Below are 120,959 nucleotides of genomic sequence, written 5' to 3'. Positions count from 1 at the left end.
TTAATTGACGTATCAAATCATCTCTTAGTAATGACGTGTCTGACATGTGTGGCTTGAAGGTCAAAGCAATTCAAAGGAAGCTATTTGGTTGTGCATATTTCCAAGCTACGAATAACGTGGGTAAACAACCTACTAAGTAACATTTATTGGCTTTGTTATATACTTTTCAACTTTTAATAATCCACAATCATCACTTTTTCCCCTTATTTGAACTATATTCGAAGGAAATTCTTTTAGATTATGACTTAATTTCTACAATTGATATGATTGTAATTAAGATCCAAATTGTTTTTAAAAAAATTGTGATAATCTTATGACGCATATTGCTTTTACATTTACTAACTTTAAGTTTGTGTAATTAAGCTTTCATAATTGCAATTTAATCGTATATCAATCACTTAAAGTGTAAAGTTTCAATTTTGAAAAGAAAATATAGTTTTTACCTTCCTCCTAAATGCCAATCATATATTTTCAAGATTGGGTAAATTCCAATTTTATTAGAATGATATTTTTTTATTGGGTTGACTTTTAACTATTAATGAGACTTTTCCCTTTATGCTTTATTTCTCTTTAGAAAAATTGCACATTCTTGCCTTGTCATATCAGCATAAACCTAACTATATGCTACTAAAACATGTATCTTCAACTAACAAATGAAAATTTTAATTCATCATGTGTAACACATCCAACACAACTATGAATTTACGAGTTAAATATAAATATATATGAAAAAACACACACATGTATATACTTATTCAATTCAAAATTCATATTAATTTTAAGTTCCTCATGAACAAATTAAATAAAATATTTTTTTAATTATCCTTCTCCTGATGGGTGAATCGGGAAATGTGTAAGTTGTTAATGGAAAAGTTAAAATTTGACATATAGTAATAGTAATAGTAATAGTACTAGTTATGAATGGTAGATTAGATTACAAAATTGCACTAAATTTAGTAAAGTAATAGTAGTATTAATGTACTATAAATAATTATATGGGATGATAAGAGGCACCAAAGTTGAACCGGGACAGGGAAAGGGGTATTACATGTGCACGCACGTGAACCGGAACCGTCGCATGTGGACCGCCTGTCGTGTTCTTTTAATTATTATATTCTTTTATTATTATTATTATTATTATTACTATTACTCCATTAATGTATACGCCAAAAGAACTCAATGCATAAACTAACAACACAACAAAATATTGTACGGTTAAATTGCTCTGTTTTAGAAATTAAATTTTTATAACAGCATAGGTCAATGGCAATGCATCCTTCACTTGGGAATAATAATCACTGAAAACAAGAAAAAAAATCCATTTCACGCCTATCTATAGAAACCAATTTCTCTACTTCTGAGTTAGATGAGAGCTAAGATATGTGTATAATCTATCTTTACTAAATCTCATTGAATATATTATTATTATCAGTAAAAAGTGTTAACATTTAAATCAATGTCACAAATTTCAACTCCAATGAACAAGAACTTTTCGATAGATAATTTTCTTAATTAGTGAATTAGTCTTGATCAATGAAATTCTAAGGATTATGTAGGGAGGATAAACAACATACCTCCCATCATTTCCTCATGAGCTTTATTTTGGACAAGTTGTATATGCAACTATATATTTGTGGCTGAAAATTCAAAAGGGGGTCAATCAGTCGATAGCCTATATTGTATGTAGAAGAAAAGAGTCTGCTTCATACATATATAGTGTAAATAATAATTTGCTTGAATAAATGTTGTAATGACACGTGGCAGAAAAAGATAGTGAGACAGTACTTGCTATCTTGGGGGCCTTTTGTCTGCAATCAACTATACATGCTTTATGCTTTTACCCAATCATCATTGTCATTGTAATGAGAGTCTTTATTCCCCCATATCATTCACCACCATAAGCTCTTCAATGTAGGAAACTTTCCATTACCATCAACAACATAAATATAGTACCAATTCCCTTCTTTTTATAAAAAAATTTCCCCTCTATGGTAACATTCTCCTTTGTTTTTATGTACTTGGAAACAGTAGTGTTTAAGCCAGTTTGACTATTTCACTGAATACCTGATACCACTAAGATCGAAAGAAATCTTACGTGTCTGTTGAGATATGATGTATGATTGAGACATACTGCAAGCAAAAATATCAAACGAGCTCATTTGACAAAGGCAATTGAATGAAGTTGTATTTCATAATGTATACATAAAGATGAAGGGAAAAAGAGTAATCTACATCATAGTCAAGATTGTTCTAGCAAATTTTCCAAGTACAAATTTAAGATGTATCTTCCAGTAGACAACACATCAAGCCTCTTCTCACTAGGCTCGTATTTCCCTTTACGAAGCTGATAACGATGAGTTACAGCTGAAATGGTGTAAGCTCGGCCTTCAATGGTTACACTTTCTCCACACTGCAAGTTCTGTCATTGAAATTAACTTTCTATTAGACTAGACACCATAAAACACTATACCCCAATTGCGAAAGGCATTGTTGGACGTCTGTCAATTCAAAAATCTTATGTAGGCCCTATGCATGTAGCCAGTTTCAATGAATTAGTGAAGCATTATTGGAAACATGACAGAAAGGTCACATGTTTTTTGTATGGCATGAATGTTGGATATATGAAAAGCATCTGATGCAGTGTGTGTGGTTAGCTTAGTTTCACGTCAAGCTAAGATGTGAGTATTACATTGGAACACGAAAAGCACAAGCTTTATGCGTAGTTCTAACTCTTAATGAAACTGCCAATAAAGTGTGTAAACACCATGAATAATATAATCGTGGTTGCATGAACAGGTAAATCACTTCTTATTGACTGTATTTTCTGACAGATGACCTATATTTCTACATTCATCTTTCTGGGTGAACCAAAAAGGTAGACAATAACAAATAAAAAAGGTTCACAAGTAAGCAGGATCATAAACTTTAAATGCACAAAGAGTTTGATGACATTTCATTCAGCCAGTTGAAAATTCAGAGCTACTAACCACTTTTAGGTTTTACGGTGAACCATTGAACCCTGTGATATATTTACAATTTTATCGGATATCCCCAAAGGGATAAACCAAGTGATTTGTTTCTTCTGTTCTCTGCAAGAACAGAATAAGTACAGCCAATTCGAGGATGAATGATAATAGAGGTTTGTATTATTTTATAAGGTAAATAATTTTATCAACAGTAGGGAACACCTCTATTTTTTTATAATAGAGGTCTGTTCATCTTCAAAAAGGAACCTCAGAGCTCAAAATTTGCTTCTAGCGAAACGAAATAGGAAGATCATTCCTCTTAATGTCATATACCTTTGTCTTGCACACCACAGACATGACCTAGCCTTTGATGGTACTTCTTCCTGTTTGTGCTTAATGCAGGATACATGGTTCCCTCCCCCCCACTCCCCAAACCCAGGGCATTCAACCTTCCAAAATTGGAGCTTCACCGAGGAACAATATCATATTGCTTCCTTCCCTAGTTCTCCCATAGGATTCGTTCAGTCATGGGGATAATTATGATGCCATCATTACCATTTTGAAACTTGATTCAGGGAAAAAGTTAAGGAGAATAATTGTTCTGACACACACCTATCATATACAGCTTCCTATGACTGGCTCTGAATGAAGGACCAGCTAAAGGGGCCCAAAAGAAACCAGCAGATGAATAAAAGACAGATCAATAATAGAATTAAAGAAGCTTCAGCCTTCACATCCTAAACAGAAAATATCATCGGCTAGTAACACATTAAGGCTTGAATAAAAGTACAAATGCTTTAGGCAAGTGTGCTAATGCAGACACAACGACCCTAGCACTGGAAGTCAAGCATATCAGGCATCTACCTTTCAATTCTACGATCTAGAGCTAAAGCAAAAACTTGCTAACTGTGGGCCCTTGAATAAGTAGCAGCCCAACTTTACCTTTTCAACAACGAACGAGTAGGGTTAATTTCACCTACCATCACTAACCTACTCTTCATAACACTCAAGTCACAAAACTATTTTTATTAAGGTAAAGTCACTAAACTAACTATTTGTAACACTAAAGTCACAAAACTACCTTTTTTTTGTTTTGTTATTTTATAACCGGGGTATTTGGATCAACTTTAGCTTGACTACTTCCACGAGGTACCTGCTGTTTCCACCAGCACAAGCACAGGTACTGGGTAACTCCATCCACTAGCTTCACCAAGTGTTTTTTACCTCCATTGGGAATTGAACCCGAGACCTCATGGTTAAGTAAACTTTACTGTAACAAATCGTTAGCCTAGTGACTTTACTCAAGTAGAAATGCTAACTTAAACCTAAGTCAGCAATTCTTTACATGTCCTGCCAATGATGTTTCACCACAAATTTTACACTTCCCTATCAGTGGTAAGCTCCAGTCCTCTGCTTAAGTGGCTGCACTAGTCCACAACTACAATATACTGCTTTCTCTATTTTCTACCTCTGTTGTGTTGTGTTCTGTGCTTTTTCTCAAATTGCAATCCTTGCAAAAGGAAATTATGAATTAGAAGGAAGGAAGCTTTCACCTGACTGTGATAGCCCTCTCGATACCTTATCGGAGCTTTGTAACTAGTGGCCGGTTTCCCGTCGTGTCAGCCTTTTCCCAGTGCGCGGAGCCCCAACGAGGAAGGTGTTAGTGCTTTATCATTGGGTCAATAATGCTAATCCCTCTTTTAGTGCTACTCCTAAGGCGGGAAGACCATATATCTTCTATAGTAATTTTAATCTATCCCTTTATTCCCTACTTCTCGAAAAGTCAAAAAAAAAATTCTTTGAACATGATTTTCGAAAATAAAGACTAAACATCATCTTATTCTTAAAAATTGTATTGAAGTGTTGGTATCTGCGGTTTTTATATACATTTTATTCTGGAAAATTGCAAAAATCATGTTGAAAATGAGACCAAAACTTGGTCAAGTTGACGACTGTGAACTGAATCAGGTCAAGTTTTAGGTGAAGGGAATCATAAAAGATTGGCAACACAACTGTGATCTGAATCAGGTCAAGTTTTAGGCAAAGGAAATCGTAAATGGTTGGCATGAATACCATAACCTAGTTGAGTGCTTTGCGAACATGATCTCAGAAATTCATGCAAAGGCATAATGCTCAGGTTATCCACAACCAACACAAAGAATACTCAAAAGAGATTTATACATACGTCTAGTGTCGCCAAGTTGCAGGAGTCACAGACTTCGACCAAGTTATATTCACCCCTTCACAATAAATAACAAAGAACTGCAGCTTTGGACACATTTAGTCATTTATACAGGTCTAACATATGTGAAGGTATCTAATTCTAACAGATCTCACATAAAACCATTTGCCATCAATAGACCAGCGTCTATATTCAAGTAGGTATGGAATGTGAGACACTATCACAGGAAGCCAACTAGTGCGCCTTCAAACATCTGCCCTTTTTCTTATGTCATGCATGGAAATTCACCCATTACTCAGCATCCAGCAAGAAGACAGATTTTCACTTGAAAATTTTCCCTCTTAGTTTTGGTTCTTTGTAAGCAAAACTACAAGTACTGTTAGTACCAAGAGTGTTATAAGCTTAGTGGTCCATAGAGATGATCTCTTTAAGCTATAATACCAAAGAGTTCCCAAACTACTATCCTTAATTCTAGTGTAGCTCATATGCTATGACTTATGAGGCACAACTACAGTCTAGATCAAACCAGCCAAATCCTGCGGGGACATTCGCACAAAATTTGCTCTAACCACAGTACAGGTATTTGCAAGGAAATCAACCCAAATATAGCGTAACGAACATAGAGGATTCATATAGTTGACACTTCTCTTAGCTAATGTATCCGCAGGTACATAAAGCTGACACTAACTAATTTGGAGTTGAGGATGTTAACACCCATATAAACGTACAAGGAACATGAACTAATCCCAAAACGTGACCAAAAGAATGCCATTAAAAAAATTTAAGACATTCAACAAAAGCCAATCAACCAAGTATGTTAACTCCATAAAGAAATAAAATTGGAACCAGCATATTGAGCATAAATACATAAAACCCCAAATGAATTACTTGTTGGAAATCGCCAGTTGGGTTTGTTTATCCAACCAAGAAATTACTCTCCACATTTCTAATTCAATCAAATGACAAGAATTCCAAAGTAAAGAAAGCTCTTTTATAATCTTCCCAGTAAAAGTAAGATGACATTTGACCTTATAACTACAACACCAACAACATACTCGATGTAATCCCACAAGTGGGGGTCAGGGGAGGGTAGTGTGTAGGCAGACCTTACCCCTACCTTGGAAGGTAGAGGGGCTGTTTTCAATAGACCCTCAGACATTTGACCCTACAACACCAATCAATCAATTAGCTGAGCATTTGAGCCTATAAGCATTACATCAAACACAAAAAGCAAAAATTGGTTTGAGAAAATGATGCTTACAGAGGGGAGGCAACGTATGCCAAGGTTCTTGGGAGGAGGTGAAATTTCAATGACTTTATAGGGTTGGGGATTTTGACTCTTATCCTTCTCCTTCTTTCTGCAGTAAACTTGGTGCCTCTGTGACTGCAATGTTACTAATATTATCAAAAACCCACACGCTTAACAACAACAAAAAGATGGAGATTACAGAGTTTGATTCATACCTTTAAGAATGAGTTAGTGTTAGAAACCATAGCCATTTCCTTAAGTCCTTATCAATTTCTGCTCTCGCCTGCTTCTTGTCGAAAGCCCTGATCGAAAATCAAGATTTTTATTTGGGTATGTCCAGTTTCTTGCTTAATTTTTTCCCTTCATTCACCAACCAAACAAATGAAAAGGATTTAAAAATAAAATAAAATTACAGAGGGTAGTTAGATGAAGTGTGTTGTATGGGGTTGGTGTGATCAGTAAAAAAATCACAGGTTCTCTATATGTACATGACATATTAGGAATGATAAGATTAGAAAATTAAGAAAGAGATAATTAAAGTGTGTGGAGAGTAGTATAAGAGGTGCGAGAGGTTGGTAGCGATAACTTTGAAATAAGGTAGATCAAAGAAAAATTAGGGGACAACGTATTAAACAGAACATGACGTATATTCAACTCATCAAGGATAGGACTTTACATAAGAAAGTATGGAGATTGAGGATTAGATTAGACAATTAGCGGATAGTTAAGTATTTTCTTTCCTTTTAGTGATAGAGCATAGTTCTAGTCGGAAGCATTTATTTAATTGTGCTTTCACTTTTCAATGTTTTTATCATAATTTTTACTCTTGCACTTCTTTCAAACTAAATAAGTAATATATATTTTCGAGTTGTGAATTTATCAAAAATAACCTCTTTTATGTCATAAGGATAAAGATAAGATCTACATATATTTGATCTTCCAAAATTTCTACTTGTGAAGTTATACTAAATTTGTTATTGTTATTGTTGTTGAATGTTGATTATCTTTTTGAAGGTTAAATGGAAATAAACTTCCTAAAGTCCATAGTAATTATGATTTATGAGCTTAGTACTATTGGTTGGTTATAAACTATATATATAAATGGCTAAGAATTAGTAGTGGTTTCAACTTTTGATAAGGTTAAAAAAAGGTCCACAAGAATCTGTGAATTTGGTTTTGTTTTGACATTAAATTCCAACAACGGTTGGGTTCGCTCCAATCGTGTGGCTACGGGTTTACTCCTTTTTTTGTTTTTATCTTTTGATGACACGTCTACTGTTCTCCATTTGTTATTAAAAATATCGCAATTGAAAGGCCCATCTACATTATGGGTATATTCAGCACGAACGAAAAATATGAAACGTTACTTATTTTCAATCGTCACTCGACAGTATAGACGATGAAAAATCAGAAACGTTTTCCTTCATATAGAACGGTGCCTAAATATTTTTATCATACGATTCTCAAATAAGTATATATAAATGATAAGAAACACACTAGAAGATCAGAATATAAAATCATCATTTGCTCGTTTTGACAGTCACTAGAATCCATCAAAGCAAAATTTACTCGTTTAGTCCAACTAATTTGCCCAAACGAATAAAAAGAATTGAAGATCAGTTTGACAATGTTGCTTGAGGATTGCAGATAGCTGAAGATGGATGAATCATGTTCCTTGATAAACCAATCGATATCAAAGACACCAGTATATTAACTGAACTAATATTTTATCAATTAAAATTCGACAAGAAAAAAAACAAACAAGATTTAGCTCTCAACAAGTGCTTGATTGAGTATACATCTCTGGTCATAAGCTTAAAATCACCAAGCCAGAGACAATTCAGCTTTGCACCTTCAACATTTCACTTTCTATCTCCCATAAGGGTGGTATCTGCCTGAACCAGCACCAGCACCACCATAGCTTCCTCTACTACTTCCATACATTGAACCTCCAGCACTATCTCCTCCATACCCACTGCCAAGACCAGCAGCACCATATCCACCGCCATATCCACCGCCACCAGCAGCATATCCTCCATAACCTTCACCTGCTCCTCCATATCCACCACCAACATCATAGCCTCTACCAAAGGCTCCACTGCCATAACGGCTAGAATACCCAAAAGAAGCCTCCTCCCTGAAGCCTCCTCCGTAGGCACCACCGCCACCATATGCTCCATATCCACCCATTCCTGCTCCACTATATCCACCAAATGCACTGGATCTGCCACCATAGGGGCCACCAGACCTATAAGGACCAGCACCAGCACCAATACCATAACCAGAGTCTCCATATCCACCATAAGCATCTGATAATCCACCACCAAATGCAGCTCTTGGATTCCCTTGACGCCTGAATGGGGCTGGTTGTGGCGCATTAGGTCTCTTGGGCTCAGCCTTCTTGATTTCCACCTATTTGCCAAGTAGAAAACTGTTTAGGTTAACCAAGCTTCAAAAAGCTATTGAAAATAACATGATCATGCAACAGATGAATGTTCAACTACTATAAGCAGAATCATTTCAATTATTAATTATTTCCAAACCATAGTAACTTGAGCATCATCACTAAGAAAATAAGCTTGTATGGATACACAAGAACAATTCTCAACTTCTTGAGCCTCAATACAGTTAAGACAACTTAAGCATCTCAACTCAATGATGAGTTTGACAAAAGATGCAAAAGTACCAAGTCACAATGAACATAGACACATTGCTACCCAAATACATATCATTGATATTTCATTGGGTTTTGCAGTCAGTTTCATTAATTCTTTTCAAGAAAATCGAGAAAGAACATAAACTCAATCCTTTTCAAATTAAGGACATTTGTCAGAAGGCCTAGAACATAAAGAAAAAAACATACAAAGCACATATACTTAAGAGTGCAACATTGCCACCAAAATCATGTTTGAAGAAGGCAGAAAAGCTTGATAAATTTACAAGATTAATGAAACAATCTAGAAAAAGTATCACCGCCTTAATTAGAACACACTATGGCTATACTGACCTGGGTCCCAGAAAAATCAAGCTTGTTTCCATTAGCCAAGATATCCTCAACAGATTTTTCTGTGTCAAAAGTGATGAATCCAAAGCCACGAGAACGACTAGTAGAATGGTCACGCATGATCTGGTGCTCTTTCACCTCTCCAAACTTTAAAAAGAAGTCTCTGAACTCATCTGAAATATAAATGCAACTTAATACCTCAGAAACTTGTTTCAAAAGAATCCAACGAGTTAAGGGAAGGTGATCAGTTTCTAGCTACAGAAATATAACCTTCATTAATTGTTGTTGGGATGCCGCCCACAAAAATCTTCTTCGTCTTGAAATCTTTTGAGCTGGAACCTCCTCCTCTAGGTATAGTTCGCTTGATTTCCACCTGACACAATCAAAACATCAGCATGAGGTCCCAAATGTTCCATCCGCAGTAAAATAAAAGGGAAATGAAATCACAAACTGCTATAAGAATGAAATAAAATAGAAGGCCAATGTAATCTTACTTGTTTTCCATTTATAACATGGTCGTCCTCAATGACTTTATCTACCACGGAGGGGTCAGCATAAGTCACAAAACCAAACCCACGTGGCTGTCCTGTCCGCCTTTCCTTCATAATCACGGAATCAATAATTTCACCATATTTACCAAAGTGCTTGACAAATTGAGCTGCAGATATACAATGCAACATTAGGGGCAGGAAAGAACAATTTGGCAGAAGATCAAAGCAGAGGATGTTATTCGACAAACCTGAAGTTGTCTCTCTAGCCAAGCCCCCGATAAAAATCTTTCTGCATGGCCACCAAATCCATTGATTAATACAATACCATGAGCAACTTGATTAATAGGATAATATTCTATGAAAACTGTGAGGCATGCCCAACCAACAACTAAGTAACTTCAATGAGAAGAAGTTCACATCGGAAGAAATTGAAAAGGGCACAGAAGAAAGTCATCAAATTAAAAAATTTATCCTATACAAATCAGAATAAAAGAAAACATGAAAATATGTATTCCCAACTCTCTCTGACGGTAAATAACAGTGTTGTCAAAATGGAACGCATAGACAAGCAACAACAACCAGACCTCACTTGGAGATTTCATTGGGTATGTTGTAGATAAGCAACAACCATAAAGTGGGGTATGAGGAGCGTGGAGTGTGGAGTGTACAGTGTACACAGACCTTACCCCTACCTCAGAAGTATAGAGACTGTTTTAGATACACCACCGGCTCAAGAAAACAGTCCAAAGCCATTCAGAAAAAAAGAAATGATGGAAGTGCAGGAAACACTAACAAAAACAACAACAGATGGTAAAATAACAGTATTATAACAAAACAATATAAAAGTCAAAGTACAAGATTCAACAAATAGTAACAAAAATCGAAGGGCAAAAAACTACAAGATATAATACTACTACTAATGGACGAAGAGCAAGACAATGCACTTGCACATACTAATCTTCTACCCTAATCCGTGCCCTCCACAAACTCCTCTCCAAGAAGGAAAGCAAAAATGTAAGAAATATAAATGTAACACAATTAAAAGTTATGGGGACTAAGAAATTGAAAAATAACTAAGATCAAGTCCAAACAACGTTTTAAACTCTGATTCATACACAATGATGAAATTTCGAATCTAAATTTATATTCCTAATCATCAACAGAGTTATTCGCCTTGTTTAATTGAGAACTAATACATCAATTTACTAACTATATTTATGGTTTTCCTCCCGCCCTCTTCAGTAAGGAGCTTATAACCTAGCTTCGGGTCTTAACCGTCTCGACATTAACAACACTTGTAAGTTAATACCCATTAGACGCAAGCCCTAACAACAATGCTAAAAGAACAAACTGGTTCTTAAATAAAAGCAAAACGATACAGCGTAAAAGGGAAAGAAAGGACAAAACAGTAAAAAAAAAATACCCAGGACTAGCACCATCTCCGGTAAGAGGTTGAGAAGCGCCGGCATCGTTTTGATGGTCAGGAGTAGCTCTTAGGTCGTCATTAGTTTCCTCTTCCTCCAGCTTGATTTTAACACCATTTGCAGTCCCATTTTGTTCCTCCATTGACAAGAAGACGTTTGTCGGTGCTTTTCAAGAAAGTTTTCAACGAATCGGAATCGGAACTGGAACTCTGAGGTTCACCGTGGAAATATGCGGTCTAATCTAGTTCAGGACGTTGTCGGCGCTTTTATATACCAAAACCCTAGATAGTTTGATAAGGGAACGTTCGATTTAAAGTATGTTTGGATTAACTTAAAAATGTCAAATTTACTTTTGAGTTAGTTTTTAACTTCTGAACTATTTGACAAATATAAAAATAAATTAAAATAAATTAGGAAATGTTTGATAAAGTTAAAAATAATTTGAAAATAACTTAAAATAAATTTAAGAGAAAAGACATAAAGTGACACCTAAATTTGTTTCAAATTTTCAAAAAGATACATTAATTTTACGGGCGTCCTATTATCCCTATGGAAATATTTCAAAGTAATAAATAAATATTTTTGACCCATTTTCACAATTATTGTGTTCTCGCATTTGATAGGCGCGTGAATGAGTAAAAATACACCCCCAAATCCGTGTAAAAATGTCGCGTGGCATCAACACTTTGAAATTTATTCTTTATTAAAAGACTCACTTCTCATCTTCTCCATAACCTCCATTGATAGATGTTGAAGAGTTTTCCATCTACAATCGAGAAAAAAAAAATCATCCTCAATGAAATTTTCATCTAGCTTTACTAGCTTCAATTTCCTCTTCTTCTTTTTTATTTTATTAAAAGTTATGAGATCAACTAACTTGTAATTCCTAAAGTGCAATTGCAAACAAACTTCAAAACTAAATCGGTGAATAAACATTCAAACTCAAATCAATCCTACACTAACACTACATACACATAAATAATAGATATCACAAAGAGAAAATAACAACAAATCACTATAAAGATGATTTTTCAAAAAATCACCACTACATAAAAAGAACATTTGTTTAAACCAAAATTTGCATTCAAATTAAGAAGCAATTAATATGTGAGCCTTCACTTCTTCGTTTTGACTCCATAATTCAAAAGATTATCACCACAAAATAAATTTACTGTGACTATTGAAATGCTTAGGGTTTTGATCATCAAAGAGAGAGAGAGAGTAGAGTGAAAATTTGAAAGGAATTTAGGGCTAAATGGAGCGGATCATGATTAAAATGTGAACGAGTCAAGATTTTGTCCAATTTTTATTGAATGGGTCGGAAAAATATATTATTTGGGGTGAGACTAAGGATGGCAAACGGACCGATTTTTGTCCGGTCCGGTCCGATTCCGGTACCGGTTGAACAGGTAAGGAACCCGGATTTTTATCCGGTTGATCCGGTTCGGTAAGAACCGATTCCGGTCCGGTTCAACGGTCAATTTAATTTTTTTTTATTATTTTTTTAAAAAAAAAATAAAATTGAACGTTATAGAGCCGTTGGGCTGGGGCCCAAAACGGCTCCAAACATCCCTCACCCCTCTCTACCCCTTAACACTATAAATATACTCATATTTTTTCATTTAAATCACAAATTCACAAACTATTTCATTAATATCTTATAAAATCTCTTAATTTTCAATCTCTCATAAATTCATAATTATTATTTTGTGATATTGACTTGGAGTTCGAATTTTGGAGATTTATTTGAAGTAAATCGGAAGCTTCAATTGGCATCTCTCAATTCCGGCTTTGGTCATACGTCTACTTTTACGTAGACGTTCGGTACATTCGTTCCAACTTTAATTTTTTATTTGTTTATTAATTAAGCTATTTTATTTTTTTTGTTATATTATCTTTGCTTGTTTTTCATAATATTAATTATTTTAAACTTGAACATGAATTTTGAAAAATATAGTGGTAAAAGACCAATGTCGGAAAGAAAAAATAATAGGGGAGGAGGAAGTAGTTCTAATTCTAAAAATTTGTCACCTCCTAGATTTAGAATTAATACTAATGATTATACTCATGTTGATGAAACTTCTTTTACACGAGACTCACGACCTATTGAATTTAATTCCGAAAATGAAGTAGATCATGAAACTTTAAATAGATGTTTTACTAATTTTGAGGAAGAATTAGATGAGGAAGTAGAAATAAATAAGGAAGATGATGAGACCCCTACCCTTACTAGTTCGGCTATCGAATTACCGGAACAAAATGAAGTCCCCTCTTTACATACTTTTTCAAAGACCGTTGTACGTGTTAAAATATCTTTAGTATGGAAATTTTTGGTACAAAATGAGGAAAAAACTACTGTTACTTGCATGAAATGTAAATTGATCATGAAACATGTAACTACGGGTACACAAGGGGGAACGGGACGACTAAGAACACATTTGAGAAAGTGTAATAAAGAATTTGCTCGCCTAGATAATATAAAAGGGCTAATAGAAATGGAATACCTCAACCTGAAAATTCTATGGGAGTTGGAGGTTTTAATATGGTTCAAAGTGTATTAAATATGACTAATCAGGCTAGCCGAAGCACACACCGCACATATAGTAAAGAAAAAGATTGTAGAGAATTAGCTAAAATGGTTGCTGTTTGTGGTTTGCCTTTTTCATTTCTTTCACATCAGTATATTCGGAAATTGTATAACCCAGATTATGAAGGTATTCCAAGAAGTACAATTAAAAGTGATCTTTTTAAATATCAAAAAGAATATTGTCATTTTCTTCGTTGTTTATTTGTTTATTATGATGGTAGATTATCTATTACTTCTGATATGGGACGTAAACCTAATGGTAATGATTATTTTACAATTATTGTCAATTGGATTGACCATGAATGGAACATGCAAAAACGAATATTAGGATATAAATCTGTTGAAGAAACTAAAATCGGTGCTTATATAACAACAAAAATAGGCTTTATTTTACAATTTTATGGAATATGTGATAAAATAATGAGTGTCACTTTAGATAATGCTTCTAATAATTTAAAAGCAATTGATTATTTAAAATGTAGACTTTGTCCAATTGATAATGATTCTTTTCATATTAAGTATGCCGCACATGTGTATAATTTGATAGTAAAAGATGGTATTTCTCAATTTGGAATTTTTTGTGAAAAAATTAGACTTGCTTGTAATTGAATTTTTAAAGCTAAAATAAAAGCTAGAATTACAGAATTTAAAAATCGTTGTAAAGAATGTAGACTTGAATATAGAAAAGTTCCAAAATAAGTATGCACTAGATGAAATTCTTTATTTGAAATGCTTCAAGTTGCTTATATTTATCAAGAGCCGGTACAATTAGTTTTTAATGCTCATAATGCGGACCCGAATTTGAGAATTGCTATGAAGATTGGGAAAATACAAAAAAACTTATTAAATTTTTAAGTGTTTTTTATAAAGCAACAAATGTTGCTTCTGGTCAATATTATCCAACTATTTCTTCTGTTTTAGTAAATATTTGTGCTATTTCATCTGAATTTGCAAAATATAAAGGAAAAGATCGATTTGAAAATTCCCTTGCTTTTATGATTGAAAAATTCAAAAAATATTTTTTCCCTATTCCTCAAATCTATTTGACTGCTACTACTTTCAACCCAAATTACAAATTAAAAGGTGTTGAAAGAATGGTTGAAAAGATTTATGCAAATTTAGAAATTAAAGATGATGAAACTCCTAGTGTTGAAGATTGTAAAAGTAGCATATATATAAAAGCTAGAGAGTTATATAATACATATAAATCTATGGAAAAAAATATTCCAATAGTTGAACCTCCATCTTGTAAACCTAGAAGCGATGATACGGATGATTGGATGGATGATTATCTTGAGCTTGAATAATCTACTAATAATGATTTTGATTTATATTTCAATCAGGCATGGGAAAAGATTAGGCATGAAGAAGGACAACTTCAAGCTCCAATATTAGTATGGTGGAAAAATCATGAAAATCAATTTCCGACCTTTGCTAGGATTGTTCGAGATGTGCTAGCGATTCAAGCATCATCGGTCACTTCGGAGCAAGCCTTTAGTGCGGCAAGATTTATGATTGGAGATCATCGATATTCATTAGCAAAGGATAGTTTGGAAATATCGGTGTTGTTTCGAGATTGGGTCAATGCCGAAAGAAGAAATACCGGACTATCACAATTAAATAGCCAAATATAAGACGAATTAGATGAAATATTTGGTGATAATAGTGATGATGGTATGGAAGCAATGGAAGAAGAACGACAAATACAAGTTCCAAAAATGTTTCTTTTGAAATGATACAAAAGTTACGAAAAGATTTTAAAAAGAGTTTCAATTGTTAGTACAATAATTAATATTCAATACCTAGATTATGTACTCTTTGTCTCTTTCTAATATTTGTATTGTACAATTTATTTATTTGAATAAATATACGGCTATTCGCCTTGATTTTCTTTTAAAATAGTCTCGTATATTTAATCCAAGTCATTTTAGAAATTTAATTTTCAACTATTTTAATATTAGTTTAAAGTTTAAACTTTAATATAAAATTGAATTTTAAGGTTTAAACTTTAAATTCAATATAAGCTTTAAACTTTAAACTTTAAAGTCAATTTTAAACTTTAAATTCAATATAAAGTTATAAACTTTAAAATTTAAAGTCAATTTTAAACTTTAAAGTTTAAAGTTTAAACTTAAATTCAATTAAAACTTTAAAGTAACTTTAAAGTTTAAAGTTTTAAATTGAAGTTTTTTAATAATATCATTTTATTAATTAATAATATAATATTATATAATAATTAAAGTTAATAAAAAAAAATAAAAAATTACCGGTACAAAATGATCCTGTAAGAACCGATTCCGGTCCGGTCCAAACCGGTTTCAATCCGGTAACTAAGGGACCGGACGAAACCTTTGGAAATTTCCGGTAAAACCGGTTCCGGTAACGAAATCCGGTAAGGAGGACCGGTTCCGGTACCGGTTTCGATAAAACCGGTCCTGTTGATCTGGTGTTGTCCGTTTGCCAGCCTTAGGTGAGACGCACCCTTAGGCATTGAAAATGAAGATTGTGTAAAAAATATGTATTTATTGTGATTTTGAAATGTTTTGCGGGATAATAGAACGCTCCCAACATTAAGATGTTTTTGAAAATTCGGAACAACTTCTAGTGTTACTTTATGTCTTTTCTCTAAATTTAAAACTAAAAGTAGGTCTTTTCTATTTTTTATTTTTTTGACTTAAAAGTTATTTAAGTTTATTTTTTTATTTATGACTTGAAAACTATTTTTTTAAGTTAATCCGAACAGACTTTTAATCAACGGTTTAATAATCACTAAATAGTAAGCTTCATTTATATACCTAATTTTTTGTCAGAAAATCTCTCTATTGCTCCTAACATTTTGTTTGGATGGTTGTAGTTTATTGTATTTTTAATTTAAATACAATATTTGTTTTAATTGTTATTTAAATTTTATTTTTATTATATTATATAAATTTATCATCAAGCAGCGACGATAGTTTCATTTTCTGTGAAGAACCGATTTGGTGTGATTACATTATTATCTTAATAGAGTGTGAGTAGCCGAAAAAATAGAAAAGAAAAAAAATTACAAAGTGAAAATAATATTTGAAAATTAAACTTATGTTTATTCATGAAATAAAATTGTGTTGTTTAAAATTTTTGTGAAATAATTTTGGAGTGAAATAGTTATTTGTTATTTTTTAGAATTATTGAAAAGAAGTAAAAATATTATTAGAATTTTATGGCCAAATATAATTTCCGAAGTTAAAAAATTCTTTCAGGCCAAATGCACCCTGAAAACTGCACTCTGCAAATTAAGAAAAAACAAATACTTAGGGGTCATTTGATTTGAGGATGCATTGGATGAATTATAATATTTGAATTATATTGTTGAGATTAGGGATCTTTAGTGGGTAGATTGAACAATAAATAAGCACATAAAATGAATTGAGTTAATAAATAAATGGGTCATCTATTCATGTAAAAGTTATTTGAGCTTAAATTTAAATGATTTGAATTGATCATAATAACTCGTTATGTGCAATTCTTATTAAATTTAAAATTATATATTTGTTGGGCTTCTTACGTAAATGCATCCTGGTCAAAATTATTTTCAATTAAAATGATTGGATGAACATGTAATATATTGATATTGAAATCTTTTTATCAATTCTGATAAGTTCAAATCACTTTTAAGGAAGGAGATTTTTTTTTTGACATGGAACTTCGTGTATCAAAACCTCGATATTGGAGCGTGGACATTATAATATAGGAGCTCAACAGGGTGTGCATCGGTCGGTTCGATTTTCGAAATAAGCTAAATCAATAACAAATCAATAAGATATACTTTATCGGTTTTTGGTCATTAACGATTTGATTTTCAGTTTACACAATAAGAAAATGCTCATAGTATAAGTATGATTTCTCACTTCTCTAACAATTTGGCACTGTCACGATCCAAAAAATGAACGTGATGACATTCATCTTATCCCACCAAGACAAGTCAGCCTAAAACTCAATTATTACAATAAAATGCGGAAATTTCATAATCAACTCAAAACTACCCCAAAATCTGGTTGTCACGTGTACAAGCCTCGAAAGTATTACAATTGATTCAAAAGTAATATATAAGTCTCAAATGACATTGTTTCTAGAATAGAACAAGATCATAAATAGGAGTAAAAAGGTCCGCTGAAATGACAAGCATCTACCTCACAAACCTCCAAAAGAAGCCTTGAAAAATAAGAGAATGACAAGTACCACAAAAATTCAGGCTCGTAACCTACAAAAATTTGTAGAAGCAATGGGTGAGTACCAAACCACACGGTACTCAGCAAGTAAACTCATAAACACAAGCTAAGAGAATAGAATACGAGTACTCTTTACCACCCCAATCGAACCTCCATAACTACAACCAGCATAAAACCAGCCCAACTTAACAGGTCACAGTTTACAAAGCACATAGCTCAACAACAATACTCTAACAGTTTCATATCTTCAACAACATGATCAATATTCATCAGTCACAAGTTCCACAGAAAGGCATTCACAAGATCAGCAACACACAAGATCAAGTTCACCAATAATAAAGAAGTGCAATGCAATATCAAGTATAACGATGCATGCCTGACCTAATGATACACACCCGTTGTCTCTCAGTCCGGGACCCATGGAGGACATATCTGTCCATGCATCCAGCGCGGCGAGCGATACGATCCTCGATAATAGTAACCATCGCGGCACGATACGTCCCTCGAAATATAGTATCCATCGCGGCGCGCGATACATCCCTCGAAATGGTGCATCCTCTTTAATTTCTTATTATTTCTCAATGCACATAGCACTTGTCACAACCATGTTTCAGAACAATGCAATAACATGTTCACACAAATAATGAGGAGATGACTATTTTCATAACATTGCACAATTCACAACAACACAATCATGATACAACATCAATAATGATTCAACAAGCCTTTCAAACCATTCTCAACACATCACACAAACAATTTATCACATTGTCTTTTATTACCCCTTTTTCATCATTAGAATTAATCAATGTGGACAAGTCAACCCATCACCAAGTCTCATTACCCTCAAACACATAGTACAAGGCAATACACGAATTACATACACTTAACAAGGGTTTAGAAATCCACTTGCCTCAAATAGTCGAACAATCACTCCGGCACTTGAGCCTTTCCCTTTCGTTGGACCTCCAAATCAATACAATATATTCAAATAAATGACCACGATAAGATTTCGAAACTAACAACATTCATTTTACTCTATGTCCAACTAGACCCAAGAACTCATTCAAACCTAAAATTAAATTCCTAAATCTTGATGTCAATTAACATGTCAACTCATATTTTCAAATTTCAAGTCTAAGATTATGCCTCAATTTCGTTAAATAACATAAATCAAATGATATTCATATAATATAGTATCTCTAAAATTTAAGTACATCACACCAATACGCTGGAACATGGATCATAATGTGATTACCATGAAGAACTTTGCAACTCCAAAATCAATAGAAATCAGTAGCCTCTAATGTCAAAATAATATTTTAACCCATATTACTTCCATTCAACTATCACTGTCAATGCTAATCAAGCATATTTTACTATCACTGCCAATCATTGTCTTATCATTGGCAATGATTGTGTCCCTCAGTTTATTTATTTTTATTATCCTCGGTCACAAAGCACGGACAATTCACTCAATTTGCAACAATTCACCTCTTAATTCTTCAATCCAATAATATTATAATACTAATTCCTATATGCAACAATAATATAAGTAGACACCATTTGAAACTCACTTGAATATTACCTAAAGTTTCGTCACCCTTTTCCGGCACCGCAACAATAATTTTGTTCGACAACGGTTTCTCCCCTGCTACACTTTGATCGGTCGCTGATGAGTCCTCTTCGAGAGGCTAACTGTTTTTCTTTTAATTGATTAGGCAAATAATTATGACCCACTGAATAATTAAATAAATGTTAAATCTCACTAGCTTATATTATTAGTATATATATATGAACTTGGCCCATTAATCATCAACTAAATAAATTGTTTATTTAATAAATACCCACCAACTAAATAACTGTAGTTACACTAATAGTTCAAGATTTTCAAACCAACTTCACTGACTAATAAAAAAAAAGACTCGAGGCAACTATCGAGATGGGTAAAACAGTAATTTTATAAAAATTTCTAAAAATGACTTTCCTGGTCATTACAGATACAGTAAGACAAACAAATCAGTTGTAAATGGTGAAACAAGAAATATAATGAGAAATTGCATGTTAATGGGTTATCAATTTATCAACAACTCAAGACTAAAAATCAATACCAAACCGATAACCCGATATTTTTTTTTATAAAACCATTAAAATCCCGTTAACCCAATAGCAATGACCCCATAACATTTTTTCGGTTCAATTTTTGCACATTACATCAGTAGACAAAGAATTGGGATGGATCCAACTCAAATACCATGTAAAGAAGAATCTTAAATTTAACTTAATTCCAAAAATTATTTTGAATTATTCAAGTCTATATAAAGAGATCAATTTCTTATTTTGTGTGATTGGAGTTAGAACATATTCTGTTTCTAAGAGGGCTTTTAGGCCAAACCGGCCTGTATTTCATTAGTATGCGGACTGAAATAAACCATGTGTTAAACTAGCAGCTGGTGTAAAATAGTAATTTTTATGCAGGGGCGGAAACACCTTGTACTAAGGGGGTTTCGATAGAAAATTATATCATCTATACATGGTTAAAATAATTTTTTATGTATATATAGTAGATGTCGAACCCCCTTCGACTACTTCGTATGTCTATTTCTACAAATTTTGAACCCCCTTATTGAAAATTCTGACTCCATCACTATTTTTATTTGCATGATTAGCATATATATAATACGTATACATTTTCACTCATTATATGGTTATAATGATATGAACCAGTGTCAAATAAACCAGGTAAATTCAAAATTTAAATTTAATGGGTCTAATGTTCTATTTTTTAAAAAAACAATTGAGTTTAATTTTAATATTTATAATACATTTTTGATATTTTCACACACTATCTTTTTGGTATTATAAGAATCGACGAAGTTATTATTTATTATTTGACTATCTTTACTTTTTTACTATTAGTATTTATCTTTTTTCAATATTTTTATCATAGCTTATTTACTTCTTTTTTTTTTAAAAAAAAAAACCTTATTTTGAAAATCATTTTTCTTAAGTTGAGTATTTACCGAAAGTAACCTCCAAAGTCCTAACATACAAAAGTAGGAATAACATTTTTATATATTTCATCATCTTGAATTTCACTCGTAAAATTATACTGATACGTTGTTATATTGGGGAGGTGGGACCAAGTTCTAGAATTTCTTTCCCCTTCAAGTCTATAATGAACTTTTCTCCAGTAACTTTTAGAATCTTGTACTTATAATCATGTATTATATTATAATATATCAAATATGATATTAACATTTTTCATAGAGTTGATGGGTTGAAATCAGATGAGGTACCACAACCAAATAGGATGACTAAATTATTATTATTATTATTATTATTATTATTATTATTATAAAGCTTAGTCGAGTGCGTTGTCTCAGGTCAATCGAACAACAATATTGTTAATGCTTGTGCAGAAAAATGATGTAACAATAATATAAGTTAGAATCTATTAGCACAATTTTTCACTTCAGTAAGCTCGTGTTTGTCTTATTTGTCAAGTTATTAATCTCAACTTTTATGATCAGATAATTGTAAAGTTTAGATGATTTGTAAGTATAATTTTTATTTTATTTTTTAAAAAGCTAATAAATAGACGATAGATATATAGTTTTGAAATTAATCAAATTAATTTATTAAAATAAACAAGACAATGTATATATATATATATTTATTTTATAAGCACAAGCTTAAGTCTCACTACTCTATTCTCCTTCTTTTTTAGTTGAAAAGAATATTATGTTTTTATATTAAAAACCAATTTAACTTTTTTTTTTAAAACAAAAAACTTAACAAATTTATTTTAAAATCATTTTTTAGATCTATAATGCGACATAAATTAAGGACGAAAGAGATGCAAAAAAACGAAGGGTCAAGAAACGATCCAAGGTACCAATGTAGTTGTAGATTTTGTGGTACTCGTCATTGCTTAGCACATTAAATATGTCAATTTCTATTTTTGTTCGTGTGCTTTTAACTCCTCCCATCCATTTTTAGTAGTGGACTATAAATTAAAAGCATAATATATAAAAAAATCTTTTAATTTCAGTTTTGATTAACGTAATTTTATATGTGAATAAATAAATATTTAAATTTGTATAAAACTGAATAAATAGACACACACATCCAACATAGCATAATATATCACGTATGATGTGAATTGACATGTAGGATGTGTGTGTGTATGTCTACTTATATTCAAGTTTATATAAGTTTAAGTATTTATTTGTGCACACCCAAACTTAGAGACATATAGATGTCAATCAAGGCCAAGTTAAATGATATGTTAATGTGTTATGCCAAAGATATATGTTAATTTTAATTTTAACTTTAAACCATTAAGGGGTCGTTTGGTACAAACATTGATAATGTAGGGATTAGTAACGCAGAGATTAGTAGTGCAAACATTATTTTTTATCAAGTGTTTGGTTCATTGATTTCCACTTGATCTTGTGTTTAATTTAAAACTCTACAAAAATTTATTTCCTATTATACCCTTGTGCTATTATGAGATTGTTTATTTCATGTAATTGGGTCAAGGTAGATAACCGTCGGACAATATTTTTTTATTTTGTAGGATTATCTATTCCATTTAACTAGTTAAGTTATATATATTAGTTTTAAGGTGTGGTATACCACTAAGGAGATCCTTGATGGCACGGTATATTTCTAATTTTTTGTTGGTCAAATATATCTTAAACTTAAGATAGATTTAAGTCTACTTAAATTGTTCAATACCTAAAGCTTATAAAAAAAAAACAAATAACTCAAGTGGTTAATCGATAAACTACCTTGAATAAAAAAAATTAAAAAACATATTAGTGAAATCATTAAATTACACTAAATGGATTTGGAGATTTAAAAAGAACATTTTTAACCAATTCAATAAAAATAAAAAGGAAATTAAATTACAAAAAAAAAACTTAGAAAAAGGAATAAGGGGATAGTTTGGATTAGTTATTCCTTCATTTTCTAGGGATAAGATAAGATCACATATGATGGATAAACAATCCATGAATTAAATTAAATAAAGTAATCAAATAATGTATTAGATGAACTAAATTTTAATCCATGTACTATTTCATTTAATATCACCTACCAAACGGTCCTAATATGTTTATCCCGCTAAAAGTGAGCCACAGGCGGCATAAGAAACTGAGAATCAGGGCATTGCTTCACTGTAATAACAAAGGCATTGTGCCGTGTGTTCCACTTCAGCTAACTGCTAAGTCCATAAAACAAAAAAGGAAAATTGAATATAGATAGAGAAGAAAAAAATGAAAGCAAATACGAGTGGTAGGTGAATAACGACACCTATAATACAACTCTCTATCTCTCTCTAAAATTTTGTGATGAATATGGATTCGATTCTCTGTGATGAACTTCTCCAAGAAATATTCCGCCGCCTTCCTCCGTCGTCCGCCGCCGCTGTTTCATTAGTCTGTAAGCGGTGGCTTCATCTTCTTCGCTCTTCAACTACTTCTCTTTCTATCTGTTTAATTGAACCCCCTTTTATCCCTCTTTTCTCCTCTTTTCTCAGTTTTCATCCTTTTTTGTCTACTGTTTCTGTTACCATTACACCTACAGTAGATTCCTCCGATCAATTGCTTAATTCCGTTGCTTCTTCTTGCCCTAATCTCCGCCATCTCCGATTCTTGAATGGTCCTGTTTCTACTTTATCTCTGTTTTCTCTTTCTGTTTCTTGCCCTAATCTTGTTTCTCTTGCTGTAACTCTTTTTAGACCCCTTTCTTTTCTCTGGGTACCCCCTTTTGGGTGTCTTAAAGAACTCTCAATTTACCCAGCTGGAAATTCAGGGGAATTTGATTATGGTGACTTTTATGGTTCTTGTGAGTTGAATTTGGAGAGTCTTTTGTTGACTGGAATTAAATCAGGGGATAAGGGGGTTGGTTTTTTATGGAGGAATTGCAAAAAGGTGACAACTTTGAAGCTGATAAGCTGTGAAGAGGTTGGTGATCAAGGTTCTTTTTTAGGATTTCTTCAGTGTTTAGAGGGTCTTCAAGAATTGGAATTGAGAACTTGTAGGACAATTGCTGATGGGGTTTTGTTGAAATTGGCTGAGAATTGTGATATGTTGAACTCTTTGTTGGTCTATGATGGTGGTAGTAAAGAGGGGTTGTTTCATTTCTTGACCCAAAGCAAATGTGGTAATTTGCAGAATCTTGATTTAAGGTTGCCTCTTGATCTTGACAACAATCATTTGACAGCTGCTGCTGAAAATTTAGGGAGTTTGAGGAGTTTAAGGCTTCAAAGTTGCTGTCTTGTTACTGGTGAAGGGCTAAAGATTCTTGGAAATGCTATGGCTGATGGGCTTGAAGAATTGGCTTTGATAAACTGTGATGTAGTGGAAAGAGAATCAGGTTTGTTGACTACATTAGGACAAGATTTGAAAAGATTAAGGAAATTAGACTTGTCTTTTAATGACATGTTACTTGATAAAGAACTGATATCAATGCTAGTATCTTGCAACAATCTGAATGAATTGAAGGTAAGGGGTTGCAAAAAGTTGACAAATTTATCTATGGTTTCATTGACCAAGTGTTGCAAGAAATTACAAAGTGTTGATGTAATGTATTGTTGTGGGATTGAGGCACATGGTGTTGAGTTATTTGTGTTGAATTCACCAAAGTTGAGACTGTTACAAGTTGAGGAAAATAAGGTTTCTGATGTGGCTAGGACATGGGCATCAAATAAATTCATTGAAGTTGTTCCTTGAAAATTGATTTAGCGTGTTTATTGTTCATAACAAATGCTGAAAAAGGTAACATTTGATGCTTGTTATTTTGCTGCCACTGTACAGAACATCACAACTAAGATGCTTGTTATTTTGCTGTTTATGGACTCACAAGTATTAAGATGCTTGTTATTTTACTGTTTATGGACTCACAAGTATTAAGATGCTTAACTTCAGCTAAGATGGAGTAATAGTGCAGTTGAATTTAAGTACGTAGTTTGCAATTTACTTTGTTCTCACTTGTGTGTTCCATTAAGTATCAAAGGGAGATGCAATTATTTATCACAAACATCTCTTATGTTAATGTAATCCTAATTAAATATCTAGCATTGTCAAAATCATATAAGCAAAACACTCTTTCACGTTCAAGCTCAACTGAAACATGGGCCGAAAGCCCAATGGATTCACCTAAGCTCAAAAGGAACTTCCACAGTTCCACTTATCATATACTATATGATATCTCGGAGACAATGAAATAAACATTTGCAGGTTGAAGCATTATATTATTGTTAGGAGAATTTGTTTGCTGTCTCCAGTTGATTGATATGATACGGTTGTGATTAGTTGGCCCTCCTTTCAAATATTATATTACATGGCTAATAAGTACGTACCAAATTAACATGTTAACAACACATTTATATTAGTATATTACATGGCTAATACGTACCAAATTAACATGTTAACAACAACACATTTGACATAACCCCATTATAAAAATAAAAATATCGAAAATTAAATGCATGTGATTTTTCACTTTTACTTTTTCCTATTATACCTTTTCAACACTAATTACTTATTCCCAAATTATTAATTATGTTTTGAATATGAAATAATGAATCCAAAGCGTCATCGGTGGCGCCACATACGAACTCCCGGGTAACCATTTAATTATACTGAAATAGAATTCCAAAACCTTAAACGAAATTAATTAGAATGTTGTAGTCGTCGACACTGTTGGGACGGAAGGGTCCATTAGCAACATTATGGCTAGCAGCGAGCGTTCAGAACAGGCTGAAGAAATACTATCATTATTCTTCCACTAACATATCCACTAAAATTGGTTCGTTTTCTTTTTAAGTTATACGGAAATTAATACATGCATATGTAATACTAGTAGATTTGATACTCTTATTATAGTTGTTTTCTCAAGTGTTTGATCGATAATACTAATGCTTATTGTTTGAAAGTTATGTCTAGAGCTCATCATGTTTCCGGCAGTGCCCATTTCCTGTTTTAATACCTTTTTCTGTTTCATTTTCATTAGTAATAACACATATTTTGATTGATCAGGTTTATCTTTTGCAATTTATATTTGCAGGGAATTCTAGATTTATTGCAACAACATTTTGATTTTTACAGGGTATATGGAAGAGTTTGTCGAAATCGGGTGAAGTTTCTGAATTAGGTGCCATGTCTATGGAGACGAAGTAAGGATCTAATTGACTGTAGATGTAGATTGTTTTCCGATTATTTCCAAGTTTTGAATGTATGTCTTTTTTTCCGTTCAAATGCTGCTGCTTCTTCCCCTAAGAATCAGACAGCACAAAATCAAGGGACTGTTCGTGATGACATTCCTCAAGATATTCCAGAAATTGAAATCATTCGTGATCATGTTCCCTTATGGCCAGACCACCGTAATGATGTGATAAAAATCAAACCTCTTTTTTATCTAATATCTAATACAATCAAACCTCTCTATAACAGCGTCGTACGTTCCGGTATGTTTTGGCTACTATAGCAAAATAATGCTGATATAGAGAATAACATATCATGAAAGTTCGATCGGTTCCACAGAAAGCATGTATATTATAGTGAAATGTCGCTATAGAGAGCTGGTTTGAGACCACTAACTCAGCTGTTGTAAATTTGTGATGATCTCAGCAACATCTACAAGGAAGACTTCATTTCAGCAAAAGTCAAGATGGCTTCCTCACAGAAGGATCATGTAGAACTCAGTGGTAACCGCTCCCCTCCACCTAGGAATGATCTGGGGATTGAAATCGAAAGACTACGTGGTAATCAAGACCTTGCACACACCGATTTGTTGTCGCCTTCACCAAATAAATTCATTTCCTCTCCACCAAGGTCCATGCCTTCCCCAAGCAGAAGAGATGATTTCACTCCTGTCACAGCACCTACGGAAAGAGGGGTGCTCCCCACACCTGACCTAGCAACATCTATTGGACATGTTGGTTCTGATATGGAGACCCCATCAACATGGTACGAAGAGGGACTAGGTTTCGAGATTACTGTTCTGTCTGATATTCCTGAATTTGATAATTTTGCTGGGGTATGTTTATCTAGAGTAATCTCATTAGCTCTAGAGTTTCATTTTTTACTTATTGTTGAAGACATATATTGTGAAGAAAGAGTTCTAACTTTTGATGTGAGTGAACGCTTATGAAGACTTTATTAAATTATTAAGCCAAAATGACATCTAAACTTACTTTACCTGTTTTTCATCTGATGCATGATCAAGATGACGACACTCCTATTGGTGAGCTAAGATTCTCTATTCCGATAGTGTTGGTCAATTTTATCTTCTATGCCTTTAGCATCGTAAAATTTTACGATTTTGTTGATATAACATGCACCTGAAGTTTGTGTTTCATATGCTAAAGCAGGATTTCGAGGTACTCCTGAAGTTGGAATGCCAGAGTTTGAGACATTGCCTATTAGAATAAAAATTATTTTCGTAAAATTGGTTTGGTTTGCAGGATATTCCCTTAACGGTATGATGATTGCAGAACCGTGGCTCAATTTTTGCAAGGGCAGTCACCAGTAACCTCCATCTCAGAAGAGACTGGAGACCTCAGCTTAGATAGAATACTAGATGGCAAAAACAGGAAAATACGTGCCTGAATATTTTTCGAGACTCTGGTAAGTCCTCTGCTAATTTTTTCCATGATTAGTTCCTCTTTCTTGGAGATGCAAGTCAATTCTCAAATATTGGGTGTTCTAGAGCCTATGATGCTCGAACTCTCCAAGTGTCAAAAATCCACTCTTTTTGGAGGATTTGACATGCAACTGGCCGCATTTTTTATGAATCCAAGCAACGTAGTCTGGGTGTCTTCTAATATTAGTTATCTCTGGGTGTGATTGAGTTCAGAAAAAAGTGTATATATATACTTTTATCATTTTTTAGTTGCACATAATATGTTTCACTGCTTAACCAATGATCATATTTAGTACTACTATAATATGTATCTATTGTTTGAGCTGGAATCATTTCGTCAGTTCCTTATCCTTTTTGGAAATTGCCTACAGGTGTTGGAGAATTGTGGACTTGTCTCTGTGAATCAAAATGAACCCCATCAATGCAGAGAAGACAACTCGTATGCATTTTGGATTGGTGCTTCAATTTGGCGCCTTTCTTTAGTGTTTTTCTTACAAATCTAAATGCAATCTTCTTCTTTGAAATACAGTGTAAGCTTATACGAAGATGCACCATGGCTTCTAAGTTAAATTTATGAAAACTATTATGTTCATTTTCTTTGGAAAAGCTAGTATTTTCTTATTGCCTCTTTTTTGTACTCTCTTGGAGTAGTATATAAAAAGCTATCTTCTCTAGAAGATACTCTAATTCATAATTGTCCAAGTGTGAGATAGGCTTTAGGGGTGACAAAATTAATTCATACAAATATGATTTGTTTAAATTTAGCATATTAATTAAGTTGACACAAATCTATCTATTTGACATTGCTCGGGATCACATATTTTTTTTTGTGAAAGTCTAATGATATCACGTAAATTAGAAAGAGGAGTACCATAAGGGAAAAAAATAGAGTCGTAGTGTAACACCACCTTTTCCAGGCTCATTGTAGGCGCGAGTTCAAAATATTCTTTTTAAGGTTCCCGCCAGTCGAATTATCAGTCGGGCAGTTCGGGCAGGACAAAATAAATGAAGTGTTTGTTTAACATTATTCATTATTTTTCAAATTTTAATAAAGAATTTGAGTTTGAAATTTCTTCTTAGAAAAGTATTTCAAGTAAAATAATAATGTTCGTATATATTCATTTTATGTATTAAAAAATCTCTATCTCTATTTATTTCTTACAACTTTAAATACAAACAGTATTTTCTTATAATATAACATGAACGAAGTAATAACAATATTGAAAATCGATACTAAATACAAAAGTTGATCCAATTATTTTTCATAACGGAGTATGTAATTTGTTTATTTATAAACATTACTCTTTAATAAGTATGTAATTTGTTTATTTATAAACATTACTCTTTATGTAATTTTGTAATACACACTTCATCCATTTCACTTTATGTGACACTTTTTAAATTTTGAAATTCAAACAAATCTTTTTAAATATTTTCAATTGTCATTTATTATGATTTATAGTATTTTTATATAATTTTTAAATATATAAAATTTTATTTCAATTTTTTTTAAAATTTCATATCTAAATTCACGATAAAAAAAGGTATGAATCTAACTAATTAAGTTCCATAGGATTCTTTGTAGGGGCCATGTGTACATGTTTATCTTTTTTTAATATTTCTTTCACATTTTTCCATGCATATATTTCATTGGATTCCTCCTCTCCTTTATCCAATGTATATATATGCTCATTAATTAATTAATTACTAGAACTGTCTCCCTGAAAATCTTACTTGAACTCATTAATTTTTAATACCTAATATAGAGTATGCCTGCTAGTACAAATAAGAAAAAAAAGAAACTGAACTAAATCTACAAGTATAGAGTAATTTAACAGTTTCTAGAACGTACGTTTTCATTTTTTTATTTTATTTTATTACTAGAGAACAGAGATCGATTTTATTTTTTTTGAAGAGGTTTCACTTTGAGTTTTAAAAATATAAACTTTTTTTAATTCTTGAGTACGGATATATCTTGAGCGACACAAGTTTAATTTTAAATTAATCGAGGCCTTAATAGTAGTTATAATCCAACCAAATTACATTATTTTCTCCATAGGTTATAGGATTATATGATATGATGTTCCTTTCTTCCAGGACACTCAGAAAGTATTATATGTATAGTTTTTTTTTTTAAATTACTCGGTTAAATATATTTCTTAAGAAGTGTGTCAAGTTAAAATGGACGGAGGAGTTGATTTAAATTCCACCACAAATAGCGTTTGAACTTTTGACCTACTCTTCTAGTGATTATAGCCCAATAGTAGTTCTATCTGTATGCTTCAAACCAGGGGATTTTATTATATTTTCAAATAATAATTGGTTTATCAATTTGGTTCATTTTCCCACCTACAACATAAAATATAGTAATAGAGAATTTAAAATTAAAAAACCATATTTTAAGAGTTATTCATATTTCAAAATTTGACTCACCTTGAAAGGGAGAATAGCGGAGTTGTTGTACAGCCTAAGGTCTTTTCCTACAGAGAAAGCAAAAAATTGGATTTGAGAATCAAGGATAGATAGACAAGAGATATATAATTTTTTTTTTGAGTGAACTTTATGCAAAAACACACTTAACTCTCTCCCTGTTTCAATTCAAATGTCATTTTTTAGTCTGCTTTAAAAAAATATGTCCTTTTAATCTAACAAAAAAATTAATTTTAATGTTTTTATGATTTGTTTAAATATATTTTAATACACTTACACATATTTTAATTTTATTTATTTTTTAAACTCCGTATCTCGATAAATAAATTATGATGCACAAAGATATTGGGCCATGAAAGATAAGAGTTTGAAGTATGTATAGGCATTATTGGAGAGAGATAGAAACCTTAGTATTAAATATGTCTAAACACAATAATAGAGCATTTATTGTACGAACCATAATAAGTTGATTTAATTGTAAGAGTGTTCGTATGAATCACTCATCTCTTTTATTACTATCACTGCACTCATTGAAAATAGTAAAAGTAACTTTGAAATTTCGCACGATATATAAGCATGACCCTTAATTTGGCTTTAATTGATAATTATGACTTTTAACTTTGAATGTGCATAAATAGACACTTAAACGTATATAAAATTGAACAAATACTCTACTATTCTATTCATAATTAAAAAATTCAAATTTAAATCCTGTTTGATATGAAGTTATTTTTGTTAGAAAGTTTTTTATCTTGATATAAGATATTTTTGATACCTTTAGTATGTGCTTCATCAGTCAAATTCAAATTTAATAAGCTTCAATATAAATATTGAATATTACTTTCTTCCTTCATTTTTACTTGTCAATTATATTAAACTATATTTTCACTTATATTTGTTACTTTAGCATATTAAGAAAAAAAATATTATTATTTTTATGTTTTATTCAACATTATTTACTTAATTTTAAAATAATTTTCTATAACTTAAAGATTATACATCAATTAATATGAACATTGTAAAACTCAAAATGAATCGATACGGAGTATTAATTAAGAAGATTAAGATAAGTGTAGTACTCTTTGTCTTATTAATTAAGAAATATTAATTAAATTTATCCTATATTACCATTGTAATTAATTCTTTTTGAAGTGTTTGAATTTATTTGTAAATTACTAAAAAAAAAAAAATTATGTATTTTATTTATGATTTCCTAAATACTTATTAAAAAAAAAATCAAACTGTGGATTCTTACGGCTGCATCTGCCATGTACTGTTTCCCACAAGGTTACAAAAGGGGGGGAATTGGCATTTCCCTTATCCAAAAGGGTAACTTTAAAGAATCCAATGAAATTATATTGAATTCAACTCTCCATTTTAATTAGTGGGATTTTGTTGCCTTTTAATTGATGGAACTACCTTTTTTAATTAATTAGAGGAACTTTGTTGAAAATTAATTCTTTTATTTTTTATTTTTTATTTTCTAAACTATGCTGATTCCTAGAAAACTTTATGTTAAACATTTATTTTTGGTTGAGGGAGAACTTCCTCCTCATATTCCACTTTCCTTCGCTCCCTTTTATTAATTAAGTCCACCAAAAATAAAATTTTCCCTTTTTTACTTATCTATTTTAATAAATTAAGATTTTATTTTTTTAAAAAAAATATTATGAAAATATTAGTAGTCAAATTAAAACTTCCAGATTTAAACCTTGAGAATATATTATAAAGTTTTTAGTATGAAATATATTTTGTTAGAAAGTATATTTTATATCACATGAATCTAAATTATTAGTTCGACAACAAATTTTTAATGTAGAATGGATAATTTTTTTTAAAAAAACAACATAGTTTAAAGGGATTATAGTTTGGAATTAATTAATAACATATCCAAGATATTTGAAATGCAATATTGATCAAACCAAAGGCAAAATTTAATTTCTCTATCAAAAGCAATGAATTCAAATATGTACTAAAAAATATAGTAACCCCACATAGGATTCTCAAACAGTACCATCTTCTTTTAATAACCAGTGAGGAGGAATTGGATTTGTCAAATACAGGTTTCAGGTTCAGTAGGGGGCCGCGAAGGGTAGGGGTCGGATCTAGAGGATAGCGAGGAGGTCACTTGAATCTTATTAACAAAAAATTATGGTATGTTAAAGTACTTTAAAATATTTCTTGTACATATATATGAAGATCGGACTTAAAAAACGTACACCATAGAAATAAAAAAATTATTACAACATAAAAATCTCTGATTTTCTTGCTTCATTAAGTAAAAGAATTGTATTTTTTCATCATAATTGATTTGTAAAATATTATAATTTATGATACTTTTCGTATAACTCAAATAAGAAAGAAAAAAACAGAGCAAAATATCAAATAGAAGACCATAATACTGAGAATTTTCTTAGTTTTATAGATAGAAACTGAACTAAACTAGCTTAATCTACTGACACAATATCTAGTATTCTGTATATTACATTATCATTATCTAAATCTCAAAAACCTAAACTACTACTAATAAAACTTAAGAAGAAGAAAAAAAACAGAACAAGAGCAAAAGGGCCTCTTTTTGGCCCCTGTACTAATTCTTGTTTAATAATTTTCCCTCTCCACATGTCGAATAATAAATACTAATTCAAGATCTGGTGGATTAAAGAACTCTCTAGCACCATTATAATGACATGTTGATACTGGCCGGCGTTTCGACGGAGCCGGTGGACATGGTAGCTTTTCCGGTATCCTTGAATCTCTTGTTGTCGGAGTTGAACTCTTTTCTACTTCGTCTTCAGATTCTTCTTCTCCTCTGTTTGGTTTTGTGGATATTGATTTCAGTTTATTAGGCCTAAACGCTATTCCAGCAATTACCCACATTTTGTTTTCTTCTTTGCTTCCATCCACTAATTGATGTTTTTTCGAAAAACCCATTGATAACCCAAAACAATACGTGTAGTCTCGAAAAAGATATGAACTTTGTAAACTAGAATGAATCAAAAGGGTCTTTCTTGTTTGTTTGTTTTCTACTAAGGAAGAAGAGAAAAAAGGGTGGGTATAAATATGAAAGACTTTGAATGAGGGAAAAAGAAGAGAAGGCGGCAAAATAAAGGGCAGATTTTATAAACAGAAGACGGTAGGAAAAAAAACCTAATACTACTAGTATATATAATCATATACTCATAAAGAATATTGTGTGATTTTTTTTTTTGGGATACCCGTATAATTTCGGGTAATGGGCAGCTCAAATCTAATGAAAATTTTAGATTTTGGCGCCAGAATTTCATGATTTTGGGGCAACGGCTCTCCTTCCCGCCTATATTGAGGAAATGACACATATATACAACTAATAGTTATAATTAGCAATAAATAGCCCAACAATAATTAGAATTTAATAGACAAATAAAAAATTAGCACAAAATGGCCCAAATTAATAAATGACATTTTAATTAAAAAAAAATTGTTTTCCTCGTATAACCAATCATCACTAAACAACAAAAATAACGGAAACATCAAAAATTATATATACAATACGTAACCATCTAAAAACGTAAATTATGTATTTTCATATGTTTTTTTATTCGTTATTTGATAAAAAAAAAATCCAATTGTATGCTTGATGATTGTATATAGGTAAAAGAATGGTGTATTCATTCACTTAGTATATTAGTATACAATTATAGCTATGTTATCCCTTCCAGTGTATACATATTAAAAAATCAAACACTTCATGTATGCATTGCATTCATGTATACACATTCGTGTATTCATTCCCTCAAAATTTGTATACATTTCAGATTCTTTATTCAGTGTGTAAATGAAGATTGCACATTAAATTTAAAATGCTTAATAGCAAACACACAAGTTGAATCGGATAACGAGAAGAACTTACATGGCTAAAATTTAGAGTCGTGGATGGAGAATCCACAAAATTAGAATGAGAATCCTTTTTTTTATGAATAATTCTAGGGATAACTTTCTTAAACATGACAATTGATACCTACAATCAATTATTGATATGTAAGTTTTTGCCTAAATTAGATATACCTTAAATTTAAAAAATTAAAACTCCCAAAAAATTGAACGACAATACAAGAGGGGGATCAAACATAGGCTAACAGTTAGAGAAATTGACGAGTAGACATCAACAAACCATAAAAAAATTAAAAGCGGAAGAGAAAAAATAGACACTATGAACGAATATTTTTATAGAACTCAAATATGTAAAACTAATAAACAAAAAGTAAATCATCTTTTATTCAAAGTAATGAAGAAGAAGAACGAATTAATAAAAAAAAAACACAATTCAAAAGAATCGTGTGTGTATGGAAAAGAAGATAAAAAATAGGAAGAAAAAAACCACTTCTCAATAAAAAAGGACACCATGCTGCCCACGTTCTAAAATTATTTAATTTAATTAAAAATGAACTTCCCAATACGTGGGCTACTAATTGCAAAATTTAATTTTCAAAAACCTTTTTTTGTCAAAAAAAGAAGAAGAAGGCTATATGCTGCCAATTAGTTAAATGGGATGTCATGTTGTGCCATTTTTTTCGCCTATATTCCAATCGTTGTTTTTTGGAAGGCCCAAACCTATTCCACTAAAAGCCCTTTAATGTTAGGCCCAAATGAAAGGGGCCTCATACAATTTTATAAGAGAGCACTTTTTGGTATATACCATAAAGAGTAAACTTTAGGTTTAACAAACATAAAAATCATATTTGTATGTTATAGTTATAGTCTATATAATTGCGCTTCATAGCAGATTTTATGTTTGCTATGACTATTAATTTGTATATTTCGTTTTACATATACATAAAAAAATATGTATTTGGGTCTATTTGTATATTTCGATATACAAATGACATGACAAAAAACATGGAATGTTTGTTGCGAATTACAAATAAAAGAAATTATGGCTATAACATTTAATTTGAATTAATAGTTTGTTATTTCATACAATTTTTCCTACCATAAATAACAAAGAGATATTAAACTTAATAAGTCTCCTTATCTATTGTTTGCCTTGTTAGGCTCCACATCTATAGTTTCATTTGCTATAAGTATTTTTGTTTGTATAATTTGCTTGTTAATATACAAATATAGTAGATATACAAATTCTATATTTATAAATTTAGAAAAAATTCAAAAACTATACAACTCAAATGTATCAACATGGTAATTATATACAAGTTAGGATAAGCATAACAAATTTTGGATTTATACAATTAGGAATCAAATTATACAAATTTTGGATTTATACAAATTATGGATTTATACAAATACAGATGTGAATCTATCTAGTGGAGTGATATATGAGTTTACTTTGAGATCATTACAATAATTTATAAACTTTAACTCTTAGATTCTAAAAGCTTCTCATATATCATATACAATTTATTAAATTTCTGATCGAAACAATGATGATATCTCATTAACTTCATACAACTACCAGCTCATTATGATAGAAACGTCCTAATTTAGGTTTGAAAACGAAGTTCAGATCTCATTTACGTAGATGCATACTATTTTTTTGTTTTTCAATTTGTTTATCTGATTTTAATTTTTTTTTTGAAGTTCAGAAAATAAAAAAGATTTTTAAGTCTTGTGGTCTTAAACTAAAAATAGGTAGAATTTATCGAAATATCTTTTAATCTTGTGGTTTTATATAAAAAGTCAAAATTAAAGAATTACCAAAACAAAAGCAAAAACATTTTTTAAAAATGAACTAAAAAGTAAAATAGACAAATTAATCAAAACGAAAGGAGTATTGAAAATAACAAATACAAGTACAATAAGTGGATGAACTACGTATTCGTGAAGGGGTTAGTTCAGGGGGGGCTTTACAAGCTTAAAAAAAGGGCAGCTAACTTAAACCTTCTAATTCGAGGGCCTATTTTTTTTAATTAAATCAATAATATATTATAAATATTTTCTTTAAAAAAATATTAAGTATTATTTGCAGAAAACATTATTCCTTATTAGCTTTGCTTAGTTCACTATACTTTTTTTTATGAAGTCTTTTAAATATTCAATTATAACGTTAGGCATTTTAAAGCCTTATTCGCATGTAGTGTTTACCCAAAATTGAAAAATAGATGACGAATACTTCAATTATTACTCTTGTTATTAAATTATAATTAATTTATGTTGAGATTTTAAAGATGGGAATAGAAATAGAGAAAAATACTTTTTGAACTGCATCAAAAAGAGGGCACTTTCAAGACAGAGAAATATCGAAATTGAACTATTTCTCTATTCTCTGCATTTATTTTCAAAACAAAAATATAATTGAGTCATGTATTTTGTACCGCTATTTGTAATTTGAGTTTGCTCAAGTTCTATAAAATTAAAGTACTGATTACCGAATAGATTTTCATTCTATTTTACGACTCAAATAAAAAGAGGTAACTATTTACATATCTTCTTAATTTATAATATAATTTAATATAAATATGATAAATCTTTACCACCAAAGTGTGTAGCATTGCAGAAAATATTATGGAAAAAATTATCTAAATTCACATTTTATTTTATCATAATCTCTAAAAAAATTTATTATTTTTTTTCCTTAAAAAATCTCCTATAGGATACATCACTCCCCTTTTATTGATACATCCTTACCTTCTCGGTGTACCCAGATATACTATCCTCTTTTTGACACATTCCTCTCCTATGTATTCGAAAGTCCGATGATGTATTCGAAATTCATATATTTTTAAGAAAAAATTATTTTTATAATTTGAAAAAAAACAAGGAAATAATGTAATTAACTCATGACACTATGAAATTTATGTAAATTATATTATTATTATTATTGGAGCAACGTGGCGGTGAGGCGGCCTATTTTGGACCACCCAATGGCATGACAGTGCGCCAGCTCAACGTTACTGACCTTAAGATTCTATTTGGGCCCCTTTTTAATCCCATCAACAATTGCTGACAGGATATCATCTCATTTATTCCTAATCCTTAGTCCAAATCAAATTAAATATTTCATTGACTACCCCATTTTTATTTTATTAATCTATGAAATTTGAGAAACAACTCTTACACTTGCAATGCTTTAAAATTATAACAAAAATTGCTATTACCCTAGCAGTTTAAGATGGTGTATAGTCAGTGGCGGACCCACGTGCTCTCTAAGAGGGTTTACCCGAATTCCTCGACAAAAAATTATGTTATAATTATAAGCTAAATTTTCTGAATTTATATAGATATAATAATTTTAAACCCCCTCATGAACAAGAAGTAAGTTGCAGCGTAGTGGTAGATCTCCTTCAAATTGGCCCTCTAGGGTTTGAATCCTATTGTTGTCATTTTTTCTGTTTTTTTTTTTTAAAAAAAAAGCGTAGATTTAAACCCAAAAAAAATCCAAAAGTGCTAAAAGGTCTCTGCTAACGGAACTAATTTTTTTTTTGTACTTATAAACTATATACTAGTACTTCCTTGAAATTGTATTTTCTTGGCTTATTCATACATTTATATTTTTATTTTTCGAACCCCTAAATAAAATTCCTGAATTCGCCACTGTGTATAGTATTAGTTATGATTACAATAAAATCTAGTAATAGATATTGTTCAAAGTGTTAAAGAAATCTACTATAGTATAATTAGTAACTCAATGATTATTGGGTTCAGTATCTTGAAACCATCTCATGGCTAGCATGGGCAAATCTAGAGTATCGTCTACAAATTCACGTTATCAATCAAATACTAATTTTTATCCAGATCCTATATATGTATTGAAAATTCCACTAAATAACTATAAATATTTGATAACAAATTCAATTACAACTATAGTAAAATCTCTCACAAATGAGATATGAAAAAAATGATGTGTACGTAGTATTTCCCTTACCTTGACTTGAGAGTGCTATATGAATCGTTAAACTTCAAATTCAGAATCCGACTATGATCGATAAAACGGAAGTTCAAAAGTAGAAAGAAACAAGAAGAAGTCGTATCAAGCAGCAAGTGGGAACCGTCCATCCAAAATTGATGAATGATGAGGACACCTTCGTGGCCTACTGAACGTGACACTTAGGCACTAATGTCTTTTTATTTATTTATTTATTTATATACTTTGGATATATGGCTGCCTATTTTTAGGTAGGGGCTGTGGGACATTCTGGTTTTCATCTTCTTCTATGATACGTGTTTGTTGATTGTGATTTTGGTATGGTATGATTAATTAACAAATCTATGCATTTTGAGTTCTATCAATTTTAAGTTATTAGATATAAAGTTTGAACTAAAATTACGATCAAACTTATACAACTTTGGTGTGCGAGTTCTATCAAAGCCCTCCTTGTCAGAACTTCCGTAACGCCACAATATAATATATCAATAAGACATGACTACCTAAATCAGTTAATTGTAGCACTCAATAAGCCGTGACAAAAAAATGTAACTCACTACTTATTAAATGCAATCAAATTTTAATTTATTTATACAAAGTACATATTTTTTTTAATAACAATTACCGATTTTTTTACAATATACAAGTTACAATAGTCTCACACCAAAAATTAACTAATCTTAATTTTCTATTATTACTGTATAATCAGTGTAAAATGTTAAGACCCTGTAATATAATGATATTTTTTTTTTTTGTCCTTGTAATACATTATTGCAGGAAGAAAATAGTTGAAATATTGCTATTTGCTTACAACTTTATATCCAAACCTAAAGGGCGGCAAAAGAAGACAAACCATCTATTATCTTGGATTGATTGGGACAACTCTTTGTTTTAAAACCAAATTACTCTCCCACCAGCTCTACACATGCATGATGCATCCTCTTACAATTCATTGATCCTAGTCATATTTTTTGAACTTTATTATCAATAATCTTATATTTTATCATAAAAAAAGTTTTTCCACGTCGATTAGTGACATGGAACATGGGATTTTCCACTTCCTGCATATCATCAACCTGCTCTTTTTGATTATTTTTTTTGGTACAGTCTCGAAATTTCAAATATGAAATTGAGAAAGATTCAACCCTTAATGTAATTTTCTATCGAATTGGGTTCGAACTCTCTTGCTCTCGACTCCGCTCCTGATTATTGTTTACCCAGTCATCAGTAAATTATTGTTGCTTTTTGACTTGAACTTTACATCTGTTGATTTAAATATCCTTCTCTTTCCTTTCCCTTTGTGCCCATCTCATGGTTTATTGTAAAGTTATTGACTGTTTTTATCACATGACACAGGTTTCCCTTTAATTTACCTTAAGACCAGGAGGAAAATATAATTGACCTTTTTTTACCCAAGTTGACATCTTTTTACCTTAAGAAATGACTGTTTAGTTTCTTTCTATTTCTTTTACCCTCCGTTACCTGTATCATTTACCTTTTCGATTCCATATTTGTATTGGGTAGACTCACTTGATACATCACAGTTTTAGGCTCAAATACAACTACATCTCAGTCTCAAGCAAGTTAAGACCGGCTATATAAATCCTCATTGTTTACGTCACTCCATTTGAGCTCTTAGTCCAAAATTATCTCACTAAAATAATGGTCAAACAGATTATAGGATCACTAGTAAAATGCATTAAAATTCAAGCCAAAGTTGTCCAAGATCAAGTAAATCAATAAAACCAATTTGTAGGAAAATTCAAGCCAACAACACCTATCTAAGGATTGTTAGGAAGGCATGTTACTCTCCTTCAAATAAAATTTTAGGACCATAAAGAAAATTTTAACCTAGGTTGCTCGGACTCTTTGAAAATGTCAACAAATGCGTGTCGGATCTCCAAAAGTAGTGTATTTTTGGAGAATCAGACATGGGTGCGGCATTGAAAGTGAAGAGTCTGCGCAACTTAGTTTATAACCACCCTGGGATCAAGTAAAAGTATAATCTTCTGGCAATTTCTCCTTGTCAGCAGCACAATCCCTACAGTCATAAGAAACAATTATGTGGCTGTTTGATGACTAAAGCTACACTAGAGGGGCATGTGACTACTCATCATTCAAAAGGACCAGGCATCTATGTCCAACTCACTATATTAGTAGAATTAACAAGTGGGATTTGTCATTTTCTGTCTACTTTAACAACATGGTCATCAGTTAATTATTATATAACTATTGTAATCCTGCATTGACATATATAGAGAATCTCTACTTAAAGTTATGAGAATTGTCAGTCGAGTTCAATTGTACAACACACACTCTGATAGTCTTTAGCGAGTGGAAAAGAAAACGTAACACAGCAGTTCTGCGATCAGCTTATGAGAAATGGAAGATGACGCTGAAATACCAGAGAACAAAAGTGTAAGTTAACTCACTTATTTTTACTTTATGTGAGCATGATACTTCTTCATTTTGCGTGTTTCATTAGCTGCAGCAGTAATTTCTATAGCTAATTATAGTAGTCAAGCTTGCTTTCATGTATATGAAGCAACTTCAAAAGAAGCAACGGCTTGATCAGAGATCATACCTCAAACAACTGTGTGAAGAGAGATGTGTTCATTTGTTCCATAAAGATCGGTCAGGAATACAGTGTTCCTAAGAAGTACAAATACATGTTACATACTAGATTAAGTATTAGTACGCCACTGAAGTATGAGTTAATGAAATAACTTCACCAAATCACTGCCAATTTTCTTCAAAGCGCAAAGGTTGTTACTAAAGAACCGAATCAAGGTTACCATCTTCATGTAAAGATGATTTCATGCAATCTTTGATGACAAAATAAAATTTGTTTCGGTTTTGCTTATCACTTATAGAGGTTTCCTAGTTTCAGGAACTTGTATGTTATTTCTACAAATTAGTAGATATTCAACTGGATCAAATTGTTTATTCTACAATAAACTCGATCCTTCTTGAATTGGCTAATTGAAGAGCATCCTGACTACCATGGCTGAATGTTCATATAAAGTTCCAGGAAAACTTTCCCTTACCTGAGATTCCTTCTTGATATAGTCCCATATAACAGTTGATCTTCTTCTTAGGTAATAACAACTTGACTTCTATATATGTTTTTGGAGGTAATATGACCTAAAAGAAATAGCACAGAAACAAATCAGCACAATTATTAATCCTCAACTGCTCATGAAATAATGTAATACTGACAACTTGACTCTCCAAAAGACTATAGTTATTGATAAAACGAAAACCTCTTTGAATTAGCACAGAAACAAATCAATAAAATCTGATTTTTAAAACTCTTCTTAAATAAATTAGTATTGAAAAACTTGACTCTCCCCAAAAGACTTGTTCCTCATTTTAATTGTGTGAGACAAACTTGTAGTTAGCCTTGGAAGGCAAACTGTTCCACTCAGGTACTTATATGGAGAAGTTATGGATATACATTTCAAATCAATCCTCTCATGGTTTAGAAACACTTGAGAAAAATGTTAGAGGTAATTGGTTTATCATGACTGTTTGACACCAACACTTAAAAATTCTCTATACGACTTGCTTGTCAAATCAACCTAATCTAGAAACATGCTACTGGTAATTAATGTGTATATTCTCAGAAGTTAAAAGAATTAAGCCCCCAGCTGACGGGCTAATCTGTATTTACCCAACTGAAAACTCCAAATTTATCTTTCTTTAGAAGCCACAAACAAATCACTTGTACATGCAACAAACAGTATCTCACCAGCTTTTCACAAGCTTAGTAGGTTTATGACTACTTCAAATATTGTAGGTAGAAGTCCTCCTGCATTCTTTTCTATTGTTTCGTACTGCAGTCTCTTTCGCCAATGATAAATATCTCATACATAATACGAAGAGTAAATAGGTCCTGAGAAGGTCCTATATGTAGGGAGTTGGGACCTTTTAAGGCTTTGACCACTAAGCTAGGGTTAGTAACTCCATTTCAATGATAAAAAAGGGATCTTGCTAATGTTATACAGTTCCAATAGGGCAGGATTAGTCTGACAAATTTCATGTTGTAACTTTAGTGCTGCTCTGCCAATGTTGGATAACTTAAAACACATTTCTTCTTAATTCTGTTACAACATAGCAAATATCATTCTTTATGCAGATAAAGGAAGATAATTTGCTAGGGGAAGTGTACGCAATATCAGACAAACTGAAGTTGGAGAAAGACAAAAGGGACCAATCACTATCTGAGTTTGAAGGAACTTCAGAGGTTGAAAATGTCAAGGATCTGATTAAAGGTAATTATGGAACCACTGAGGGTGAAAAATTTTATGCATCACCCTTAGTTTCCAAAGCTGTCGAAGAAAATGGTAGTTCAGTGGAAGTCCATGTATCAGTCGATACACCAAACAAGTCAGATGAACAGATGTCCGGGAGTTCATTCCATCTGGGGGAGAAAGAAGAAGACAAAAGAGTAGAAATCGTTTCTGCGGGAACACAGAATCCAAGTGAAGAGAGTGAAACATCATGTGAAATGAACAATGTTGAGAAGAACACATCTATCCCCTTGACCGTCCGAGGAGATGTTAGCTCTGCAAAATATAAAACGGAAGGGACAGACACTGGCGCAATCAAATCACCTGGCGACACTAAGGATGAGAAGGCAGTCAAAGATGAGAATGACTACAATGGTGATAGAAATATTTTCATATCCCCCAAATCAGAGTGCCAAAGAGGAGAGGACGAGAAAAAAGAGACAGGAGATGGAGAGGGTGCTAGGAATGTGCTTGTTAACTCATTTGTTGATGTTGTAGAAGAAACCAGGTCAGATTATGCTGAATCAGATACGAGTGCGAAACATGGGGACAACTCAATCGAGAAGGGAAACCAAGATGTTGCTGACCATCCAGCAGTAGAGGAAAAAACTGAAGAACTAGAAGTTGAAGAAAAACATGAAAAACCAATTATTGAAGAGAAAACGAAAGAACCAATAGTTACGGAGAAACATGCAGAACCAGCGGTGGAAGAAAAACCTGAAGAACCAGCAGTTGAAGTAAAAACTGAAGAACCAGTTGTGCAAGAGAAACCTGAAGAAACAGAGGTTCAGGAGAAATTTGAAAAAACAGAGGTTGAAGAGAAGCCCGAAGAACTAGTGGTTGAAGAAACACCAAAAGAACCAACACGAGAAAAAACATCCGAAGAGTTAGAATTTGAAGAAAAACCTGAGAAGGTAACTTTCTTGGAAAAGGTGAGGACCAAGCACTGGCACAAAGTTTATCCATTGTATTAGTTATGTATGTGTAACAGTTCACATTTGCTTATCTACTGAAAGACCAACTGAAACTTCAAATTTTTCTTGCAGAAAATACAAGTTGTAGACTCGAACGACAAAAGTGAGAATGAACTTCCATGCAATACCAACAATGATGCTGCTAACTTTGCAGAATTTGAGGAACCAGCAGTTGAAGAAAAACCTGAAAAACTAGAGAAACCTGATTTACCAATGGTTAGGGAGAAACGTGAAGAACCAATGGTTGAGGAAAAATCTGAAGAATCATTTGAGGAGAAAACTCGAAAAACAGAGGCTGGAGAGAAACCTGAAGAACCAACAGCTAAAGAAACACCTGAAGAACTAGCAGAGGAGGAAATGCCTGAAGAGCTAGCCCTTGAAGAGAAACCTAGAGAACCAACCGTTGAAGAGACACTTGAAGAACTAGATGTTGAAGAGAAAGCTGAAAAGAAAGCAATTGAAGAGGAGAAACCTGAAACGGAAGCTCTTCAGGAGAATGTGAGGATTAAACACTTTCACAAAGTTTATCCATCATATTAGCTTTATATGCGTAACGAATTTACATCTGTTTTATCCGTTGAAAGACTAAATGAAACTTCAATTTATTTATTTTTGCAGAATTCACCAATTGAAAAGTCAAAGAACAAGACAGACAATGCAATTCAATGCAATACCAACAATGCTATTGCCGATTATGAATCAGTTGAGGAAAAAACTGAAGAACCAGTAGTTGAAAATAAACATGAAGAACCAGCAATTGAAGAGAGATCTGAAGAGTCAGTGGTTATGAAAAAACCTGAACAACCAGCAGTTGAAGAGAAATCTGAAAAACCAGTAGCAAGAGAGGAACTTGAAGAACCATCGATTGAGGAGACACTAGAAGAACCAGCAGTTGAAGATAAACCTGAAAAACCAGTAACTGAAGAAGCACCTGAAGAACCAACACAGGAAGAAACACCAAATGAACAAGCATTTGAAGAGAAACCTGAAAACCCAATAACTGAAGAAGCACCTGAAGAACCAACACAGGAAGAAACACAAAATAAACTAGCATTTGAAGAGAAACCAGCAGTTGAAGAGGAGAAACCCAAAAAAGTATCTCTTTTGGAAAAGGTGAGGGTCAAGTATTATCAAGAAGTTTATCCATCCTATTAGTTATGTATGTCCAACAATTCATTTCTGGTTATCTCTTGAAAGACTAAGAGAAACTTTAAATTCTTCTTGCAGAAAATGCTAGTTGTAGACTCTAAGGACAACACTGATAGTGATATTCTATGCAATACCAACAACGATGCTGCTCACTATCCAAAAACTGAGAAAATAACCGAAGAACCAGCAGTTGAAGAAAAACCAGAAAACCCAATTTTTGAAGAGAAACGTGATGTATCAGAGATTAAAGAGAAACCTGAAGAACCAACGGTTGAGGAGAAACCTGAAGAACCAGCGGCTGAAGAGAAACCTAAGGAACGGACAGCGAAAGAAACACATGAAGAGCTAGCAGGGGAGGAAACACATGAAGAACTAGCATTTGAAGAGAAACCTGAAGAACCAATGGTTGAAGACATACCTGAAAAACCAGCAGTAATGGAGGAGGAGAAACCTTTAACAGAAGGGCTTCTGGAGAAGGTGAAGATTAAACACTTACCACAAAGTCTATCCATCATATTAGCTTTATATGTGCAATGAATTTACATCTGTTTATCTGTCAAAAGACTAAGTGAAACTTCAATTTTCTTGCAGAATTTGCCAATTGTAGACTCAAAGGACAGGATAGACAATGCAATTCCATGCAATACCACCAATAATGATATTGCTAACTATGCATCAGTTGAGGAAAAACCTGACGAACCAGCAGTTGGAAAAACACATGAAGAATTAGCAATTGAAGATAAATCTGAAGAATCAGTTGTTTCGGAGAAGCTTGAAGAACTAGTGGTTGAGAAAAAAACTGAACCGACAGTTGAAGAGAAACCTGAAAAACAAGCAGTTGGAGAGAAACATGAAGAACCAGCCGTTGAAGAGGAGAAACCTGAAAAAGTAAGGGTCAAGCACTATCACAAAGTTTATCCATTTTGTTAGTCATGTATGTACTGTGATTAACATCTGCTTCTTTATTGGAAGGCAAAGTAAACATTAACTTCATTTTGCAGAATATGCTAATTGTAGACTTGAACGACAAAACTGGTAGTGAAATTCCATGCAATACCGGTAATGATGTTGCTCACTTTCCAGACATTGAGGAAAATCCTGAAGAATCGGCAGTTGAAGAAAAAACTGAAGAATCAGTCATTGAACAGAAACCTGGTGTACCAGCAGTTAAGGAGAAACCTGAAGAACCAACATTTGAGGAGAAATCTGAAGTACTAGTTGAGGAGAAACCTCAAGAACCGGCGTCTAAAGAGAGACCTGAAGAAGCGGCAGCTAAAGAAACAGTTGAAGAGCTAACAAAGGAGGAAGCACCTGAAGAACTAGCACTTGAAGAGACACCTGAAGAACTAGTTCTTGAAGAGAAAGATGAAGAAACAGCTATTGAAGAGGAGGAACTTGTTAGGAAAGCTCTTCAGGAGAAGGTGAGGATTAAATACTGTCACAAAGTTAATCCACCATATAAGCTTTATATGTGCAACGAATTAATATATGTTTATCTATTTAAAGACAAAATGAAACTTTAAATTTTCTTGCAGAAATTGCCGATTGTAAACGCAGAGGACAATACAGACAATGCAATTCCATGCAATACCAACAATGACATTGCTAACTATGCATTAGTTGAGGAAAAAACTGAAGAACCGGTAGTTGAAGAGAAATCTGAAGAATCAGCTATTGAAGAGAAATCTGAAGAATCAAGGGTTTTGGAGAAACCAGAAGAACCAGAGGTTGAGAAAATACCTAAACAGCCGACAATTGAAGAGAAACCTGAAAACCCAACAGTTGGAGGAGAAAAGCTTGAAGAACCATTGGTTGGAGAGACAACTAAAGAACCAACAATTGAGGAGAAACCTGAAAAAACAGTAACTGAAGAAACACCCAAGGAACTATCATTTGAAGAGAAACATGACGAACCAACCGTAGAAGAGGAGAAACTTGAAAAGGTAACTCTTTTGGAAAAAGTAAGGGTCAAGTATAATAACAAAGTTTATCCATTTTGTTAGTTATGCATGTACTGTGATTCACATGCTCTTTTTTTGAAAGGCTAGGTGAAACATTAAATTCTTTTTGCAGGATATGCTAATTGTAGACTCGAACACCAAAACTGGCAGTGAAATTCCATGCAATACCAATAATGATGTTGCTCACTCTCCAGACATCGAGGAAAATCCTGAAGAATCGGCAGTTGAAATAAAAAATGAAGAACCAGTCATTGAAGAGAAACCTGATGTACCAGCAGTTAAGGAGAAACCTGAAGAACCAAAATTTGAGGAGAAATCTGAAGTACCAGCTGAAGAGAAACCTCAAGAACCGGCGACTGAAGAGAAACCTGAAAAAACCGGCAGCTATAGAAACAGCTGAAGAACTAGCACTTGAAGGGAAACCTGAAGAACTAACAGTTGAAGATACATCTGAAGAGCTAGTTGTTGAAGAGAAAGATGAAAAACCAGCAATTAAAAAGGAGGAACCTGAAACGGATGCTCTTCAGGAGAAGGTGACAATTGACACTGTCACAAAGTTTATTCAGCATATTAACATTATAAGTGCAACGAACTTACATATGTTTTATCTATTGAAAGACTAAACGGAACTTCAATTTTTCTTGCAGAATTTGCCAATTGTAAACTCAAAGAACACAACAAACAATGCAATTCCATGCAATACCAACAATGACATTGCTGACTATGCATCAGTTGAGGAAAAAACTGAAGAACCAGAAGTTGAAGAGATATCTGAAGAATCAGCTATTAAAGAGAAATCTGAAGAATCAAGGGTTATGGAGAAACCAGAAGAACCAGCGGTTGAGAAAACACCTGAACAGCCGACAATTGAAGAGAAACCTGAAAACCCAACAGTTGGAGGAGAAAAGCTTGAAGAACCATTGGTTGGAGAGACAACCAAAGAACCAACAATTGAGGAGAAACCTGAAGGAACAACTAAGGAACTATCATTTGAAGAGAAACATGACGAACCAACCGTTGAAGAGGAGAAACATGAAAAGGTAACTCTTTTGGAAAAGGTAAGGGTCAAGTATAATAACAAAGTTTATCCATTTTGTTAGTTATGCATGTACTGTGATTCACATGCTCTTTTTTGAAAGGCTAGGTGAAACATTAAATTCCTTTTGCAGGATATGCTAATTGTAGACTCGAACACCAAAACTGGCAGTGAAATTCCATGCAATACCAATAATGATGTTGCTCACTCTCCAGACATCAAGGAAAATCCTGAAGAATCGGCAGTTGAAATAAAAAATGAAGAACCAGTCATTGAAGAGAAACCTGATGTACCAGCAGTTGAGGAGAAACCTGAAGAACCAAAATTTGAGGAGAAATCTGAAGTACCAGCTGAGGAGAAACCTCAAGAACCAGCGACTGAAGAGAAACCTGAAAAACCGGCAGCTATAGAAACAGCTGAAGAACTAGCACTTGAAGGGAAACCTGAAGAACTAACAGTAGAAGATACATCTGAAGAGCTAGTTGTTGAAGAGAAAGATGAAAAACCAGCAATTGAAGAGGAGGAACCTGAAATGGAAGCTCTTCAGGAGAAGGTGACAATTAACACTGTCACAAAGTTTATTCAGCATATTAACTTTATAAGTGCAATGAATTTAAATATGTTTCATCTATTGAAAGACTAAATGGAACTTCAAATTTTCTTGCAGAATTTGCCAATTGTAAACTCAAAGAACACAACAGACAATGCAATTCCATGCAATACCAACAATGACATTGCTGACTATGCATCAGCTGAGGAAAATACTGAAGAACCAGAAGTAGAAGAGATATCTGAAGAATCAGCTATTGAAGAGAAATCTGAAGAATCAAGGGTTTTGGAGAAACCAGAAGAACCACCGGTTGAGAAAATACCTGAACAACCGACAATCGAAGAGAAACCTGAAACACCAACAGTGGGAGAAAAGCTTGAAGAACCATCAGTTGAGGAGACGATCAAAGAACTAAAAATTGAGGAGAAACCTGATAAACAAGTAACTGAAGAAACACCCAAGGAACTAGCATTAGAAGAGATACATAAAGAGCCAGCAATGAAAGAGGAGAAACCTGAAAAGGTAACTCTTTTGGAAAAGGTAAGGGTCAAGTACTATCACAAAGTTTATCCATTTTGTTAGTTATGCATGTACAGTGATTCACATGCTCTTCTTTTGAAAGGCTAAGTGAAACATTAAAGTCTTTTTGCAGAATATGCTAATTGTAGACTCGAACACCAAAACTGGCAGTGAAATTCCATGCAATACCAATAATGATGTTGCTCACTCTCCAGACATTGAGGAAAATCCTGAAGAACCGGCAGATGAAATAAAAAATGAAGAACTAGTCATTGAAGAGAAACCTGATGTACCAGCAGTTGAGGAGAAACCTGAAGAACCAACATTTGAGGAGAAATCTGAAGTACCAGCTGAGGAGAAACCTCAAGAACCGGCGACTGAAGAGAAACCTCAAGAACCGGCAGCTATAGAAACACCTGAAGAACTAGCACTTGAAGAGAAACCTGAAGAACCAACGGTTGAAGATACATCTGAAGAGCTAGTTGTTGAAGAGAAAGTTGAAAAACCTGCAATTGAAGAGGAGGAACCTGAAATGGAAGCTCTTAAGGAGAAGGTGAGAATTAACACTCGCAAAGTTTATTCAGCATATTAGCTTTATATGTGCAACGCATTTACATGTTTATCTATTGAAAGACTAAATGAAACTTTAAATTTTCTTGCAGAATTTTCCAATTGTAAACTCAAAGAACACAATAGACAATGCAATTCCATGCAATACCAACAATGACATTGCTGACTATGCATCAGTTGAGGAAAAAACTGAAGAACCAATAGTTGAAGAGATATCTGAAGAATCAGCAATTGAAGAAAAATCTAAAGAATCAAGGGTTTCGGGGAAACCAGAAGAACCAGCGGTTGAGAAAATACCTGAACAACCGACAGTTGAAGAGAAACCTGAAAAACCAACCGTGGGAGAAAAGCTTGAAGTACCATCAGTTGAGGAGACAATCAAAGAACCAAAAATTGAGGAGAAACCTGAAAAACAAGTAATTGAAGAAACACCTAAGGAACTAGCATTTGAAGAGATACATGAAGAACCAGCCATGGAAGAGGAGAAACCTGAAAAGGTAACTCTTTTGGAAAAGGTAAGGGTCAAGCACTATCACAAAGTTTATCCATTTTGTTAGTTATGTATGTACTATGATTCACATCTGCATCTTTATTGAAAGGCTAAGTGAAACATTAAATTCTTTTTTGCAGAATATGCTAATTGTAGACTCGAACGAAAAAACTGGCAGTGAAATCCCATGCAATACCAATAATGATGTTGCACACTCTCCAGACAGTGAGGAAAATCCTGAAGAATCGGCAGTTGAAGAAAAAACTGAAGAACCACTCATTGAAGAGAAACCTGGTGTACCAGCTATTAAGGAGAAACCTGAAGAACCAACATTTGAGGAGAAATCTGAAGTACCAGTTGAGGAGAAACCTGAACTAGCGATTACAGAGAAACCTGAAGAACCGGCGACTATAGAAACACCTGAAGAGCTTGCAGGGGAGGAAACACCTGAAGAACTAGCTCTTGAAGAGAAACCTGAAGAACCAACAGTTGAAGACACATCTGAAGAACTAGTTGTTGAAAAGAAAGATGAAAAACCAGCAATTGAAGAGGAAGAACCTGAAACGGAAGCTCTTCAGGAGAAGGTGACAAATAAACACTGTCATAAAAACTATCCATCATATTAGCTTTATATGTGCAACGAATTTACATAAGTTTATCTGTTGAAAGACTAAATGAAACTTAAACTTTTCTTGCATAATTTGTCAATTGTAAACTCAAAGGACAAGACAGACAATGCAATTCCATGCAATACCAACAACGACATTGCTGACTATGCATCAGTTGAGGAAAAAACTGAAGAGCCAGTAGTTGAAAAAAAACATGAAGAACAAGCAATTGAAGAGAAATCAGAAGAAACAGCGGTTTCAGAGAAGCCAGAAGAACCAGTGGATGAGAAAAAACCTGAACCACCGGCAATTGAAGAGAAACCTAAAGAAACAACAATGGAAGAGAAGCTTAAAGAACCATTGGTTGAGGAGACAATTGAGGAGAAAGCTGCAAAACCAATAACTGAAGAAGCACCTGAAGAACCAAAACGGGAAGAAACACCTAACGAACTATTATTTGAAGAGAAACCAGCACTTGAAGAGGAGACATCCAAAAAGGTAGCTCTTTTGGAAAAGGTGAGGGTCAAGCACTGTCACAAAGTTTATCCATCTTATTAGTTATGTATGTGCAATGATTCACATCTGCTTCTTCATTGATAGACTAAGTGAAACATTAAATTCTTTCGCAGAATATGATAGTTGTAGACTCAAACGACAAAACTGGCAGTGAAACTCCATGCAATACCAATAATGATGTTGCTCACCCTCCACAAGTTGAGGAAAATCTTGAAGAGTCAGTAGTTGAAGAAAAACCTGAAGAACCAACTATTGAAGAGAAACTTGATGTACCAGCGGTTAAGGAGAAACCTGAAGAACCAGTGGTTGAGGAGGAACCTCAAGAACCAGTGGCTGAAGAAACACCTGAAGAGCTAGAAGGGGAGGAAACACCTGAAGAATTAGCACTTGAAGAGAAAACTGAAGAACCAACGGTTGAAAAGACACCTAAAGAACTAATTGTTGAAGAGGAGAAACCTGAAACAGAAGCTCTTCTAGAGAAGGTCAGGATTAAATATTGTCACAAAGTTTATTCATCAAATTAGGCTTTATATGTGCAACGAATTTACATATGTTTATCTATTTAAATACTAAGTAGAACTCTAAATTTCTTGCAGAATTTCCCAATGGAAGACCCAAAGGACAAGATAGATAATGCAATTCCTTGCAATACCAACAATGATATTGCTGACTATGAATCAGTCGAGGAAAAACCTCAAGAACTAGTAGTTGAAAAAGAACATGATGAAACAATGATTGAAGAAAAATCTGAAGTATTGGCTGTTATGGAGAAGCCTGAAGAACCAGCGGTTGAGAAAAAACTTGAAGAACTGGCAGTTGAAGAAGAACGTGAAAAACCAACTGTGGAGGAGAAATTTGAAGAACCATCGGCTGAGGAGAAACTTGAAGAACCAAAGGTTGAAGAGAAACCTGAAAAGACAATAACTGAAGAGACACCCAAAGAATCAACACGGGAAGAAACACCTAATGAACTAGCATGTGAAGAAAAACCTGAAGAGCCAGCAGTTGAAGAGGTGAAACCTGAAGAACCAACAAGTGAAGAGGAGAAACCAGAAAAGGTAACTCTTTTGGATAAGGCAAGGGTCAAGCACTGTCATAAAGTTTATCTGTCCTATTAGTTATGTATGTACAACAATTTACATCTGCTTATCTACTGAAAGACTAAGTGAAACTTAAAATTCTTCTTACAGAATTTGCTAGTTGCAGACTCGAAGGAAAAAACTGACAATAAAATTCCCTGCAATACTAGCAACGATGCTGCTCACTTTCTAGAAGATGAGAAAAACCCTGAAAAACCAGCAGCTGTGGAAAAACCGGTTATTGAAGAGAAACTTGATATACCAGCAATTATGGAGAAACCTGAAGAACCAACAATTGAGGAGAAATCTGAAGAACCAGTTGAAGAGAAACCTAAAGAACCAACTGTTGAAGAGAAACTTGAAGAACCAACAACTAAAGAAACACATGAAGAGCTAGCAGGGGAGGAAACACCTGAAGAACTACCACTTGAAGAGAAACCTGAAGAACCAATGGTTGAAGAGACCTCTGAAGAGATAGCTGTTGAAGAGAAACATGACAAACCAGCAATTGAAGAGGAGAAACCAGAAATGGAAACTCTCCTAGAGAAGGTGAGGATAAAACAATGTCACAAAGTTTATCCATTCTAATAGCTTTATATGTGCAACGAACTCACATATGCCAATCTATTGGAAGATTAAATTGAATTTTTGAACTTCTCTTGCAGAATATGCCAATTGTAGACTCAAAGGACAAGATTGACAGTGAAATTCTAGGCAATTCAAACAACGATGTTGCTTACTATCCAACAGTTGAAGATAAAGCTGAAGTACAGGTAGTTAAAGAAAAACATGAAAAACAAGTGATTGAAGAGAAACGTGAAGAACCAGCGGTTAATGAAAAAACTGATGAACCAGCAGTGACAGAGAAACCTGAAGAACCGGCTGTGGAAAAAAAAACTGAAGAACAAGTTTTCGAGGAGAAACTTGAAGAACCAACAGTTGAAGAGAAATCTGAAGAACCTGTAGTTGAAGAAACACCTGAAGATCTAGCAGATGAAAAGAACCTTGAGAAACTAGTAATCGAAGAGAAACCTGAAAAGGTAACTTTGTTGGAAGAGGTAAGGATCAAGTACAATCACAAGCTTTAACTGTACTATTAGTTATGTATGTGCAACAATTCACATATGTTTATCTATTGGAAGACTAAGTAAAACTTTAAATTTTTCTTGCAGGATATGTCAGCTATAGATTCAAACGGGAAGACTGACACTGAAACTCCATGCAATACCAACATTGATGTTGCTGACTATCCAGCAGTTGAGGAAAAAACTGAAGAACCAATGGTTGAGGAAAAACATGAGGAACCAATTGTTGAGGATAAACCTGAAGAACCAGTTATAAATGAGAAACTTCAAATTTTGGCAATTGAAGAAACGCTTGAAGAGCAAGCAAGAGCGGAAACACCTGAAGACCTAACAGTTGAAGAGAAACCCAACAAACCAGCAGTTGAAGAGACACCGGAAGAACTAGCTATTGAACAGAAATCTGAAAAACAAGCAGTTGAAACGGTGACTCTCTTGGAAAAGGTAATCGAGCACTGTCGCAGAGTTTACCATCCTATCAGCTCTATACATGCAAGGAATTTGCATCTACTTATCTATTAAAAGTCTTAGTGAATCTTTAAATTCTTCTTGTAGAATATGCCAGATACGGACTCAAGTCACTCAACAGACAAGATTAATGGTGAAATTCTGTGCAACGACAACAGTGATGTTTCTGACTATTCAGCTGTTGAGGAAAAACATGAAGAAATAGTAATAGAAAAAAAATATGAGGAACTAGCACTGAAAGAGAAACCTAAAGAACCAGTTGTATCGGAGAAATTCGAAGAACTAATGGTTGAGGAGACACCTGAAAAATTAGTAGTTGAAGAAAAGCTTGACGAACCAGTTGCAGGGGAAGAAACAGTTGATAAACCAGCACGGGAAGAAACACCTGACAAACAAGTAGCTGAAGAGAAACATGAAGAAGTAGTTGTTGAAGAGAAACTAGAGAAAGCAGCAGCTGAAAAGGTAACGCCCCTCGAAAAGGTGAGGATCAAACACTGTCACAAAGTTGTCCATCCTAATAGTTATGTATGTGCAATGAATTCACATCTGCTTATCTATTGAAAAATTAAGTGAAACTTTCTTCTAGCAGAATAAGCATGTTGTAGACTCAAATGATAAGACTGGCAATGAAATTTCATGCAATACCGACAATGATTTTGCTGAAATTGAGGAAAAACCCGAAGATTCAGCAGTTGAAGAGAAACTCAAGGAATCGACAGTTGAAGAGAAACGGGAAGAACTTGCCATCGAGGAGAAACCCGAAGAACCAAAAATTGAGGAGAAACTCGAAGAACCAGAGAAACCTAACAAACCAGCAGTTGAAGGGACACCTGAACAACTAGTTGACGAGAAACCTCGAGAAATTTCATGCAATACCATTGAAGTTGAGGAAACGCCTGAACATTCAGCAGTTGAAGAGAAACCAGTGGAACCGACAGTTGAACAGAAACCAGCAGAACCAGTTGTTAGGGAGAAACTTGAAGAATCAAAAGTTGAGGAGAAACCCAAAGAACCAGCGGTTGAGGAGAAATCCGACGAACCAGTGATTGAAGGGACACGAGAAGAACCTGTGGCAAAAGAAACACCTGAACAACCAATGATTGAAGAGAAACCTCAAGAACCAGAAGTTCAAGAGAAACCAAAAGAACCAACAGTTCAAGAGAAACTTGAAGAACCAACAATTGATGAAAAACTTGAGGAACCAGCAAGAATTGGAGAAAAACCTGAAAAACTAGCAGTTGAAGGAAAACCTGAAGAACCAGCAGTTGAAGTAACACCCAAACCAAAAATTGAAGAGAAACCCCAAGAATCAGTGATTGAGGAGCAATCTCAAGAACCAGAGGTGAAAGAAACACCTGAAGAACCAGTGGTTAAAGAGACACGTGAAGAGCTAGCAGTTGAAAAGAAACCTGAAGAACTAGCAACTGAAGAACAAGTAGTTGACCAAAAACTTGAGGAACCAACAGTTGAGGTGAAACCTGAAGAAGCTACAGTTGATGAAAAACATGAAGAACCATCAGTTGAGGAGAAACCTGAGGAATCAGCAGTTGAGAACTTTGAAGAACCAACAGTTAAGGAAAAACCTGAAGAACCACCAGTTGAAGAAGAACCAGAGGATCCAGCAGTTAAAGAGATACATGAAGAACTAGCAGGTAAAGAGAAACTTGAAGAACCAATAATTGAAGAGAAACCTAAAGAACCACCAATTGAAGAAGAACCCAAAAAACAAAACAGGGAAGAGACAGAAGCTGCCACTGAAAGAATTGATGAATCTGAAACACATAATGTAGAGAAAGAAGAAGCTTTGATTGAAAAACAGGCAGAACGGTTTGTCAAAGAAACAGCACAACCTTGCAAAGAAGTTGAAACTGAGGTATTAAATGTCTGCCTTCTATTAATAGTATGATATTTTTTCATGTGCCTAAACTAGTCATAAATCATAATAAAATCTGTCACAATAATCTTTCATTTGACCAAAAAAAAAAAAAAACTATCTCTACAAACAGATAAAAGAACTTAAAGATATCAATGCTGGTGATGAGTCAAACAATAATGCCCTACAAAAAGAAGAAACGACTCTAGAGGAACTTCTAACATCCGCCAAAGAAGAGATGGCGGCAAATAACTTTGAAGAAGGCAAAGTGGTTTCAGAAATCCCCAATCAAGAGGTTAAGTGACCACACAAGCCTGTTTACAATTCATATACCTAAGCCCAAGGTAAAATAGAAATGCTGCTTTCTCTCTTTCTTCATCACTGGATTGCTCTCTTTTTTTTCTGCAGAATGGTCAGCAAGCCAATCTAACCACAGAAGAGGCTAATGACGCCCATGGAGCAGAGAACGTAACTGAACTTTCTTCAGAAGAAATGAGGGTGGAGGACTGTATTAACAAGGTAAGTGAACAAGAACTTATAATGAATTTGCTGATTAGCATCTACTAAGAATCTACGAGTTTATTGCATGCTGATGAGACAAGAAATTTAATTCTCCTGTGAACGATATTTTCAGAACAACAACTAAGTCACAACTCCAAGTTAGTTAAGGTCACAAATCTCTAGAGGAATATAATTAATTTGAGTCTCCGTTCCCTTCTGCAAAGAGAGGATTGAGGAGATGTTGTTGTGAGAACATTATGTATGGACAACTGCAAGAAACATTTCATATAAGCAGGCAGAGTATAACATAAATGCCGATTGGCAATCTGCTACAAAAAATCACATTTCTGAATTATAAAATTGGAACTAAATTATAACAGTACAGGAAAGAAGTTAAAGAAAAGCTAGCAAAACAGAACTTGATGTTCCCCCCTTTACCGTTACAACCATTACAGAAACATGAATAAAACTTGCAGATTATCTCAAGACGAATCACAGCTAGAAGCAGCATATCCACTGCAATAGTGTTTTATTACATCATGCTAGCAGCCTCCAGCATTTTCTCTTATTTCCTCACCCTTTCAGTTATTTCTGGATACCAACCAAATCATGAATGGCTCATTCAACAGGTTGAAAGCTCTGATTTCGGGTTCCAAAATCATAATAAGTACAGCCCAGATGCAGATAAGCTTGAGCTACAAAACAGAGAAATAGATATTAGCTATATTCTCGATACTCCGGTTGAAAAAGAAACAAATGGAAGAAACAGTGAAAAGATATCTGAATCCACAGAAGAACTTATCCATCAGACATCTGAGATTTCTGAAGAAAACAAAGCAGCAGTAGATACAGACACCAATACATTACAAAGCTGTGCAGATCCACATGAACAACTGAAGCATCAGTTAGCTGAGCTACGCGAAGAGAAACAGGCAGGAGGAATAGCAGACACCAATACTTTACAAAGGTCTGCAGACCATGAGGAGCCTTACAGTGCACCTGCTCAGGAGGTAAAAATTGTAATTAAGATTTTGCACCATGCATCATTTGATTAAATGTATATTTTTCCTTTTTCTCCTGTATTTCTTAAAAGATTGCTAACGTTGACTGATCAAATTCCAGATCATTGACAAATCAGAAACAGAGGATATTTCTTGTGCGGATTGCCTTGAAGAAGAAAATAGCCTCAGAACCAACCAAGAGAAGTTAAAAGAGGGAGAAAATTCAGAAGTGAAGACAGATGAAAATTTTGACAAGGGAGATGAATTCCAAAGCATAATGGTTAGAAATTGGAATGCAGTTATCATACATCTTACTTAAGAAAGTGTTAAAGTTGCCTATTCAGAAAATTGTTCTTTCTGTAGATGTTGAAAGGAGTTGAAAAGGATGATTACAAGCAGCATATAAAACACAACACATGTGCAGTCATGGATACAGAAGAGCAGAATGAAGATTCACCTGCTGGAGAACAAACATCCGAAAAGCTAGAAGAACTGGAGAAAATTGATATTGATGACAATAAAAATATTAATCATCAAAGTACTGAGACAAACCTCCCAGAAGAGGCCACAGAATCAAAGAGTGAATGTGTTACGATGGAAATCAAGACTCCAATCAAAGAGGTCTGATTAAATTGCACACTTATATTCCATCTTAATATTTTATCAGCATGATTTGATCCGTTTTACTCCCTCCTGTCTAGGAAAGAGGTTGCTGATAGAAAATGATTGAACTCAAACTGCTTGAAATATTCAGCACATAGGTTAATGACATACAGGTCCAGCTGAAAATGATTCAACGAGAGGAAACAAAGTATTGATGTAAATTACAAACTTGAATTATATTAGTAAACTGTTTGCAGGATACACACCACCTTGATATACACAGACATTATATGACGGTTCATAAAACTACTCTAGAAAAGATCACTAAGATGAAATCCCTTTCAGCCACAGCTGGCTAAGGAAAAGTCTACTGGAGACTACCAATGTTCGTAGGTGTCAAAGATGGAAAAAACAAAGATAAAAAAATAGAAGCAAAAAACATTATTCCAATCTTTTCTTACTCCCCCCTGCCTCCCCTGTTTACTCACGCTTCTGACGGCGAATTATGAATTCATAGGAGGAACAAGAAGAAGATTTAAGAGAGACCACCGGCGAAGATTCCTCAAACAACAACACAACACAGGTGCAAAAAGAGGAGGAAACAACAATAAGTGAACCCGAAAGAGTAAGTTTGGAACCTTTTGGATCAGAACGAAAAACAGCAGCAGGTTCCGGAGAGATGATAACATGCAACGAAACAAACAAAATACATGAAGTAAGAGTTGAAAATGCTCCAGTTGCCCAAGTAGGACGTGTGCCAGAGGAAAAGACAAGGGGCGAAGAGGAAAAAGTAACCAAGCATTTCACATCATTGAAATCTGTTACGGTTTCGGAAAAGGAGATAGCGATGGATAACATGGTGAGCAATGAGAGCAACACAACTAAGCAGATACAAGAGCAAGCAGCATATCCTCTACTTACATTGGAGAGAGAGGAAACTATTCCAACAAGCAGCACTGATGCCAATGGTACTCCCAAAGACAGCATTACCCCACATATGGAACTGGGTGCAGAGGCCAAAAATATCCAGTACATGCAGGAAAAATGCAAAACTTCTGAAACAGAACAACATCAGGAAAATTATGAAAACAAGAAAGAAGTTGAATGTGATTTAAAAGAAGTACCAGAGGAATCCATATCGAGAGAGACACAAGCTAAGGCCGCACTATCTGACCTTGTGCATGTATCAACAAAAGAGACATCAAAAATTGAGGAAGACTTTGCTGAAGAAAGAGAAGGCAACGACAGAGAAGAGGAAGGAATTCAAAAAAAAAGAGAAGTGTCAAGTTCTGAAGATCCAGTGATCGTAGAAATCTCCAGAGATGCTGATATCAAAGTTCCTCCCAAAAAACATCAGAACATATTGTCAGGAGTTGGATCAAAAGTCAAGCACTCAATTGCAAAGGTGAAGAAAGCCATCACTGGTAAGTCCTCTCAGACCAAGACATCATCACCAAAGTAAGGCGGAGAAAAAAGATCAAGACTTCACATTATTCAAAGTTGTAAGTACTCAAGAAAAACAAAGTGAAAAGCTTTTCAGCTACTCTAGTTTTTAATAAAGTAGAAAAGTTTGTTCAGAATGTGTAATCTTATTGTATTAGGAGTTCCATAATTATTGGATACATACTAGCAACTTCTCAGCGACAACTCAATAACATCAACCAGTTCCACCACATACTAAGGACCCTTATTGTAGTATCAGTATGTCCCCACCAAAAGCATATCTATAATTTATTTTACACGACCCACCGTTAACATTGAGAAGGAAGACTTGAAATGGGTTATCCAAGCAAGACAACTTTCCAAGTAGTTTCCCCTAGCAAGACAACTTCCCAAGTAGTTTCTCCTAGCAAGACAACTTTCCAAGTCGGCTCTGTCGTTGTCAAAAACTATCCATAGATATTATATAACTTCCTCATATTAACTACTACTTTAAAAGGCGATATTGTGTTTTCACTATACAGTGAACTATGCATTAATAGTGACAAATGCCACCTTACCACTACCTTGTGGAGGTAGAGAGGCTGTTTCTGGATGACCCTCAGCTCAAGTTCAGCAAATCCAAGTAGAAAGAAGAAGGAGACCGCGAAGAAAATATAGCAGATAACAAGGAAACAGAGCAAAGTCAGAAAAAACACGATGAATGGAAATTTAATTCTAAAATCTCATAGACCCACCTGAGGTGCTGTGTCAAGCAACAGTTTTTCAGCTCAAGAGAGAACATGTTAAATTGCTTTTTTGAGTTAAACCGGAGAGAGTAATAAAAACAAGAAAAAAAGTAGGAGGTTGTGTAGTTTCACCAAAAGGGTGATTTAGTGACAAAAAATAGAACTTTGCAACAAAAAAAAAGGGTGATAGGTAGTTTCATGCCTATCCTAATGGAGTTGACCAACTAAAACTCAAAAGAACTTTACCTTCAAAACCTTACGATATCCATTTGGCCTCGCATGAGTTTTAGTAACAATTTCCAACAAAGAAACGTCAGAAGTAGAGCTCAGAGCCTCTCCTTTAAGGCCAAAGCTTACAAAGAAAGCATGCATATCATCTGAATGGCGGTATTTTGATGTAGCTGGTGTAAAGCAAGCATACAAAACCATAGATAAAATGACCAGACAAAGGAATCATAACAGAAGATGAAAGAAACATACACATATACTGTTTCCATAATCTGGGCAATAAGTACCTAAGCACCAATATGTATGTTCCAACTCAACTCCAGCTAGAATAAATAATCAAAACATACATACATTAGTGTTCAACACAAAATATATTTCATCTCCCCTTTTTTTGTGTTTTGGGGAGGCGGCAGAAGTATAGAAAGTATTTTATTGCAAATGAAGCACCAGGAAAGAAATGTACATGAACATCTTTATTTTGTGTTGCAGCCATACAAGTTTTCCCAATTACAAGTAAAACCACAAAATAATACATAAAAGAACATCTGTAAAAAGATACTGATGAACACACTTAAAAGAATAACAAACATAAAAAAAAACAGTCCCATGAGTAGGTAAATCTCAGGGAAAAACAAATTCCTGTTTTTCAGTTAAGCAGGGGAAAACAGGGGAAACTTGAATATGCTTAACATATTCTGCTAGGATGACAACATAACTTACTTTTTTCAACTTCTTTCAAACATAAAAATAAATTCTTAAAATTACGATTTCTTAAATATGCATTTAAGAATACCAGTGTCACTTCAAAATTCAACATGCATTATCGAGTTCTTGAATTCCAGCATGCAAGAATTCAACATATCGAGTTCTTGAATTCCGACATGTAAGAATTCGACATATCGAGTTCTTGAATTCCAACATGCAAGAATTCAACATATCGAGTTCTTGAATTTTCCTTCTTCTTTTTTAATGGATGGAAGATAATGGGAAGAGTAGTAGAAAACCGAGAAAAATGATTTAGGGTTTAGGGTTTTGATCGGACATCTTCTAATATCGATTTCTCGTATTTTCCTTCTTTCTTTTTCTGAATGAATGGAAGAATACAAGATAATGGAAAGAGCAAAGAATTCAATTATCGATTTATCGTTCTATCTTTTTCTGAATGAAGAGAAGCGGTAGAGTATGAATACAGGCGGTCGGTGTATATGGCGGTGGTGAGGTCTAATATGCGCAGGTGGTAATATGTGGGTGTTCAGGTGGTGAGGTCTAATATGCGCAGGTGGTATGTGGGTGTTACTTATAGTTTTCCCACTGGTTAATACACGCGGGAATGAAACCCAAAAAAAAAAATAGATAAAATACGCGCAAAAAAGAATCTAGTTAATACAAAATATATTACTGCTATTTTTAAAAATATATATATTCTATATTTAATTTTATTTATTTTATTAATTAATAATTAATAAGAAAAGTCTATTTTTATTTTAACTTTTGACTCAATTGTTTTCTTAGTGCAAATTTTGGAATATGAAAAGATAATTACAGCTATTTTAAAATTGATATACTCCACAATCTTCTCATGTAGAACTGATATAATCTTCGTTACAAAAATGGTTCATATATATCTTTACCGTTATAAAAATGACTCATATGAAATATGAACGGATTGAATTATCCCATTTTATGTTGACCCATTTCAACTCCACCCAAATTTGACTTAATCCATCCATTAGTCACCACAATATTTATATTAGGACATACAGAAATGTTATGATAACGATATCATAAAATAGGTATTTTTTGTTATATCATTCAATTGTTGAGATGATTAAATTTGTATGTCTCAATCTCTCTCTCATTTTTTATCCATTAACTAACAATAGAGATACTTTTGGATCAAATTATTGATGATAGGAACATTTTTAGACTAAATTATTGACTTTTTAATATTTTGAACTCTTTTTTAATATATAAAGAGATATTATTTTAAAGAAAGTTGAAGAAAATTCAACCAATAATGGTGAAATTGAGTTGTTTTAGTGGAGAAATCTCTCAACTCTAAAATAGGATTCTGAAATTATTTGTTTGAAATAAAACTCCTGGAATTTCTTCATTTTTATCCTTTTTTTTCAAACAATAGGATTGAGATGTTTCAAAAGAAATAACTCATTTATGAATAAGAGGTTTTAAAAATTATTTGGTTTAAAGCTGGACCCACCTCCATTTTGTTTAAAATCTCATTCTTATTTTTTATGTTGAAGAAGATTTCAAAAAATTCAATTTCACAAAGTAATTTCTAAGTATTTGAAAAGGATAGTAATGGTGATTCCAAATGAATATGATAGCAGTGAGGAAAAAAATGAGGTGATTGAAGATAAGAGAGAAACGAGAAGGAAGGTTAAGAAAGAAGAAGACGAACTAGATTTTTAAAAAAGGAAAAATGAACTCACGTGTTGAATATCTATGTAATGCATTTTTTATGTTATGTCAGCAACAAGTGTTTAATAAGTACTCATTATGAACAATATAATGTTTAATAGGTATTCATTATGAATAATGTAAGTATTCAATAAGTACAAGCTTTAATTTAAATGTTCATTTGAAATGTGAGGACAAATTTAATTGAATGCCACTGCAAACCAATCTCATGCCAAAGATAATTGAATGCCACTGCAAACCAATCTCATATGACTCAAATAGTGAATTCATGACTTGTCTAACAAAGATGGATTTCCCATGACGAAGGATAAAGAGTATGACCCCAAACAAATATATTTTTAGGGCACAACATTCCAAAAGAGACCTTACCTAAAACTACAAATCAAAATTCAAAATGGACACTTTGCCAAAAAAAATAGGGATAATTGTACAGAATGGCAAACTTATAATCTAAAATAAATGGAGTAGCTACTGTTTGATTTAATTGTGCCCCGTAGCAAACGTTTGTCAGTCGCCTCTCTCCCTCCAAATTCTCGCTCGCCACTCTCCCTTTCTCGCTTGCTCCCTTTGTGCTCGCCTCTCTCGCTTTATACAACAGAATTGTATAAATTGTGTTTCTGTTTGCATAAAGCGAGAGAAAATTGTATATACACATGCAAATATATTTATATTCGTCTCATACACTTATAATTATACAATAAAAAAATATTCTCCTGCCCAGTTTTCTTTTGCCTTTCTCTCTTTCTCGCTTTGTACAAACACAAACTATACAATATAATGTAAAATTTATGTTTGTATAATATATAATTTATGTTTGTATAAAGTGAAAGAAAATTGTATATACACATGCAAATACATATATATTCGTCTTATACACTTATAATTATACAATACAAATATTCCACTGCCCAGTTTTCTTTTGCCTTTTTTTTTTTTTTTTTCGTTTTATACAAACACGTATTATACAAATATAATGTATAATTTATGTTTGTATAACGCGAAAGAGAGAGAGCGATTTTTTATATACAAATATTTTTTCAACGATTTATACAAACGAGAGGCTAACAACAATTTATACAAATGGCCTGCCAGCGAAATTATACAAATCTGAAGAGGAGCCAACAAATTATACAATTGCTTCTTTTTGTATATATGTATAGTGAAATTGACATAACTTTCAATTGTATATGTATAGAGAATCATACATATATATATTTGTTATAGAACGCAATTATGCAAACTTTGCTATAACATACAAATATGAATTTTTTGTTTGCTATATGTGAAAGTTGCTAAAAAAAAATATGTGAATCATCTCTTATATTGTTAGCCTTTATCTTCTTGGAATGTTAAACAAAAATAAATGTTTTCAGGAATTCGCCCAAAAATAAGTAAACTAAAATTTTATTCTCAGGGCATCTCCAACCCTAAATTCGATTTTACTCTGCAAATATAGAGTTTTTTATTTTTTTCAAACAATCAACTCCAACCCAATTCTCTATTTTACTCTCTAAATTTTTTTTTTCTCCCCTTAATATTATATTATTATTTCTATTTCATTCTTATTTTCCTATTTCATAATATAAATTATTTCTTTCTTTTTCCCCAAATAATCATTTTATATAATTTTCATGTGATATAATTTTTTTTTCAAATTTTTTATTTAATAGAAAACTTATTTTATTCTAAATTTCTAAATAACATAAATTGCAAGAAAATACTATATAATATACAAATTAATAGACAAATTCAAATAAAAGTGAAATACAATTACGTAAGTATTACATAAACCCTCAACTTTAAAAAAAATCACGTTGCTCCCATAAATGTTCTATTAATGCATTACGGTGTTCAAAATGAGTATATTTGTCCTTAATATTTTTATGTCTAGCTAAAAATGTTCAAATCGGAGATTTTCATCTACCATCATGCCCTAATTTTTTCCGAATAGTGCTAAATTGGAAATGACCTACCGGATTACTAAATTATTGTTGTGATAAATTAATTATTATGCTATGTATTGAATTGTGTTTATCTTGTATTTAAATTATTATGTTATGTTTTGTATTGTTAAATTGAAATTTTCATCTTATCATTTTAATTTTGTGCATTCTTTATAGTGAAAATTAATAATAAAATTAAATTATGTTATTGACGAAAATTAGAAAAAAAATAAAATACTTTAATTCGGGATGAAAGTAGTATAGATTAAATAATATATTTTTTAAAAATATTATATTACATTTAAAAAGAATTGAATATTAGATATTTAATTAATGACATTATATGTAAAATAATATGTTAATTAGAAAATAATAGTAAATAATAATAAAATAATGAAAAAGTGAAATAGAGAGTGTGAATATTAAGAATAGAGAGTAATATAGAGGGGGGTTGGAGTGCCCATTCTCTATTTTACTTTCCAAATATAGAGAATATAGAGTAAAATAGAGGTGGTTGGAGATAGTCTTACTTTTAATTAGCTTGTCATATAATTTCACGTAAATAAAATCTTTATTTGTGATTTTTTTTCAAATTTTTAAATGTTTAAATTTAAATATTTTATCACGTCTAATTTAATTCAGCCCAAAAAAAACATTTTTTCAATAAGTCAACTCCGATAATATGATTTGTTTGATCCTACTATGATCACTTTTCATTAGAGTATTAACTATTACAAAGTCTATCTCGATGAATGAAGGGATTAATCTGTCATTACTCTAATTTCAAAGGAGTAAATCGCATTATTTTAAAGGTGCCAAAATGAATATTATCCATTTTACACGGGCCATTTCATAATATAAAGCTACAAACCGCCAAACGCGAAAATTTTCAAATTACTTTCCCGCCTTGTGGGAAAACTAGCTCGCGCCAAATCCCAACATTAGCTTCATTAGCAAGTCTTTCTTCAACGCCGCTCTCATTCCCATCTCTTCACAGCTCCGATACAGCAACTCGCCGGCTGTACCCCTTCAGCCTTTTTTTGTCAAACAACACAAACATCAACTCTCGTTTGTACTCAACATAGAGGCGGATCTAGAATTTTGATTTATAGAGCGGATCGAGTACTACTGTATTGTAGGGTTTCTCCTCGTCCAAAACAGATTACGGATTTTTTTTTGTAAATGGACGGGTTCAAGCATCAGTCGTTCTTCCAAGATATCAAATCAAGGGAGGTTCATGGATACAGAGGTTTGCCCCCAAAACGCTTACTCGATTACTAGTACTTTCTTATATTACTGCTCGCTGTTTTTTCTTTAAATTTGGGTTAGGGGAAATGGGTAGGAGATTACAAGGTGGGTAATTGAACCACACCTTGAAAGTGTAGCCAACCAGCTACCAAGTGTTTTCTTCTAAAAAATTGGGTAGGTGAACTTGAAATGGCGAGGGGATTTCTTAATGGTGAATTGAACCCTTACCAACAAGTTGAAAACTCAGGACATTCTAGTAGATTCCCCCTTTTACGTCTCCCTTATTTCTTTTCTGACGACAATTTTTTTTCCAGTTAAAAGACGACCTTACATCAGTCACGAATTGTCTAATTTCAATCAAATTGGAGCCGTAGCAGTTGACCACAACGGGTTCACGCCACCTCCAATGGCCCTATCTTTCTGCAAGGTTGGATCAGCTTTATATCTCATTATGTGTGGATTGGGTAAACAGTTGTGTTATTTCAAGTGATTTCGGTAAATTATACAATTGGGCGTTCTTTTTTTTTGGCAGACAAGTAAAAACTCACATATTGTTGCTGTCACTGACGAGGGTGGCTACCTTAGCTTGTTTAACACCCGGGTGCAATTTCCTTCTTCTTCTACTCACCTGCAAAATGCAGGTAAATCATCAAGTTTATAGTTTAGAGATTCTCAGTTTAGCATTTCAAGGTATCTTTTGTTGAGGGGTTTTTGATGAAAATTTTACAATTTACAGAAAAAGCTAAGGTATCAGAGTGGGTTGCTCATGATAATGCCATATTTGATGTATGTTGGATCAAGGTACGTCTCAGCTTCCTATACTTCAGAAGCTATATTATTAAGGTTACTTTGTGTGTATCCAATGTCATGCACAAATGAAATTTATGCAACTCAAATGCAAATAGACCAAATAGATCAGGATAAAAGATGAAATTTTGAGGCATCTATTCTTAAGATGTTCACTTTGAGGGTATTTTGCATAGGAAATATTTAATTGTTCAAACTAAGAATCTAAATATCCATGTATTTATTTTTGTGCATGAGTATTTCAGTAATATAGTCACAAGACTGATAGATGTGTGAAGCTATTTTATGCTAAATTAGATTTCCAGAATTGCTATCAACCTTCTTAAGTGTTTTTCTAGAAGAAAAAAAACTGAAGATATTTATTACTTTTGATAAAAAAAGAAGTAATAAGCTATTTGGAAACACAGTAATCATTGTCCCGTTTCTAATATTGTTCTAGGAGCAAAAGTTCATAATTGGAGTTTCATTATCCATAAGTGCAGAATTTTCACAATTTAGTTCAAGAAAGTAATCCAGCTACACATAAGGGCCTATCAAGTGTTGAAGATTGTCTTGAGTCCATGAAGTTGTTTCATACCTAACAATTTAAACTTTTAGATAAGGTAGTTCACACAACTCAACATAGAGAAAGCTGTAGGAACCAATTTATGGGAAGAAATGTGTTACTTAAGTTTTTGCCATGCTTTATTTCTGTTTTCCATTTGATTATTCTCAACTCTTTACTTGATTTTCTTTGCAGGAAGATACCAATATCTTAACAGCTTCAGGTGATCAAAGTGTGAGTTATAATTTCACTTTTTTTTTTCTGTTGTGTAGCTAATTAGTTTTATTCATGTTTCTCCGTCCGTTTTATGCACTCAAAAGGACAAATCCATGTTAGCTAAATGTCAAAAACCATTAGATAGATATTTTATCATTTTGAATGCTGTATTCATGTAATTGATTTCAGGTACCCAATTACTTTTCTTTTACATTATTAACAAATTTTCATGATGAACTTGCGCAGATAAAGGTATGGGATGCACAAGGAAATCAATGTGTGAGAGCACTAATGGGTCACACTGGGAGTGTAAAATCCATTTGTCCTCATCCTACAAATCATGGTAGGTTTGGGGTCTTCTGTTTTTCCTTTTGGAGCCATTGGTTTTCTTTTATACTCTAGCAAAAGACATGATATGCCATTATTTTGATGTGTTATTTTATTTTTGGTTCGATATAGATATTATTGTTTCTGGTTCTAGAGATGGGTCATTTGCACTCTGGGACTTGAGGTGCTCTGACAGTAGCAGTGAAAACCTTTGCATACCGTAAGTACAGTGCTACTCCCACATGTGACTAGAATGGTGATTCAATATTATGCATTACGATTGTTTTGATGAACAGGGGCAACTATTTCTGTTTATCAATAGTAAAAAGAAAGAATTAGAATTATTCATACCTGATCCTTTGAAGAACCTGTCTTCTGTATTTAGGTCAATTGCTACCGTCCATGAGGCACACATTTCTCCCTGTCAGAGGCGGACTAGACGTGGAAAGGTTAGTTTGATAATCATTACTTGAAAAGACTCATCTCTACATATTTTCATACAACCTATTTTATCCTTACTGGGCACAACTATTTCAGGCTTCGTCTGTGAGTATTACATCTATACTTTACCTTAAAGACGAACTTTCCATAGCTAGTGCTGGAGCAGTTGACAGGTGACTGAGAAAATTTGCCATGCTTTTCAAATTATGCATGCAACTTAAGCAGGGATTTCACTGTGAGATTATGCAATACTCACTACTTTTTTCCATAATAAATTTCAGTGTCATAAAGTTCTGGGATACAAGGAATCTCAAATGTCCTGTTGTTCAGGCATGCCCTCATCCTGATGTATCAACTCAGAAGGTAATAATAGATACTCCATTTCAGATGTGTGTTTTTATAGAGTATTCAATTTCTTTAGTGTTTCACCGTCTCTCAAAAGCATACAGCAATGTCTTGCTTAAGATGAAACCAGGCTGCCACCACGTGACGTTAAGTTTGGAGGCTTGGTTGGAATTAAGAGGGTCCAATTTGTTGAATATTCAGATGTCCCTGATGTGATATAATTTTTTTCTCTTGTTCAGGTACAACGATATCATGGAGTATCTAGTTTGTCTCAAGATTTAAATGGAGCGTTTATTTCTGCATCATGCATGGACAGCAGGTATTCCAATTCCTTGAAGAGCTTATTTCAGCATGGTGTATGTTTTTCTTTATCCACAATATACTCAGGGATTTCTAGATTATGTTGCCCAATGCACTCTCAAGAAAAACAATTTCAATATATTCACCATAAACAAAAACCTATAGACACCATGCCCAATGTCTAATATTTTTCTCTTTCGAATTTGCTCTCTTTCAGAATCTACCTCTACAATGTACTTCAGGCAGAAAAAGGGCCTGTTAAAACTTTCAAGGGATGCAAAATAGAATCATTTTTTGTCAAGGTGAGTGCTATTCTCAATTTTGGCTGCTTGTGATTTGGATACAATCCTTGTAACTACGTGAAAATGACCTTGATTTTGATGTAATTGCAGGCAGCTATAAGTCCTGATGCAGCTCATATTCTTAGTGGTTCCAGTGATGGAAATGGCTACGTTTGGCAGGTCAGTTTTTTCAACTTTAAAAGCTTCTCACTGGAGTTTTCTCTATGTGAAGTTAACTTATTAGCTCAATGTATCAGGTAAACAAACCTCTTGAAGATCCAATTATGTTGAAAGGCCATGATGGAGAAGTTACAGCTCTAGATTGGTAAGTTTGCTCAATGCTATAGATTCTAAGCTGGTGTACCTATTCAAATCTAAACCTTACTTTTGAAAACTAAACTCTCTCAGGTGCACATCAGAAACAGGCAAAGTTGCTACGTCATCAGATGATTTCACAGTAAGTTGTAGAGATATATTGATCAAAGTGTTGGATAAATTAACTAGTTCATTCCAAGTACATGAATTTACTTATTTCATGATGAATCATAAAACGTAATGTATTTAGTCTTAAGATGCATGCCTTGTTTAGTCATGAACTAAAAGAGAAAAGTTTAGAATGAAATTAAGGTGCGTGTAACAGATTAGGAACTTGTAGAAGATTTCCTACAAATACCTAGGTACTATATCTATTTTATGTAAGGCAATTTGGAAGAAGCAAAAAAAAAACTTTCCAAATGAAGTGCTCATCCTTCCCTAAGTTTCAAACATTTGGTATTAGAGCCAAATTTCTTGAGGTACCTATGACTGAGGATTCAGAATTCTTAAAGGTCAAGAGATTTATAATCAAATAGTCTTGCAAAATTTTGTGATCTTTGTTTTCTTATTTTGTGTTTGTTCCCCTTAGGAAGATGTCAATAATGTGTTATTTCTATCAAATCTGTGCCAGGTGCGGTTTTGGAACATCCACAACAGTTGTTACTCAAACACACGATCTCCATCATCCATTCGAAGGAGAGTAACAGCACTTTCATGTATGCAACGCCGGAAGCTGTTTTCAGATGAAAAACCAGCCAGCATCAAGAATGTCTCTGCTGGCATTGACTCAAACTTGACATGTCATCAAGACTTGCCTGATCCTATCACAGTCCCTGAAATGAGCACTCCAATATCAAAGAAGAGAAAAGCTTTACCAAGTGTTGAACCTCAAGAAAACTTTGAGAAAACCCCAGAAGCTGCCAAGAGAAGTCCGTCATCTGTTCTGAATCCCCCTTCCTCTTTGAGGAAGACAATCAGAGATTACTTTTTAGTCACTCCTCCTTCAGGTTTACACAGTAAATGACAACCTCTATCTTGAAGAATGTAGTTTTGTTTATACATATAGCCAATAGATTCAGATATACATTCCGTCAAGGATTATGTGCTAAGACTCTTTAAGTAGCTCCAAGTTTTTGATCACATACAATTTATTTCTCTAGCTAAGAGCAAAACGAAATTAATTATGAAAAGAACCAAAAAGTCACTGTAAATAGAGTGAATTGCATTATATATTGATGCATTGATCTTTTGATTACTAGTTGGATTAGTTCTCAGCTTAGCTTGGGTTAGAGATGACAAAATAAACTCTTTTTTTTGGAAACATGTTTAATTTTGTCTGTTTTGATGTGACCAAACTTTGAGCAGGTTAATTCATGATTTGTAACTGCTGCTCTTGGTTGGTGAGATATATGTACTGAATAGTATTATGCTGACACAATCTTCCAGTTTCTTTTAATGATGATCGTCAAGTTAAGGACTTTATTCACCTCTTACCAAATTCTGGAACAAGACCATAACTGGATCGACTTAAACAACACATAGGATCATATTAGTTTATTATGATAAAAATATATATATATATATATATAACTTTCAAGGATGGATTCTATTGTGATTGGCATGTAGATCACTAGCAACCTAGCAATTTGTCTTACATACCACTAAAGTTGTTCCAGAGTATAGAGTTTGAGGGTGGGACTTGGGAGTGAGGGATTTGGGGAACTAAAAACATTTTTTTGTTTTCCAATAAAGTTGTTAACTAGCTACTACCACTTCCTAACTGAAATGGAAGAACAAAAGGATAAAAAGACCAGGTGAGATAGACGGTGTATATTTTATTTGATTAACTTATCTAGATAATGAATATTGAGAATACATTTTTTAAAAAAAACTTCCTAAGTTAGAGTATAGAATATACACTTTTTCATGTGATTAGGATTTAGGTACCCAATCGAAATAAGTGGTAGTAGAAGCAGACTCACACCTTTAGGAAGGGGTGCACGTGTACCCACTAACTTTAGAGAAAATCATATGTATAAATGTATCTGACATAAACTAGGATATAGTAAACAATGCACCCATAAAAAGCATAGGAATGCCCTTGTGTTGTTGGTAAACCACCCCTGAGACGCATTCCCTTATCTAAACTTGGTGGACATTCTTTCCAGCCTTAGGGTTTGAATTCAGCTAAAACACTTTTATTCTTTTAAGTCTTCAAATCATGAATTCGCCTCTGAGTGATAGTTAGATGTGCAAATAAAATTTAGACAAATTAAAGAGGATTCAGCTTTAAAATAAACAAAGAATATTTACTATGACTTGTTCTTAAATGCACGCGCAAATTACTTCACATCATGCGCTAAATTATCGCATTAAAAGTCGCAACTTTAGGAATTGGGATCCATGTTGGGATTGCATAATAGTTAACTTTATTCTTAGCCTTATCAAAATAAAATAATCACTAGTCACTTTATTCTTTTCGCCTCTAAAATATAGTAACAAAAGCACTTGTAATAAGAGAAATTAAGATCTCTTATCTACTACTCCCTCCGTCCTTATTTAGTTATCCATATTTCCTTTTTTAGTTGTCCCTATTTAGTTGTCCATTTTGACAAATCAAGAAAGGACAACAAATTTTTTCCTATTATACCCTTATTTAAATAAAGTTGTCATAAATAAAGTAAATAAACTTATGGACTTTCCAACATTGATTAGTTCTCTTGAGTGAATTTATTTTGGAATTGTAAATTGACTATAAGGATAAAATTGTAACTTCACTATGTTAATCATTGTTGTCTTAATCTGTGTGTCATTTCTAAAGTGGACAACTAAATAGGGACGGAGGGAGTAACAAATTGAACATAAAAAATTTATTTGTGAAAATTAAAAAAAATTATGAATATAACATTGATGATTTACAAAATCAATTGTCCTGTGACATAAAGTTGCCCGTGAACTCTCAATAATAAAAAAATTTACAAGGGACCAAAATTTAACGAATTGAAAATGTCAGTACTATTATATTCACTTCTAGGAACCAATAATCTGCTCCTTAATCATTAGAATTTTACCTTTAATTTATTGATCAATATTTAATTGCAATCTAAATTCTAAGCAATGGTTGAGCAGTTATACGAAAAGAATCTTAGCACTGGACCTACTCTATATTACTAGTACTTATTATTTATTAATGATCAGTTATATAATTCTCAAAGAGTCTGAGAATCTAACATTAATTCTTTTTATTAATTTACGAGCTAAATAAACCTACATATATATGGGTAAAAACATTAAGAAAAGAGAATTGGTCTTATAATTGAGTAACGGTTTTTATTATTTTTAATAAAGCATGCAATATTGATGGATTAGAAAATTAAAGATAGATTCATGTATCTAAAAAAGAAGGGTTTTATCTAATGAATATTTATAATTAATCATGAAAAATGACTCCTGATTTCCACAATCATTAATTGATATATACAAAAATAATATTCCATTAATATATCACAAATGTGACGTTAAATGTAATCCTTATTGCCTTATAAAGCATTTAATCGATTAATCATGCCAACTTTAAATGTCTATTTCTATATTATATTTTTCTAAATAATAATAATATTCGGCCATGTAAAAAGGTAAGTATTAAAAATAAAACTTTAAGTATATATAATTTTATCTAAAAAATAAATAACTAAAAAATGAAATGCTTGTATATATTTATATATAATAATGTATCATAGATCTACAACACAACATTATTTACTAACTCAAATTTCAAACTTCTGGCAACTGCTGATGACATATAGAATTATTTGTCTAAGATTTTTATTAGCATTTTAAATAGTAAAGTTCGAGAATAAAATTAAAGAGCAAAAAGAATGATGAAGTATAAGAAACAGTATAGCATCATATTAAATTATCCGTCCTCTCAAGAAGATTTTATTTCAGTATTGAATTATTGTTTATAAAGATTTAGTTACTGTTTCAATAATGAGCCAAACAGTAACATTTTCTGGAATTTCAGAATATTTTCTATTGTACATTTATTTGGTAGGTGGGGGGCTTTTATATGAAATTTTGACCTACGACAATTAATATTTGCTTCTTTCACGGATTCGAGCAGTTTCTAATATATGTGCGCACTTTATTTATTATTATTACGAAAAAGAGATGAAAACTACTCCCTCCGTCTTTTATTTAGTTGTCCATAATTAGTTGTTCATTTTGACAAATCAAGAAAGGACAACAATTTTTTTTCTATTATACCCTTATTTAAATAAAGTTATCATAAATAAAGTAAATAAACTTATGAACCTCCCAACATTGATTAGTTATCTTGAGTGAATTTATTTTGGAATTGTAAATTGTACTATAAGGGTAAAATTGTAACATCACTATGCTAATCATTGTTGCCTTAATCTGTGTGCCGTTTCTAAAGTGGACAACTAAATAGGGACGGAGGGAGTATATGATAATGGCAGGAAATTTTTAGCCTTTAATTTGAATAATTCAGAAAGAACATGTTGTTTCAATTTGATACTATAAAAAATTCTTGACTACTTGCATGGGAACAATTTCATCTACCAAAGTATTTTTCCTTTTCAATATTTTTTTATGGGAGCTTTAGATTTGAATATATGAGTTCGTTATAACTCAATAATTTTAGCCAAACAATATATATGCATTAACAAACTTACTAAATATGTACAAAAAATTAAATTTAAATTCATTTATCAACACTTAATTAAGTCGCTATATATAAAATCTATAAATAATCAAATCTTAGACGTGTCTTTTATTTTGTGCTTTATTACAATTAGGGAAAAGGGTCTAAAAAATACTCCAGTTTTGGCCGAAATTGTTGTTACGATATCAAATTTTATGGAGGACCTTTTACCCCTGTACTATAAAATAGTATATTTTAAAGATATATATGTGCCCATGTGGACACGTTACTATTTATAATTATGAAATATTTATGATGTCCTCGTGGGCACATATATACCTTTAAGATACACTATTAAATAGTGCAGGAGGTAAAAGATCCTTTCCAAAGTTTAATATCGTTACAACAATTTCGGTCAAAGTTCAGATATATTTCAAATCCTTTTTCCCTTACAATTATCAATCAATTATGCACTCAAATCATTATGCAAATAAGAAAGATGGTCAGGATGCAATTAAATGTCCAAATTGAAATGTGGCCAAGAGATTTGATTTTGTATTTTTTATTAATTTTTAATAAGAGATATTATTTTTACATCTAAAACTAAACGAGTCTAAAAAGAATAGATTTTTTTCTTCAATTCCATTTATAGTGATTACAAGAGATAATTTCCACGTAATAAACTGGATTGAGTAAAAAAAATTCTTATAACTAATAAATTGGTGTGTAGTGGAAAATGATTATTGATATTACCATGCATGTACATGTCATGCCGACAGAAAATTTGGCAAGTCTTCCCATAGAATAATTACAACTATATATATATATATATATATATGCAAAGAAATGATAACTTAAGCTAAGAGCCAATATTAAAGTCAATCTATTTAAATTATTATTACACATAATTGATTGCATAAATATTTTTTACATTATATATATATACTCTCAATCGCCTTTTATACACTAACCATTTAAAAAACTAGAATGAAAGTAATATCACTAGAGTTAATTAACAGGGCGTGTCGTCTTACTATATCTACTTACAATTTTCATTAAATTTTAAAAAATAATCATATTCATAATAAATATTGTTAACTAATATATAGTGTAAAAATTCACTAAACATTGTACATAATTTTTATTTTTTTTGTTGAAAGCAATATGTTAGCCAAACAAATAGTATGTGTCCCATAAGTTTTACTTGATTAGGAAATACCCACTTATTTAAATGTGCTTAGTCCCTTTTACTTCCCACTAGTTTTCTTCTTCATTTCTCTCTCTCTTCAATTCTAGGGTTTCTAATTTTCTCTCTCAAAAAAAAAGAGAAAGAAACTCTACTAATTGCTAGCTAGCATGCTCTAACAAGAATCAAGTTACATAGCTTGAAAGACCTTGCAACTACCAAAAGGAAAATTTAAGGTATCTTTTTATTATTTCTTTAATTTATAGGGCTGATAGACCTATAAAATCCCTACAACGTGTAGATCGATCTGTTAGTAAGTAAGTTGAGTAGTTACTATTTTATTTTTTTTGTCAACATGTTTGAAGGACAATGATATGAAATTACATTAGGTATAGTGTGACTTTTTATTAGTTGATGTGAAAAAAAGACATGTTTTGCGGAAGTTTGCAGGTGGAATGTCGGATATATACTTTAAAGGCAGCATAGTAAGTTTACAATATGTTCCACTGTTTTGCTCCAAATTAAATTAAAATGGTCATGACTACCCAAGTACTCATACACATCACAATATATATAATTATATGTAGTGTGTTTTAGTAAATTGAGAAATCAAGATTACTGAGCATGATCTTTTTTATTTTTAATTTACAAAGTTTCCCTTGTGTGTTTTACAATGTCAAAATAAAGGGCTATTTTGATTAGACTAATATATTATGCATATCATTTGACTTTTGTGCAAAGGAATTTTTCAACATAAAAGAAATGGTCATGAGTTTAATTTACCTTAAAACCTTAAAGCTATGATCATATGAAACCTATTTCTTCCCTGATCCTAAAATACTTGGAGATTATTAAATATCACTCTTGTCCTTGAGAATTCATCATCTAAATACAGACATATATAGTTGCCTATTTAATCCCACTTCATCTACAACATTCGTACGTATAAATGATATTTTACACAATCAAGCTAAGGTACAAAAATAATTTGATGATGTAAAAAATATTTAATTGTCCGTGTACAGTTATAACTTCAATTCAAGTTAGAGGTACATAATGGCTTCTTCCAGTAGCTACTCCAACCCTCCATGTGCAGCTTGTAAATTTTTGAGAAGAAAGTGTCTACCAGGTTGCATCTTTGCTCCTTATTTTCCACCAGAAGAGCCACAAAAATTCGCAAATGTACACAAAATATTTGGTGCAAGCAATGTAAGTAAACTCCTCAATGAAATTCAAGCTCACCAGAGAGAAGACGCGGTTAATTCTCTTGCTTATGAAGCTGAAGCGCGTATGAAAGATCCAGTTTATGGTTGTGTTGGAGCTATCTCAGTTTTACAAAGACAAGTTTTACGCCTTCAGAAAGAACTTGATGCTACCAATGCTGATTTGATGAGATATGCTAGTAATCAACAGAGTAATAATAATTATAATTATGGGACAAGTCATGATGATCATCATCAAACTAATTATGGATTTTCTCCTAATACTACATGGAACAATAACCCTGAAGCAGATGATGATATACAGTAGCATGTGTAATTCATGTCCCAATTATGTACTTGTTTAATTTGTGTGATGCTATTGGTATATTTAGTTACTTGTTGATCATTTTTATTAATTGCTCCCTTTTGAATGGGCGATTAAGTGCATCTGTATTGTACAAAAACTGAATTATATGTATATGGATGTGATTTGGGTATTCATGTTAATTCTAAGTTTATATGTGCCAATCAATTTTTCGAATATTTCATATATCATTAGGTTAAGTTGACATACCATAACACATAAGGTTTGTCAAGACAAGTTTAAATATGATGATTTTGAAGAGAAAAAAAGAGGTACTAACTTGTTAATTGGTTAAATTAAATTGATAGTGTAAAACGTCTTTGCATTAATATATATTCCATATGTCCTTAATTACTTGTCCACATTTCTTTTTTAGTTGTCCCTAATTACTTGTCCATTTTGACAAATCAAGAAAGGACAAAAAAAATTTACCCATTATATCCTCAATTAATTACTTTTAAAAAGGTAGAACTTTTTGAAAATTTTAACTTTTTAATTTATCAACTTCATAATTAATAGGGATAAAATGATAAACTCACTATATCAATTATTATTTTCTTATTAAGTGTGTCAATTCAAAAATGAACAAGTAATTAGGGACATAGGGAAGTATAAAGTTACATACTTATTATTTTTTCACTTGGACTAATAAAACCACTAGAGATAGCTTCTTCTTTTTTTAATAAAAAAGATAGAGATGGAGAGGTTAGGATTATCAATAAGGATTATAGTGAAACATTAAGATTTATTCATTCATCGTTAGAATTTTGGATTCTTAACTAAAATGTTTTATCATGACTTCAAATTTAATCAGATTTTGATACGAATACCAAATATAAAAATACAAAAACATAAAAGAAAAAAGAAGAAGTTTATGATTGCGTTTGCTTTAACTATAGAGAGGACGTCCTAGTTATCTTCCACAGAGAAGTGCAGTAGTGGCCCATTGCTAGCAAAGTTCAAGACTAGCCGTCAGAATCTTGTACACTAATAAATCATCCCAAAAGCAATTTTGTTTCTTCTTTTAAACATCTGTCCTCCTTTTTTTTTTTTAATTATTGTATTACTCATAACTTAATTAAATAATCAACCCTCTTGTAGCAATGACTTGAGATATGTTTGGTACGGAGCAAAGAAAATAAGTGAAACTTTTACTTTATTTTTTAGTATTCGATAGGTAAGTAAAAAATTTATGATTAAATAATAGCTATTTCAATAAGAGCAAACCTCGTCTTTACTTCATTCCTCCTTTTATTTCTATCGAAAATGCTATGTCATATAATGATATATTTAAAAGATCTCAGTAAAATTTCTGACTATATAGTATGATGTGGATTTTTATCAATACTAATATGTGGATGGTAACATTTTGGCATCTTGAATTAAATAGTAGTAATATAGTATTATATTGTACAATATGGCACTGTCCTGGTCTAGATATAACAGTTGCCTATTTTTATAGGGTCCGGAAAAATATTGTTCTTCCATGTGAGATGAACCCATAATTATGTGAACCCACACATCTATAATCTATTCTAGCAGCTTGCGACAATTCTAATTCTTGTCCCCCCATCATTTTTCTTCCCTTGAAATAAATGATTTTTTAAAATTTACTATACATTATTTGTCCACTTTGAATTTCATACGTTCTTTAAAAAATAATAATTAATATAATTATTTATCATACTATTCATAACATCTAATGTTCAAGGTATAACAAGAAAAAATATTATTGTATTGAGTTTCTTGATATATTAAAAAATAATAAATAAAAATAAAAAAATATTTTATGAGATACTCTACTGGATAAATAAAAAATAAACAAGGGAGGAATGCTCTTTAATCTGTAGTCCTGTCTCGTCGAAGTTTATGTCTTTCAGATTGGATAAATTAACGGTGTAGAAATTAAGGAGATTTGGGATATTGTGTGGTTTGTTGAAAATCAAATACAAACACAAAGTCATCGTAGTAGAAACAATAAACAGTTAGCAGCTTACCATTTTATGTGAGATAATTTGATTCGGTACGAAGTTTTTTTTAAAAAAAGATTTTTAAAATTTATAATTCAAAATGAATGATAAAAATTTGTGTGACTGAAAATATTTCATTAAGGATAAAATAAAAATATGCTATGTGTCATGCAAAAGGGAAATTGAGGCGCATGCGCACGTAATATAAAAACTAAAAAGTTAAGTTAGGCCCCTTCCTTTACGATTATGCAGCCTACACGTACAGATATAGTTTAACCACAAAAAGAAAATGAAAGATTTTCAACCTTTTCCAAATTGAAGAATCCATCACATCCTTCGTTCATTTCCTCCTGTTTAAGATAGGCCCCTACTGACCGTCCAAAGATCCCCTTCTCCATTTCAGGTGACCTTTTACCTTCTACACCCTACTACTGCTATTTTTTTGGTGTCAGATAAAATTTTGCCCTTAATTAATTTTATAAATATTTATACGTATGGAATAACCTTTGTGTATATTTTGACTTTTTTCATCAAATAACTTTGTTAATTAAGATTTAAATATTTAGGTTATCTCCGCCCTATTACTGTAATAGTTTATAAGTCATATAAAATATGTAAATCGCATTACGCAAACTGAATTCAATCTTAGGTTTCCTAAATGAGATCGAGACCTACCTTCCAACCGCTCACCCATGCGCTTGCGGGTGAGCGCTTTTTCTTTATAAGGTAGAAAATGAAAGTTTCTTGAGTTCTATACTTCTATTGCCTTCTTTAATGTCAATTGGGTAAAATCCCCTCTACAGACCAGGCATGCGCAGTTTGACTTTGGTCAATGAATTCTTAACAAATTAGGAAATTAAAGTTTTTTACCTTATTGGGCCCAAACAAGACTTGGATTTAAAATGATCCAGTAAAAAACTGCAGCTCCAACTATAGTTTCATATTTTGATTTGATTGATTTGACAAGTTAAAGGCCCCATAGATACTCTATAATTTTTGTCGATCAAAAATAAATTTATAGTGAAACATAACTTATACTATGATATAAATACAATAATAATATAAAAATATAAACTTATGTTCCGTAAAAAAATAAAAAATATATATCTGTAGCTTTCAGCCCCTTTCACTGTCACTTCTCCTTTCTCTATTTCCCTTCCGTGTTTTTTGCCTTTTTGTCTTAGTGGAACTCTCTTTCCTTAACTAGTGAACAAACAAACAAACAGTGCACAAATTAAAATGTCTACACTACGTGTTACAGTTTAGTGACACTGATACAAGTCTTTCGTACAATATGTGTGGGTTCAATTTACGTTATTTTCTTCTTTCTTTTCCTTTCTAGATCTGTAATGTAATAAAAAAATTAATTAAATATGGGCATAGCGATAGCCATAGTATATAAGTGTAGAGTTTAGTGATAATGGATGAAGTGTAATTTTATACGGGCATCACAATAGCACTAGTGATGTGAGGAGTGTTGACCAACACTTCTTCATCGAAAAATTATACTATATATATATTAGGTTTCATATCTTACGAGGGCTATCCTATAATAATATTGTTTTTTTAGATTTATTATCACCCAAGTACTTGTAATTAGTAACAAGTAATTTCTACACTCCTTTTCCCACTGGAAATTTGCTTATTATGACAATGAACATTGGGCCTCAGTACTTGGGATTTTTCCTTGATTTCAAACATCAGGGTCAAAGCTCCAAAAGCCATATTGGGCTCCATACACTATAAGGCCCTTACATTCTATATGCCAAATGAATGAATATCTTATTATTATTTTTTGTATTCACTATAAATATATGCAAAAAAATAAATATTTAAAATTATTTATATACTATCTAAACAAATACTATAAGATGCGTTGGGGTTGAATAATAGGGGTGTGGTGTGGCGGAATTGGGGACTATTGGAGTGTGTAGGAGTAGGGAAGACACAATCAATGTAAATGTCACTCATAGAGCTTATTGTTTTTCCTACTTTTGTTAAGAAAGTTGTTTTTTTCATTTTTTTTAAAAAAGGACAAAAATATACTTTCAAAATTTTGATCAATGAAATGAAAAAATATTTTTGTCCACACCAATGCATCCTAAAATATGATATTAATTATTTAATTTTAGTAATTAAAGTAGAAAGTTACCTATCTTATATTTCAATAAAAAGAAAAAAAAGGGTGTGTTTCTGTAGTTGTTAAAATTTTTGAGGTGTCAATGAAACAAAATAAGGCAGCTAGTTTAGGCAGGCCCCATACGAAGGCGTTACAATTCACAATCCGAACATAACGAAGCTAGAAGTAAAAGAGACAAACTTTCTTCCTTGCAATGCAACTTGTTCCTCATGCACTCTTAATTCACATGCATTCCAACACGTTGCACTCTTTTCCCCCCTTTAAAACAACTAACATCAACCTCATCTCAACACATTAAAAAGAAATAAAAATTCAAATTATCTATTTTAATTTCACGACGACGATGGGTGACCGCCACGCACACGGCCAACATCAACTTCATGTTCAGCCACACCAGCAGCGCCTTCATCATGATGTTGGTGGAATGAAAAGTCAGAAAGGTCCTTCAGCTTCACAAATCCTTGCTATTGTAACTCTTCTACCTGTTGGTGGGACACTTCTTTGCCTTGCTGGCATTACTCTTGTTGGCACTTTAATTGGGCTTGCTGTTGCAACTCCAGTGTTTCTACTCTTTAGCCCAGTTCTTGTACCTGCTACTCTTACTCTTGGGCTTGCTGTTGCTGGCATTTTGACTTCTGGTGCTTTTGGTATTACTGGCCTTTCATCTTTCTCTTGGATCCTCAATTATTTCAGACAAGGTAAAAATACTTAAAAAGTTTTAAAGATACAGGTATTTTATTTTATTTGATTGGTAATCATTTTAATTTTTTTTTAGAACAAGGTTCTGAAATTATACTTGACAAAGTTCTTGCGACGAAAATATATGTGGCAAAGTTACTTTAGTCATGTAAAGGGTAAATGTGTAATTTTATATGTATTAAGCTTAAAAGGGGTGGATTTGTAATTTTCTTTTCATGTATTAAGCTTAAAAAGGGTAGATTTGTAAAAACAAGCCGAGCTCTTCCAATGAAAATAGCTTGTCTATCGATAGATCTGCCTACTCTACCCTCGATATATTGTTTTTGATGTGTTGAATTTATAGGTAAATCGATGGTCCCGGAGAGTATGGAAGCGGCAAAGAGGCGTGTGGCGGATGCTGCAGCGCACTTGGGGCAAAAGACAAAGGATGCTGGACAAACAATCCAGAGCAAAGCACAGGAAGGGAAAGAAGGAACCAAGACTACTTAATTTAATTATGTTATTAAGTTGGAAATAAAAAAATGTATCCTATAATTAATGTGCATTTTAATATTTGCTGCTTAATTTTGCTCTCTTGAGCTTTTTGGTGTTTTCTGCTTTATATGATGGTAAAGTAATGTAATGTGATGTCTACTTTGGTTTTTCTTACTGCTGCGTCGCTTTGGCGGTTCTTGATTAGTTCGTCATATTAAAGAAAGTAAATAAGTAAATTGAAGATATATCAAATGTATCAATCCCTTAAACATGCCAGGTAAAAATAAGGAGTTATTAGAAATAGAGAGTATTGAAAATACTTTATTAGTTTCATCTTTAAATTAGATTTTTTTGGCTAAAATAATCTCTCAATTATCATTTAAATTTAATGTACATTCTTAAAAAAATAACAAGAATTATTCTTCACTCTATTTTTGTTAAAAAAACTGATTGAAATAATAAAAAATATATTTTTTAATTTGGTCATGTCTTAGTCCGGATGAGATTACTTAAAAAGAATAAGGATATGGATAAGAAATGAATATGTCATTCTCAAAATTTAAATTTTTGTGTATTATTATTAGTTTATATGTCTTTGCAAGTAATTAAACTGACTTGCAACAATACATAAGTCTTGAAATATTGGTCCTTTTTTTTTTCTTAGTGATTGGAAAGGAGGGCGCCTGGCCGGCCGGAAGAGATATTCAGAAAACCCGATTTCCTGTCTTAAGAACCTGACTCAAAAGAGAAAAGAAGGGCAAGGATATTTTACTCAATTCCCCTCTTACTATTTTGAAAACAGTAGGTTTCGATGGTTAGAAAAATTATACAATTTTTTTTTTAAGAATATTACGCTCAACTATTTAGAGATTTTTTAAATAAAATATTTAGTACTTATGTACGTTATATGCAATGCAATTCACATTTTATACGATGTAAAAGATGCTTGGAAATTTATTGAAATTATATAGACATTTAGTTTATGAAAATAAAAAAAATAATTACTTTATTTGAAATTTTTGTAGTTGGAGTTGTATTTGGCTATACTTTTACAAAGAATATTTAGAATTTAAATATATTTGGTCTGAATATGATTTAAATCCTCAATTTTTAAAAAAAAAAATTAAAAAATCACCTAACTTGACTATCTTAATCATGTGTACATATATTTATTCGATTTGACACATTTTTTTGTTGGTAGCGTGAGTTTCTTAAAAAAAAATAGACAAAAGGATGAATTTTGTAACTTTTTAGATAATACAAGAATATTTTTTGTTCACTTATATAATACAAGAATGTACTCTAAGTTTAAGTCATACTTCAAGAATGATTTTAGTCAAAAATTAAAGCAAAAGGAAACCTTATATTTTTTTTTTTAAACGGATTTTTTGGTAAGCACGTTAAAGAAAAACAAAAACTTAAAAGAAACAATCGATAAACATTTGTTGTGTTATTTTTGCATATAAATTTCATATATCAGTTCTTTTGTCCCCTGATACTCTACTTGCCCGCCACACTTGTTGCTCCTCCAAGTACTTTATTTGGCCCCTAATGGACTCTTACTCTCAACTGCTGGAGAAAATTCGAATCCCTCAACCGTCGCTGCAGAAATTTGCAGTCATCTCGATCTTCGACAAGCTTCGATTGGCTCCGCCCTACTTGAACCCTGACTCCGCCCCTGGAACTGACGCCATCACTCAGTGCCTTCATTCCACCTCCGCTTCTGTACTTGATCAATCGGTTCGAGAGCTATGCCGCCTCGTCAGAGACTCCAAATTGGACCTATCTCGCGGGTTACTCGAGCTCCAGTCTGCCCTCGAAGCATCCGATTCTCGTTTTGTCAGTCTTTTTGTCAAAGGAATAGGTTTTCTTGTTCGTTTAGGTTTCCAGAAGAATTCATTGCAGTCTCTATCTTCAGAGACTCATCCATTTGTCAAGGTAATTGCAACGTTATGCTTAGTTATCCCAATGTGTACCTTTCGCAGTTTTAAGTTTGAGTGTACTTGTTATTAGAATTGTGATAAATTGAACTATTTCTACTGACAGGGCTAAGTTTGTTATTACAATGGATTTTGATTGTGCTATTTTTGAAAGATTTATTGGACTTGATCAGCTAGGGAAATAACATTGTACACAACAAAACCACTTGGATTGTTAAGTGGGATAGATATTAGTTTGGTTATGTGGTGCTCGGGTTCAGCAAGAAACAAACATATTTGCAGTTAGTCATGAACAGTCATGTGCTCATTCTGGCAGTTTATGAGCAATTAGTGTCTGATGAGTTTTTTGCTTTGAAGTCTCTATTAATTAATTTTGGTAATGGTTCTGATGTGAATCGGTTAATGGCTGGACAGATGCTTTCTTGCCGAGTGGAGGTTCAAACAGAGCTAGTGCAACAAGTGCTTATTTTCATAATGCAGAGCAAGAATTTGGGAACGGTTGAAGTTTGTGATTTCTTGGTACCTTTCTTGAATTATTCAATTGTTAGGATGCCATCATCTGTTTCAGTTTCTTCATTTATAAGAAATTTGGTATCGTCATTAGCTGGACTTTGTTGTTCAATTCCTTTAGAGGCCATTCCTGTTATTAAGCTCCTCATTGGGCGTTTGAAGTTCTTTCCATGCGATGATGCAGAAGTAAGTGTACTATGTATTATGCAAAGTATGTTTTTCTTCTTTCTTCTTGCTATGGCGTCTGTTTGTCCGTTAGATGCGTGCTTTCTGATAGATGTTCGCCATCAATATTTAAGTGCTTAAACTCTGTGGTTAATGTGCAGGATTTTACTAATATTTCGCACTGCCTTGAATGCATTGTAGATGCATATGTGGTGGTCCTGCAACAATTGGTGGAAATGGGATCGGTATTCAAACTGGCCTTTCCTTTTTCTCCCGCTTTTTGAATTTTATTGTATTTTTGGATTAAAGTTAATTTTGTTACATTTTAAGATTTATATTGTGGTATAGACTTACTAATTGCAAGTGGCATCACAATGCTAGCAGCTGCTTCATGAAGTTCAGTTATGTGGTGTGGAGCTACTGGATGTTATGTTCTCCTTATGTACAAATCCAAAGCACACGAGTTCAATTGAGAACATTTTAGAAGTATCGAGGCGCGTATTGATTGTGCAAAAAGATCTTGGTTTGAGCTATATACCTGAATTATCAACAATTACGTTGTCCTTATTTATGGTGCTTATGCAGTCTGAACTTGAACATGAACAATTCTTGGAGGTGAAACTTATTCTATTTCTGTTGAAGTGGAAAAATGAGAATGGTATGGTTACTGATTTTGTTGATTTTCTGGAAAAAGGTTAATAATTCTGATGCATTACATATATTTAATGAGAACAAAATTGTATTTAGTACCAAAGGCACATACCAGTGTACAGTTGCCTCCCGTTGTATGCATTTGAGTACTAAGGTGCTATTTCTTATCCTATTTGCCTGGAAGGTATCACCTCAGTATGTACTATCAAGTAAAGCTTTGAAGATTCTTAAAATATTTCAAAAGTAAAATAGTGAATTAATGAACACATTTTCTTTTGAGGATATCTATACGCTTTACTGGATAAATAACTGTCTCTGTTGCTTATTTTTGGTCAGTAGCTAAATAAAATTGTTAAACTACTTTTGCAGAGAATGATGTCTTTAGAGATGCATATGATTTGAATGAAGAGCTCTTATTCATCTTCCCTGCTATCAGCCTTCTTTCTTCTCCATCTAAATCAGTAAAACAAGTAGCAACGGATTTGCTTCACATTTTGGGAAAGCTTTCGAGTAGGCTACTTATTGCACAAAAGACTGGACAGCCAAAAGGAATGAAATTTCCGTCCATTAGTACACCTAAATACATAGTCTTCAGACTCTTACAGCATATATGGCTTCAGGTTTATTTCATTGTCTCGGACCTCAAAATTATACGTCATTGTGAAAGTGCGTAACTGATATTAGTTAAGACACCTACACTCTTCAAGTGAAATGGACATTAACATATGTGTTTCTTGTCAATGTTTACTAGATCATCCTACAAGACTTCCTGTAACATCTTCTGCACAAGCCCCTTCCCCCAAAAATAAAAAAAATAAAAAATCACACACACACAAAGAAAAGAAGAAGAAAAAAAGAATTGATCTAATTTCACACTTGAATTGCAAGAAGTTGAACCATATTCTATCCATCTGTTCAAATAACATTCTCTGAGTAGCAATGGCAGTGTTCGATGGATCATTCAATCTTTGCTAGATTCTTGTTCTTATTTTTAGGCGTGGCATTTGACTCAATGATTTCAAGGACCAATGGGCAATTTAAGCATTATTTACTTGTTACTTTTTTTTGCTGATTTTGCTCCAATTGGAAGTTCATTTCGTACTTACCCTATAACGGGTGGCTTTTTTCAGGAACTGTCTCCATTGTCTGGTTCTTTATATCTGAATTATGAGCCTGGTCATGTCACTACTATTAGAGACAAGCACTATGTATCAAAAACTTGGAGCTCCTTGGTTACCGGCCACTTGCATCGTATTATTGCAAGAAGGAAGTCCTCATCCATCTCTCAGTCTCAGAATATCTTTCTGATCGGTTAAGTCCTCATAAGCTAGTCCTGCTGAGTTCAGGTTCAACTTGCAAATTTTTTGTTGTTAAAGTTCTACAATATCTGTTCTATACTTTGTTCTTGCAGATATGCCCATGATACTTAGTGCGATTGCCTGTGTCCTCGTCATGCATCAAACAGATGGGAGCTCTTCTGTTGATATCTTGGCTAATAGTAGCAGAGCGGATCCTAAACTTGGTGTCCCTTTGTTACTAGTCATTCAATTCTACAATCATATATTTTCCACGAACACAAGTGTTGACTCTCATGGAGTTCTGGTAAATTTTAGTTTGTTACGTCAAGATCTATTAGCCATGTTTATTACAGCGTCTGTATTTACTCAATTTTCTAGTGGATGACTTCTCATTTCTTGGATTCTTCAAGTGGAACCTATGAACATTTTTTGTTAGGGTTAATTTCAGTGGACTCATAATCACTGTTCTGTTTCAATAAAAGTGCAGCTAAAACTTCTGGAACTGCTGCCATCACTTGCTTCCCATCCTGCAATCATACCTCTCATTATTCAGACACTGTTGCCTATGCTTCAGAATGATAAGAAACCGTATGCTAACTATACTCTCTTTTGATATCTGTTGTTAGTTTTGCAGGTGGATATATCTTATTGCCTATGGATGATGTATTGCATTATTTGATCATTTCCTTTCAGCCTATAAATTTTCCTTCTCTTGAAAAATGTTGTAAAATTGCACATCATTATGTCAAACAGTTCATGTGGAAGACTGGCAACTTGATTTTTGCTTGAGAATATCTGAATTTTGATTGCTCTAAGAGTTAAGGTCAATTATCACTGTGTTGTGCATTGTTTGTTCTTAAGGCTATAGATCATTGGTTAGGAAATCAGTCATCTGGCCAACGTTTATTTTATCTTTTTCCTGTGTTTGTTGATAAGTAGGGTAAACAGCATGCTGCACCATCGTGAATTCTGCTACTTCTACCTTTTTTACTCGTAGTTTATTTTTAAGTAAGTTGAATACATTATAACATGATAGATATAGGTTATATCTGAACATGCATACATACTGCCCTTCTCCTGATGGAAAGTTTAATCGCCATTGATAGCATTTTATTATGAGAGCTGGTCAATGGTCTCTTTAATTGTAGTATATTTGCACTTGTTAATGATATAAGGTTTATGATAATATCATTCTACTGAAAATATATGTGGATATGTTGTTCTTACATTTATCTATTAATTCTCTTGATGTATGTTATTTTGTCTTATAGTGTTCTATTTGCTACTGCGATTCGCTTACTTTGCAAAACCTGGGAATACAACGACCGTGTCTTTGGGACCTTGCAGGCAAGATTATCAACCTTAAAATCATTCTCATAACTATCATTGTTTTGTGATTCCCTTTACTGATGCTTGTAGTGAACTTGTTATATGCAATAAACACGACAAACATTTTCTCCTATTGCATTAATCCTTCACTAGACCGAGGGATTCTATTTTTATTTTTTTTGGAATGGGAGAGATTCTATCGGTTTGTTCACAGCTTTTGTTTATCAAATTTTAGACAACATGACTAGAAGTCCAGAACTGGTATAGTCCCAATCTTATAAAGGAAATAATTTAGCAGTTACTATGGTATGGCACCACAAAATTATCAAGTGGAATGAATATATATTGGGCAAGTTTTCTTAGGTGATTGAATTGATGATCCATGAACTATCTTATAAAAACTTGATACATTATTAAAAAAAGGAACTATATCATAAAAAACTTGATCCAGCCTGAAGATGGTGGATAAATTTGTTAGGTAGTTCTGAATTGACATGTTATTGCTTGATGGTAATTTTTAAAGTTTTCATGTCAGTAGGTCAGATTACCCTTAATATGTGGCACAAATAGTCATTGATTTCCTTTTTCTGGTGAAAACTAGGGAGTACTACTTGCAAATAGATTTACTCGGTTTGCGTCTCAGCGAGATATTTGCATTAGTATGGCTGTTTCCATCTGTGATATCTGCAGAAGAAATCCTGATCGTGGAGTGGACCTTATTTTATCCATTGCGGTATGTTCTACTAGTTAGTTTCTTTAGTACACATAATTCCAAGCTCCTTAATTATATTATTTCAATTAACAGGCTTGCATGGAGAATCAAGATCCTTTAATGCAGTCTCTGGGTCTTCAAAGCCTTGGCCACCTCTGTGAAGCAGATGCCATTGGTAAACCTACACGATTGCTAAATCTTCAAATGTCAAATTCATATGAGGTGTTGGTATTTGACATAACCCGACTCGGTCCCACCCAACACACGGCTGGAACTAAAAAAGATTGTTTTTTCCTCTCTATTGCATTTGGAAAATGTACTTCCCATGAAAAAATATTAGAGCTGCTAAGAACACAGAAAATTCTCCAAGATTTTTTTTTGGTCAGGAAAAACCTTTCCAAGATTGTGGTAATACATCTAGTTTATCTGCAGGAAAAGAAAGGAAACCTTTCCAAGATTGTGGATAACTTGTGTTCTTCTGTTTCTTCTATTTTGTCACTTCTTTGCTTTCTTATAGTGAAAGAAAAAACACTTAGATGTGGTCAAGAGGTATTGATTGATTCTCTACCTCCCCGCAACTTAAAAACTAGCATGCTTTTTGACTCTTTTTCATTTCACATGCAATTTCCTTTTCAAATTCTCCCTTTGGCACCAATTTTTTTTGTTTTGAAACTGGTAATGTTGTCCTTTGGCACCAATTTTGTCATGCTCTTATTTCAGATTTTTATTCTGCTTGGGATGTGATTGCAAAGCATGTGCTAAACTACTCAGCAAACGCCATGGTTGCTCACAAGTAAGTAAAGGTTATCACACATTTAGTAAACCATGAAAAAGTGATTAACCAATATCTGATTGTTTGTGCCAAGTTATGAAGATCACCTTTCCACTGAGCAAACTTCAGAATGATAACTCTGATAATAAGCTTTGCGATATCTCATGAGAAACAATCATTTTACTCAAGTATTTTCTGTACAGTTGTTCAAAATTTTCTGTGACTACACAATCTGTAATGTTGCTGTCCCTCTAAATATTTCCCAGTGTCTTCCTAATGCTGGACACTAATACTATTACCTTATAAATTCTCAAAAAAAAAAAATACTATTACCTTATAAAGTAGTTCTCTGTGACTGTTTTTTTTTTTGTGTGTGGATAAGGATAAAAAGATTTTGAGCTTTACAATGCAGACTTGTATTTTGCGTTGCGGTTTTCCTCTATTACTGCGTGTACTATCACTAACAAACTTGAGTTTTCTTGTGTATAATTTGAAGGGAATGTTTGAAAGTTCTGTTCATTTCTTTCTACCTTCTCTCTTCCTTTTTTTCATCATTTACTTTACTCATGAGCATTGCACGCTCTCATATACTCTTAACACTTCTTGCCAAATCTGAACAAACATTTCAAAAGTTTTTCCTTCTATCTCAATTGTCAGCCTCTGTCTTCTTTTGAACTGGGGTGCGATGGATGCTCAAGCATACCCTGAAGCATCAGTAGATGTGTTGAAGATACTATGGAATATTGGAACCTCCCAAGACTGTAGACAAGCTTCCTTATGGTCCAAAGCTCGGGCATCTGCCTTTGTGGCCTTAACCAGTTATGAGGTAGATCTTCTAATTGCCCTTGTTGCCTACTATAATTTTTAATAGACAAATCTTTAATATTTATGGGCTCCCTGCATTGTGAATGTTGAGCAAGGAAATGGGTGAATTGACCCAAATTCTATACGAACCATTTTGGATGCCTTTTTATACTCAATGTGGGGCATTTCATGTATCCAACACCCTCCGTATCTATACCAAACACATGTTTTAAATTATACAATTTATATCTAGATATAATACAATTGATCAAACATCTAATTGGATATAGTCCAGTGTTTATGACCAAATGATCGTTACTCCCTAAAACCACTTTGGATACTGTCTTCATCAATATGGTGAACTTGTTACATTCCCAATGAGTTCCAGGAAGTTGTATCTCGTATTGCTCAGTTCAGGTGAGTTTTCTACTTGATTGCTCCCTTATCTCACAGCTGTTGTTTCAAAATCTGCATTTCCTTAGGTAGAGCATCTTGAAAGAAGTATTCCAGACTTTAAGGACAGAAACTTGGAGTATCTTGTGTCCGAGACTGACCCTGAAGTGCTTACTGCGCTGGAAGGATTTGAAGTCAAACTTATAACTTTTGAGCACATGTGAGACACAATGCTGTTATTTTCTGCATGTTAGATTAAATTTTGTGGTCAAAGATTCCAAACTACTGTTTTTAATTTCTCGCAGCACCCGGCGAAGATTAGTAAAGCAGAAAAGGGTGTCTGCAAACAAAATTGAGAAGCTGTTAGATGTCTTTCCACGTCTTATCTTTGCTTCAGGTACTGGCATACAATTTCTCTATTTTTCAAGATGATTGGCTCCTAAACTTGTCATCTGGGTTCCCAACAATCAACTATGCTTTTGCTTCTTGGTGACTGGTGAGGTCCTTTCCCCCTCACAAGCACCTAGGTTAGCATATTTCTTTAACTCACACTCTTTGTTTGCGATGTTTTTAATCGCATAGAAATGGTCATTTTTCTCCTTGACTAGATGCAAATAAGTCTGACATGTAGCATTGAAAAAGGTCTAGGCCTTTGTCCTAAAGACTTGGTTTGTTTTATAAATTGTGTCAAAGTAGAATGAAAATCATCTTTTATTCACTCTTTGCACCTTATTTATATACTTTATTATCGGTGGCAATCAAGGAACAGAAAGAAGAGAAAAAGAATTACCTGGTGCAGCTCTTTTTTGCCTTTCCTTCACAAAGAAAGATTCAAGGAAGCCAGGAGCATCAGAGGTAAGATAACTAAAATATGGGACTGCAACCAAATTTCTTTTCTGTGTTCCGCAGGAATCTTCATGTGCATTGTTTGATGCTCAGGACTTGCAAGATGTACAAGCTAAATATGAAGCCTCACTGGTTGATATAGCAACATCTCTTCAACTGTCAAGAAATATATTGATATCAATTCTTTCTTTGCAATCATGGAAGCCCTTCATGCGGAGGTGGATGAGAGCCTATATCTTGTTACTTGATGCTAAGTTGCAGACTGCTGTTTTGGACAAAACTCCTAAAGCTGCCATGGAAATTCTTAAGGTGTTTTTGTGTAACTTCTTTGTTTATGGATTTTTTATCTGATTTTTGAGCCTATTTTTCAGCATCACAGAACTTCATGCCTGCATTTTGTCATGCAGAGTATGACAGCAATTGCAGAGAGATCTCTCCCTCGAGCTGCTGAGAATATTGCATTAGCTGTTGGAGCCCTTTGTTCGGTAACTGATTTCTCTCCTTGTTTCTGGAAAATTCTACTTGAAAGATAAGATCTTTCTCAGCAGCTTATATTGTGCTGTAATGGAGTAGGAAGACTGACTTGGATTCCATTTATCATGAAAGCATCTCGAAGGACTAACGTTCATATGACTTTGTAGGCTGCTTGGTATTTGGAAATTATAGGCCTTCTGTCTCTGACTATTTCTTGCTTCTAGGTGTTGCCTGCTTCCGCGCATGCTGTTAAAGCGACCGCCTCAAAGTTTTTGCTGGATTGGTTGTTCCAACATGAACATGAGTATCGCCAATGGTCAGCTGCAATCTCTCTTGGTGTGATATCAAGTTGCCTACACCTCACTGATCACAAGCAGAAATTTGAGAATATCAATGCACTGCTTGAGGTATGGTAATTTTCTGTCAGGAGTCAGGACGGTGGAAAATAACATATATTTCTTGCAATTAGAGAATGTTTATGATAATTGAATGAAACAGAATGAACATTACACTTGATTTAGAAGCAATGTAAGTTGTAGAAAGATTGCTCAAAGCATGCTTAGAATGAGGTCATTTCAGGTTGCATCTGTGAGCAAAAGCACACTTGTGAAAGGAGCTTGTGGAGTTGGGTTAGGTTTTTCATGTCAAGCTCTTCTAGTCAGAGCTGCTGCTGCTACTGATGCTCACCCTGGCAAAGAGACACACAAGATAGAGGAAGCAGAATTGTTGAGAAAGATCATCAGGACCTTATCCCAGATGATCTCTCAATTCACACCTTCTTCGGCGGATGTTCTTGAAACTCTTTCAGTATCTTCTCCACTTGGATCAGATAATTTGAATTCAAATTTTTCTGGTGAATTTCTTGGCTCGATGAGTGAGAATTTAGAGGAAGATGTGTGGGGTGTTGCAGGGCTTGTATTGGGTTTGGGTAATTGTGTTGGTGCAATGTACAGAGCTGGGATGTATGATGCAGTTCTTAATGTGAAAGCGTTACTTATTTCGTGGATTCCACACCCTACTGAAGTTACAAGTATGAGCAAAGATCATGAAATCTTATTATCTGTGGGCTCGTGTCTTGCTGTACCTACTGTAACGGCCATGTGTCAGAGATTTGAACTTATTGATGATGCAGAGCTGGAACATCTTTTGAGTTGCTACAAGGAACTAATCTCTGAGCTACTCTCTATTAAAAGATTTGACACCTTCCACCAGAGCTTATTGATGGCATCTTGTTTGGGAGCAGGAAGTCTTGTTGGTGTGGTTTTGAATGAAGGGTTGCACTCTTTGAAAATTGAACACATTAAAGAATTGCTTCTATTGTTCAGAAAAAGTTACTCCGACTCCAATCCTCCACTAATTCATCTCGGTGCTATGCTTGGAGTTGTAAATGCATTAGGAGCAGGTGCAGGGACACTGATTGAACCCCACCCTTTGAGCTCATCACATTCTTCTTCTGATCAGAAGGTGAGAAACTTGGTGATATGTATATATTAGAAAGCTATTACAAAACCCAATAAACCTGTATCTTGTCATCTCTTTACTTGATGATTTTTCTATTGTTCGCAGGAAGCTTCTTATATATCTGGTCCTTTAATTACAAATGCTGTTCTCGAGCCTGATTTAACGTCACTAGTGCAAGAGATGTTCCTAGTTGCTCAAAATTCTGATGCTCATCAGTTACAGCAGCATGCAGCATGGGCAATTTCATTTCTAAGACAGTATTTGTGGGTCAAAGATCTTCAAAATGATGAAAGTACCTCAGAGAATGATTCTGTTGGTTCGAAGACCGTCTCACAAAGTTTTCCCGAGGACAGCACGGTCATGAAATTGTCTATGTGGCTAATGCATCTGAACTATCTTGGGGTAAAATATTTTTTCTTCTTTGTTATTCAATAACGCAGGGTTATTATGTTTAAGCAGCATTCTTCCTGTGGATTTATGGAGGCATTTCTTGCATTATAAAATGTTTGGTCCACAACTTAATTTTTTTCTTTTCTTATTCATAGTGCCATTAACTTTCTTATTGTTGAGTTTCAACAGATTTGCCATACTTTATTGGTTGTTTTCTTTGAGCTTCCGATCAACCTGTAAAACCTTACAATGAACTTGTCTTTGGGTATTTCAACAGCACTGGTTTATTTTGTTAGCAATGATTGTTTTTCTTCCTAAGCATTACAAGTCCCATTCTGAAACTAGTTTGTTTATTGCACGTAATTAGTTTGGCATATCAAAGAGAACTTTTACTGAGAAGGGACTCCATATCTTGTTTGGAAAATGACTTACAAATTGTATGCCACTTCTAAATATTTTCAATTTCTTTAAATGATACTATCACAGAGTAGTTCTCTTGGGACTAACGATTCATGTTCTCTTTTGCATTTGATTCTGTTCTCAAGCCATTTATGATGATTCCCCTTTGCTCTGCTTTGCAAGTTCGGGGCTTGCAATAACAAAAAGTGTGCAAGTTATTTGACCTTTTTCTTGTTTTATGTTGAGATTAGACAGGTGATGTCTCACATGTAAACACAGTTTCTAGCGTTCTGCGGTGTCTTTCACATGCTTCTAGGCTACCACCATTGGATTGGGGAGCAATCATCAGACGGTGCATGAGATATGAGAGTCAAGTTGCTGGCTTGTTGGCACAAGACATAACTTTTGAGAGAGGAAATCTCAGGGAGGAATGCTTACTTTTCTCATTATCACATGCTAACCAATTTGATCCTCTCCTTAGCTTCCTTGATGAGCTATGTGACATCCCTCGGTTGAGGGTGCTTGAGTCACACCTGCAATTCTTTTTGCTTTCACATTTGGCCGACCTGGTTAAGATTTTCTCGGGTTCTCGTATCATGAAATTATTTGAAGATGTTGCTGAGTTATTATCATGGTCTACTTGTTCTGAGAGTTGTGACCCCCTAGAGAAAATCACATTTAGGATTTCATGCTGGAGTGGACTTAAATTGTGTTTGGATGAATCTTCTCATCACACTCAAGACTATAAATCTAGCATGGAAAAATGCATGGAGTTTCTCTTTACTTTGCTGCCTTCTGCTCACACTGACGGGCCATGTCAGGGTAAATTTTTTGAAGAATGGTCTGAAGCATTTAGATGCCTGGAGAAGGCTCAACAAGGATGGCTATTGGATCTTCTAAAGGTATTGAATAACTTCTTTTACTCCATTCTCCTTTTTTCTTTTATTCTATCATTCTTTTGGAAGAGATTTGGGTCGACCGGGGGTTTTAGTAGTTTAGTAATTGTTGGGCCTGTTCGTATTTCTTCTTTTTGGAGTACTTGATGATCAAGTATAACTAGTCACTATTCTACTTAGACTAGTTCACTCTGTACTACTCGTGGGTGAGCATATTTTACATTAGTTAATTGCTTATAAGTGATAAGTACATTGGTAAATCACTAATTCATTACAAAATTGTACTTTACTGTTCCTTTAAACAATTGTTACAGAATTGCATCAGTTCATTACCTATATGTTCCTCTGCTCTATGTAGGTTTCAGAGGTGAACTTCACTGTCGCAAACTCTCTGTCGTTTGAAACTGTGAAAAAGATTCAAGCAATAGCAAAACTAGTTCAAAGTGGTTCCCTGCCATTGACTGTGCTTGGTAAACTAAAAGCTTGTCTTTTGGACTGCAGATCTCAAGGTTAGGCTCTATTTAGGCTGTTGGAGATGATGTGTAATAGTTAGCAAATTCTAGTCTCAAGACTTCCATTTATCAACATGATTTATCAACCTGTTAAGTGCATTAGGCTATAACTGCTGTGGTGTAGTCTCTAAGTGCTACAATCTTTCTGCACAGATATTTGGGATGCTCTAACTGAAGTTTCAATAACCGTACAACATGCTGAAGGGAATGCCAAAAGACAATGGCTCATTGAGGCACTGGAGATTAGTTGCATTACGAGATTTCCCTCCACGGTAAGATGATTTACTTCGGATTCATGCAGAGTATGGCTCATCTTTTTGCGCTTTTGTTGTCTGCATATGTCCATGGTGCATTTTGTAATGACCTGCACAGTTGTCTGGCAATTAATGATTTTTTTAGTGAGCATAGCTCCACTGTGAGATAACATGTCCACGAGGGTACTCCTTGTGGTAGCTCAGTTTATAAGCATGCTCTGACCTCAATATTGGAAATACTGTCTGGAGTTGAAACACTATTTTGTTGAGGTAGACTAAGGCTATATTCCAGCCCTTTGCCTCTTTCAGAATCTTGCATCACATTACATTCATCGACACTGAGATATGGTACCCATCAAATTACTTTCAAAATCCAGTTTCTATGCCAGGATTGTTTCTGTTCATAATGTGGTAGAAGCTGTTTGTTATATGTAGATAGATCATTATTGCTTCCTCCCTCCTTTTCTGTAGGCTCTGCAGTTTGTCGGCCTGCTATGTGGAAGCTGCTGCATCTATAGGCCCGTGTTGATTGTGGACAAATTCACTGTTTTGAGCGATCTGCCAGTCACCCTCACGTCCCTCCTCTCGGATAGCTCCTGGATGGTAGTAGCAGATTCTGTTGTTTCTTATTTGTGGGCGTCGACAGAGCGGATATATGAATGGAACAAACAATTGAAAGGTGGTTTTGATGCACAGTCCATTGACAAGAGTGAAAATGATATAGCCTGCTTTCTCCTACTAGTGATGCATCAGGCTTGTGTGTCCTTGAAAGATCTTCTGCCTTCAGAGAAACAGCTTCAGCTTGCCAATATGGTGGTACCAGCAAATATGGATGTCCATGAGTTCCACGCAAGATTAAATTTTGAGGTGAAGAGTCTACCTCTGCTTTGAGCCCTTGACTTATTCATTTATTTGTATGGCATGGCAAAACAGTATGTGTCTTGTCAGGCCTTAGTTTACACTGTCATAAACATTCTACGTAAGGTGGCTAATACTAAAATAGTAAAGTGAAGTAGTCATCTTCTTCTCTCGGATGGTGTAATGAGTTGATCAGTTAAATTTCATGCGCTTTCTGTGCATTTGGTACGAGGAAAAAGTAGTTGAAAGCTCTCTTACATGAAACAATTTCCCTCTCATTATACTGTTAACTTTATCGTTTCCAACAAAAAATAAAAGGATTAGTACATATTTTCCAACAAGAATGCTTCCAACGATTTAAAAGTTGTCGGATATTTGAAATCCACTCATAATCATCGTTGGATTGGGAAAAAATCAGTGGGGATAAACATCTGATCAGTTCGACATATATTTACCCCGTAATTTGCCTCTATTCAATTTCATCAAGTCCAATAAGTTTTGGTGAATTGAGGTGCTGTCATGGTTAAATTTGACCAGAATATGCAAAACAATTTTAAGAAGACGCAGTTCACAAAGAAAATGATGAGAGACAGATAAATATTAAGCTGTACTAGTTATCAAAAGATTATACAAAATAAGCCACTGCTTTAGTAAAATTATTCTAGACACTCGTAAAGAAAGGACCGAAAGCTGCAAAGCCGGTATAAGTAAAGGAAGTCACTTGAAATAAATAAATAAAACACCCAGAAGAAGGGCGGCTCTGTCTGAGCATTCAGTGACTAACAAGAATTTGGTACAGCTTATCTAAAGGACCCGTGTATGGTCTAAAATAAAAAATTCCTCTTTACATTTGCAGATAATGTAAAAGCAAAATTGGAACAGAGTTTCGTCAATCGCTAAAACTCCTGAAATTACATATAAAAGATCTAAAATCTACCTCGCTGTACAACTCTGAAATCCGACCATCATCATGATCAATCGAATTGAGCCAACTGTTAACCAGATGCAGAATTCAGCTTGACTTGGATCTTCATTCTTGATTTTCAAGTTCACCATTCCCTGCCCCGCTTCCTTCCTGGGAACCAGCCAGACAACTGTTTGCAATGGATTGCCCATTAACATCTGAAGACTGCTTTGAAGCTGGAGTGACATTTTCTCCAACACCAATATCCTTTGCGGAATTACTGGATTGCAACCACATAAAATGCAGAGTTTGGTCTTGCCAGCATTTACCATTCAAATATGCTCTTTCAGCAGACCGGCGTGATCGAAAAGATATCCTAGCAGATGTATTTAGCACCTCTGAGCCATTATTACAATCTTGAGGTTCTAAATCTTCCAGCTCAACAGACAGAAGATCACCAAATGTAGAAAAGTGTTCCTTCAGGACGTCAACCTAAAAAAGGAAATATAGAAATGAGAATACAAGAGCAGAGCAAGTGAATCACCAAAATAACCTGAACCATGTACTAGACAAGGGAGATCAAACAAAGTAGAAGGTTGAAACAAAGTCTTACAGTTCCTTCTTCACATATCAATAAGAAAATTTGGGGCACCTAAATTGGCCATAGCCATAAGAAGGAATTTCCAGATAAACAAAGATGAGCAAATAAGAGAACAAATTCATGCCTTAGTAATGAGTGCAATAAAAACAAATTAAATGCATACTTTCATGATTGAAAACAATCTACCTGAAATACCTCATTCCAAGGAGGCACAAGGTTATGGCAGAGACATACATATTTTTACACCCTTACAGCTTTGCTGTGAAGAACCAACTAAATCATAAATGTGCGGAATGGGAACAAACTCTTGCTGATAATACATATTTCAAGTCTAACCCGTGAAAGAACATGCAAGGCAAAAAGCATAACAGCATAAGGAAAGGGAAGTAAGAAACATCCACACTTTTTTCTCTTCTAAAAGAATTTAATATATCAAATTTTCTAGAGTGAGAGAGATTACATTTGCCAGACCACTTGGCAGAGGTGGAAGGATCTTGAATGTCGTGGGTCGGTTATCTAGTTTGTATCTATTTAAGATAAACGGTGCGCCAACTGGTGCCAATGGACGGATCGACTGCTTCAAGTTTGAAGCTTCCTGCACTGCGACAAGCGAAGATGACTTGGAACAACTGGGCTTGGCATTCTCTGTAGTTCTGCTACTAAATGGTGTTGCTTTGGCATGTGGTGATGACACAGCATTACTAGGTTCTGCAGGGTTTGAACTTTCCACTTCACCAGAGTTGGAACCTTTTCCTCCTCCCTTTGGTTTCTTCACAGACTGATCTGGCACTGCCTCATCTTTCACACCCACGGCCTGCATAAAGGACACAGAAGATATGGGGGTTTCAACAGCCAGTTGTTATGATAAAGAAGTATTTACAATGTACTACTACTACTATGCTTCAATCTCGACTATATGAATCCTCACCGACCATGTAGCTCCAAATTAAGACCAACTCGTACCAGTAGTAACCCCACCCCCACCCACCCAAAACACACACACAAAAAAAAAATTTTAAAAAAAATTTATTAGAAGTTGTATCATCATACATGGGGAGGTAAACAAGCAGCAGACATACGATTGATTTCAAGTTACACAAATGGAATTACATTTTTTAGAAGAGCAGCAACGTAATGCTGGCTGAGAATAGTAAATAGCGGCATATTTCAAGTGCACAAGACAAGCAAGAAAAGTAGACCGACCATAACTGTGAGATAGTAAGCCTAAACAAAATAAAATAAAATTACAGTATCAAGAAGAGGCCATTACTTGCTTCTCAAGCTTATCCAACTTGAGTCGGAAGTCATTCCGCTTCTGCTCAAGCATTTCCTGCTTCTTGCGCATTTCTTCCTTCAGAAGCTCTAAAGTTCCCAGCTTTTTTTGCAAAGCTGGTGTAGTTTTGGGACCATTCTTAGCCACAGGCTTGGGCAGATCAGAGGTGGCTACTGGAACAACACCATTTTCAGCAGGTTTGGGGGCTACAGTCTGCAGATTGTCTCTTCTTTTATGAGGAACGGATAGATGGGGTGGAACTGTACTAGGGGTCCCACCACGGGGTAAATTACTACTACCATGTACTCCATCATCCATAATGCTATCCCTGTTTGCCCAGAATAGCTTTATAAAGCGGTTTCCCATCACAGCATCTGGTGCTTTTAAAGCAGCCTCAGCTTCCTCCCTCTTAGAAAATTGAACAAAAGCTTGTTCACCATTTACCGGGATGTAGATGTCGATAACCTCACCGAATTTTTTAAAATGTGAAAGAAGAGCTTCTGGTTTGTTGTCCTTTTGAGGAATCCCTCTTACAAATAGACTACGCAGTGCCTTTTGAGATGGGTTTCGCATATTGCGTCCAGAACTACTTTGGGGCTCTGAAGATGATTCCAGCACTTGCTGGTCTATGGTATCTACATTTGTTTGCTTACCATGACGGGTTATACCCTGACTGCTACTGAATGGTTCAAACTTATTTTTTGAACGACTCATTCTTCCCCACACACTTTGAGATCCTGAAGCTGTTCCGGCACCTCTATCTATAGGCTCGAGTTTACAGCCATCATAAAGCCCAGCCTGATTCCGAACAGAGGAGTCAGCATTCAGCAAAGGCCCCATGTCATCAATTTTAGACTGATTGACGTCCAAGAGTGCTGTTGAAGTTGCAGGATGATCATTTGACCATAAAGGCTGATCAGGATCATAGAAATCAGCTCCCCCAGCCACAGAACCACCACCAAAAGTATCAGTCATACCTAATCCACCGTCAATCACCGGAGGGTTGATACTTTTGCTATGTAAAGATTTTCCACTAGCTGATGAGCCAGAGGGGCCTATTGCGGGTAAAGATCCTTGTGCAGTATTTGGTCCCAGCATATGAGCAATGGGAAGCGAAACGGGAAGATTAAACTGAGAAAGGCTCTGCAATTTGGAACACAAAAAGTCAGAATCGAAGTGCCCAGGAGCATAGAATTTAATGAAAGAGATAAATACAACTATTTTTCAGCTGAAAGGCTTACCTGAACATCTTCAACAACGATACGATTTACTCCATGCTCCAGTGGGCACATATCTCCTCTTAGGCAAAATCCACGCTCCTCGAAGTCTCTACACATTTGCCTTGGAATTCCCATACTCATGGCAGGATTCAAGGCTGTCCGAAGGGTTCCCTGTAAACCAAGGGTATGAAGTGTATCAAGCCCTCCATTGGGCATTCCTGGAATCATTCCAAATGCATTCCAAGACGAACTCTGTCCACTAGAAACATTTTGCAGCCCCCTTCCAGTATAAAGAAGAGGTGGCACCAATTGAGATGCAATATCAATAGAGCCAAACCTAGATTCACAGGGACCCCAAGCACCAGATTCTCTTCCTCGACCCCTACCAGGACCAGCATGACCAGAAACAGACTGATTTAGCCTCATCCTCTGATATGAATCAGAAGGTGTCCTGGCAAAAGAACCCATTCCTCGCCTTTTACCAAACCTAGTATCACCCCAGTGAGAATCTCCTTCCTGGTATGGATGTCCATTTTCAAACGGCTTGTTCCTTTTCCTGAATGGTCTACTCAAAACAGGTTCAAGAGCCCCTGTCTCTGCAGACTGTGAACGTGTTTCCTTTCTACGATGCTTATGATTACGATCATCGTCATCACTAATTTCTTTCTCCTCGGGATCACTGTCGCAATCAGAAGTTGAAAATACCGGCTTTGGAGATGAAGCTTTAAGCTCCATGAGTCAACAACCTTGCTTATACAGAAAATTTTACCTCAGCTACGTGAGATAATCAAACTAGTTCAGTTGCCAACATTACCTAACAAGTTGCTACTGCCTGAAAAGGAGGACAACAAAAGGGAAGATATAAATAATTGCACTTCAGAGTGACAAGAGAAGTTGTGTCTGAATCACATGAAACCTAAATATTTGTCTTCCTACTTCATCCAAACAATCTGCAGAAAAGGATAACCCCGAAAAGAGTAATCAATAACTTACTATGTTGCTCGGACTTTTCAAAAAATATCAATGCGTGTGTGTCGGATACTCTATAAATAGTGCATTTTTGGAGGATCCGACACGGGTGCGGCAACATTATTATAGAGTCCGAGCAACATGACATACCCCATATGATATGAGATTGAGCTTCTTCGAACTGTACAAGCTACTAATCACACTAACATATATCATGTCACACCTGATGAATGTCCATAGTTTCAAGAAACTATCACACCACATCCATCTCAAAAAAATAGCAACGGAAGCAGCTATCATGCTATACCATGCACGTGCATAATTTCAAAAAACATCATAACATCCATCTAAAAAAGATGATGACTCAATCAGCTATCATGCAATACCTGCTGCATATTAAATATCTTGTCCCTCGTCCCCAACTTGTAACGAAATCTCTTTGGCACACCTCCTTCTAGTTCACGGTAAAATTTTTCCACACCAGGCAATAATCGCGTTAACTGATGAATAAAAAAGACGTGTGTCCAGAGAGCCACAAGTGACCACCTCACCCAAAAAGCTCCCTTTCTGACAACCTCTTACTCATTTCTCCTCATTACTTCCCAACCCCACTTCAGAATCAAACTTTCAGATCCCAAAAAGAGACCAGTGGTCATCAAAAATCAACCTCCGACAGATTGCCTTGCCAAAAGAATAGGAAACAGACTCTTCATACAAATTTTATCTCCCATACGTCTTCGTCTTCCCTGGCTGGCCCAATTCGTCTTTTCCCACAGAACCCTTCTTCCTTCTGGTCTTCTTCCCCAGACCCCCAACCCCTTTATATCTTCTTACCCGGCCCTCTATGATTTTTGGTCTTCTTTAATGCAATTATACTAAACAAATTATCTTAAGTCTTGGATTGTGACTGTTTAATTCAGTATTGTACATCATTTTTGTTCCTTAAAACTAGTCTCTGGACACACCTACTGCATGTATACTACATATCAATAAGTATGAATTTTTTTAAAACCACATCAATAAAGGTATTCACCAGCTCAGCACATAAAACCAAATCAATATATAATCAGCTTCGATGACCAACCTTACTTAGGTGGGCTTAACTAGAATAATAATTTTATTTCTATAACATGGAGATCTATAAAGATAAAAGTAACTCTCCCAAACAATAATTTCTTTAGTGACCGAAAAATCCCCAAGGACTATGGCGCATGATTTGAAACTCAATTGAATAATGGGCCGGCCCCTCTATTCTCCTCCACTTAAATACCAAGCTTTTTGTCTGTGACAACGTTAGAATCCGTGAAGTTATACTTGTGAAACAAAACTAACGTGGAGATCTACACTTATGTTATACTTTTGTTATTCTGCACTCAAAAATTCAAAACTAACAAACAAAAGGAACAGCTCTGCCTTGCACCTTTAGCTTATTTACCAGCATTATTGGATAACACTGCAGAGTTTGAGATTGAGTCATAGTTGTTATTGTTGGATTGGATGACACTGGATTCATTTCCTAAATATTCTCAGCATAAAAAAATGACGAGAAGGTGGAAATAATGTAAGTGCAATAAAGTCATTTAATTTTAGGAACCTAGACACATTAACACAGGCAGACATCAAGTTTGGTTTCTACTAATAATAAGATGACAAACCAAAACCAAGCCAACTGAAACAGGCATAAAACGCCAATTAAATCATTTTGAAATGAGCCAAAAAGGAGTTAATTTTGAAGCACTTGGATAAATTGTAGTGGAAACAAACTCTTTATAATAATGAACCAGCTCTAATCATTCCAGTCCAAAGTACCAAAAATGGTAAAAGTGAATAAAGACAAAATCCTCTCACTGGCAACCGTCGTTGCAGAACCCTAACTCAATCTAACGCTATATAATCACCCAATAGCTTGCTCAATCACAAATTTTTACCGGTCACTCAATCACAAATACTTATCAAATTAATCAAGAAACAAAACCAAGAAGCTCGATTACAATTTCTAAACCAAAAAGAAAATCAATTAAAGAGGAAAAGAAAAGATAGAAGAACCGAACCTCAAAAAATGGGCCTCTTAGGGTTTCGATTCACCGCTAGGAATTCATAGAACATCGCCGGAGAAATGAGAAAAAGGAAGTTAATATTATTTCCCTCTTTTCTTGGTCTCCTCTTCTTGGTGTATAGAAAACCTGCGAGAGGGTTTTTACGCAGGAGAATATTTTCTTCATTTCCATATAGTGTGTTTAATACCCTCTCTATTTACTTGTCGAATATTTCATAATTTGATATCTTTTTATGTTTGTGACCCAAACCCTTTAATTAATAGAAATAAAATATTGAATTTTATATATAAGTTATTATTTTCTTAATAAATATATCAAATTAAAACTTGATAAATAAAAAGATAAGGAGAAAAAATAATACAGTGTCTTATTTGGTGACATTGTGAAAATTGATCTGATATTTCAATAACATTAGGAAACAATTTGTTATTTTCCAAAAGCGTTTGTACCTCATCTCAGACATACATGCTAGAGTATTTATGGTTGTTCAAAGATTAAATAGATAAATCAATGGCAAAATTGATTTATTGGCTCATTTGTATCGAATTATTGAATTAATAGTTGTTGATGCAGAAGCTAATTTATAAATCTTTAACTTATAAAGTGGAGTGCATATTATTCATTCTAAAAATCCACATAGTTTTGAAATAATTAATTGTTGTACAAGCAAATATTTGTTAAATAAATATTTATGTACATGCATCATGTGATTTACAAGTACAAAATTACTAGTTTAAGTACAATTAGAAAAAATATTTTGTTTGATGGGAGATTAATACATTGATGAGTGAAAATGAATGAAGTGAATATAGAATTATGATTGAGCTAATACATCACCTGATAACCACTCAAGCATTACTAATTTGATATCGAACCAACTGATGTCTTATTGGTTGGCTAGTGGATTAGTATGTTTAAAATCGATATTCGATAAGTCACTTTTATATTGATAATTATAGTGACCACTAACTTGTGCGCACTTTAATTAATTCTACTAAATACATGCTACCTTTCACAAAAAAATAAATACCAAATAAGCCAAATTAGTAAACATAATAACATAATTATTTGCTCACCCGTCCAATAAACAGCCTTAATACTCCTTTTGTCCAACAATACTATTGATTTTGCACACTTCTTAAGAAACTATAAATAGAAGGGCAATTTTCAATATCACTCTTTGAATAAAATAAATATAATGTCTTAAAAATGTAATAAGGAAATAACTATAATTAATGATAAGGGTAAATTAGGAACTAAGTGTTAAATTATTCATTGATTTCATAAAAATGAACAAATATTGTTAGACATCTCAAAATAGTATAGTGGTCTAGTGGATAACTATTGTCGGAAGGAGTAATATTTGCTGATACAACCAATCTAAAGGGAAAAAGTGCACGATCATTTATTAATGCCGAACGTAATATACATTCCTGTTTAAAAGTATATCTTTCTCATGCATAGAGTTATAATTAAACTAATGATTTGGACTTTTTGGTTAATAAATCTATATTTTTATTTTTGATAAGGTAACGTGTGAATAAAAATATTACTGTATTTATTATATAAGAAATTCGAAGTCCTATTTATTGTAATGCCTTTTAAAGATTGCGTTGAATGAACATATGCTACTAAACAGGTATTTACCCCAAAAGAAAAATACAAGTATTAATATAAAATAAATTAGTCCCACTCAAGAGTGATAATTATAAAGAATGTAACAATTTCTTTACTACACATTGCAAATGGAGGAAGATTAAGTTAATTTGCAAATAAAATGGTTTTCTTTCTAATCATAGTACTAAACAATTCACATTAGGAACTTTATCTTTTCATAAATCTAATCCACTTGGTTGGCAGAAAAAAAAGATTCACATAATGAACTAAAATATTGACCTATTATCCATACACCATAAGTTTATGCAGGAACTGACAAAAAGAAAGAACAGAAAAAGAGAAGCAAAATACACAAGGGAGGCTTGGTAAAGCACAAAAACTGATCAAGCAAATGCAAAATTACATGTCTCCAATCATGCTGTAAAAGAGAATAAAAGAAAGGAAATGCAAAACAAAGGGAAATGTCACATTAACAAATCTCTATCTAGTGAGAAAGAACAAGTATGAAGTTTCAGGACGGACAGAAAAACAAAGCGCTAAACCAGTAAAGAATGTCGCTTAAATCCAAGCATAGTAAAAAATTTAGACTTCGAAACTCAAGAATTTCTGTACAAGAACTTGAACAAGATGAACCATACTACCGACCAAGCCAACCTCGTGGTGGCTGAACTTCACCATCATTCATCAACTTGTCCAACACCGTATTCAAATCCACTGTTTGTCCACTCTCAGTCAACCTCCGAACTGTTGCCCTTACTTGGTCTCTTGGAAACCCCATGTTTGTAACTTTGTCAACAACATCATCAATAGGAACCCTATTACCAGTACCGGGAGAACTAGACCCACCAGAAACAGCAGAAGCAGTTGGAAGTGCTTGAGGTAATATCCTTGCAGTGGGGAGCTGCTGATAGCCACTCGAACCACTCTGGCCCATAGTAGGTAGGGAAACTTGTAGTGGTTTCATTGAAGAGCCACTGCCATACTGGCCTGGGGAACTGCTATAAGGATAAGGTTCACCAGGCACAGAGGATGGTCCATATACACCAGAATATCCGAGACCAGGTCTACTAGATGGGGGCTCAAATATATTGGGGGGAGTTCCATATAACTGCTGTGATGGAGGGGCTCCACTAGATGAATGAGGAGGTTGGCGGATGCTTGGCGGTGGATAAGTCTGGGATGGTACAAAAGGTGTCTCTTCACGATGATGGCCTACTAGAGGTTGAGGTTGAGGTTGCGAGGGATGAGGGAGATGTGGTTGAGCAGGTGGAGGTGGAGGTGGCTGAGAGTAGATTGGCTGATGGGTGGACTGATGTTGTTGATGTGGAGGTGGTGGGGTAGGTTGATGCTGCTGTGCTACAGGCGGTTGGTACTGATGACTTAAGTTTTCTGGTGCTTGACCAGCTGGTGGGTAATAAGCTTCTGGCTGAGGATGGGAGGGAATTGGATTCTGGGGAAACTGGTTCTGAAGCTGAACTTGGTATGGCAGATTCTGTTGAGGATGGGGTGGAGGAGCTAGGGTAGAAGGTGGTTGTGTAAGAGCAACAGGAGGAAATTGCTGGTGAGAATGAAGAGGAGCAGGTGTTGTAGATTGGGATGAATCTGTATGTGTAGTACTATGGGTTTCTGCTTGCTGCTCAATCTTTGGAGCTTGTGATTTCATGAGCTGCAACTGAGCATCCATTATTTCCTGTTTATCTCTTATCACCTGAACACCATCTTGCACCTACATGACAATTTGAGAAAACAAGTAAAAAAAATAAAATCATGAACACCAAAAGGAGGAAAAAGGGAAGGAAGAAAGAAGATGTAAAACCACCACACTTAATTTAAGATATTCATCCTTAATCAATAACCACCCATCATAATAATACAAAAAAGGAAAAGAAGACATAAAATGTATGATTAAATTTAAAATGGTATCCTTTTTCTATTAGATCATATTTTCATCTTTCTCAGGGGCAAAGCAGATAAGACAGGCAAAATTATATCTCTCCAAGAAATCACCAGTCAGCTTTATGACAATGCAATTCACCACAACACCAGAATGACATAAACATGATGCATACAATTTCCAAAAAATTTATAAATGAGTTTTTAACGAAAACATCAAAGTGATTTTACCACTACAAGCCAGGGTGAATTGATATCACAGAGGAGAAAGCATAGTGAGGATATAAATGGCAAAACACAGTTTTAGAACTGAAATTGTCATATGAAGCAAATATAGAACGATTTATAACCTCTCTATGGAACTCAAGTAGTTAATCAGATGCAGTCCCTTAATGAGCACCTCACTTTTCCTAGCATTACATTGAGTTGCATCAAGGTTCTCTGACATCTAACAGGTTTAGATATACAGATGGATTAAGGTGTCCGAAATGTCCTTGCAAGTCATTACACAAAGAGACAAGCCTATGAAGAAACTTTTCTCACTGTGTATATTTCAGAACTACAACTTCATTACCCTGTGTAGTAGTTCAAAATAGATAGGGAACGAAGTAATACATAAAGAAGTCAAGAGCAACCATGGACTTCAAACAAGGATAAAAGGGGAAATTATTTTATACTTTTCATTCTAAGGATGATAACTGGAAAAATGCTAAAAAGAAGAGTTACACTTACACCTAGTCAACAAGGAAAGAAACATAGATGCAGCCTACGGCTACACAACTCTAGAGTAGTTTACTTGATTTCATTCTAGTGTCAAACCAAGAGCAGATTAATTGAAGGACAAGTTGATAAATCTAAGATCTAAGGGTACCTCTCTAAGAATATTTTCTAGCTGTCTCAATTTTCCATCGGTGACACCATGGCTGTTACCAACGGACAACTTGAGTTCATCAACAGAGTTATCAATCTGGCGATTTCTAGTCTCCAACTGTGATAGGCGAGCACTCACTCCCTCCACTGCATGTAGAAGATTATCAGCATACTTCTTAACTGTATGATCAATTTCTGATAATAGAGATGAATAAACACTGCCCAAATCTTTCTCCACAATAACCTTGGTAGGATCAATTGTGTCAAGAGAACCATAATTCTGCATAGAAGTGAGAACAAAATAAGAAAATCTCAACTGAAAGGAGTGTTTATTCCAAATTAGGGTCGCCTAATATTTTCCTTAACCTAATTAATCAGCTATGGGAGAGAATGATCATGGATATGTACATGAATTGTTAATATGGTGGCATCGAGTCGAACAAATTGAAATATATATATTTCTGCCCGCATTTCTTAGATCCGCCTAGATTATAGGTATTAAAAAAAAACATGTATGCATGCAAAGAGAGATAGGTGAAGAAGTTTACTCTGATATTACTCTCAGTATTGTTTTTGGAATCAGCAGAATTCCAAGCCCTAGCTACGCCAACATTACTAGAATCAATGTTAGATTTAGGCGATGAAGATCCAATTGGGCGAATTGGATGAAATTCATAACTGGGAACAATATCTTCATTCTTCTGATCGCCGCCGCTAATGTGATGATCCGCCTGAGGGTTAACGAGATCGATGAAGTCATTGTTGTTGCTGCTGTTCTGTGAATTCGATAGATCCATGATCTGCTTATCCATGTAGTGCGATGAATTCATCTATATCATGTAAACAAAAATTGTGAAAGAAGCTTACTTGATTGAATCACTACTTGTAGATATGAAATTGAAGCTTTGCGTTGTTTCAGAAAAAATCATTTGTCGCTTCTCAGTTTGGCCGGTGGACATTTTGGATCCGTATCCGGATCCTAATTGTGGGCCTATTCTGAAACGGGCCTAGTCGAATTTAACTGGGCTTTGCATTCGTGGGATTTGCCCGTGCTATTATCATTGCACGTGAAGTAAGTTAGATGAGAAAATCACATCAAAGGGGTGAGAACCCTTTGACATATTGCTGTTTTTAATGAGAAATCTTATGAGCGAAAATTAAGAGATAGTAAATAAATTTGTACCCACAAAGTTTATCATTAAAGTTATGTTTCATCATATTTTATTGAGATTGGAATTTATTTTCTATCATTTTAAAATTTATTGCAAACAAAGATAAATAAAGGCTAAAGCTATGCTAGAAAATTAATGAATTCGTATCAATATTGTCAAAAAAATGGAGTTATGTCAAAAAAAAAATTGAGTTCCATAATTGATTTGTTTTCGTTGAAAAACTTTTCATTTCTTTTTAATTAATTAATGTGATTCTTTATTGTTGAATTACTTTGATATAATTTTTTGTTGGATTGAATCTTACTGGAAGATAAAAACGTCAATTTCTTAAGCCTATAATTGCCTATAACTTATAAGAATTAGCATTAAAAAATGCATTAGTGTTAACTTTTTGTACAACATAATTTCTAATTTAAAATCGCAATGAAATATTCTTTAGAATATATGCATAAATTATATTAAAGTGAAAAATCATTTTGAAAAAATTACTATAGCTATTAGCAAGCTGCTGGCTACTCTTGTAAGTAGCCTACTTGACATCAAACTTCGTGCCAAGATTGACAAAATTATCTTGTATTTCAACATTCTTTTTAAAAAATTATCAAACTAATTGAACGAGGATTCGTTGAAAACTAAGAATAAAATTAATACTCCTTTTTTCATTTTTGAATAATTTAGACAAGACGAATTCGCTATAATTTAAAAAACAATCCAATCGATCACTTATATATAGTTGTATCAACAATGCATATTGGCGTGCCAAATTAACATCAATATGAAAATAGCTAGGTGAAAAAGAATAGGATGAGAGGGCACAAAATAAAGCTACATAGGAATTAAAGTTCTAGTACTAAGTAATGGTAGTATCCCAAACTAAATAAGGGTGGCTAGGCGAAACTATTATTTATAAAAGAAGTATACAATCAATCTATTAGAGCAAATCCTCTCTTTTTCGCTTTTTAAGAAATGTCAAGTCTGTTTGTTTATGAATCAGATATGCATCAATCTCTCTTGGATTGATTAAACTTTCCATATAAACAAAACCATTCAGGATAAAGGAAAGTGGATCAATATCAAAAGACCATATTCGATCGTCACATGTTCTATAAATAACCTTAATTCCTCGTAATTCATCTCGGCATTCGTATTGAAGTAGCACTTTGCCATCGGAAAAGCTATATATAGGTATAATTGAAAATGTTCCATTAGTTGGTAATGTGAGTAACTTTATCCAAGATTCCTGAACACCATACTCTTTCATTATCCATAAATTGAAAGTGATATCGTTATGGTTAAAAAGACAAATCATACTTCCCAACACAGATATGCCCTCTTCAATAGTCACACTTTCCGGGTATAAAGGCATATTTTTTGATAAGGGTATTCTCTTATATGTCTCATCTGAAATATTTAACGACATCATGGATTGTGTATCAGAAGAATCAATACCAAGCCAGTGAAACGCTCCATTTACAAAGGGCAAACATTCCTTACCATACAAAATGGAAACATCGCCTACAGGCCCAACTGAGGGCGAATAAATTTTTCTCCAGGAACCATTTTTTAGTGCTACAATTTCATCTAGTGCAGTGCCGTCCTTGTCAATCCTAAGGACTTTATAATCATCACTAGTCGAGTCATATCCCAATCCATAAGTTGATTCCTGTTCTGGCGATCCTAAAGGGGAAGTACTATTGATTCTGACGTAGTGGGGTTCCATAGCAATAGCATTGTAGGATGGTCCCGAGAAAGTCCGGTCCAAATCCCGATGAGAAACAAGGCATCGCAACAACAATACATTTTATAATGACTGAATGGTGGTTTTGGAACTGTATGTATATCATTAACAAGTAGTCGATTTGGGGATAAAGAAGTGCAGTAGAAATTTAAAATTTTACCCCCAATAAAAATAAGCAATTTTTGGGAATCAAGTTGATTTTTGGCATGATTGTGATGCTTCTTCTTAAAGTAAGGCTCAGTTAATAATGTCTTCCAAGATTTCGATACACATTTAAAACGAAAAAGAGACTTAACAGGAAGTTTAGTGAGAATGTCAATAAATATTCCCTCCTCTGGAATGTGAGTTCCCATTACCGTTACCATACTGGCGAAGCTGAAGAGAATAAGAGGTTTTCAAGTATGATTTAATATTGCTGCTATGTGGTTTAGGGCTAAGTGTATATATAAACCTAAAAGGATTGAAGTGTAGATATAAACCTAAAAGGATTGAAGTACTAATTACACTAAATTTCTTCCATATTTTACGGATTAGAATTCTTAATTTTCCTTTATTTTTAGTGTTAAAATTTGTATGATATTTTGTCATTAGGTTTTTCTTCCATATTTTAAGGATTAGAATTTGTTTATGAGAAGAATTCGTGTAATACCCAATATCAAATCCTTTGAATTGAAGTATTTTTGGCAAAGTAAACAATAATAAGAGTCCTAGCACTGCTGCACCGTCATTTTTAGTAATATAATCGTAGACCGTAGTAATCCCAAAAATTTTAGTCAACATAGTTAGCTTTGACAATTTCAGTGTTTTAAAATTAAAATTCATTAATAATGAAAGAAATCTTAAATATATGGTGAGAGAAAAAAAAAAAAAAAAAATTCTGGTTTTATCCTAAGTAATTCTATGTTTTCTCCTTTAAATAAATAAAATAAAAATTAACCAAAAGGCAACATGCTCAATGTAGGGGAAAAACACTCCCAAAAAACTCCCGCTGCAATTCGCTGGTGGATTATTCTCGCATATGTTTAGAGTTCATAAATGAAACAAAATCTTAATATAACATTATTTAAATTTAAATGTTCATAAAAAGAAATTGATAATTTCTTATGCACTTGTTAAATTGACATGTTTATTTCCTTATTCACATTGTATTAACTACGAATTAGTTACTTTCTGAAAAATTACATATATACAATCTATTCAAATTAATATTGTGATGAATGTGTTTATATCATGTAAACAAAAATTGTTCACAAATTTGTGAAAGAAGCGTAGTTGATTGAACGACTACTTGTAGATATGAAATTGAAGCTTTGCATTGTTTCCGGATCCGGATTCTAATTGTGGGCCTATTATGAAACGGGCTTGTACTGTGGGGATAGCTAGGGTGGGGTGTGTGTGGCTCCTTTTTACATAAACAAAATTGATAGTTGCAATTTTATTGAAATAATTAGATTTAATGTGCTCAAATAAATACGATAATATTTGTTGTGATTAATTTTGTATCATCCTAATATACTACTAATTAAAAAAAAAAAGAGAGACTATATATGTATATACAAAGCTTATTTACTAGTACATTTCATCCTCACAACACACTTGAGGTATACATGTATAAAGTCATATGTGACTTTAATGAAAAATGGGGCAAATACAAAAACTAGGAAAAGCCCCTCACATTAGCTAGTTACATAAAATAACAATAGTTATTCTTAATCCCCAAACAAAGTTGGGATCGGCTATATATAGAAAAGTTGAGGTTGATAGGTAAAACTTACCAGCTCATGATTAGCTAGTTATGTCAAAACAAATATTCAATGACACATGAACCAGAAGGACTGGACCATGGTACATCAATTTTAACCATGAAATCCTCATATTCAAATGGGACAACTTCTCCATTAATCTTACAAGTGCTTGGTTTCTGAGAAGCAAAAATCCTCATTTCGCCAACGCCTTTTATTTCAACTTCAACTGAATTAGATTCATCGTCCAACTCAATCGACTGAATCGCCCCACCTGTATTGAGCATATTCACCAGCCCAATTGGAGCAAATTGGACTGATTTGGTTCCCAAAATTGTAACAGGAGAAACCGTTAAAAGCTCGAAATTAAAAGGCTCGAGAGTGATTTGGACCCTGTCTGCAGGCTTTACCAAAACCAACTTCTTTTCTTTGAATGAGTAGAGCACAAAGGTTTCAATTTTTTCCACGTAAATTGGGCTTGTTCCATGCTTCCACTCAACATCTTTTGGGCCGGCCTGGCAAGTCACAGCCTTGGAATACTGAGAAGCACAAATGTTACGCCTAGCCTCACGGTCCCACCCTCCACCTTGACAATTAAATGCTCCAACAACTCCCGTATACTAAAAAAAGACCAAAAATTAGTATCTCGTATATCTGTCCATCAAAATAATAGCCGATAAATTTATATAAATGTGATATCTTACCTTATTGAGGTTCCAAATTTTGAGCATAGTTTTTCCATTATGGAGTGGATCTTCAAAGAGGCAATCACGAGTGGGAAGTGCATAATGTTGGCAACGCAGGATGGAACCATCAGGCAACACCAATGTTTTGAGTAGGTCAAAGTTGTGTTGGCCAACAGAGTCACTAATGTAAATAGGGCCACCAGAAATAGCTCGTGAAGCTGCGTGGAACTCAGCACAAGGGTGTGTTGACTGAAACATGTCCCAATCTGGGTGAATAAAATTGCCCATCCACAAGCTATTGTAAGCACAATGCACCATGTGGCAACCTTGTAGCCAAAATGTACCATTTGGATCCCCAGAAGGATCTGTGCACCAAAAGTCATCTCCTGCACAGTGTAAAAAAAAACAAAAGCCATTTAATTTTCACAATACAATTTCAACTTTATATTAGGAATTGTCTAGGACCGATAATCTGTGTATACGTGTCCTTGTCATAATTAATTATCATAAATTATTTCCTATAACTTGCCCCAGTTTAATAATTATCAGTATAATAAATTACAACTTACCTACAAAACACGACAAATACAAAACCATATATAATCAATAAACAATTAAAGTTTCACCAACTCGTATCATGTTGTGAGTTTTAATTTTGCAAAAGTACTTATATATAATATAAATTATAATAAAGGGTAAAATAGGAAAAATAAATCCAATACAATTTTTTGGTAACTTACCCACACGACCAAGGGCAATAGTCTCAGTACCAAGAAACATAAAATCATTGCAATGTTCCATGCTAGCAATGACTCCATTTCCATTAAAATGTTTCTTTACTGAAGCTGTCAAGGCTTTATAATAAGCCTTAGCCAAATCCACTCTACCACCATAATCCTCACATAGCATTTCCAGCAACTGCACATCCATTAGGAAAAAAAAACAATTTTTAATATCATTAATATATACTGAGAGTATAAAAAATTTAATAAAAAATCGAGTAGTTACGTGAATGACGTCGACTTTGACTCCATCAATCCCAACAGATTCTAGGTGAGCATGTAGACCCTCGTACAACTTTTCAGCAATTTCTGGTGGGACCAACCCAATTCCATTGTTCACAATTTTATCAACTGCCAAATCTTCCATTGTTTTCTCTAATCCAGGAGTTAATTTGGGTCTAATAACTTTTGATTCGGGTAGATCCGATACCCCGGGCCTTAACCCGCCCCAGTACCCACATAAAGCATGCCACACGTACACAAAGTCCACTGTGTTGAACTCCTCCTTAAGGTCCTTAATAAAAGCACCCATGCCCTTATTGTTAGGGTCACCCTGGCCCAAACTTCTAGGACTCACATAATCTCTAAACTTATAATTTTCCTCGAATTTTATAAGCCTACACGGCATTTGCTCACCGGCAGAAGTTCTATTTGTACCTGTTCAGACATAATATAATTTTTTTTAAAATCTCTAATGACTTTTAGATAAGTCAATCAAATAATTTAATGAGGATCGATCATACCTTCTGAGGTGATTGGGTCATCGTCGTGACAAATGGATTGCCAACCATCATCAATCAACACGAGCCCAGGTGGACACCCACCATCAACTAGCCCTTTCACACCTTCCCACACACCTTGAGGGTGCACTGTAAGGTAAAATGCATCCCATGTACACCAACCAAACTTATCCACAATTCCTGGGGGTGTTTTTTCCTCAAGGAGCTTAAAAGTACCTAGATGAATCCTAGCTACTTTAATTGCATCTTTAACCAAGCTATACGGATCATCACCTGCCACATATTCGAAATTCAGAATTTAATCTTTATGAATCCAAAACGTAACATTTATTCACAAAATTATACGCTTGTCATGCACTTACCTGCATGCATGTACAGTATGCTATGGAAGGAGTCTCCGGTAACTTTACTGGACCCACTTTCGACGCAAACGTCGATGAAATCGTCCATTCCGGGCTGGAGAGAAGCCCGGAAGGGGCCTTCAATGAGCGGTAGAAGCAAGACATAAGGCCGGCCTAATGAATCAGACTTATCAAGAATGACCATTTGAGTCTCATGTTCAAGGTCTCTTCCATTAGTTCCGGTCCAATGAGTAGTCCACCATACTTTAAACCGGAAAATACTCATAAACTTGATGTCCTTCAGTTTCCCAATTGGCACAACGTGGTGGCTTTGGGCTTCATTTGCCTTAAAGCCCACAAAGCAACCCGGAGTGGAAGTTACTGGTTTGTCCCTAGTGGTGTAAGGTGATGGAGTTGCACTAATATTATTTGGAACGTGAGAAAGGATGATTTGGTCATTGACCAAAAATTTTGAATTTTTCAAGGTAATGTCTGAACAATCAACATGAATTTTGAAGTTTCCATCAGCTTTGTTAAAAATTGGAGCCATGGATGAAAATATACAAAATAAAAAAAATTGATCAAGAATATCACAGAAAAATATTTTTTTAGAATTGAATGTGTAGAGTGTTGTTGAGAGTAAAATGAAGTTATGAGGATTTGGTAATTTGGGAGATTGCAAATTTATAGCACATAAAAAGGGTGATGACTGCAAAATAGGAAACTTCAGGGGAAGAAAGATTTGTTGGTCGGTTTGGCAAGAATTGAATTTTTAGATTTAGGTGGGGACAGCTTAATGTAGTGTAGAAAGTAGGCAGCTAATTAATATTATCCACGTGTACCTAAGATTTCTTTTAACATTTTGTAGGATTTTGAAATTAATTTTGACTAGTATAAATTTAAATAAATTAAATATGAGGAGTGCACCATATTATATATATATATATATATATATATATATTCCCTCTTATTTTTACTTTATAAAATATCATCAAAGGAAGATCTACGCAAATTAATTGGTTTGTGTATTTCAAACAATTTAATATAAATGTGGTCTTTATTTCTACTTACATTTATGACCTGTTTGGTCCTAAGAATATTTGGGGAAAATTTATGAAAACTTGAAAAGTGATGTTTGGCTACATAATGTGACAAATATGTTGTCAAGAATTCCAAGTTTTCAAATACTAGAAAAAACTAGTTTTTGGCCAAGTTCTAGTATTGGGGAATTTTAAAAAATTTAAAAATTACCTCAAATTTTTTATTTTATAAAAATACCCATAATATTTTAGTTTGAGTGACAAAATTAAATTACAAAATTTAGAAAAAAGAAAAAATTGTTTGAGTGAAAAAGTTGAGAAAAAAAGAACAATTTATTTTTAATGGGTTATAATTATAATCGAATCAATGACAAGTTTGAATATGCGATTGATGTATTTATTTTGCATATATTGTTATTTTGTTGTTATTGATTGTTTTCAATTATGTTATTAAGGTTATTTTTTAGCAGAGCATATTCATTATAAATACATAATACAAATTTATGAATATTTTTAATAGTTTATAAAACTTATGGGTATAAATCATGTTTTTTGAAATAGCCAAATATTCTTGAAAAACTTGAGGTCAAACACATTGTGTAATTTTACTAAAAACTTGGCCTAAATGCTTGCCAAGAATAAACACTTTAAACTTCTGAATCCTGGCAATTAATGAGTTTAACCAAGCTGTATATGAAGTTGATGTCCTTCAGCTAATTGGCACAACGTGGTGGCTTTGGGCCTCATTTGCCTTAAAGCCCACAAAGCAATCCGGAGTGGAAGTTACTGCTTTATCCCTCGTGGTGTAAGGTGATGGAGCTGCACTATTGTTACTATCTCGAACTTGAGAAAGGATGATTTGGTCATTGACCCAACTTTTTGAATTTTTCACGGTAATGTCTAATTTTTTTTGTGTATTAAGTCAGACCACGTTGAATATAATAGAGGTAAAAACTTAACCTCATGGGGTTCATATATCAAAGTATATTAATGAGGTGAAAATGATAATACTTTCTCACTCCGAATTTATGTGGCATTATTTGAATTTGATAGTCAAACAGTTTAATATAATTTGATAGTCAAACAGTTTAATATAATTTGACAGAGAATTCAGACATGAAATCTTCAAGTTTGTTTATTAAAATAAATCCTATATAATTGAAACTATATAAAAGTACTACAAGTCACAATAATTGATAAGTCAAGATATTTAAAAAATAATATAGAATAATTACGATTACAGAAAGACTTGTTTGAAATTCAAAATTTCAAAAAGTATTTCACAAAAAGATTCTTTCATTTCTAAGAATACTAGACACAAGTGCACATGCTAGCATGAGCCCAATATATGTTATTTTCTTAATTTCACTTTATGTAACATAGATAAAATTTAGAGAGTCAATTAAATTTTAATATGATCTTTAAATATTTTAAGTTGTTAATTATTGTAGCTTATAGTACTTTTACATAATTTTTAAATAATATTTGTTACTTTCTTTGTCCCAATATATGTAGCACAAAGAAAATTTCAAGAGTCAATATGTTGTTAATTATTGAGATTTACAACTTTTTATGTAGTTTTCAAATTAAATAATATTACCTCCGCTCACTTTTAATTGTCATAATTTCCTTTTTAGAGTCAAACAATAAGAATTTTAACTAACATTTTACGATGTATTTTTCATCATATTGATATGCAAAAAATTGCAATTTTATAGTGCATTTCGTATAGTTTTTGAATATCTATATTTTTTAAAAATATTAAATTAATGTAATTTAATTTAATTTTAAAAATTAGTTAAATTGACTTTCGAAAAGCGCAACATGATAATTAAAAGTGGACAGAGGGAGTACATGTTACTTCTCAATCAATCAAAATTTTTTTATAAGCAATTGAGTTTTAATATGTTTTTTTAAAATATTGTAAGTTGTCAATTATCATGATTTATAGTATTTTTTACGCAATTTTTAAATATATATAAAAAAATAAAAAATAAGCCAAACAAATCAAAAAAGTAGACAAATGTATATGTAAGTGTGGAACCACACAGGTGAAGCAGACATGTCGACCGCCACCTGTGTGGTTATCCACACTTATAGTTAAGTAGTGGAAACTAATACATGTTACTTCATTTGTCCCATTTTATGAATCAATCAAATTTTTTTATATGTTTTTTTAAAATATTTTAAGTTGTCAATTATCATGATTTATAGTATTTTTTACGTAATTTTTAAATATATATAAAAAGTAAAAAATAAGACAAACAAATTAAAACGAAAGGAAAAATAGACAAATGTATATGCAAGTTGGACCCACACATGTAAGCGGGCATGTCGACCGCCACCCACCTGTATGGCTATCCACACTTATAGTTAAGCCTAAGAATACTAGATATTTGGTCCCCGTGCCAGCACGTGTGCAATATATGTTACTTTTTTTTTTTTGTCTCTGTGATATAAAAGGAATTTGAAGAATCAATCAATTTTTTTTTATATATTTAAAAAATATATTTAAAGTTATTAATTTATTGTAATTTATAATATTTTTTTGAGTCATTTTTTAATAATACATGTTACTTCTATTCCAATTCACGTGAATAATCGTATATATACATCTATCACTATTTAATGCAACATTGAAGAACAATTAAATTCAAACGGTTATTTTATTTAGGAGGAAAAAATGTGACAATTAACTTGAAGAATATGTAATAATGTGGGCCCACAAGAACCAACCATCTCTAAATAAATTGTTCAATCCCTTTTGAAAAAATACAATTTTTTTCTTCCTTTTCCTTAAGATCCAACGCTTTTTCTTATAAAAAAAGGGAACAAAAGTAGGTGTTATATAATTCCAGAAGCCACGTAACTAAAAGCTACGTAGACAAATGTATAAATTTATGAAAACGCAATAGCTTTAATCTTCTACGTATATAAATTTTGTATATATATATTAAAAGATTTACTAAATATTTGGATGTGAACAGTGAAACTGATTATAGATTGAGACAATTATAAAAATCAATAAATTTTAGATTATGAATTTGCTTCTTAGAAATAAGTTAGTAACTCACCTCTTTTCAAGACCCTACCCAACGGAGGATAACGTAGGTGACCAATTCAATATAAGTGTCGATTATTAATTTCATTTTCGACTCAAATATAAGTGACACAATTTTTTTTAATCGAAAATTCTGTTTCAACAATTACGGTTATTATTTAAGTAGTTGAAAACCGTTGACAGTTTTGTTTCAACAGTAGTTAACTAACCACACGTCCCAATAAGCAGCTCACACGCACTTTGCATGCATAATGTCATGTTCCTTATCCATTACTTAAAACCTTATCAGTCGGCGGACGTTACATTTAATTTCTTGAAGAAGAAAGTTGCATTAATTATATTAAAGCATAAAAGTGAAAACGCGTAAATACTTTAATTTATTTTCTTTTTGGTTTAGACATGTCATAACCTTGACTAGTGTATAACTAACAATATATGTATGTATGTTTTAACTTATCATAATAAAAACATACTTCTTTATAATTACAAATGTACAATTAATCTTTAAATGTATGGAGCAATTTAAAGAACTTATGGTGCAATATAATTAGTGATATACGTGCGTATAATAATGGTAATAACAATAATAATTCATGTGAGTATGATCATTAATTTTTTTAAAATAGAAATTATAAAGGTTAGACACTTTTCATGTTTGTTTGTGAATAGCGTTTTGGTTGAAACAAAGGGATGATGTTGACTTGTAAGGATTGTCATGTCATGTAAGCTAATTAGTGGAGCAGAAAATAAAATTGATAGGAGTATCATTTTCTGAAATTTAAAAAACAGTAATCCAATCACTTATAGTTGTATAACAATGCATATTGGCGTGCAAAATTAACATCAATATGAAAATAGCTAAGTGAAAAAGAATAGGACGAGAGGGCACAAAATAAAGCAACACAAATTTTTTTAGACAAAATAAATAAAATAATTAAAGTTCGAGTACTAAGTAATGGTAGTAGCCCAAACTAAATAAGTAATGGTAGGCAAACTGTTAGTATGTATTAAAGAAATATTTCGGTACATCAATCTATTCGACTTTTTCTTGCAAATTCTCCCTTTTCCATTTTCTAAGGAATGTCTAGTCTGTTTGTATGTGCATCAATCTCTTTTGGATTGGTCAAACTTTCCGTATAAACAAAACCATCCATGAAAAAGGAAAGTGGATCAATATCATCAGAATTAAAAGACTATATTCGATTCTCAGTTCTATAAATAACTTTTGTTTCAATAAATATTCTATCAATAACTTCTATATCACGGTATTTGTATCTAAGTAGCACATTACCCTCGGAAAAACTATATATGGGTATAATTGAAACATCCCCATTACTTGGTAATGTGAGTAATTTTATCCAAGAATCCTGAACGTCATACTCTTTCATTATCCATAAATTGAAAGTAACCTCGTTGTTATTAAAAACACAAAGCTTACTTCTCAATACAGATACGCCCATTTCAATAATCATGTCCCATTAATGTTTTTAGAGGATAAACACACATTTTTTGGTAAGGGTATTCTCTTATATACCTCATCTGAAATATTTAACGACATCATGAAATTCGTGTAATAATCAAGCCAGTGAAACGCTCCATTTACAAAGGACAAACATTCCTTACCATGCAACATGGAAGCATCGCCCCCAAACTTTTTTGAGGGCGAATAAATTCCTCTCCAGGAACCACTTTTTAGTGCGAGAATTTCATCTCTTTTTAGTGCAAGAATTTCATCTACTGCATCGATCTCCTTGTCAATCCTAAGGATTTTATAATCATCGTTAGTTGAGTCATATCCCAATCCATAAGTAGAATCCTGTTATAGCGACGATTCTAAAGGGGAAGTACTATTGATTCTGACGTCTATCACTATTTAATTTAATGCGACATTCAAGAACAATGAAATGCATACGGTTATTTTATTTAAGAGGAAAATGTCTCAACTTACTTGAAGAATA

The 120,959-nt window shown here is 33.5% G+C and overlaps 13 protein-coding genes across 25 annotated transcripts; 6 read left to right on the top strand and 7 right to left on the bottom strand.

Annotated features, from left to right (window-relative positions):
* Positions 1-2,172: 2,172 nt before the first annotated feature.
* On the bottom strand, positions 2,173-6,778 carry LOC125810641 (uncharacterized). Its single transcript, XM_049490107.1, has 3 exons — positions 6,613-6,778; positions 6,410-6,532; positions 2,173-2,419 (listed from the first exon to the last, which is right to left on the bottom strand). Exons 1-3 carry the CDS (start codon positions 6,646-6,648, stop codon positions 2,240-2,242), a joined length of 339 nt encoding a protein of 112 aa, XP_049346064.1. The 5' UTR covers positions 6,649-6,778; the 3' UTR covers positions 2,173-2,239.
* A 1,310-nt stretch (positions 6,779-8,088) lies between these two features.
* LOC125810640 (heterogeneous nuclear ribonucleoprotein 1) lies at positions 8,089-11,644 on the bottom strand. Its single transcript, XM_049490106.1, has 6 exons — positions 11,316-11,644; positions 10,141-10,181; positions 9,896-10,059; positions 9,672-9,774; positions 9,405-9,574; positions 8,089-8,809 (listed from the first exon to the last, which is right to left on the bottom strand). Exons 1-6 carry the CDS (start codon positions 11,456-11,458, stop codon positions 8,267-8,269), a joined length of 1,164 nt encoding a protein of 387 aa, XP_049346063.1. The 5' UTR covers positions 11,459-11,644; the 3' UTR covers positions 8,089-8,266.
* Positions 11,645-23,471: 11,827 nt separating this feature from the next.
* LOC125811115 (F-box/LRR-repeat protein 4) lies at positions 23,472-24,959 on the top strand. Its single transcript, XM_049490609.1, has one exon. It carries the CDS (start codon positions 23,475-23,477, stop codon positions 24,849-24,851), a length of 1,377 nt encoding a protein of 458 aa, XP_049346566.1. The 5' UTR covers positions 23,472-23,474; the 3' UTR covers positions 24,852-24,959.
* Positions 24,960-32,796: 7,837 nt separating this feature from the next.
* Positions 32,797-33,129, bottom strand: LOC125811012 (cyclin-dependent protein kinase inhibitor SMR6-like). Its single transcript, XM_049490501.1, has one exon. The coding sequence runs from the start codon at positions 33,127-33,129 to the stop codon at positions 32,797-32,799; it is 333 nt and encodes a 110-aa protein (XP_049346458.1).
* Positions 33,130-40,153: 7,024 nt separating this feature from the next.
* On the top strand, positions 40,154-59,001 carry LOC125811152 (uncharacterized). Of its 11 annotated transcripts, XM_049490671.1 has the most exons (27): positions 40,176-40,474; positions 42,195-43,280; positions 43,395-43,820; positions 43,941-44,435; positions 44,550-44,948; positions 45,063-45,359; positions 45,473-45,892; positions 46,007-46,432; positions 47,602-48,021; positions 48,136-48,558; positions 48,671-49,090; positions 49,200-49,622; positions 49,738-50,181; positions 50,320-50,721; positions 50,835-51,203; positions 51,318-51,779; positions 51,912-52,349; positions 52,466-52,858; positions 52,973-53,326; positions 53,438-53,830; positions 53,937-55,223; positions 55,357-55,518; positions 55,632-55,742; positions 56,354-56,734; positions 56,847-57,005; positions 57,089-57,346; positions 57,846-59,001. In XM_049490671.1, the coding sequence occupies exons 1-27, from the start codon at positions 40,439-40,441 to the stop codon at positions 58,788-58,790; spliced, it is 11,829 nt and encodes a 3,942-aa protein (XP_049346628.1). In that variant the 5' UTR covers positions 40,176-40,438; the 3' UTR covers positions 58,791-59,001. The 11 variants fall into 11 exon arrangements, with proteins under 11 accessions (XP_049346627.1, XP_049346624.1, XP_049346625.1 ...); XM_049490667.1 differs by lacking the exons at positions 56,847-57,005; positions 57,089-57,346; positions 57,846-59,001 and adding an exon at positions 46,545-46,695 and having other exon boundaries at positions 40,155-40,474; positions 46,007-46,414; positions 47,753-48,021; positions 51,318-51,797; positions 56,354-56,794; XM_049490661.1 differs by lacking the exons at positions 56,847-57,005; positions 57,089-57,346; positions 57,846-59,001 and adding an exon at positions 46,545-46,695 and having other exon boundaries at positions 40,156-40,474; positions 47,753-48,021; positions 51,318-51,797; positions 56,354-56,794.
* A 6,108-nt stretch (positions 59,002-65,109) lies between these two features.
* LOC125810916 (uncharacterized) lies at positions 65,110-69,987 on the top strand. Its single transcript, XM_049490417.1, has 16 exons — positions 65,110-65,355; positions 65,669-65,781; positions 65,887-65,995; positions 66,091-66,155; positions 66,901-66,939; positions 67,168-67,264; positions 67,381-67,468; positions 67,634-67,697; positions 67,786-67,862; positions 67,971-68,052; positions 68,274-68,353; positions 68,552-68,636; positions 68,727-68,795; positions 68,873-68,940; positions 69,024-69,072; positions 69,562-69,987. Exons 1-16 carry the CDS (start codon positions 65,289-65,291, stop codon positions 69,952-69,954), a joined length of 1,545 nt encoding a protein of 514 aa, XP_049346374.1. The 5' UTR covers positions 65,110-65,288; the 3' UTR covers positions 69,955-69,987.
* A 5,851-nt stretch (positions 69,988-75,838) lies between these two features.
* Positions 75,839-76,312, top strand: LOC125811011 (LOB domain-containing protein 25). The gene has a single exon (XM_049490499.1). The coding sequence runs from the start codon at positions 75,839-75,841 to the stop codon at positions 76,310-76,312; it is 474 nt and encodes a 157-aa protein (XP_049346456.1).
* A 4,458-nt stretch (positions 76,313-80,770) lies between these two features.
* LOC125811083 (oleosin H2-like) lies at positions 80,771-81,691 on the top strand. The gene is made up of 2 exons (XM_049490575.1): positions 80,771-81,156; positions 81,501-81,691. The coding sequence occupies exons 1-2, from the start codon at positions 80,802-80,804 to the stop codon at positions 81,644-81,646; spliced, it is 501 nt and encodes a 166-aa protein (XP_049346532.1). The 5' UTR covers positions 80,771-80,801; the 3' UTR covers positions 81,647-81,691.
* A 1,469-nt stretch (positions 81,692-83,160) lies between these two features.
* LOC125810679 (protein RST1) lies at positions 83,161-96,533 on the top strand. 3 transcript variants are annotated; one of them, XM_049490150.1, is made up of 25 exons: positions 83,161-83,569; positions 83,986-84,267; positions 84,408-84,491; positions 84,628-84,904; positions 85,267-85,517; positions 86,028-86,208; positions 86,309-86,499; positions 86,683-86,783; positions 87,467-87,542; positions 88,126-88,257; positions 88,330-88,411; positions 88,957-89,029; positions 89,666-89,834; positions 90,295-90,425; positions 90,511-90,602; positions 90,969-91,060; positions 91,145-91,360; positions 91,459-91,536; positions 91,750-91,932; positions 92,105-92,989; positions 93,092-93,388; positions 94,027-94,677; positions 95,030-95,180; positions 95,337-95,455; positions 95,909-96,533. In XM_049490150.1, the coding sequence occupies exons 1-25, from the start codon at positions 83,183-83,185 to the stop codon at positions 96,326-96,328; spliced, it is 5,601 nt and encodes a 1,866-aa protein (XP_049346107.1). In that variant the 5' UTR covers positions 83,161-83,182; the 3' UTR covers positions 96,329-96,533. The 3 variants fall into 3 exon arrangements, with proteins under 3 accessions (XP_049346107.1, XP_049346108.1, XP_049346109.1); XM_049490151.1 differs by having other exon boundaries at positions 84,631-84,904; positions 95,909-96,362; XM_049490152.1 differs by having other exon boundaries at positions 90,975-91,060; positions 95,909-96,362.
* A 490-nt stretch (positions 96,534-97,023) lies between these two features.
* Positions 97,024-103,436, bottom strand: LOC125810743 (zinc finger CCCH domain-containing protein 41). The gene is made up of 5 exons (XM_049490224.1): positions 103,314-103,436; positions 100,315-101,125; positions 99,071-100,216; positions 98,261-98,614; positions 97,024-97,691 (listed from the first exon to the last, which is right to left on the bottom strand). The coding sequence occupies exons 2-5, from the start codon at positions 101,026-101,028 to the stop codon at positions 97,326-97,328; spliced, it is 2,580 nt and encodes an 859-aa protein (XP_049346181.1). The 5' UTR covers positions 101,029-101,125; positions 103,314-103,436; the 3' UTR covers positions 97,024-97,325.
* A 1,739-nt stretch (positions 103,437-105,175) lies between these two features.
* Positions 105,176-108,624, bottom strand: LOC125811086 (transcriptional regulator DEF1-like). Its single transcript, XM_049490579.1, has 3 exons — positions 108,248-108,624; positions 107,701-107,979; positions 105,176-106,662 (listed from the first exon to the last, which is right to left on the bottom strand). The coding sequence occupies exons 1-3, from the start codon at positions 108,527-108,529 to the stop codon at positions 105,574-105,576; spliced, it is 1,650 nt and encodes a 549-aa protein (XP_049346536.1). The 5' UTR covers positions 108,530-108,624; the 3' UTR covers positions 105,176-105,573.
* Positions 108,625-109,802: 1,178 nt separating this feature from the next.
* LOC125811010 (F-box/kelch-repeat protein At3g23880-like) lies at positions 109,803-110,591 on the bottom strand. The gene has a single exon (XM_049490498.1). The coding sequence runs from the start codon at positions 110,589-110,591 to the stop codon at positions 109,803-109,805; it is 789 nt and encodes a 262-aa protein (XP_049346455.1).
* A 1,594-nt stretch (positions 110,592-112,185) lies between these two features.
* On the bottom strand, positions 112,186-115,462 carry LOC125811137 (probable galactinol--sucrose galactosyltransferase 5). The gene is made up of 6 exons (XM_049490632.1): positions 114,922-115,462; positions 114,563-114,832; positions 114,046-114,476; positions 113,778-113,955; positions 113,056-113,423; positions 112,186-112,971 (listed from the first exon to the last, which is right to left on the bottom strand). Exons 1-6 carry the CDS (start codon positions 115,448-115,450, stop codon positions 112,408-112,410), a joined length of 2,340 nt encoding a protein of 779 aa, XP_049346589.1. The 5' UTR covers positions 115,451-115,462; the 3' UTR covers positions 112,186-112,407.
* Positions 115,463-120,959: the final 5,497 nt, after the last annotated feature.

Source organism: Solanum verrucosum, unplaced genomic scaffold (assembly GCF_900185275.1).
Source record: "Solanum verrucosum unplaced genomic scaffold, falcon-dt-bn FXZP01000032.1, whole genome shotgun sequence".
Classification (NCBI taxonomy): Eukaryota; Viridiplantae; Streptophyta; class Magnoliopsida; order Solanales; family Solanaceae; genus Solanum; species Solanum verrucosum.
Note: the sequence above shows the minus strand (reverse complement) of the source record. Positions and strands in the feature narration are given on the sequence as shown.

Excerpts from the sequence above, each read along its gene's own strand:
- LOC125810641 (XM_049490107.1), bottom strand. The coding sequence starts at position 6,648 with ATGGCTATGGTTTCTAACACTAACTCATTCTTAAAG. Across the intron at positions 6,533-6,612 it reads ACACTAACTCATTCTTAAAG|TCACAGAGGCACCAAGTTTA; the intron begins GTATGAATCAAA and ends GTAACATTGCAG. Across the intron at positions 2,420-6,409 it reads GCATACGTTGCCTCCCCTCT|AACTTGCAGTGTGGAGAAAG; the intron begins GTAAGCATCATT and ends TTTCAATGACAG.
- LOC125810640 (XM_049490106.1), bottom strand. The coding sequence starts at position 11,458 with ATGGAGGAACAAAATGGGACTGCAAATGGTGTTAAAATCAAGCTGGAG. Across the intron at positions 10,060-10,140 it reads GGCTAGAGAGACAACTTCAG|CTCAATTTGTCAAGCACTTT; the intron begins GTTTGTCGAATA and ends GTATATCTGCAG. Across the intron at positions 9,575-9,671 it reads CCCAACAACAATTAATGAAG|ATGAGTTCAGAGACTTCTTT; the intron begins GTTATATTTCTG and ends TTTATATTTCAG.
- LOC125811115 (XM_049490609.1), top strand. The coding sequence starts at position 23,475 with ATGGATTCGATTCTCTGTGATGAACTTCTCCAAGAAATATTCCGCCGC.
- LOC125811012 (XM_049490501.1), bottom strand. The coding sequence starts at position 33,129 with ATGGGTTTTTCGAAAAAACATCAATTAGTGGATGGAAGCAAAGAAGAA.
- LOC125811152 (XM_049490671.1), top strand. The coding sequence starts at position 40,439 with ATGGAAGATGACGCTGAAATACCAGAGAACAAAAGT. Across the intron at positions 40,475-42,194 it reads AAATACCAGAGAACAAAAGT|ATAAAGGAAGATAATTTGCT; the intron begins GTAAGTTAACTC and ends TTCTTTATGCAG. Across the intron at positions 45,360-45,472 it reads AAGAGGAGAAACCTGAAAAA|AATATGCTAATTGTAGACTT; the intron begins GTAAGGGTCAAG and ends TTCATTTTGCAG.
- LOC125810916 (XM_049490417.1), top strand. The coding sequence starts at position 65,289 with ATGGACGGGTTCAAGCATCAGTCGTTCTTCCAAGATATCAAATCAAGG. Across the intron at positions 66,156-66,900 it reads TTGATGTATGTTGGATCAAG|GAAGATACCAATATCTTAAC; the intron begins GTACGTCTCAGC and ends TTTTCTTTGCAG. Across the intron at positions 68,637-68,726 it reads TAGAATCATTTTTTGTCAAG|GCAGCTATAAGTCCTGATGC; the intron begins GTGAGTGCTATT and ends ATGTAATTGCAG.
- LOC125811011 (XM_049490499.1), top strand. The coding sequence starts at position 75,839 with ATGGCTTCTTCCAGTAGCTACTCCAACCCTCCATGTGCAGCTTGTAAA.
- LOC125811083 (XM_049490575.1), top strand. The coding sequence starts at position 80,802 with ATGGGTGACCGCCACGCACACGGCCAACATCAACTTCATGTTCAGCCA. Across the intron at positions 81,157-81,500 it reads CCTCAATTATTTCAGACAAG|GTAAATCGATGGTCCCGGAG; the intron begins GTAAAAATACTT and ends TTGAATTTATAG.
- LOC125810679 (XM_049490150.1), top strand. The coding sequence starts at position 83,183 with ATGGACTCTTACTCTCAACTGCTGGAGAAAATTCGAATCCCTCAACCG. Across the intron at positions 84,268-84,407 it reads TTCCATGCGATGATGCAGAA|GATTTTACTAATATTTCGCA; the intron begins GTAAGTGTACTA and ends GTTAATGTGCAG. Across the intron at positions 84,905-85,266 it reads GAAGTGGAAAAATGAGAATG|AGAATGATGTCTTTAGAGAT; the intron begins GTATGGTTACTG and ends CTACTTTTGCAG.
- LOC125810743 (XM_049490224.1), bottom strand. The coding sequence starts at position 101,028 with ATGGAGCTTAAAGCTTCATCTCCAAAGCCGGTATTTTCAACTTCTGAT. Across the intron at positions 100,217-100,314 it reads TCGTTGTTGAAGATGTTCAG|AGCCTTTCTCAGTTTAATCT; the intron begins GTAAGCCTTTCA and ends TCCAAATTGCAG. Across the intron at positions 98,615-99,070 it reads TGGATAAGCTTGAGAAGCAA|GCCGTGGGTGTGAAAGATGA; the intron begins GTAATGGCCTCT and ends TCCTTTATGCAG.
- LOC125811086 (XM_049490579.1), bottom strand. The coding sequence starts at position 108,529 with ATGAATTCATCGCACTACATGGATAAGCAGATCATGGATCTATCGAAT. Across the intron at positions 107,980-108,247 it reads ATACTGAGAGTAATATCAGA|AATTATGGTTCTCTTGACAC; the intron begins GTAAACTTCTTC and ends ACTTCTATGCAG. Across the intron at positions 106,663-107,700 it reads TAGAAAATATTCTTAGAGAG|GTGCAAGATGGTGTTCAGGT; the intron begins GTACCCTTAGAT and ends ATTGTCATGTAG.
- LOC125811010 (XM_049490498.1), bottom strand. The coding sequence starts at position 110,591 with ATGGAACCCCACTACGTCAGAATCAATAGTACTTCCCCTTTAGGATCG.
- LOC125811137 (XM_049490632.1), bottom strand. The coding sequence starts at position 115,450 with ATGGCTCCAATTTTTAACAAAGCTGATGGAAACTTCAAAATTCATGTT. Across the intron at positions 114,833-114,921 it reads CATACTGTACATGCATGCAG|GTGATGATCCGTATAGCTTG; the intron begins GTAAGTGCATGA and ends AATATGTGGCAG. Across the intron at positions 112,972-113,055 it reads AAATTTGGAACCTCAATAAG|TATACGGGAGTTGTTGGAGC; the intron begins GTAAGATATCAC and ends GTCTTTTTTTAG.